At 40.8% G+C, this 144,179-nt stretch overlaps 4 protein-coding genes and 1 long non-coding RNA gene across 5 annotated transcripts in view; all 5 read left to right on the forward strand.

The window, feature by feature from the left end:
- Positions 1-6,332: 6,332 nt before the first annotated feature.
- LOC117741417 lies at positions 6,333-8,694 on the forward strand. Its single transcript, XR_004610718.1, has 2 exons — positions 6,333-6,374; positions 8,128-8,694. It is a non-coding gene; the product is annotated as an uncharacterized LOC117741417 (long non-coding RNA).
- Positions 8,695-28,574: 19,880 nt separating this feature from the next.
- LOC117746676 (NXPE family member 3-like) lies at positions 28,575-33,511 on the forward strand. Its single transcript, XM_034555965.1, has 6 exons — positions 28,575-28,589; positions 29,045-29,488; positions 30,537-30,829; positions 31,691-31,761; positions 31,923-32,126; positions 32,207-33,511. Exons 1-6 carry the CDS (start codon positions 28,575-28,577, stop codon positions 32,758-32,760), a joined length of 1,581 nt encoding a protein of 526 aa, XP_034411856.1. The 3' UTR covers positions 32,761-33,511.
- A 16,983-nt stretch (positions 33,512-50,494) lies between these two features.
- Positions 50,495-116,459, forward strand: LOC117741380 (protein NLRC3-like; the record flags this gene model as incomplete). The annotated part of the gene is made up of 9 exons (XM_034548400.1): positions 50,495-50,556; positions 51,480-51,605; positions 51,688-51,831; positions 112,118-112,267; positions 112,399-112,453; positions 113,446-113,674; positions 113,754-115,566; positions 115,650-115,823; positions 116,291-116,459. Coding segments are annotated over exons 2-9 (2,796 nt in total), but the record flags the coding sequence as incomplete, so codon positions are not given.
- Positions 51,956-71,041, forward strand: LOC117741373 (NLR family CARD domain-containing protein 3-like). Its single transcript, XM_034548388.1, has 12 exons — positions 51,956-52,075; positions 52,207-52,261; positions 53,264-53,492; positions 53,572-55,369; positions 55,453-55,626; positions 56,094-56,267; positions 58,552-58,725; positions 61,426-61,599; positions 64,464-64,637; positions 66,670-66,843; positions 68,846-69,019; positions 70,860-71,041. Exons 1-12 carry the CDS (start codon positions 52,008-52,010, stop codon positions 70,867-70,869), a joined length of 3,378 nt encoding a protein of 1,125 aa, XP_034404279.1. The 5' UTR covers positions 51,956-52,007; the 3' UTR covers positions 70,870-71,041.
- A 10,176-nt stretch (positions 116,460-126,635) lies between the features above and the next one.
- The window catches only part of LOC117746685 (ribonuclease inhibitor-like), a gene marked incomplete at its 5' end in the record, with an annotated part of 20,602 nt that continues 3,058 nt past the window's right edge, over positions 126,636-144,179 (forward strand). The window contains 6 exons of the mRNA XM_034555976.1: positions 126,636-126,787; positions 129,242-129,415; positions 132,346-132,463; positions 137,553-137,704; positions 140,298-140,471; positions 142,489-142,662. Coding sequence (XP_034411867.1) covers positions 126,636-126,787; positions 129,242-129,415; positions 132,346-132,463; positions 137,553-137,704; positions 140,298-140,471; positions 142,489-142,662 — 944 coding nt within the window. The remainder of the gene's footprint in view (positions 126,788-129,241; positions 129,416-132,345; positions 132,464-137,552; positions 137,705-140,297; positions 140,472-142,488; positions 142,663-144,179) is intronic.

Here is a 144,179-nt window from a genome sequence, read left to right on the forward strand (position 1 = left end):
GGAAACACAGCGGCCAATTACACGCGTTGTAAATCATCTCACGTGATGCTACTCGGCCAATCACACATGTGTATTCAGATAAGCCCCGCCCTCGACTCGAGTGCCATATTCACTCACACGGGAGCGACAGGAGACCCGAAAGATGGAAAAAGTAGGCGAGTCAGAGAAGTTCCAAAAAGAGAAATGTGGACATCTTAACCAGAGCTTAACCACGAATGGACTCAGTTATGTTTATTGTTCCCACAACCAGTTCAACAGCAGCATGTCTCACGTTCAGAGATATTAAAGCAGAGATATTAAAGCAGGGATATTAAATCAGAGATATTAAAGCAGAGATATTAAAGCAGCGATATTAAAGCAGCGATATTATCAGAGATATTAAAACAGAGATATTAAAGCAGAGATATTAAAACAGAGATATTAATGCAGCAATATTAAAGCAGAGATATTAAAGCAGAGATATTATAACAGAGATATTAAAACAGAGATATTAAAGCAGAGATATTAAAACAGAGATATTAATGCAGCGATATTAAAGCAGAGATATTAAAGCAGAGATATTAAAGCAGCGATATTAAAAAAGAGATATTAAATCAGAGATATGAAGCTACGAGACAAAGCTCAGATCTTTGGAGCAAACGTACCCTAAGAGCCCAATATGATCAGAATCTATCACATGAATTATAAATAAAGCCAAGAGCCCAATATGATCAGAATCTAACACATGAATTATAAATAAAGCTAAGAGCCCAATATGATTAGAATCTATCACATGAATTAATTGATCAACAATGACGTGAACAGAGAGAAATGAGCTGAAACAAGTGGTTTCATAACCAGATGAAGTCCCTGCACACACATTTCTGCTTCTAGATAACAATAATATAATATCTTGGCTCTTTTGATTGACATCGCTTGACGCCCCAATAAACTGAATTTAAAGCTGCAGGACAATTCAGTTAAATTATTATTTCTAAAATAAAGTCCTTTATTTTAAGTCACATTTTTCAAAAGCTTTCTGTTTTCAATCCAGCCTTTATTTTACTTTAAATAAGAGAAGATAATGTATTTATTATTAGAGTATGTATTATTTATAATCAATCCAGTTAAATTGGAAATCTGTTACAATAAATATTTTGTAGATGTTATATAATTTAGTTTTCTTTATTTAATTTGACAGTCAGTTGTTTACTACATACAGACGTTAATACAACTGTTGGCTACTTCAATGCTTATGGCACAAAATCATAGAGCGCATATTTGACATTGATGTTCTGGACCTTTAATGAGGAAGTTCTCTCTAACTGGACCTCGCTGAATTTTAATTGAATACCCTGATATACAATCATGAAATGTACAACTTGTCTGGCTTCATGCTGCTGATTGATGTTTATATATATATATATATATATATATATATATATATATATATATATATATATCTCCATATATGAAACAAGTCATGACTCCTCCTGCCGTAAGCTGCTTCTACACGTCTGCTACCAGCTGCAGGAAACCTTGTGAAGTGGAGTTCACCATTTAAAACCTGATCACATCTGATTGATTATGAACAGATTGTTTCTATCATCATTTCTTCTTCTTACAGGGACATGATTTTAACAACATGTCTGTTTACAAAAGAAGATGAAACCAAAATGAAAGCCACTCATGTTAATGATGTAAATAATATATTCATTGTGTATTGATATGATAAACTCTGTGTGTTGTTTTGTGTGTTTTTAGTCTGTCACGCTGTCAGATCTCAAAGGAAGGCTGTTCTTCTCTGGGATCAGCTCTGAAGTCAAACCCCTCCAGTCTGAGAAAACTGGATCTGAATGGAAACCAGCTGCAGGATTTAGGAGTGAAGCTGCTGAGTGGTTTTCTGGAGAGTCCACATTGTAGTCTGGAGACTCTGAGGTGGGTTCACTGTCTGCTGCTAGTGTAGCACCTTCATGTTTAATCAATAACTATTTGATTGATCTACGTATTGATCCATCAAGTGTTACATTTTCTGGTAATATGTTCCACTTCACCTCAGCTGCCTCGTTGTCTGCATGTCATCCTCTACAATCATGAAATGTACAACTCGTCTGGCTTCATGCTGCTGATGGATTACTGAACAGGCCTACTGGGCACAGAGCCAGGGGCCAAAGGGTCAGGGGTCAAAGGGTCGGGGGTCAACGGGTCAGGGGTCAAAGGGTCGGGGGTCAAAGGGTCAGGGGTCAAAGGGTCGGGGGTCAAAGGGTCAGGGGTCAAAGGGTCAGGGGCCAAAAGGTCAGGGGCCAAAGGGTCGGGGGTCAACGGGTCAGGGGCCCCCTGTCCTTCACCTACAGAATGTCACTGAGAGACACACAAAGACACAAATTGACACATTATGACCACAAAGAGACACAAAAAGAGTAATGATGAGTATACTATATATACACACCAGTGGCGGGCCGTGCATTGTCTCTCTGAGCCTTCTCTGCCATCTTACTACAGCTGAACAACCTAACAACATCATGTTGTGGAAACACCTCATATTCACATAACAAGTTAAATAAAATGTTACATGAAGTGCAACACCTTCAACTACAGAGTGCAGATACATAAATACACGCATGACGGGATGCTGCATGTCGTCCACATCAATGTAATTAACACAATGACAGGAACAACTTCACATTTATTCATAACAAAACAATCCAACAAAACTGCGTCACTAAAACACTGCACACTCAAGAGCACGAAACATTCAAATATTGTTCACATCAGAAGGAACGATGTTACCTATATTGTAACGTTTCGGTGCGTTTCACTCACGGCACGGAGACGGGTTGACGTCCTTCAGGAACACTTTATTGATTGTTCAACAACAACATTGACGAGGCACTCTGATGCTAACAGCACGGACAGTTTCATCAACACGGTACTCGTCTAACAAACTTAACTCACTCCCGTTCCCAGAACAGGTCAAACCCGCCTCCCCTCTGCTCCACCAATCGCAGGCACGCACCTCGACCAGCACGCACACTGCCTCCCCGTGATTGGCTAGAGAGAGGGGTTGACGACAGACCCCTCCAAATACAAAGCTCCCCTGTACAGGGTCGCTACACCATAATAAAAACAACACCATAGACAAATGGACACAACGCTACTACAAAAAGCAGTTGACTCACCAGATGCTGTTCACTTAAAGACAAAGTCCATCCTCCTCTTTGTTAACAGACAGTTCAATGACGCGGTAGTCCAGTGGATCGGTGGCTTCAGTCCCAGTAACAAGGTCCTTCTCGATGCCCATGGACGCCAGTGATGAGTCGAGCCTCCCCAGTTGCGTTTTAGGGCTGAAGATGTCCGCTCGACAGTGGCAGTCGATATCAGGCTCGTCACCTCCAGACATGCCAGTCCGTAAAGCTGACGCAATACAATGAGCAACTCTTCTCTGATGCTGTCAGCAGGAATATGGTTCATAGTTGTTGGACTGAAAGTGACGCACAAAGGCTTTTACTTGCTGGGTGAAGGCTGCTAGCTGTGGGGGTTGTTACGTATCCCACTGTCACGCTGGCCCACTGACCAATCACAGCGCATGTTAATGCTCACGTACTTCCAGGCCTTCTAGCCCAAGTTCATGGTGGTTTCCCAACATGTTACTGGGGGAGAACAATGTCTACTGGTGTCTCTGCTGATATGCATCTGGAAATAATGCTGTGAACTGAATGGAGAAGTGGCCACTATCCTGCTGGGGATCAAAGTGGTGGATGTCTTGTCCACCAACATGAAGATCTTTTGGCCCTCCTGCTTTCAGGGAACCAGGACGCTTTGAGTCCTGCTTTGAGTTTGTTAGAGCTGGAAGAACTTCTTTCACTGGAATCAGGGTTTGAAATGTGTTTACAGGGACATGATTTTAACAACATGTCTGTTTACAAAAGAAGATGAAACCAAAATGAAAGCCACTCATGTTAATGATGTAAATAATGATTCATTGTGTATTGATATGATAAACTCTGTGTGTTGTTTTGTGTGTTTTCAGTCTGTCATGGTGTAAGATCTCAAAGGAAGGCTGTTCTTCTCTGGGATCAGCTCTGAAGTCAAACCCCTCCAGTCTGAGAGAACTGGATCTGAGTGGAAACCAGCTGCAGGATTCAGGAGTGAAGCTGCTGAGTGGTTTTCTGGAGAGTCCACATTGTAGTCTGGAGACTCTGAGGTGGGTTCACTGTCTGCTGCTAGTGTAGCACCTTCATATTTAATCAATAACTATTTGATTGATCTACGTATTGATCCATCAAGTGTTACATTTTCTGATAATATGTTCCACTTCACATCAGCTGCCTCGTTGTCTGCATGTCATCCTCTACAATCATGAAATGTACAACTTGTCTGGCTTCATGCTGCTGATGGATTACTGAACAGGCCTACTGGGCACAGAGCCAGGGGCCAAAGGGTCAGGGGTCAAAGGGTCGGGGGTCAAAGGGTCAGGGGTCAACGGGTCAGGGGCCAAAGGGTCAGGGGTCAACGGGTCAGGGGCCCCCTGTCCTTCACCTACAGAATGTCACTGAGAGACACACAAAGACACAAATAGACACATTATGACCACAAAGAGACACAAAAAGAGTAATGATGAGTATACTATATATACACACCAGTGGCGGGCCGTGCATTGTCTCTCTGAGCCTTCTCTGCCATCTTACTACAGCTGAACAACCTAACAACATCATGTTGTGGAAACACCTCATATTCACATAACAAGTTAAATAAAATGTTACATGAAGTGCAACACCTTCAACTACAGAGTGCAGATACATAAATACACGCATGACGGGATGCTGCATGTCGTCCACATCAATGTAATTAACACAATGACAGGAACAACTTCACATTTATTCATAACAAAACAATCCAACAAAACTGCGTCACTAAAACACTGCACACTCAAGAGCACGAAACATTCAAATATTGTTCACATCAGAAGGAACGATGTTAACTATATTGTAACGTTTCGGTGCGTTTCACTCACGGCACGGAGACGGGTTGACGTCCTTCAGGAACACTTTATTGATTGTTCAACAACAACATTGACGAGGCACTCTGATGCTAACAGCACGGACAGTTTCATCAACACGGTACTCGTCTAACAAACTTAACTCACTCCCGTTCCCAGAACAGGTCAAACCCGCCTCCCCTCTGCTCCACCAATCGCAGGCACGCACCTCGACCAGCACGCACACTGCCTCCCCGTGATTGGCTAGAGAGAGGGGTTGACGACAGACCCCTCCAAATACAAAGCTCCCCTGTACAGGGTCGCTACACCATAATAAAAACAACACCATAGACAAATGGACACAACGCTACTACAAAAAGCAGTTGACTCACCAGATGCTGTTCACTTAAAGACAAAGTCCATCCTCCTCTTTGTTAACAGACAGTTCAATGACGCGGTAGTCCAGTGGATCGGTGGCTTCAGTCCCAGTAACAAGGTCCTTCTCGATGCCCATGGACGCCAGTGATGAGTCGAGCCTCCCCAGTTGCGTTTTAGGGCTGAAGATGTCCGCTCGACAGTGGCAGTCGATATCAGGCTCGTCACCTCCAGACATGCCAGTCCGTAAAGCTGACGCAATACAATGAGCAACTCTTCTCTGATGCTGTCAGCAGGAATATGGTTCATAGTTGTTGGACTGAAAGTGACGCACAAAGGCTTTTACTTGCTGGGTGAAGGCTGCTAGCTGTGGGGTTTGTTACGTATCCCACTGTCACGCTGGCCCACTGACCAATCACAGCGCACGTTAATGCTCACGTACTTCCAGGCCTTCTAGCCCAAGTTCATGGTGGTTTCCCAACATGTTACTGGGGGAGAACAATGTCTACTGGTGTCTCTGCTGATATGCATCTGGAAATAATGCTGTGAACTGAATGGAGAAGTGGCCACTATCCTGCTGGGGATCAAAGTGGTGGATGTCTTGTCCACCAACATGAAGATCTTTTGGCCCTCCTGCTTTCAGGGAACCAGGACGCTTTGAGTCCTGATTTGAGTTTGTTAGAGCTGGAAGAACTTCTTTCACTGGAATCAGGGTTTGAAATGTGTTTACAGGGACATGATTTTAACAACATGTCTGTTTACAAAAGAAGATGAAACCAAAATGAAAGCCACTCATGTTAATGATGTAAATAATGATTCATTGTGTATTGATATGATAAACTCTGTGTGTTGTTTTGTGTGTTTTCAGTCTGTCATACTGTAAGATCTCAAAGGAAGGCTGTTCTTCTCTGGGATCAGCTCTGAAGTCAAACCCCTCCAGTCTGAGAGAACTGGATCTGAGAGGAAACCAACTGCAGGATTCAGGAGTGAAGCTGCTGTCTGATCTTTTGGAGAGTCCACATTGTAGACTGGAGACTCTAAGGTCAGTAGAGGGTTTGAGTCCATGTGTTGTTGTTGTTGTTCACGTCTACAGGAAGTGAAGCTGGATCACAGCTGACGGCATCACGAGATGTTTAGAGATTGTGGTCCTCATTCATCAAACTATCAAACTATTGATCATCTCTGTTAAAGATCTGAGATCAGTCTGACTGAAGCCTGCACACCACTGGCTCTCACTTCATAGAACCAGCTTTACATTTAGTAACCAAGAACATTAGCTGGTGTTTTACTGCTCAGTCTTTTCCTCCATGGAGCCAATCATCAGTCACGGCTGAAACATCCACTAGTGCTGCTTTGTTCACGTTGAGGAAGTTCCAGATATCCTGGAAACCAAACTTCATCATGTCTGGTTCATGACATCATCTGGAGAATGTATTCTCTGGATCTAGCAAGACACACGTGGGCTGGTTTACTGCAGCTGTAAGAACCCAAAATACAGATTCAGCTGTGATTGAATTACAATGAACGGATAAAAATGAAGCAGATTTATGAAAAGTCTAAATTCATGTTTTGTTAATTGTCCACAAGAAGACAAGAAAACAACTTTTAAAATATTAGTTTTCTGAATGGATATATATATATATATATATATATATATATATATATATATATATATATATATATATATCCATATATGTGTATAGCCCCAAATCACAAACTCTCCTCATAGGGATTTACAATCCGTACACATATGACATCCTCTGACCTTTGACCCTCACATCAGTTCATGAACAACTCTCCAACATTGGGAGAAAAGGGTAAGAAAGGGTTAGTGAGAGCAACTGAGGAGGATCTATCAGGATGGACATAAGTACAATAGATGTCATGTGACCAGAAGTACAATAGATGTCATGTGACCAGAAGTACAATAGATGTCATGTGACCAGAAGTACAACAGATGTCATGTGACCAGAAGTACAATAGATGTCATGTAACCAGAAGTACAACAGATGTCACGTGACCTGAAGTTCAACATAACAGAGTTACAACACATTCAATGCATATCACATAAATAATTCATATAATGAGTAGTAGTCATGATGAAGAGGTCAAAAATCCCCAAATAGCAGCAACAGTGGATATGGTAGAGTAATGGTAGCAGTAATGGTTTTGGCTATACTAATTGCATGCACCTACACATACCAATGATAATAGCAGGAGGGGTCGGGCAGGACCCCAGCAGGAGGCAGGACCAGGGTCCAGAGGCAACACGACCCAGAGAACCTGTGAGGAGAGAAAGCACAAAGACTCTGGGGAAGGAGCAAGGGACCCAGTTTCATCTGGTCTCTGGACTAATATGAGGCCTCGTAGGGAACCTCCAGCTGTGGGTTCTTTTCAACGTCAGGACGTCAGTGACGAAGTAGGAGCATCTCAACACCGATTGGCTTTAAAGACGCAGCGTCACGTCAAGTTCTCACTCGTGTCGAAATATGTCCATTCACATGTTGTCCTTTTATTCCTTCTTTGCATTGACTCTGTATGAAGTCGCGTGGCTTTGCGTGTGTTGTGAACGCAGCAGAACAGGGTTGAATCCATCTTTACAGCGAGCACCTCTCTGGTTCTGCAGTCGTGATGCGTTCAGGACCCTCAGCAAAGACTCAGCCTGGATGACCCAAAGGGTCAGAGGAAGCTGCATAGACTGGAGGCCCTGCTGCTCTTTCTCTTGATGTGCTGATGAAGGGACTCTCTGGAGACACTGATCCATCTCTTCTGTTGTCTTCTTCTTCTCTCATCAGATGGACGTGATCAGCTGAGTGCTGATGATCCAGAGAGCATCTGGAGACTGGGACTGCTCCACCACCTCCACCTGGATTTGATTTAGTCGACCACACAGCAGAAGACTTTTAAAAGATTAGAAGATTTGTTTTGCTTGGATGTCCAAGACACAACAACATGTGTACTAATTGTTGGACATTCGTTTGTGTGCCGCTCCGCAGGCCGACAAACACCAGTCAGTGTCCATTTTATTTTGAAGGTCAATTCCAGAAGTCCCCGTTTCAACGTCGGTGAATTGAAGCCTACTAACCTGCACGGCTCTGTGCACGAGCCTGGAGTGTGTGTCAACTTTATGATCAGACACAGACATGTTTGTTTTCTGCAGAAATATTCATTTTATGAAGCTCATTATAATATTATATTTTAGTAATTCTGAGAAAAATTAAGTCAAATCATTCTAAATCCTAATGGAAATATTATACTGTTTTTATTTGTAATAATTATAATTGATATATCATATTGTGAACAGAGTAAAGCTCGAAACCACAAACGTTTCCCTGTTTATGTATAAATACAGTGTACGTACATTCCTTTCCTTGTGTCTTTATTCACACATAACAATTTGTGACAGCTAATTTCAATTAGAATGAATTCAGTTTATTTTGTATAGCCCAGAATGACCTTTGACCTCACATCGGATCAGCAAATGTCCCCAGAAAAAAAGAAAAAAACCTTTCACTGGTAAAAAAGGGGAAGAGACCTTGAGGAGAGCAACAGTGTGTCGACCCAACACACATCAGAGTCAACGTGTATTTCTCATTTTGACCCGAGGATGGCAGCAGCAGGGTTTGGGGAGATATACACAGGGTCCCCTCCACCAATCACAGGCATGCACCTCGACCAGCATGCACACTGCCTCACTGTGATTGCTAGAGAGAGGGGTTGACGACCGACCCCATCAAAGACAACTTTCAACTATTTCCCATCCCCTGTAACCACAAAGCCTCTGAACCGGCCCGGGGGCCTTCTCTGTCTTGGGGGGTCGTGTCCACTGGACCAGTGGGGAAGGAGGGGTCCGACTGAAACCCCCTGGAGCGCTGGCCGGGGAGTGAGCAGGGAGGGAACGCTGCGGAGGAATTCCCCGTGCCCCTGATGCCAGTGGCAAAGAGACCCTCTGTAAGGGGCGAGCCGGTCTCTATGGAGCACCAATATGGACCCAAACCAGCTCTCCTGCTCAAAGTGCTTCCCTTTTTCTCTCACGTCGTAGTTGCGTTTCAGCTGCTGTTTCTGAGCAAAACCACGGGCTGCTTCGAGGCGGTCCTGCAGGCTCCTGGCGTACTCAGGGCCTGGGGGGCGTCCAAAGGCCAAGTCTGCAGGGGTGCGGAGCTCTCTCCCCAGCATGAGCAGAGCGGCGTACAGGATGAGGTCTCTTGAACTGCAGAGCGACACGCCATGAGCACCAAAGGCAATCCCCAAGGGCAGTGTCACTTTTTTTCAATGTGTGCACATTTTTCTTGCGGCCCCTGATATCCATTGTTTCCGACAGTTCATAGATTGGTTCAATCAGTGTGATTTTGCTCTGTAGTTTTGATTCATTCAGTATATGATGACACAAGAGATAGAATTTCAGGGTCAGTGATATTTTATGCTCATTTGGACACTATCACTGAGATAAAGAGGAACTAGTTCAGTGTCAATTATACCATTCAATGGAAAAAATATATAATAATCTATATTAATGCAAAGAATATAGAGATGTTGATAGTTATTTCTTGTATTTCGAATTTGCTCGTTCACACTCGCTCACTGGAGACAGTTTATAACTCCCCTTTCATTTGCCTCAAGTAAACCTGAATGTAAGCAGGTAACACTCGTTAACTACAGACAGACACATTCTGTAACTACCTGGACTTACAGGTAAACCTGAATGTAAGCAGGTAACACTCGTTAACTACAGACAGACACATTCTGTAACTACCTAGACTTACAGGTAAACCTGAATGTAAGCAGGTAACACTCGTTAACTACAGACAGACACATTCTGTAACTACCTGGACTTACAGGTAAACCTGAATGTAAGCAGGTAACACTCGTTAACAACTACAGACAGACACATTCTATAACTACCTGGACTTACAGGTAAACCTGAATGTAAGCAGGTAACACTCGTTAACTACAGACAGACACATTCTGTAACTACCTGGACTTACAGGTAAACCTGAATGTAAGCAGGTAACACTCGTTAACAACTACAGACAGACACATTCTGTAACTACCTGGACTTAGAGGTCACTCCGTGCATCATTGACTTTGAGCTAAACTCCTGTCTGTCATTGACTAGACGTTATTTGGCAGAGTGAGAGTCAGCGCAGCAGCCTCCTCAAGGTCCTAGTGCCCGGCCATATATATATATTGTTAAGTATGATGATGGGCTATTGGATTGTAATTTGAAGGGGGAGAAAACATACAAACCAGAACGCACGCACATTTGTAGCATGTTAGAGATATAAATAAAGTGTCCATGTGAGAAACAATAGTTTAATATAATCACAAAAAAGAAAAAACTTTTAACGCCATTAATGCCAAATTATGGCTAAAGCCCCACTAGAATAGGCCTAACGAGGCCCCTGACAAGTTCACAGGGCAGTTTGAACAAAACAAACACGGTTACAAACAAACCGTGACCTCTCTGCCCAGATAATAGCCTCTTACTGGAGATCGCTTCGTAGTGGTTACTGGGATTTCTATGAATTTCTCCCGCTTAGGATCGGGGATCGTGACCACGCTCTGTCAGCCCAGTGGGCAGCGGTCAGGATGAGTCAGTACCTCCGAGTCTGAGGCCATGGTTCTCTGAAGGAGATAGGTGGATAGAGTCCTCCCAGTTGGAAGTGAGTCACTGCCCCAAGCGAGGGAGGTCCAGTACCTCAAGGTCTTGTTTACAAGTGAGGGAGTGGAATTAATGTCAACTTTACCAAAACCAGAACCACTAAAAGGGGTTCTCTCTTGAGTGACGTCTCATGTGTGCCTTTAAATGACTACTCTGTGTAAAAGATGTTTTACAGACTGAACAGCTGAAAGGTTTCTCTCCTGTGTGAGTTAACATGTGTACCTTTAAGGCTCCGCTGTGATTAAAAGATGTTTTACAGACTGAACAGCTGAAAGTGACCCTTTAATGCACCCCTCTGTGTAAAATAGGTTTTACACTCTGAGCAGCTGAAAGGTTTCTCTCCTGTGTGAATTACCATGTGTCTTTTTACATTTTGCTTCTGTACAAAAGTTTTCTTACATTCTGAGCAGCTATACGGTTTCTCTCGAGTGGATTCTCATGTGTACCTGCAAAGAAGAATGATGTGTAAAAGTATTCTTACAGTCTGAGCAACTGAAAGGTTTCTCTCCTCTGTGAGTCATCATGTGAAACTTCACACTTGACTTGTGCTTCAAGCTTTTATCACAAACTGAGCAGCTGAAAGGTTTCTCTCCTGTGTGAGTTAACATGTGTAGCTTTAAAGCTTCCTTCCGTATAAAAGATGTTTCACACTCTGAGCAGCTGAAAGGTTTCCCTCCTGTGTGAGTCATAATGTGTCTCTTCAGATCTGACTTGTGCTTAAAGCTTTTATCACAAACTGAGCAGCTTAATGGTTTTTCACCAGAACTACATTTTGAATCGGATTGAGGTTCTCTGGTCTCCTTCCAATCATCACAGTCATCAGTGTCTGGTTCAGAAGAGTCTCCAGTCTTCTCATCAGGATCTGGCTCTAACTTCCTGTCTGGTTCTTGTCCTCCACAATCCTCTCCATCGGCTTCTGTTTCCATCTGTTCAGTTTGTCTTTGATGAAGCTGTGAGGACTGAGCTTCCTCTTCACTCTTCACATGAGTGAATGAGAACTTGATACCAGCCTCCTCCAGGCCTTGAAGCTGATCTCCCTCCTGACTGGTCCAGAGTTCCTCCTGGTCCTCTTTAATGTGTGGGGGCTCTGGGTCCTCCTGGTCCTGCTGTTCCTCTTTAATGTGTGGGGGCTCTGGGTCCTCCTGGTCCAGGCTGGAGCTCCAGACCTGCTGCTCAGGAGGAACCACTTCTTGAACCACCAACAGCTGCTGGACGTCTGTGGAGAATAATAAAATACATTCATAAGTCTTGTAAATGTCATATTAAACTCTTTACGCATCATCTCTCTCTCTCTTCCAGTAAGCGTATTGCCTCACTTCCGGTTGCCAGCGTGTCTGCTTTCTGATAGCGTATTTTTCTCAGCTCCAGCTAAACCAAGCTAATTGTGTGATACTCAGATCTCTCCTTCTTTTAGCGACTTATCGCGCAAATCCAACAGTCTTATTTTCACATTGTTTACTTCTGCTAAGGTTAGCCATCGTACCAGCTCAGCAGCTAGCGATGGCTTCCTCCTCCCGCTCCCTCTTGCTCAGAGTGTCTCATGTATAGCTATTCCTCTGCCTCCCTTAACGATAACAGTACATGTAATGAGTGTAGTTCATTTGCTGGTTGGAGGCAGTTCTCAGTGGGTTAGATGCACGGCTCCGCACCATCGAGAGTCAGAGCGGGCGACATTGAATCTGGTTTAAAACTGCTGGCTAAAGATGAGCGTAGTTACAGTAAGATTATAATACACGCCGGCGGTAATGACTCCCGACTGCGGCGGTCGGAGGTTATTAAAGTTAATGTGGAATCGGTGTGTGCTTATGCCAAGACAATGTCGGACACCGTAGTTTACTCTGGTACCTCTCCCCAATCTGATCAATGATGACATGTATAGCCGCATGTCGTCATTCAACCGCTCATCATTCATCATTCAATTCAATGATGATATTCATAATTTCACAATAACAGAAATGTTATTAAAGCAGATCCTTAAAAAAAAGGTTATATTCCAATTCATCTGGGTTGTTCTTCATGACGACATCTGCCACGTCCATGGTTATTTATAACTATGAACAACAATCCAGTGTCAATTTTCTATACACTTTTAAGGATCTGCTTTAAATAAAGTTCAAATATTAGAAGATTATGAATATCATTATTTTTTGCTGACTTTGATTTTCTCACAAAAACTGTACAGTGAAATCTCATGAAAATAGACATGACATAGCCAAGGACCTTGTGAACAACAATCCAGTGGAAATGGGATATAACCTTTTAAAGATATGCTTTAATAACAGTTATAATATTGGGAAATTAAGAATCTTTTCATTTGAGCTGACTTTCAATTAAAAACAGTACAGTAGTGTAACTTCATATGTTATTATAATATTATTTCATATTATGTCCAAATGAATGTTGTTTTTGACTCGTTAAATCAAATTGGACAAACCATTGCTTAAATAAAAGGTCCATCTCCGTGCTTTGGGGCCGTACATACGTCTGCACCGTAACACCATGATTCATAACTATATCTTAAGCATCAACAGTTATGGGGGTTAGGGAATGGAACCAATACGTTAAAGTTATAAATTATTCCGTTTGCTTTGAGAACTAAAAGTGAAATTGTTTTTATTAAATGTATGTACCACAGTGAGAATATTGTACTGCATGAAGTACTCCCTCGTAGGGAATACTCCTGAACACGATGTGGTCCAGTAGTGAGATCTGTTCCTCCATCGCTGAGAGAGACTCCAAGCACTCGACTTGAGGACTCTCCGCCTGGAGGCAGGAGGACAGAACATAACATGTTAAAAGAAAGGACTTTAAATGTACCATTGTACCATGTATATAAATATATAAATATATAAAATGTTAAAAGAAACAAGGACTTTAAATGTACCATAACTTTCTAGATATTCCAGCATTTACATTTTAAATAGCCAAATTATATTACTCCAACATCAACAATCAGGAGGTTTAACCAGATTCAGTTTATGAACTTATTACATGTTCTATTCTGTAGTATTCCTTCTTTTCTTTGGCAGCAAGAGGGGTGCAAACGCCTCCATTAAGGACATCACCATCAAACAACTGTTTAAGACCATAAACCACATAAATCATCATAACAATAATTAATTGGAAACATTGCACCAACATGGTAATGCGAGTGAGAACCAGGCTTGGATTATTATTTTGGCATTCATTCATGAGTTTTTTGTGCACTATTGCATATTCAACATGTACATTTAAACAGATGTACATCATTTCATGATTTGGCCTGAACATGTTACTGAACAATTAGACAATCAAAGCATTGCGTCTAGGAGTGTGTGCATTGTGCTGAGTCAGTTAACGTTCCCTCTGTTGTTGTGATGCATCAAATCCATTGTGTAACAAGGCACCAAGAATTAGATAAAGAGCTGCAAATACTATTTCAACAAGCAATGCTTCAGAAGAGCACCATTAATTTGATGAAGAAATGCACAAGAAATGTTGTCATCATAGTCCTTCACTCTTTACTTTTATCTTGCAAAATAATAATAAAGAAGAAGAAAAAAACTCGTATTTCCCATTGCCATCAATTCACGAGTGAATGTATTACAGTAGGCATGAAATATATAAACATTGTGATTTTCAGAATGTTTTATTCCAAAAGGCGTATCATACTAGTACATGCAGATTAACTGTACGAATGCCTTTGAAATGTAGAATGCGAGTAAATGTACAGTTACTTTCACCTATTGATGATGGGTCAAAAGAGCAATTAACCCTTTGAAAGCTCTCACCAAACAGCAATAGTGAAATCAGCACGTGTTGGTCGTTGTGAGTGTCTTCATCGTCCCTCCGAGGACACGGAGCAGGTGTTCCGGACTGATGAAGAGTAAACTAGTACAACAGTGTACTTTGTAAAGATTACCCGAGTCGAGCCAGCCTCCACTTCCAAAAACAGTCAAGGCAGCCCGCATATCTTTCTATGTACGCGTATGAAGGCATTACGGTAAGAGCGTGTAAGAACTGACTTCTTACCGTAATGCCGAGTACTTTCCCTCAACACTACCGGAGGGGTCCTGGGAGCCCAACCAGTCTACATGTGTTTTGTGGACTTGGACAAGGCTTTCGACCGGGTCTCTGGGGGGTTTTGTGGTGTAGGCCTAAAGTATTTCTACAATCAAACCACCAAATAGTCGGAGCATATTTTTAAGGAGGCTGAATCTTGACAAACCGACCACAGATTTGATGCCTAAACAACTAACTTCTCGCCTAAAAAAATCATAGTGTTTAGAAAATGTCAACTTTGGGACTTTACCTAGCTCACGAGCCCCCGGTTGAGCGCCGCCGTGTCGGAGTTTTCCCCGGAGAACCAGAGGGTCGCCTCCCTGCGGGTTGCGGGGAGTAAGGATCTGACTGTTGTTTGTGCTCATGCACCGAACAGCAGTTCAGAGTATCCGGCCTTCTTGGAGTCGGAAAGGGCGCCGCCTGCAGACTCCATAGTTCTTCAGTGTGCTCCAACTATCTTGGTGTCACACTCCTCAGCCTCCCGGGGAAAGCTTATGGGTACTGGAAAGGAGGCTCCGGGAGTACGGGGTGCCGGACGCGTTGCAATCCGGTCTCTGTACGACTGCAGAGCTGTGTTTGTATTCTCTGCATTCAATCTGAAATGTTCCCCGTGATCATTTTACTCTGTTTATTAAAAAAATGACTAATGTTAAGAAAAGTCTCTAAGTCTCTTTTACTCAGGTTTCAATGTTCATGACACAAGAAGCAACATCCAGGGTCTCCTTGACGATGGAGCAGATGAGAAGGATGGAGGACCACAGGACCAGATGAGAAGCATGAGAAGGATGGAGGACCACAGGACCAGATGAGAAGGATGAGAAGGATGGAGGACCACAGGACCAGATGACAAGGATGAGAAGGATGGAGGACCACAGGACCAGATGAGAAGCATGAGAAGGATGGAGGACCACAGGACCAGATGAGAAGCATGAGAAGGATGGAGGACCACAGGACCAGATGAGAAGGATGAGAAGGATGGAGGACCACAGGACCAGATGAGAAGCATGAGAAGGATGGAGGACCACAGGACCAGATGAGAAGGATGAGAAGGATGGAGGACCACAGGACCAGATGAGAAGGATGAGAAGGATGAGAAGGATGGAGGACCACAGGACCACAGGACCAGATGAGAAGCATGAGAAGGATGGAGGACCACAGGACCAGATGAGAAGGATGGAGGGGCAAGGGAACAAGATGTGATGTTAATATATCAGGGGGAAACAATGTGGGAGTGTAATGAATTAATATCATTATTATAATTGTTATAACACTGCTGTAGCTTATTTCAAAATGATCATATAGAACTTACCAACACTTGAGGGGCAAAATAAAGAAATACGTAGAAAAATAACTACAAGGTACATTTTTATTTTGACTTTGCAACGAACAGAGGGCCGGCTCAAAGAGTATTTATTGTCAGGTACAAACTGTTGGCCTAAATAGATCAAAATTAAATTATGACATGAAAGTTTGGGTGAACGTCCAAATGTAAAAAGGGTCTGCACTGCCGCCACTAGATGGCCTCATTGTCACAGTTTGTTTTCTCTCATGGTCTTCTGTGCAGTGAGCCACCATCACCACTGATATGAACGATAAGGCATATGTTGGTAAATGCATTGTGAGATCTGTGTAATGCCTATAAACTACAGATCCATTCCACACATGGGAAACACTGTTTCTCTGCACGTGTGTCGGTGTGCAGTACAGCTCAGTGGGTCTGAGTGGCAGTGAAGAGTGACGAGTGCAGCGTGCACATGAGATGAAGTCGTGCACACGTGGTCTCGTCTCTTTTACATTGGTGAGAAGGATGGAGGACCAGAGGACCAGACATGATCAGCTGATCGCTCTCTCTCTGAGCGTGAGCATGGAGGTTATGATCTGAGAGCGTTAGTTAGTGAGCTAATGGGGTTTTCTATCAGTATTTCCTGGTGAAAGTGGTAGATAGAGAGCAGTGTGTTAGTGTCACGGTGGTGTGGTGTTACTAGGTGCACGAGGGTGTTTGTTGGGTTCCTGTGTGCGTGTTGGTGCAGCCGGCCGGCGCGTGCCACCGTTCATCAGGGACGAGGTTCTGATCAGAGGGCTGGCGAGACACGGGAAGGTGGTGTCGCAGGTGAAGAAGGTCTCCTCGGGGTGCACGTCTCCCCTGCTGAAGCACGTGGTGTCTCACAGAAGGCAGCTCCTCATGGTCCTAAACAACAGGAGTGAGGAGCTCAACCTCGTGCTTAAGATCAGAGTGGAGGACTTTGATTATGTTTTTTTTTTGTGACCTCTGGAAACGGTAGATGTTTCCGTTCTGCCCGAACAAGAGGTCAGCTGAGCGGAACGCTTCTAGCGAAGCAGCTGCTGAGGGGCAGGAACCGGAGGCGCAGAACCAGAAGCAACCTGAGGAGGTCCGAGGGGATCGTCAGGATGGACAGGAAGGACAGGGGAAGACTGGTGGGGTCCAGAAGGGAGATGAAGGGGATCAGGAGGGGTTGGGTGGGGCCCAGCAGGGTGATGAGGGGGAGCAGACAGGGCCAGGTGGGGTCCAGCAGGTAGGTCAGGTTAATAAGGTAAGTCAGGGTGACGTGGGTGTAGCTCAAGGGTGGGCAAACTACGGCCCGTGGGCCGGATCGGGCCCGTTGGGCGTTTTGATCCGGCCCGCCGAGTATTATGAATGATAAATTATAGTAAAGACCGCTGTAACGCTTTGTACCCTCGGGGCTGCGCGTGCGCGCTCCTGCAGCAGAACACGGCAGGTTAAAGAGCGCCGTCACGCTTTCTGCTGCAGGAGAGGCGCACACAAACAGCCTGAAAGAGCTGAGCAATAAATGAGCATTAAGAAACATCGATGCTGGTCTGTTGCCGTCATCGAGCTTCAGGAAACTCAAGTCGGGAACGGAGAAGCGTCACCGCGCTGCGTGCCGTGCTTTCTGCTGCGTGTCAGGCTGCGAGTCCAGCCGGCTGCTCACGTCCACCCCTCACAGGCAAGCTCACCGTAATGTACCCTTACCACGAGTGTTACCTGCTTACATTCAGGTTTACCTGTAAGTCCAGGTAGTTACAGAATGTGTCTGTCTGTAGTTAACGAGTGTTACCTGCTTACATTCAGGTTTACCTGTAAGTCCAGGTAGTTACAGAATGTGTCTGTCTGTAGTTAACGAGTGTTACCTGTTTACATTCAGGTTTACCTGTAAGTCCAGGTAGTTACAGAATGTGTCTGTCTGTAGTTAACGAGTGTTACCTGTTTACATTCAGGTTTACCTGTAAGTCCAGGTAGTTACAGAATGTGTCTGTCTGTAGTTGTTAACAAGTGTTACCTGCTTACATTCAGGTTTACCTGTAAGTCTGGGTAGTTACAGAATGTGTCTGTCTGTAGTTGTTAACGAGTGTTACCTGTTTACATTCAGGTTTACTTGTAAGTCCAGGTAGTTACAGAATGTGTCTGTCTGTAGTTGTTAACGAGTGTTACCTGCTTACATTCAGAAAGGGGAGTTATAAACTGTCTCCAGTGAGCGAGTGTGAATGAGCAAATTCGAAAGACAAGAAATAACTATCGACATCTCTATATTCTTTGCATTAATATAGATTATTATATATTGTTTCCATTGAATGGTATAATTGACACTGAACTAGTTCCTCTTTATCTCAGTGATAGTGTCCAAATGAGCATAAAATATCACTGACCCTGAAATTCTGTCTCTTGTGTCATCATATACTGAATGAATCAAAACTACAGAGCAAAATCACACTGATTGAACCAATCTATGAACTGTCGGAAACAATGGATATCAGGGGCCGCAAGAAAAATGTGCTGCGCGCTACGCATGCACACATTAACAAAGGTGACACTCCCCTTGGGGCTTAGCCCCCCCTCTTTCTTTGAATCCTACAAACGCCCCTGCTCTCCATCCATCTGATACTGGCCAATGTGGCCCCTGAGCCAAAAAGTTTGCCCACCCCATGTCTATACCAAATGTTAAACTACAGATCTATTTAGAATGTCAAAAATAGCTTATGTCTCATTAATAAATGTATGATTAATCCTTAATAAATGTTGTCAAAAGTCAGAACGGGTCAAATTTGACCCTAACAGTATGTAAGGGTTAAGCTGTGTTTAAATGTGGTTTATAAATGAACTTAACTTGCACTTACTACAATGTTGGTAATAATTTAATGAATAAGCTTCAAGTGCACTTGTGTGTGTGTGTGTGTGTGTGTGTGTGTGTGTGAATGTGTGTGTCTTGTCTGTATCTGCTCTTTGGGTTACTTACCTTTACACAACAAGTAACTACAACAAGTATGTATGTAAGTATGTGTAGAGTTGATGTAAATTGTGCTATTACACATACTAATACTATCTTTTTGATTCCAGAAAAAAACAGCAAACCATGAGAGGCTTCTTGATGGGAAATGCTTCATGTACACCACAGCAAGCCGCTGTCTTGACGGATAGCATCCTCAACATGCTCGTCACTGACATGAGGCCTCTGTCGATGGTTGAAGATGACGGCTTCACTAAAATGATCCACACCTTGAACCCTGGTTACACGCTGCCCTCCAGGGCCCACTTCACAAAGCTCATGGAGAGAAAATATGAAGAGACATTCAAGGAAGTGATGCAATAAACACCAACAACAGCAAACTTGCTCTCACGACTGATGTATGGACAAGTGCAGCAACTGAAGCCTACCTCGGTGTTACATGCCACTACAACACAGATGACTGGGACATGCAGTCAACCTGCCTCACCACCATGCCACTGCAGGACAGACATACTGCATCTAACATTGCAGAGTGGTTGGAGCAGGTAGTGGCCAGATTTGAAATTCCTCCTAGCAAAATCATTGCCATAGTCCATGACAATGGTGCTAATATTGTGGCTGCAGCAAATATCCTGGAGGAGAAGCATGGGTGGTCCTCTGTCCGTTGCACTGGCCATACTTTGCAACTTGTCATCAATGCTGCGCTGAAGCATCCAAGCATTGAAAAAGCTGTCGGGCTGCAAGATGTCTGGTAGAACATTTTAAGAAAAGCGAGCTAGCCAGCAGTAAGCTCAGAGAAAAACAACAACAAATGGCCACACCTGAGCACAGCCTTGTTCAAGACATAAGCACAAGGTGGAATAGCACATTCTATATGATAAGCCGACTGCTTGAGCAAAGGTGGCCTGTAACAGCAACACTGTCCGACAGCTCTGTCACACAGAGAGGCAAAAGGTACCTGGATCTGAAACCAGACCAGTGGAGCCTGCTGGAAGAGCTTTCAACAGTCCTCAAGCCTTTTGAATGTGTCACTGTGTTCATGAGTGGACAGAAATATGCAACACTATCTGCAATACCGCCACTTGTGAAGGGGCTGTTGAAGTCCACCCAGAGTGCTGCCTACGAGTCAGCCCCGTTGCGGGGTTTCCAACTCACTGCTGTGCAGCAGTTGCAGGAGAGATGGAAAAGGGAGACTGCTTTCTCAGATAGAGCACCAAACACTGTGATTCTTGCGATGGTCCTTGACCCAAGGTTTAGGAAACTGAAGTGTCTTTCACCTGATGAAGTCCTACATGTTCAAACTAAAGTGCAAACCATGGCACTTGAAGAGAGAAGGCAGATGGATGTGCGGCAGCATGGCAGTTGCAGTGTTACCTCCACCGATACTACAGCTAGTGTAGAGCAGGCGATGCTGAGGATGTCCACACCCAAGTGAGGAACAAAGTCCTCACATACTTTGGAGAAAAGAGCCTTGCCAAGGAAGAAACCACATTACTGTGGTGGAAGCTAACAATGACAGATATCCCATGTTGGCCAGGCTAGCCAAGTCTTACCTATCCCTGCCACCTCAACACCATCTGAGCGGCTGTTTTCTGCAGCAGGTTTTCTGCAGCCTCGAAAGAAAAGAGCGAGTCTGAGCCTGGAGCATGTGGAAATGCTCACATTATTGCATTGCAATGCAAAGTGTCTGAACAAAGGGTGTGAGAGTTTGTGAGTGTGTGCGTCTGAGTGTATAGAGAACAAGTTCTGAGTTCAAACAAATCCTGTTAAGTTTTCTGATTTTTATTTTTCTTTATTTTTCATAAATAATTTATTGTTCTGACAGCTCAGGTCCCTTTAGTGCACTTTATTTAAAAAAAGCCTATATTTTTATTATATAATATATTATTATTATTATTATTATATATTTGGCAGATGTAAAGCATATATTTGTATGTTCTTTTTAAAACAAATATAACTGCTCAAGGATGTTCAAGGAACAAATTACCTGTTATCTGTTGAATAAAGGGTTGGAAATTAATGCTTTTTAGTTTTTTTATCCAATTCATCCATTAATCGAACAGATAATCGACAGATTAATCGTTATTAAAATAATCGTTAGTTGCAGCCCTAGTCCAAATGCTCAATGTCAATGCCATATGCAAGAACAAGGTGGAGGGTGTGGCCAAAGCAGTGAGTGGGTTTCTGTACTCTCTGACAGAAGACAATCGAGTCCAACAATGAGATAAATGCAGTACTAAGGCAATCATTGTCAATATCCACATGAATATTAAAATCTCCTACAATAATAACCTTATCAGTTTTAAGGACTAAACTTGATAGAAATTCAGATATAAATTCTGAATATGGACCTGGTGGCCGGTACAGTATAACAAATAGAATTGGCTGTAATGTTTTCCAGGTTGGATGTGAAAGACTAAGAACAAGGCTTTCAAATGAGTTGTAGTTTAATTTAGGTTTAGGATTCATTAATAGGCTTGAGTCAAAGATGGCTGCTACTCCACCTCCTCGGCCGGAGTATTAATATGACTTGGAGGAGTTGATTCATTTAGGCTGACATATTCTTCATGGCTCAGCCAGGTTTCCGTAAGACATAATAAATCTGATATTAAATCATTTACTAAAACACAGTCTCTATAGAATTAAGGTTAAGGGTGGGTAACTGCTCGAATGGAAGTGCAGAGAAGGGTGGAAGACTACAACTCTGCTTCTGCTTCCTGATCTGAACTCTGGGTCATGGATTAAGTCCGTTAATCAACTTGTGGGATGAATGCCGTCTTTTCTCATCAGATCAGGTTTCCCCCAGAAAGTCTTCCAGTTATCTATGTAGCCCACATGGTTTGCTGGCCACCACCTGGACAACCAGAGGTTGAATGATGACATGTGGCTATAACTGTCATCATTGAAATGTTGACAACAAACATGACATTTTGTAGAGAATCCTTATTTTCGGTGTAATTGTAATACTTAACGATAGATTAGTCTCAGGTTTAATCCAAAATACATATCTTGTGTGGTTGATAATAATAAAGGTTTATGTATACAACACATATCAAAACATGCAGCAATGTGTTTCACAGGCAGACTGTGGGGTTTTTACCATAAAGATAAAGCTCCGCTAGTTCAATTATCAGACCCACACTCCAATGACCACAGATGACAGACTCGAGCTCTTGGTTTTACTTGCTGCAAGGAGAATGTTGAGCTGTGCCTCTGCACGTCTCTGGCTCACCATTCTCCAGACAGTCCTTTTTATTGAATCAAGTGGTTATCCCACACAGAATGAGGACACAGTTTGTCTCGTCCTTTATCAGTCTGAGATGACCCTGAGCCATGTGTGGTGCGCGGGTGTGTGAAGTATGTGGGGAGACACAAAACAAACCTAGTTTTGTGCCTGCACATTAAACCTGTTGACCTCTTGTCCTCATGGTGAACGGTATAGAATAAGTAAAACAACAACGTATTACTCTTCTTCTGTTAGCTACAGTAATTACATTCATAGGGCGTACATTCTCTAATGCAAATTGAAAACACATGCTCTAAACTCTAACACAGACGTAAAAAGAAGAAAAGATGGCATACAATGCAGATACACACACATTTCGTGTTACGAGTCGGAGAAGAAGCAGGGTGGAATTAAAGGGAGATTATTATCCATTGGAATTTTTAAGAACCTCCAGTGGTGCTGACTGGTATTTACCTCTCAGAGCTTTTAAATCACAGGCGGAAAACTAACTTGTTCATGTCAGCGTGCGGGGCAAGACTATAGATCTCTACATTTTTGTAAAAACCATCAGTCTCGACGGTCCAAAGCTCTCCCTCAGCACTTCATTAGTTGTTTTGTTGTTGTTGTTTTTCAACACAACCTGCATGCAGCAGCAGCAGCTCAGGCCTCAGCTGAACACAAGAGCATCACTGGCACATAGAAAGGTATGACTGTTGCAGAGACTGGAGGGGCAGGTTTCTTTTTTTACATCCATTCAACATCTTACTGACGGTTTTGTAAGCAACGCATTATTGGGAGCGGCACTTAGAAAACGAATGTATGTCACGGAAAATCTTTGAATCTTTTTAGTGACAATAGGTAAGCCAACGGGTAACTACATCCAGCATTGATCAAATAGTTTATACTAGTTTGTTGAGAAGCATGTAGTCGTCGGAAGGCAGCATGAGTGTATATATATATATATTAGTTTGTAAATAATGCACTTACCATTGGGGATCTGACTGACACAGCTGTAGAAGGTTCCAGAAGAGGCATTGTAGCTGCTACTGCTGGGCTCACGGTCTACGACATGGCTACTCACGAGCTACATCATGGCTACTCACGAGCTACATCATGGCTACTCACAAGCTACATCATGGCTACTCACGAGCGACATCATGGCTACTCACGAGCTACATCATGGCTACTCACGAGCTACATCATGGCTACTCACAAGCTACATCATGGCTACTCACGAGCTACATCATGGCTACTCACGAGCTACATCATGGCTACTCACAAGCTACATCATGGCTACTCACAAGCTACATCATGGCTACTCACGAGCTACATCATGGCTACTCACGAGCTACATCATGGCTACTCACGAGCTACATCATGGCTACTCACGAGCTACATCATGGCTACTCACGAGCTACATCATGGCTACTCACAAGCTACTTCTTAGCTATAGGCCTACTCACAAGCTACTGAATAGCTGCAGGATTTGACTTCTTTAGGGCTCAAACGGTAGAATGGTTAACACATCGGAAAAGTGACGCTTTGGGAAATTTAGTCTTTAAAAAAAAGCTGATTAATTGTTATTTAACAAATATTTTCCATTTACTTAAAACAGTTATTGCATACAAAAAATATGTATCACAATATATATTAATTTAACTTTCTATTTAATTTGATTTGTTTTAATAAAAGCAGTTTCAATCTTGCATACTTCACAATAATTAAATGTTTAGCTATTTAGATGTGAGTAAAAAGGCTAAAAAAAGCTTGAGGACACTATAATCACTTCATGTTGTTTTTTTTATTTGTTTTAATTTAGGCTTCTTAAAGCTTCAACAGAGAAGCCCCGGCACATGGGAGTGTTTAAGAAGAGAAGGCATGACGATGTGACCTTTATTCATGTTGCAATTCCATTCCAGATCACTGCCCTATAAGTACTGCTCTACAGAGAAAAACCTGTACTGTTAACCATTGAGGGATTGTGACGGATCACACTGTAATGAACGAAATCTGCAACTGAATCTCTGCTGAGGTAAGACACATAAAACACTTTAAAAAAAGTAGATTTTAAGTTTAATGTTATGAATCAGTATCAGTGAGCACTGTAATATACTGTACATGTGGGACATTTCTTTTACTTCTACTACTTCCGTTTTATGCTACTTAATCGGTAATTCTGAAGGAAATGTGTACTTTGTACATTACATTTACTCAGTTATTCAATCTGTCAATTTAAGATTTACATACAGTTAAAATGTGTGACCAGTTTCTAGAATCATGGACTCAAATCTGGATGTCTGTAAAACTTACCTGAAGCAAAATTACTCATTATGTACAAAGTCCATTTTAGAATAATATATTATTATTTGATGTCTTCCCCAAGTCCATACTGCAGTTTCTGAAAGCTGAACTAAAGTGATCGTTATCTGCTGTTCTTTGTTCTCTTGTGTTTGCACATTGCTGTAGTAATACTTTTTATAATATTTAAATATTATATATATATATTTGAAAATTCAAATTAAATATTTAGTAACTAACCATGTCACTAACCAAACCTCATTTACTACTTGTTTGGGAGGGTTTAGGGTTAAGCCTATGGAACCATACTCATTAGTGCAGTTTGGCACACAGACAGACAGATAGACAGACAGACAGACAGATAGACAGACAGACAGACAGAAATGCAACGTTTCCATCAGTCTCTGTAAACAACGCATTATTGGGAGCGGCCCTTGGCACACGAACAGTGTTATGTCACAAAATCATTCAGTCTTTTTAGATTGTTGTTAGATTAAATAGTTTCTACTAGTTTGCTGAGAAGCATGTCATCGTCAGGAAGGCAGCATGAGTATATATATATATATATATATATATATATATATATATATATATATATATATATATATATATACATATACACGTACATACATACAAAAAGTATTTAAGTCAGCCACCAATTGTGCAAGTTCTCCCACTTAAAAAGATGAGAGATGCCTGTAATTTTCATCATAGGTACACTTCAACTATGAGAAACAGAATGGGGGGAAATAATCCAGGAATTCACATTGTAGGATTTTTTATGAATTAATTGGTAAATTCCTCGGTAAAATAAGTATTTGGTCAACTACAAACAATCAAGATTTCTGGCTCTCACAGACCTGTAACTTCTTCTTTAAGAGGCCCCTCTGTCCTCCACTTGTTACCTGTATTAATGGCACCTGTTTGAACTTGTTATCAGTATAAAGGACACCTCTCCACAACCTCAAACAGTCACACTACAAACTCCTCTATGGCCAAGACCAAAGAGCTGTCAAAGGACACCAGAAACAAAATTGTAGACCTGCCCCAGGCTGGGAAGACTGAATCTGCAATAGGTAAGCAGCTTGGTGTGAAGAAATCAACTGTGGGAGCAATTATTAGAAAATGAAAGACATACAAGACCACTGATAGTCTCCCTCGATCTGGGGCTCCACGCAAGATCTCACCCCGTGGGGTCAAAATGATCACAAGAACAGTGAACAAAAATCCCAGAACCACACGGGGGGACCTAGTGATTGACCTGCAGAGAGCTCGGACCAAAGTAACAAAGGCTAACATCAGTAACACACTACGCCGCCAGGGACTCAAATCCTGCAGTGCCAGACGTGTCCCCCTGCTTAAGCCAGTACATGTCCAGGCCCATCTGAAGTTTGCTAGGGAGCATTTGGATGATCCAGAAGAGGATTGGGAGAATGTCATATGGTCAGATGAAACCAAAATAGAACTTTTTGGTAAAAACTCAACTCGTCGTGTTTGGAGGAGAAAGAATGCCGAGTTGCATCCAAAGAACACCGGTTACCTACTGTGAAGCATGGGGGTGGAAACATCATGCTTTGGGGCTGTTTTTCTGCAAGGGGACCAGGACGACTGATCTGTGTAAAGGACAGAATGAATGGGGCCATGTATCGTGAGATTTTGACTGAAAACCTCCTTCCATTGAAGATGAAACGTGGCTGGGTCTTTCAGCATGACAATGATCCCAAACACACCGCCCGTGCAACGAAGGAGTGGCTTCGTAAGAAGCATTTCATGGTCCTGGAGTGGCCTAGCCAGTCTCCAGATCTCAACCCCATAGAAAATCTGTGGAGGGAGTTGAAAGTCTGTGTTGCCCAGCGACAGCCCCAAAACATCACTGCTCTAGAGGAGATCTGCATGGAGGAATGGGCCAAAATACCAGCAATGGTGTGTGAAAAGCTTGTGAAGACTTACAGAAAACGTTTGACCTCTGTCATTGCCAACAAAGGGTATATAACAAAGTATTGAGATGAACTTTTGTTATTGACCAAATACTTATTTTCCACCATAATTTGCTAATAAATTCTTTAAAAATCAGACAATGTGGTTTTCTGGATTTTTTTGTCTCTCATAGTTGAGGTGTACCTATGATGAAAATTACAGGCCTCTCATCTTTTTGAGTGGGAGAACTTGCACAATTGGTGGCTGACTAAGTACTTTTTTGCTCACTGTACATATACAAACATACACATATATATATATATATATATATATATATATATATATATATATATATATATATATATATATATCGTCATGCTGCCTTCCTGACGATGACATGCTTCTCAGCAAACTAGTAGAAACTATTTAATCTAACAACAATCTAAAAAGATTGAATGATTTTCTGTGACATAACACTGTTCGTGTGCCAAGGGCCGCTCCCAATAATGCATTGTTGACAGAGACTGATGGAGATCAGAGGACACCAAGCGCATGAACTCTGCACTTATACATACATACAAAAAAGAAAGAAAAGAAAAGAAAGAAAAGTTTAATAGTGCAGGTAGGTAACGGAGTAAATTAGGTTCGGGAAAGAGGTAAATATTTGTTTGGCTTTGGCTCTTACAAGCCATATAAATGTGTCTTAAAAGAGCACACACAGTCATAATAGATGCAAGGCAAGGGGCAGAGTAACATTCTGTTCTTACCTTGGCAACTCCTGATCCAAAAAGGTATTTTCTTTATACACATGTCACTGTAGTAGCCGACCGTGGGGTTGCCTATAGGCTTTTGCAGGGGTAAGCCACCAACCGCCGTCCATCTAACTGTGTGGCGTTACCTATGACCTTTTGCAGGGACTACACAGTTGAGTCAGCTAGGAAATCCGTGTTGCTTAAACTACTCCAACTGTAGTGATTAGTTGGGCACAGTTGAACTTGATATTTCAAGTACACCCAACAATTTAGTTGAACTGAAATACAATCTAAAAAGGGAAAAAGAAGATCTGAAAAAAAACCTTAAAAAAAGTGATTTAAAAATGGAAATAAATCATATTTAAATCTGAAATTCTAAAATCTGTAACTGAAACCTTTAATATCTCAAATATCAAAAATATATATGAAAGGGAACGTTAGAAATACAGATTAAATATGCTAATTGGCACACAATAGAGCAACAACAGTTATATTGTGCATATATTACCAAGTATGTTTTCCGTTTTCATATAGTTTGAGTGTTAAATCGCTGCAGTGACCATAGATGTGCTGTGTGGCGCACAGAGCTCAATGGAGTCATAAAAAGAACTGAAAATAAAATGTGTTCAAAGTTAAAAACAGATATTTGTTTTAAAGGTTACTTGCAAAGGACTGCAGTCTCAAAATGTAGCAAAGTGTACATGATAGCAAGCATCACGTTAAACAGACAGAGGGGATGCTGTCTTTGGTTGTGGTCCTGGTTGACGGACGATCGAAGGAATTTCCTGGTTTGACTGGATTTAGTTTGGTCCTAAAGACTGAAAGCCGAACGTGTGTCACTAGTAGTATAGAGAGGGAGGATTTCACAACTGAGTTCAAGTTTAAACAAGTAATGATCTTCAGCATAACAAGGTGTTATGGTGGTACCCATTTATTTTATATGTATATATATGTTTGTATCTAGTACCAGAGTAAGAGCTACGCTGAAGCTGAAGGTGAAGACTAATCACTGATCATGAAGGTCCTTTCATGTGGAAGAACTAAGTCTGTCGCCATCGTCCTCTTTCTGGCTGCCTCAATCTTAATGTTAGTGGTACGTAACATGGACGTTTTGGAGGTAAGAACTTGGTTTAAATGTTCTATATTATTCAGCTTTTTGCATATTGTTTTGAAATGTGTGTCAGTGTTGTTCGTCATTGCAAATAAATGGAATTTGAGTTCAATTTCTTCTCTCGGTCCAGCACCTGGACTTGCTGACAGCAGCAGATCCTGTAGTTAAAGGAGAAAGCTGGCAGTATTCTATTCTTTAGATCAACCCTCCATGTGTTAAAACTTCCACAAAACCTTGAAAGCGCACACAAAAGAAATCTTTCAATTTAACATTCACTTTCTTGCCTTGTGTAAAACATAAAACCAGAGTATCTTGAAGCTTTTCGCATTAGTCTATGTTAACAGTTGTTATCAAACCCCCAAAGAATATTCAAATCATGGCCCTTCTACTTTATTTGGTTCCTTTATTTTCAGTGCATACTGTTGTATCTTTGTCACCATCTCTCTCTCGACCCTCTGCAGTTTCAGCCTAAAGTCAACTCCCCCATCTTCACCCAGAGAGTCTCCTCTGACCCTGACGTGAACCGTAGCTTCTGCACCTTCCAGCCGCTGTCCCCTCAGGACGCTCTGGAGGAACGCCTCATACTAGACTCCACTGCTTGGCCTGAAACGCCACTTTTGCCAGGTCCTATTTCCTTGGAGCAGACCAGTGATCCAGCTCACAGCAACTTCACCATTCTACCAGGGAGGAGAGGAGGACAGTGGCGTGTCGGGGATCAGCTGGAGGTCATGATACAAACCTCTGACTTCAAGGGTCGTCCCAAGAAGTCTGGGGGGGACTTCCTACTCGCCCGGCTGCACAACCGCATGCTTGAAGCTGGTGTTGCTGGGCAAGTGGTGGATCATCTGAATGGGAGCTACTCTGCTGTCTTCTCTTTACTCTGGGAAGGAGACGCACAGGTTGAGGTGATGCTAAAAACTATCATGTTTAAGGTTCTGTGTGTGGGATTTAGCGGCATCCAGTGGTGAGGTTGCACATGAATGAATACCCCTCTGCTCAACTTTCCAACCGTTTCTTAGTACACTGGCCTTCAGGTAACGCAAAAACATGAAAGGCTCTGGCTAGATCCAATGTCTGGTTTGTTGGTTCAGGGCTCGAGGGATGACTATCAGCCCGATCGAGAAGGATAGAAGAGGTCGGGAAGAGAGGGTTGGAGGGGTGCGATGGGAGACTGCTGGCATCCAGTGGTTAGAGGGAACGACGGAGGTGGAGACTCTTTGTTCCTGAACTATACAAAACACCATGGGTTGCACAATATGAGGAAATGAGGATGTATGAGATAATGTTGTTGAATATAACAATATGACTTGCAATAAATGAACACGTATTAGGTGGACTCAGTTCTGCCTTGCTGTTGCTTTCAAGATACTAAAATATAATAAATCCCTTTACTAAGTCCCGCCCTAGAATGCAGACTGACCAGTCATTGCATAGCATCTCCCAGCTCCGACTAAGGTCGTACAACTAATTGTCTCTCATGCAATCTTTTCTGATTTTCTCCAGTACACGCTGGTTTTTCGTGGATTTTGAGTTAGAAATGATAACACATTTGGTAATAGAGTTACTGGTTAAAGATGTACATTTCTAAAAGGTTACGTTTCAACATAAAAACCTGTGGAGTCTTTACAGGAAGAGCGTTGTTGCTTCATCTTTCCTTCTCAATGACCAGGTGATCTGGTGGTTATATTTAAACAGTAAGCTGTAGCCTATCTATTTATCTGTTTAATTTGTGCAGTTTGTGCAGTTTGGGACAGTGTAGACTTAATGGTAGATGGAGTAGCAGCAGGGGGCGCAGTCAAGTAAAGCATCAATGTTACACAACAGGCATTAAACACTCCAAAATGTGTCCATTTATTAACAACGGAACTTTTTCATAACAGATCAAAGAAATGTCAAATTTTTGGCCCCAAATTGTAGATTTCTATTGAAAACTCTGGTTCTGTATCTAATCAGGTGATGCTGGTTCACCCATTTGAGGCCATCTCAGTTCTCGACAGGCTGACCAGAGAACAGCCAGACCGGATTTACTTCAAGAGCCTCTTCCGCTCAGGCTCACTCTCTGAAGCCACCATGTGTAATGTCTGCCTACGGCCAACCCAGCCGCTGTGTAACTACACTGACCTCCGTACAGGGGATCCTTGGTTCTGTTACAAGCCAAAGAACCTGAGCTGTGATGCCAGGATCCAGCACATCAGGGGAGGATATATACAAAACCTCAAGGCCAAGGAGGAGACGCTCTTTCAAAGGTGAGGGACAAGAAAGGCATAGAAGGTTTTGACCACAGGCAGTTAACATTGACCCTGAAGAAAATGTAAAGATAATACAAATACTACTTGACTTTCATTTCCAACATTTGTTAGTGTTTTGTGTTATTAATTCATATTTTAGTGTGTTATGTGACAACTTTGAGTTGATGGCCAGTAATTCATTGAAGCTTGGTTTTGAGTTTAAGTGAAGTGTGTTTTACAACACCAAATAGATAATTGGTGTTTAGAGGTGGTGTTAGCCAATCATGGGTTGTATTCATTCAATCACACAATACAACACTGGTCCTGGCAGACACACTTGGAGAGAACTTCACTCTACTGAGTGCACCTTTGTACTTCTAAATGTGTACATTGTATTTTGGATGTGGTCTTTTGAGAAACTTAAAGATACACACATTCATATTTTTTTACAAACTATTGATATGATATGATAACCGTATGAAATGATATGGGCAAAGTGTTAGCCAACCCTGGACTATTTACACATCTATTTGGAGTTGTGTCAATGTCTACCTGCAAGAACGTAAAAAACTAAAACAATGAGCTGAGAGATGATCAGATGATAATTATCTGTGACTTAATCAGTGCAAGCGTCATATTGCAGATTACTCATGGTCATTGACCCATTGCTTGTATGAAAATATTGATACGGCAGCTTTAACTTACAAAATAGATTTTTTTATTCCGGGGTAACATTTTGTGGGACGTTGAATGAAATTTCAAGCTGCTGTTTTTTTTTGTTAAATCGTAATAGTTTTAACCTTATTTAATGATTTAAAACACCTTTACTTGTATTGAGTTGTATGTTTAAGACATTTTATGTGTGTTTTTTTTCTTCAGTCGTGTCAACATGAAAGTCTCCATTCGGGCTTCAGGACCTTCCAATGTCACTGTGTTGCCAGAAAATGGAGGTACAGCATGATTTTACTACCGGCTAATAACAATAAGTCAAAACTGAATGTCCTACAGACTTGTGCTGGGAGGATGGAGCATCCATAAGAGGTTCATACAATCAAATTGGGTTTTTTGAATAAATAAATAAACCCACCCCTATTATTTCACTTCCTGTCAGGTCAGCTGAAGGTGAAGAGCAACACTGTGCCATCTGGACCTTCTGGTTATTACTACCAGGGTTTGTGGCGAGCTCTAAGTGGCACCACAGTTCGCCAATTCAACACGTCTGCCATCACTGAGTGTCTGAAAGGCAAGGTGGTCAACATGTATGGAGACTCCACCATCAGGCAGTGGTTTGAATTCCTCAAGGCAACCGTACCAGGTAGCTGATCCACAGAGATGTCATGCAGTTTGGTTTTGTTCCCACTGCAGCCTAATATGTTCCCCCTGTAATACTTTCAGGTCTTAAGGAGTTTGATCTTCACAGCTCAAAGCAAAGTGGACCTTTAATGGTCTTAGACTATGCAAACAACATCTTGGTGACGTTCCGCTGCCACGGTCCTCCTCTCCGTTTTTCCAACATCCCAACTAGAGAGTTTCGTTATATTGCCAATGAGCTAGACGGCTTAGTTGGAGGCATCAACTCTGTCGTAGTCATTGGCATCTGGTCTCACTTAGGGACTTTCCCCATGGCGATCTACATCAGGAGGTTACAGAGCATCCGCAGGGCGGTGGTGCGGCTGCTGGACAGGGCTCCAGGCACACTGGTCGTCATGCGGACCGCAAACCCCAAAGCTTTGACGCTTTATGAAACAATTACCAACAGCGACTGGTTCTCACTGCAGCGTGACAAGGTGCTCAGAGCCGTGTTCAAAGGAATGAATGTTCATCTGATCGATGCCTGGGAGATGACCCTGGCCCACCATCTGCCACACAGCCTCCACCCACAACCTCCCATTATTAAGAATATGATAAACCATATATTGTCCTACATATGTCCTCAGAAGGCTGGCTAGTTGTGTTCTGTTTGTTGGGTGAGGGGATGTTATGTTACATTATTTCTGTGTTTCTATCAACTGCATTCTAAAAGCAGTCCATGCTCAGACTAACAATCTATCTCTAATTAGGGAGTGTTGAGCGAGTACAAAAGAACGGACCTGGCCCGTCACATGGTTTGTTTCATAGAACCATTTGAGAAGTCGGCATTGGTAGTTGTTTGGAAAAGAGCAGGAGGAGATTGGATGAACCATCTGTCAATCAAAACAGTTGGGAGAAGAGCAAAAAAAACCTTTCTAACAAGAGGAAACCTCCAGTGCCATTCTTTCCTCTTCTCTTAATGAAAACATACTGAAATGACTGATGCTATTGCAGCATCTGTGCTAACCTCTGCTGCCATGGTTGTTCAGAACGAACAGTCACCTCGCACACACATAAGCCCCTCCCATAGCTGCCAGTAGCTCAACACAGAACGCTGATTGGCTCGTGCTCTGGCTTACCTCACACAAACGTTTTACGTAGCCTTAACATTAATCTCTACCCTTGCTTTAATAGCCACATGTTTATGAAAGTCTCACTCCAGATAAATTAACGTGTTAACAGAAACAAAGATTATTATCACGATGTAACAATAAAATGTAACATGATGTCAACTTTTGATATAAAGGTTGTAGGGTATTGATGCCAAACATTGTTTTCAGAAAGGTTGGTCATTGTTCTGTCAGGAATTTAAAGAATTAGACAGATCAAGGGTTCTGCAGACACATATGTTTATTGAATATGTATGACTTCATAAGCAGGTGTTGGAATAAATAAATGCACCTTTACAAACTGTGCTCTGTATGTGAACTTTCATTGATACAATCAAACCTTAATGATGACGTCATCGACCTGTTAACATGGTTTCCTCTCATGGGTTAACGTGAAGAAATTTGAAAACCATCAACAATAATCAATCTGCAAAGTAAGAAACACTCTGAAAGAGTGACATAACCAGTAGGCCCAGTATCTTAAAGAGAGAACTGATTTGCACTTAAAAAGAAAGTCCTATGTAATACCAGCCTGGATGTGCGACTAGAAAAGCCCGTATGAAGTTACATGAGGGTTGGCTCCTCTCACACAGACAGCTTCTCAGTAGAAACTATTTAATCTAACAACAATCTAAAAAGATTGAAAGATTTTCCGTGACATAACACTGACAAAACCTTCAGAAATATTTTGAATGCCATGTGCCGCGTGCCCGTTGATCTTCACAGCCTTATCGTGGCAGAGGGTGTGACAGTGATGCTCTTTGGTTCAGCTGAGGCCTGAGCTCAGGCCCGTAGAGATCACCCCCGCATCATCGACTCTGGCCGATGATGGCGGCCGAATCTGGGCCGAATAATGTAATAAATAAATAAATAATATTACATTACGTAATAACATTAAGATATCCCTCAAAGTTGTCTCGCTCATATAAAGCTACACAATAAAAAAAAGTATTTTAAACTGGCTTTATAAGTTTTAAATAATAGTTGTAAAGGCAATCGTAACAGGCAACCACTAGGGCCTTTATGATTTAGCGAACACGCTAATAATAAAACACAACTCCATACTATCAAGTGTGCCTGATGTAGCCACGGCCATCAAATTATTTCTGACAATACCCGTGACTGACGCAAGCGCTGAAAGGTCATTTTCCAAGCTAAAACTGATCAAAACATATCTCAGAAGCTCCATGTCACAAGAGAGGCTGTCCGGTCTGGCCATCCTTAGCATAGAGAATAAACGTCAGTTTAGATGTAAAGAGCGTGGTTAAAGACTTTGCACACAGATTTGCTAAAAGACGCGCATGTGTATTCAAATGCAAACCTGTAGACAGTAGTCTACCGGTGTATCGACTATATGTAGGCATATTTGTTATGTTGTTGTAACACATGTTCTGTTTGAGCTGTTTGATAGGCCCTAGCATATGTTTTGTTTCTGTTGGAATACATTTGTTCTCTGTTTGAGCTGTTTTTTACCTTCGCAAAATACTTTTGTTAATGTTTTGATCGCTGTGTATTTATTTGTAAATATGTCTGTTTGTTATTCGCATAACTCAAAAAGTATTAAACCGAATCGCATGAAATTTGGTGGGATGATTGGCTGTTATCCGGGGACCGATTGATTTAGATTTTGGGAGCGATCGGGTCAAAGGTCAAGGTCATGAATAGGTAAAAATCGTATTTTTATCATAACGCGGTAAATTTTTATCCAATTGGCATGCAACTAATGCCAAAATGTTCGGAATTCAATGCCCAATCTTGTGATATACGACATGATACAATGACGTCATAACCCTTCTTAGCGGTTGAGGGTCGAAGGTCAGGGGGGGTCACGACCTTGCAAAATGTGCGGGGTTTGTCATAACACAGTCAATTCTTATCCGATTTGCATGAAAACAGCACCAAAATGTTCACTGTTCTGTTCCCCACTCTCTCATGCAACATACAAAGGTCAAAATCATAAATCAAGGCTGATGTTCATACATAATTCTTTTGTGATGTTTACCACAATATCTGGTATCAAGTTACATCAATTTACTGTTCCCCACACTCTCATGCCAAGTACCAAAAAGTGGCTGCGGCGAAGGTATGCGCTCTACCGAGTGCCCGTTCTAGTTCTAAATGAATAAATGTTCCTCAAAAGAAAAGCTTGGGTCCTTTTCGTTTATCTTTGGATAATGACCGCCTGACAATACATAATCTCCCATTAATTCTTCTTCTGCAACAATGCTTCTTTGTTGTAGGAATGTACTGCGGTCGTGCGGCTGACAGACAGAGCGATATAATCTTCACCACGCAAAACTTCCACAATATCAACGGCGTCACTTCCTCACGGCTGAGAGCTCGATTTAGGTTGTTGTGTGTTTGGGTTGTGATGACTCGGCTTTCTGCTTTTTTCAAAAGGTTACCTGGGGACCTTCATGCGTCATATGAATGAGAAGTGTATTGACATTTGTCTCTTTTATTATTATCAGCTGGATTTGTGTTTGTGGCCTCCTAATTTAGCACAAGTTTTATTGACTTACTCATTTATTGGATTCAGTGCTAGGCTTGTAAAGAGTACCCTACAGTCCAGTGGGGTTAGAGCCTGTTTAGAATAACCAGATAACTGCTGCTGTTCATGTATTCATGTGTTTCTACATATGTCGACTGGGAAAGATACGGAGGAGAGACAATGGGTTCCGACTCGTAACACGAAATGTGTGTGTATCTGCATTGTATGCCATCTTTTCTTCTTTTTACGTCTGCCTGTGAAACACATTGCTGCACCCACACAAGTTGATTAACGGACTTAATCCATGACCCAGAGTTCAGATCAGGAAGCAGAAGCAGAGTTGTAGTCTTCCACCCTTCTCTGCACTTCCATCTGAGCAGTTACCCACCCTTAACCTTAACTCTATAGAGACTGTGTCTGTCCACGGCCACTTAAATTAATTAAATCAAAAGTAACCAGAAGAGGAGTCATACAAAATAACCTCATACAGGTTAACATCACTACTGCAACAGTGGAACAAAACAGGATAATTAAATGTGGACTCCTAAATATTAGATCTCTGTCATCTAAAGCTGTATTAGTAAATGATTTAATATCAGACAATCACATTGATTTATTACTTACTGAAAACTGGAGTCATGAAGAATATGTCAGCCTAAATTACTTAATTAACTACAGCCACTAGAGGGCACTGTACTTCAGAGAAAGCCAGCAAGACGCAAAGAGCGAAGCAGGAAGTAAACTCCGCTGTGATATACTGCATCATTTCTCTTTATTAATGGACCAAATGTTTCTGTCACGGGTGTCGCCACAGGAACAGGACTAACACACGTGATCACAACAGGACAACCGACAAAGGGGAATGACACAAACAGGGTTTAAATACACAGGGCTGGTGCAGGTGATTGGACACAGGAGGAACCAATCAGGGACATGGCAGACAATCACAGGGACAGGAAGTGCAGGGAAACAGAGGATACGAGAGACGGGGACTTCAAAATAAAACAGGAAACAAGACACACAACTCCAGATCTAGGACAGTTTCATGTTAAGTTCAGAGCTAACTGTATCGTATTGTTTGTTGTCTTTTATTTCTGTGTTAACCAAAGAATTACCTCTACAGTTATTTATGCACTGACTGTATGCACTTGAGTTATACACAGATTATGTGTACTGAGTGACAGTTTCAAGGCCCTTTGAGTTAGTTAAGGCTTCAAGTCATTTCAGCACTACATAGGTTAGTGACCCAGATTGGGGAAACGTGTTTAAGTGAGATTCTGTGTTCAGTGTAAATGTCAATGTACTGGACAATGTTTGTTGAATCTAATACAAATGGAACATTCCAAGTAATACTTCTCTATTTCCTTAACAGTAGTCGAGAAATAAAGATCCCTGAAGATAGTGTTGTGTCTGGTGTCTTATCAAGTTTCACCTGCCTACATTATTAATATATTATAATATTATTATATATCATTTATTATCTTATTTGGCATTTGCTGCTTTTGTTTGCGAAAACGTCCAAAATGCAAAATGTTTATTTTAATAACTGTTGCAAATAATATAATTAGAATTTGAGGTGTACCTTTCTTTATTTGGTTAATGGTTTTCACTTTTTTGGAAATACATTTATCACATTATTATTATTATTATTATTGCCAAACAATGTGAGCTTCATAGGTTTAATTGAGTCAGTAAAATAAGTATTTTGTGACATGAGGAATATATTCAACCCGATTCTGAAGCGTCATTCTTCCCGAGTCTCAGCCGAGTCGGCGCCCGGGCCGCCGCGTTTCTTGCGGCGTGCCGAGCTTAAGCCGTTGTGTAATACAGGTATAGGCCTACAGTACACCAATGAGATGCAGTATAGTACTTCCATTGTATGCAGCTTTATGACTTCTATAGGAGAGATTCAGCCTTTTCTACTGCGTTGTACAAGTTATTCTACTACATTTATGTGTGATAAACAAATAAAATATGATGCAACATTTAACATGTAAGTCACAAAAATGAGCTCCACCTTGATGTTAATTTGTTTTACTTTAAACAACAGAGTATTTGTACAGCTTTGTATGAATAATACTGAAGTAAAACTTTAAGAACTTTATGAACACTGAAGCATTCTATAAATAAATTGCGTTAAAGCAGCTCCAGAAACGTCCACATTGTCTCACTTCCTGTTCGTATGAAGCCGTTACATGTTGAAGTTATTGTACACTAACTAGCTGCTACAAGTACACATTATTCTTATCGTTCTTAAATGGGTGAATCTTATCTTTAGCAACGAAAAACAAGCTTTTTAAATTGAGCTACTTGTGTCAGATCCGGGAGCAGACATCTTGGAAGTGTTGTTATGGCAACACAAAATCACACGACCCACCACGATGTTCTGTAGATGTCACGTCGGGACTTCACGAGTTAAAATCAAGGATAAAGCTGTATAAGGAACCTTCCAGAATATTTAAAGGACGTGTGACACGTGTGTCCGCGTTAATCCTTATGGGTTAAGTCCTGTCAATGGTTGTCAGAAATACAGACCATAATGTGTGATCCTGAGACATAACCCATTTGTCAGAAATGTGTTATATGTGGTCTATTTAATCTGTTTTATGTCCCCCATGAATTTTCCTTGATGCAGAAATGGGTCTAGGTTATTATGGGTTAAAATCTAATTCAATGTGACATGCTCCTCTGTGTAAAATGCTTTTATTAGATTAACCAAGCAGATATAATTCATAACCAAAGTAATAGCAGTGTCAGTATTGTATCGTCCATCTTTACACCCAGTGCATGAAGTAAAGTCACATTAAAACACAGGTGCTTTAACTTAATGCTATGTCGCCCTCTGGTGGACAGAGAAGGAACGACACTCAACACGTGTACCTCCAGCTGCAATATCCAAATCTAAAACACAAGCTAAAGGAAATGCAATAAATAAAATAGTTGCTATCTTCCACTGACCAAAACACTTCCTACTGATATGTAACAAGATATAATATATGACATGTTTCCCTAACCCTCCCCAGCTCCATCCGCCTCTTCAAATTCGGCAGCCCATCGTATCTCCAGCCACCACCACCAGTGTCTGGACTCCTCGGGGGGATTCATTTATTGCTGCCGCTCAGGGCAAATACAGCACGATCTCAAATCTCCCCGCCGAGTTCAAGTGCCAAATGGTTCAGCGTAACCCATGGTCACATCATCTGGCAGTACATAAACGTTGACTACTATTCACCCACTTGTCTCTCCTGATTGAACACTCGGTGTGACACTCGACAGTCAACTCTCCCTGACTGCCAACATCACCGCAACAACACGCTCCTGTAGGTACATGCTGTACAACATCAGGAGAATACGACCCCTTCTCACACAGAAGGCAACACAGGTTCTGGTCTGGTTCAGGTCCTGGTCCAGGCTCTGGTCATCTCACGGCTAGACTACTGCAACTCCTCCTTCAGGTCTACCTGCTAATGCCATCCGACCACTATAGCTCATCCAGAATGCAGCTGCTCGCCTGGTCTTCAACCTCCCGAAATTGTGGCCGCCTGCATCCGCTTCAAAACATTGGTACTTGCGTACCGTGCTGCGAACAGATCGGGTCCGGTCTACATCCAGGACATGGTCTAACATGGTCTAACCAACAAAGTCACGACTGTTTGCTGTGCTGGCTCCTCATTGGTGGAACGAGCTCCCCATTGACATCAGAAAGTCTCTACATCTTCCATCACAAACTAAAAACACATATTTTACGACTATACCTTGAATAGGGAAGGTAGAGCCGTAGTAGCACTTTAGTAGCACTTACTTTTTTTTTTACTAAGAAATTGTACTTGCTTGATTCTTGTTGTTCTGAGTTTGGACTCATGGTTTAATGCACTTATTGTAAGTCGCTTTGGATAAAAGCGTCAGCTAAATGACATGTAATGTAATGTAATGTAAAGTCGACTCAGATGTTTTCTTTTCCAGCATTTATTTGCTCCTGCAGAAGACAATAAAACACACACATTGTCTTCTCTCTGTACATCCGCTTCTCTCAGCAATATCGAACTATTGTGTCCGGAAGACAGGACTACATTAAATCTAAATTATAACAATTCTTATCAAAACCATGAATCATGACATACAATGGGGAAACAGCGCCCCCAAGTGGACAAAATAAATAACTGCGCGAGTTAGAGTGACTAGGCAGACCCAGCGAAAATTATAACATTAAACAAAGGAAAAACACATACATGCAAAAGACAACGAAACACACACGTTGTCTTCTCTCTGTACATCAGCTTCCTAAACAAGCAAAACTGAATTTATACAGGGAAAATAAACATCAGGGCGGCCGGAAGTGGCAAATACAAATGGCGACAAAAAGAGGCAAAATGAAACAGCCTCAACATTTTAACCATCTGAATGACACACAACAGGTGCACACCGTGATCGTATTATCGACCATTACCGTGTGTAACATAAACGGTTACATTTTTAAAGAATATAGCAATATAATGCAATATCATTTTCCCCCACAACTTACTCTCAGCAATAATGAACTGTTGTTAGGGGAAAAACGGGCTACGGAAGCTTTGGAGGCCAAGAAGGGGTGAAACCCAATTTCAGCAGGAAACAGATTTTAGAAATAATGCTAAATAAAAAAAACTCATTAAAATAAAATTGACACACACTCAACAGGATCGTTGAATAATACCCAAAAATAAAATATAATACATTGAAAATAAGAAGTGACAAAGTATATTTTGAACTCCGTTACATTTCTATATATATTTCTATATATCTTTATATATATATATGTAATGAATATATATATATATAAACATGTACATACATATATATATATATATATATATATATATATATATACATACATATAATCTAATATCTTTTATTAAACCTAAAACCTAACTAAGTATTTCATCATCTTTATTAAACCTAACTAAGTATTTCATCATCTTTATTAAACCTAAATATGTATTTCATCTTCTTTATTCAACCTAAATAAGTATGTTATCTTTATTAAGCTACAGTGTTAGATTGTTAGCTGCTAATGTTATTAAACTTAAGCTATTGATCGGGGGAACTAATCAAAAAGCATAGTATACATCTATTATTATTATATATATATATATATATATATAATAATAATACAAAGATATATAAATGTATTAAATAGTTAGCCTCTTGAGTCATTCGACCAATCGGAGGTCACTTCTTGACTGTCGACCAATCAGAGGCTTTGTTTATGACTTGTTGACCAATCAGAGGTCTTTTTTTGGGCTGACGTCAGTACCTCAAACTCCAAAATGTGGGAGAATATCTTTTAAGCAAGCTGAAGGTTGACAAACCAACAACTGACTTGACGCTTAAACTACTAACTTCTCACCTAAAAACATTCAACAATTACATTCTGTGACTCAACAACTGTTGTATTTAGAAAATGTCAACTGTCAGTTATGTGTCTTCTCCTCTGGTGCGAAATGTATGATTCTGTCACCTCAGATGCATCATGGGTAAAATGGGCGGAGCAAGCCTTTTGTCCGTTGTGGTTCAGTGGATAGGCTGCGGACCTTCAAGCGGAGGATCGGAGGGCCGATCCCAGGCTCCTACTACTCATGTCACGTGGAAACACAGTAACGATAGCGTAGCTTGTTGCTAACGAACACTAGCTCCCGCACTTCAGCTACTAGCTAGCCATGCAGGAGAGAAGAAAAGGAGGAAATATGTTTGAAGAGAAATGAGACGTCCTTTCCTGCATAGCGTTACGTGAAGCCAGGTCTGTTAAACTACTACTTATAGTAATAAAGACACAGTTACTGCATCACTCTATCCATTTAAAAAAAATGATATTATTATATTATATAGTATTATTAGTATATATATTTTATGTTTCCCACTGTCTATTTAATACACTTATTATATATTAGTATATATATTGTATATTTATACATAATATTATAATAATTATAACATATTATTATTTTATTATAATATATATATATTATAATATACAATATATTATCTGTCATCATTCAGATTATTCATGTGAACTAAGAGGAATGAACCCGTTTTATTCCTATGAAAGTAAGTCACCAAGGTGTTGTTTGCTAAATGTTGTATTTCTTGTAGTTTAAACTCATAAGTGATGGTCTCTATCTCTGGTTGGTAATTGACATTCACTGTCTTCACTAGGGTTGCAAAATTCCCGGAATATTCAAAGTTGGAAACTTTCCACGGGAATATACGGGAATTTTGGGGTAATTTAACTGTATTTACCTTGTCAAGCAGACATGCATGCAAACATTTATAATAAAACTTTTAAAAATGACTTTTTTGACAATTTGTCAGTAGAACTTAATTCTTTCATCTAACAACAAAAACATGAACGTTGAATAAAAAAGGTGTATTCCCTATGCTTTTTAAAGTGTTTTTCCCTGAATCCTTTCAGGTCTAAATGCTTTCTTCCTGGACCTCATCAACGTCCTCCTCACTGATGTAAAAAGTTAGTCTACTGTATACTAATAAAATGAACATGGCTTCAGTTTACCAAGTAATCAATATGCTAGGTAATGACAAACAGTGTTGGGAAAGTTCACTTTCTACATGAACAGTTCATAGTTCATAATTCAAAATGTTGAACTAAGTTCACAGCTCCAAAAAATGAACTAGTTCAGTTATTCTTTTCAATATGTTGCAGCTATAATTGAAATCTCTATCTGTCTGGAATACCGCTCTTGGCCTCTACGCAACTCTGCGCTCTCACACTTGCCAGGCATAGGGCTGAAATGTTCAGACGCTGATGACAAAGACGTTCAGAAACAACAGAACGTTTTATGTTGACGTTTATGTTTCTGGCAGACAATGTTCCCAACCAGCTGCATTCAGGGTCCAGCTGAGCTAGGCGTGCATAGTCTTGTTCTAGGGTTGTCACAATACCAAATTATAACTTCGATACGATACCTGCCATAAATATCACGATACCCGATACTTATGATACGATACCAGAATTAGATACGATACCACAAATACGACACGATACTGGTATATTTATCTATAATGGTAATAAATAAAACATCTGTATGGTTCCCTTTTTACCAGCTCGTTCCTGCCCAGCTTTTTCAACACTTAACAAATGGCATTAATATTAGTATTAGCCTACAGCAAGATATTAATGAAAACTACATGGTGCCATCACAGCATTGATTATACACGGCTATGTAGGCCTTTTGTCCGTACCTGACTAGATGACTACATAGTTCCTTCCATAAGTATGAGCAATTGTAGAGTTCATATTTTATCTTAATTCATGGAATAATTATTTTTCCTTAACTAAAATAAAAAAGACTTAGCTGAAGATCCACCAGCATGTAGCCATTTTGCATCAATTGTGTTTCATTTAGTACACGTGTGTGCATTGTGACCTCATGATCATATAGACTGGTCGTTAAACTAGGCTAAGGCTACAGTGTTAGGCTGTATGTGGGTGAGCTTAAGGTGTGCATCATGTTTATAATCACATTTGATTACCTGTCGTTCTTTGAACTCTTTGAACAGTTCGGGGTGTCTGTCTGAAAGGTGCTTTAATGTTTGACGTGTTGCTTCTTGGTCTGAGTGGCTTTGAAATACGTTTTGCAGACGGGTCTTTGTATGTCAGTGGGCCTTCCTTCACTGTCTGTATGTCAGTGGGCTTTCCTTCACTGTCTGTATGTCAGTGGGCCTTCCTTCACTGTCTGTATGTCAGTGGGCTTCACTGTCTGTATGTCAGTGGGCCTTCTTTCACTGTCTGTATGTCAGTGGGCTTTCCTTCACTGTCTGTATGTCAGTGGGCCTTCCTTCACTGTCTGTATGTCAGTGCGCTTTCCTTCACTGTCTGTATGTCAGTGGGCTTTCCTTCACTGTCTGTATGTCAGTGGGCCTTCCTTCACTGTCTGTATGTCAGTGGGCTTTCCTTCACTGTCTGTATGTCAGTGGGCCTTCCTTCACTGTCTGTATGTCAGTGGGCTTCACTGTCTGTATGTCAGTGGGCTTTCCTTCACTGTCTGTATGTCAGTGGGCTTTCCTTCACTGTCTGTATGTCAGTGGGCCTTCCTTCACTGTCTGTATGTCAGTGGGCTTCACTGTCTGTATGTCAGTGGGCTTTCCTTCACTGTCTGTATGTCAGTGGGCCTTCCTTCACTGTCTGTATGTCAGTGCGCTTTCCTTCACTGTCTGTATGTCAGTGGGCTTTCCTTCACTGTCTGTATGTCAGTGGGCCTTCCTTCACTGTCTGTATGTCAGTGGGCTTCACTGTCTGTATGTCAGTGGGCTTTCCTTCACTGTCTGTATGTCAGTGTGCCTTCCTTCACTGTCTGTATGTCAGTGGGCTTTCCTTCACTGTCTGTATGTCAGTGGGCTTTCCTTCACTGTCTGTATGTCAGTGGGCTTCACTGTCTGTATGTCAGTGGGCTTTCCTTCACTGTCTGTATGTCAGTGGGCTTTCCTTCACTGTCTGTATGTCAGTGGGCCTTCCTTCACTGTCTGTATGTCAGTGGGCTTCACTGTCTGTATGTCAGTGGGCTTTCCTTCACTGTCTGTATGTCAGTGGGCTTTCCTTCACTGTCTGTATGTCAGTGGGCTTTCCTTCACTGTCTGTATGTCAGTGGGCTTCACTGTCTGTATGTCAGTGGGCTTTCCTTCACTGTCTGTATGTCAGTGGGCTTCACTGTCTGTATGTCAGTGGGCTTTCCTTCACTGTCTGTATGTCAGTGGGCTTTCCTTCACTGTCTGTATGTCAGTGGGCTTCACTGTCTGTATGTCAGTGCGCTTTCCTTCACTGTCTGTATGTCAGTGGGCTTTCCTTCACTGTCTGTATGTCAGTGGGCTTCACTGTCTGTATGTCAGTGGGCTTTCCTTCACTGTCTGTATGTCAGTGGGCTTTCCTTCACTGTCTGTATGTCAGTGGGCTTCACTGTCTGTATGTCAGTGCGCTTTCCTTCACTGTCTGTATGTCAGTGGGCTTTCCTTCACTGTCTGTATGTCAGTGGGCTTCACTGTCTGTATGTCAGTGGGCTTTCCTTCACTGTCTGTATGTCAGTGGGCTTTCCTTCACTGTCTGTATGTCAGTGGGCCTTCCTTCACTGTCTGTATGTCAGTGGGCTTCACTGTCTGTATGTCAGTGGGCTTTCCTTCACTGTCTGTATGTCAGTGGGCCTTCCTTCACTGTCTGTATGTCAGTGGGCTTTCCTTCACTGTCTGTATGTCAGTGGGCCTTCCTTCACTGTCTGTATGTCAGTGCGCTTTCCTTCACTGTCTGTATGTCAGTGGGCTTTCCTTCACTGTCTGTATGTCAGTGGGCCTTCCTTCACTGTCTGTATGTCAGTGGGCTTTCCTTCACTGTCTGTATGTCAGTGTGCCTTCCTTCACTGTCTGTATGTCAGTGGGCTTTCCTTCACTGTCTGTATGTCAGTGGGCTTTCCTTCACTGTCTGTATGTCAGTGGACTTCACTGTCTGTATGTCAGTGGGCTTTCCTTCACTGTCTGTATGTCAGTGGGCTTTCCTTCACTGTCTGTATGTCAGTGGGCCTTCCTTCACTGTCTGTATGTCAGTGGGCTTCACTGTCTGTATGTCAGTGGGCTTTCCTTCACTGTCTGTATGTCAGTGGGCTTTCCTTCACTGTCTGTATGTCAGTGGGCTTTCCTTCACTGTCTGTATGTCAGTGGGCTTCACTGTCTGTATGTCAGTGGGCTTTCCTTCACTGTCTGTATGTCAGTGGGCTTCACTGTCTGTATGTCAGTGGGCTTTCCTTCACTGTCTGTATGTCAGTGGGCTTTCCTTCACTGTCTGTATGTCAGTGCGCTTTCCTTCACTGTCTGTATGTCAGTGGGCTTTCCTTCACTGTCTGTATGTCAGTGGGCTTCACTGTCTGTATGTCAGTGGGCCTTCCTTCACTGTCTGTATGTCAGTGGGCTTTCCTTCACTGTCTGTATGTCAGTGGGCTTTCCTTCACTGTCTGTATGTCAGTGGGCTTTCCTTCACTGTCTGTATGTCAGTGGGCTTTCCTTCACTGTCTGTATGCCAGTGGGCCTTCCTTCACTGTCTGTATGTCAGTGGGCTTCACTGTCTGTATGTCAGTGGGCCTTCCTTCACTGTCTGTATGTCAGTGGGCTTTCCTTCACTGTCTGTATGTCAGTGGGCTTTCCTTCACTGTCTGTATGTCAGTGGGCTTTCCTTCACTGTCTGTATGTCAGTGGGCTTTCCTTCACTGTCTGTATGTCAGTGGGCTTTCCTTCACTGTCTGTATGTCAGTGGGCTTTCCTTCACTGTCTGTATGTCAGTGGGCTTCACTGTCTGTATGTCAGTGGGCTTTCCTTCACTGTCTGTATGTCAGTGGGCTTTCCTTCACTGTCTGTATGTCAGTGGGCTTTCCTTCACTGTCTGTATGTCAGTGGGCTTTCCGCATCTTTTTTTTAAACAAAAAGTCGCAAAAAGCGCCGGCACGTGACGCCATGTTGTCTCCCCAGCGATCACTGAGTGAGAGCGCGCTGCCTGTTAGTGTGTGAGCGCTGCGCAGCCCCGCCTCCTTGCAGTCAACGCGCTGGGCTAGACCCGCCCCCTTGCAGTCAACGCGCTGGGCAGCATTAAAGGAGCAGGGATGTAGGTCCGCTCTGATCGGGAGCTATTTTAATAAAGTATCGATACTAAAAATATGCAAAACCGTATCGTTTTGAACGTACTGGTACCTTTTTAGAATCGGTACACCTTGTTCTCAACTACATTTAAGTTCCCTGTTATATGCTTAGTCACATTTTTTTTTTCAAAATTCCCGTGGAAAGTTTCCGGAAAGTTTCCACGGGAATTTACCGGAAACTGTCCTACCCTTTGCAACCCTAGTCTTCACTGATTGGCTGTGGAAGGAACACGTGCTCTGTGTTCTTAACATTCTTCAAGTTCCTGAAACGTGTTGACTCCGTGCTTCAGGTTGTGTCTGAGCTATTATGCCCTCTGTGAAACTAGTTTAAAGAAGACACTATTTCATCTCTGAAAGTTTACAAACATCATACTGTGCTGGCTCATTACTGACTATTACATGTACGAGACACTATTGTTTACTAATCTAACTGGAACGCTATTTTGATAATAAGTATTTACATTACATTACATGTCATTTAGCTGACGCTTTTATCCAAAGCGACTTACAATAAGTGCATTAAACTGTGAGTCCAAACTCAGAACAACAAGAATCAAGCAAGTACAATTTCTTCAATAAAGTTAAACTACAAAGTACTATCCGTAAGTGCCATTTAAGTGCTACTAAAGTGCTATCGGTAAGGGACATTTAAGTGCTACTACGGCATTTAAGTGCTACCTATTCAAGGTATAGTCGAAAAAGATGTGTTTTTAGTTTGCGCCGGAAGATGTAGAGACTTTCTGCTGTCCTGATGTCAATGGGAAGCTCGTTCCACCAATGAGGAGCCAGCACAGCAAACAGTCGTGATTTTGTTGAGTGTTTAGCTCGAAGTGAAGGAGCTACAAGCCGATTGGCAGAAGCCGAGCGAAGTGAACGGGCTGGGGTGTACGGTTTGACCATGTCCTGGATGTAGACTGGACCCGATCTGTTCGCAGCACGGTACACAAGTACCAATGTTTTGAAGCGGATGCGGGCGGCCACCGGTAACCAGTGAAGGTCGCGGAGGAGCGGAGTAGTGTGGGTAAATTTCGGTCGGTTGAAGACCAGTCGAGCAGCTGCATTCTGGATGAGCTGTAGAGGTCGAATGGCATTAGCAGGTAGACCTGCCAAGAGGGAGTTGCAATAGTCCAGCCGTGAGATGACCAGAGCCTGGACCAGAACCTGTGCCGCCTTCTGAGTGAGAAGGGGTCGTATTCTCCTGATGTTGTACAGCATGTACCTACAGGAGCGTGTTATTGCGGTAATGTTGGCAGTCAGGGAGAGTTGACTGTCGAGCGTCACACCGAGGTTCCTGGCAGTCAGAGTCAGAGCCAACACTGAGTTGTTGAAGGTGATAGACAGGTCGTGGGTGGGAGAGCCTTTTCCTGGAAGGAGAAGCAGTCTTGTCAGGGTTAATTTTCAGGTGGTGAGCGGACATCCACTGAGAGATGTCAGTCAGACAGGCAGAGATTCGTGCTGCTACCTGTGTTTCAGATTGGGGAAACGAGAGGATCAGTTGGGTGTCGTCAGCATGGCTGTGGTAGGTGAAGCCATGCGAGCGAATGACAGAGCCAAGAGAGTTGGTGTACAGAGAGAAGAGAAGAGGAGCAAGGACTGAACCCTGAGGGACCCCAGTAGTCAGAGGACAAGGCTCAGACACAGATCCTCTCCAGGTTACCCGGTAAGAGCGGTCGGTGAGGTAGGATGAGAAGAGTGAGAGCGTGGTGCCTGAGATACCCAGGTCCTGGAGGGAGGACATGAGGATCTGGTGATTCACTGTGTCAAAGGCAGCGGAAAGGTCTAGAAGGATAAGGACAGAGGAGAGAGAGGCTGCTCTAGCAGTGTGAAGCTGCTCAGAGACAGCAAGGAGGGCAGTCTCTGTTGAGTGGCCTGCCTTGAATCCAGACTGGTGGGGGTCTAGAAGGTTGTTACAGTGAAGAAAGGAGGAGACTTGGTTAAAGATAGCTCGCTCTAGAGTTTTGGAAAGGAAGGGAAGGAGAGAGACAGGTCTGTAGTTGTTGACTTCAGACGGGTCGAGAGTGGGTTTCTTCAGGAGAGGGTTGACTCTTGCCTCCTTCAGAGAGTTAGGGAAACAGCCGGTTGAGAGGGAGGTGTTAATAAGATGGGTGAGAAAGGGAAGAAGGTCCGGAGCAATGGACTGGAGAAGGTGAGAAGGGATGGGGTCAAGGGGGCAGGTGGTTGGGCCTCCTTTCTAATTCAGATACAGATTCTAAATATACTTTAGTAAAATGTAGGTTTTATATTTGTTATGACAAATACATTCAACTCATGTCTGACATTGATCATGTCAAACACTTTAAACAAATAACTGTACAAAATACACCCTACGTGGGCTGTTCAGGACACAAGTATAGTGTGCAACCATTGCAGCATGTTTCTTTCCAGGGGTTCCCCTTCCACATTTTAATCCTGTAAAGAGGGAGATGTTCCCCTCATTGTGGATGTTCTACCTCTCTAAAGCATGTCCACAGTACCCATTGACACTGCTAAAGCCCAGCAGAAAGAACCATCAGTACCACATTGATAGTAGAGGAATACTGAATGGTGGGCTCATCTGTACATAACTAATATTGAGCTTTAAAATCCCTCCAGTTTTGTACACATTTGTATTAATCTGTGCAATTCATGTGTTGTAATATTGAATGGATAATACCCGGTTGCTGTTTGTTTACATTAATATGACTTGTGCAACCCTGTTTCTTGACTTCCTGTGTAATGAAGCGCATTCAACATCCATGTATGTGTGACAGTCTGACATATATGATCAACATGCACAGGTCCATGTACTGGCACTAGTGTGGATATTTTACAGGCACTCGTGTTAGTAAATGTACAACCTGCCCTGATCTGTGTGACACTGTACGTCTAACTGGGAAAGGGGAGCTTGTTTCTCTTAGTTGTTGCATCACACTGTATACCAGATGTGTTGAGGTTGACCCCTGACCTCTGACCTGTTTCCTTGGTTTCCACAGAAGCAGAGATAGTCTTTGTAGGATGCTCCTCGTCTCGTGAGAATCTGCCCGGTAGAACTAGAAACCCCACGATGCCAAATTGTGTCTGTGGCAATATGTGCATTACGCTGCTGGCCATTTCTCCATTTTATGTATATCAACAGTACCAACACGTAACAGTAATACCTAAATGGAAATCAAAAAGGTATTCATTTATAATTTGTACAATATTTATTATATATAAAGTGTTAATTACATCAGAAATATTATGATATTGTTTCTAATATAAAGACATGTTTATAAGGTTTGTTGAACATTTAATTAATTGTGCTACTCAGTAAATAAACGGTATAAATACTGTACATACAGTTTACATGAACATATTGTAGTCTATGGATCAGAGGCTCGAGCTGGTGGACAATCACAACCAGCAGCTGTTTGTGAACGTGTGAGTACAGAAGGGAAGTCTGTGTGTGCTGAACAAGTGGAAACACATCCATTATCATTCACTTTTGACTATCCACACCTGTTGGACTGGTTCTGACGTCACGCAGTTTGATTTTGGACTTGGACTCTGAAGAGATGGGGGCGTGACGGCGTCCTCAGATCAAATGCACACACACAACAGGACTGACAGGAAGACATGAGCAGCTTCTTCTCTCCAGAGGTTCCTCCACACATGAAGGCGAACGTGTCTGTAAACTGACCTGAGGTCAGTTCAGCAGGTGAGAATCCGACCAGAGGAATCTGGACATTTCTGATCATCAGGATCACTTTGACCACTTTGTGTTCTTTCTCTCTTTAACTGGACGGTAGAAATGGATCCTGATGCTGATTGGCCGATCATTTATTTTGCTTGCAGGTGGAATAATAGTCTATCATTAATATTTGAGTTAAAGGACAGTGACATGATGTGCACGTCTTATAATAAAATAAGAGCTAAAACCTTGAACCAACTTGAGTTTGACAACTTAATGAAATATGCGTCCGAACCGGTTTGACAGCGTTCCAGTGTTTGTGTCATGTGACGTGAGTGTCGTAGTCATGACAGCAGGTGTTTGTGTCTGTGTGAAGGTGTGGACTCTGCTATGAATCAGTGGGAGGACAAAGAGGAGGGACTCCCTCCCTCTAAAACCACTCTGTGTGGGGAACATGACAGCCAGACCAAAGCTCAGAGGTGAGACCAGGACCACTAACAGACCAGGACCTCTAACAGACCAGGACCACTAACAGGCCAAGACCACTAACAGACCAGGACCACTAACAGGCCAGGACCACTAACAGACCAGGACCACTAACAGACCAGGACTACTAACAGACCAGGACCTCTAACAGACCAGGACCTCTAACAGACCAGGACCACTAACAGACCAGGACCACTAACAGACCAGGACCACTAACAGACCAGGACCACTAACAGACCAGGACTACTAACAGACCAGGACCTCTAACAGACCAGGACCACTAACAGGCCAGGACTACTAACATACCAGGACCTCTAACAGACCAGGACCACTAACATACCAGGACTACTAACATACCAGGACCTCTAACAGACCAGGACTACTAACATACCAGGACCACTAACAGACCAGGACTACTAACATACCAGGACCTCTAACAGACCAGGACCACTAACATACCAGGACCACTAACAGACCAGGACCTCTAACAGACCAGGACCACTAACAGGCCAAGACCACTAACAGACCAGGACCACTAACAGACCAGGATCTCTAACAGACCAGGACCACTAACATACCAGGACCACTAACAGACCAGGACCACTAACATACCAGGACCACTAACAGACCAGGACCACTAACAGACCAGGACCGCTAACAGACCAGGGCCTCTAACAGTCCAGGACCGCTAACAGACCAGGACCACTAACAGACCAGGACCACTAACAGACCAGGACCGCTTACAGACCAGGGCCTCTAACAGACCAGGACCACTAACAAACCAGGACCTCTAACAGACCAGGACCACTAACAGACCAGGACCACTAACAGACCTTGTCTTTTTACAACCAAAAGAAACTAAATTTGTCCGAATTTTACTGAACATTTGTATTTATCAGCACTGTGTTTCTGTCAGGGTCCATCAGCAGAGAGCTGACTCTCCTGGAACTAGACCTGGACCTGGACCCAGCTGTGTGTCCATGAAGAGTGACCAGTCTATGGGAACCCCATTAACATTCAAAGATGGACTTCAGTCTTTTGGGTAAGCTTTTACAACCAAAAGAAACTAAATCTGTCATAATTTTACTGAACATTTGTATTTATCAGCACTGTGTTTCTGTCAGGGTCCATCAGCAAAGAGCTGACTCTCCTGGACCTGGACCTGGACCTGGAACTAGACCTGGACCTGGACCAAGCTGTGTGTCCATGAAGAGTGACCAGTCTATGGGAACCCCATTAACATTCAAAGATGGACTTCAGTCTTTTGGGTAAGCTTTTACAACCAAAAGAAACTAAATCTGTCAGAATTTTACTGAACATTTGTATTTATCAGCACTGTGTTTCTGTCAGGGTCCATCAGCAGAGAGCTGACTCTCCTGGACCTGGACCTGGACCTGGACCTGGAACTAGACCTGGACCTGGACCTGGACCCAGCTGTGTGTCCATGAAGAGTGACCAGTCTATGGGAACCCCTTTAACATTCAAAGATGGACTTCAGTCTGTTAAACTAAGGTGAGCTTTCATTAGGCTACTGTGTTTCTATCAGGATCCATCAGCAGAGATCAGACTCTCCTTTACCTTTGATTTCAGGATTCCTTAAGACAGAACATAATATACAACTTGTACTTTTGTTTTCTCCAAAGAGTTCAGCAACAGAGATCCCAAGTGATCCCAAGAGACCTGGACCCCATATTTAAGGTGTGTGAGTCAGAGACTGTATACAATATAGAGATGGTCAAAGAGTTGGATCGCTGATGGAGCTTAGACGGGCAGGTGAAGCAACACCTGTCAATCAAAGAGGCCACGCCCTCCATGTCTATCTTTTAGGCCTAATATAATTTAAATGGCTGAGTTATATATCTGTGGGGATTAACTCACCTTTGGAGCTTTTGTGTGTGCACTGACTAGCTAATCACCACCACAGTGCACAGCGCTCATACAGGAGGACCAATGACAACGCCGTCCTGACTGCGTTGTCATGGAAGCGTAACACCCATCTTCAAGTACCCCCGAGGTTAAAACTATGCTCTGTAAGCACTATGCTGTCGAGGATAGCTCTGTTAACACTTATAGCACAGTTAGCTGCTAGCTGCAAGCTCAGACGTCTCAGCGGCTAGCAGCTAACGGTGCTAACAGTGTGCAGGAAGGTACCCACTGCTGAACTTCTTCTTGTTTGGGGGCCAATCACACGACACATTAAATCAAGGAAAGCTTGCAAGCACAAAAAGGAGGGTTCTCAGGTATCGTTTGATTGGAGAAGTTTCGATACTACTTGGTTCTGGGTTATTTCGGGATTCTCGGCCCTAACTTGATGAAACATGGATTAAAGCTAAGTTCCTACCCGAGTCTTATGTATTAAACCTCCTCTGACCTCTGATGTCAACATTTAGACATCAGAGGTCAAGATGAAAAATTGAGCTTGTTTTTCATTGTCAGTTGGTATTATTGTCTTAGATTTACAATAATATTTCCCAGAATGCATTGTTAATCTACATTAACACACTGTTCACAGATTAGGTAGTAAAACACTTGAGAAAACAATAATAACACGATACTAAAATAATATAAACTTTTACAGTTTTGATGTAACATGAAAGCTAGAAGCTGAAATTCAGGAGATATTTCAAAGCTTTGAACCGACCTCAATACACCATTTTAAATATAAATACATGTAAATACACTTGTATTGTTTGGTTCCAGCTGCTTGAGAAGAACATTGTCAGCTTTATGAAGAGCGAGCTGAAGAAGATGCAAAAGGTCCTCAGTCCAGATTACCCAGAAGGCTCTGCGGGTCAGAAGGAAGATGAGGAGGTGTTGGACGGTGAGGATGAAGAGCAGATGAGGAGCAGCGGGGAAGCATTTCTGAAGATCACACTAAACCTCTTGAGAAGAATGAAGCAGGAGGAGCTGGCTGACTGTCTGCAGAGCAGTAAGAGGATTTAAAAGACTTTACAATTAAACAGAAGACCACCTCTCACTAATTTCATCTATGATTTCTGTCATTCCAGAAACTAGTGCTGCAGTGTGCCAACATGAACTCAAGTCTAACCTGAAGAAGAAGTTCCAGTGTGTGTTTGAGGGGATCCCTAAAGCAGGGAACCCAACCCTCCTGAACCAGATCTACACAGAGCTCTACATCACAGAGGGAGGGACTGCAGAGGTCAATGAGGAGCACGAGGTCAGACAGATTGAAACAGCATCCAGGAAACCACACAGACCAGAAACACCCATCAGACAAGAAGACCTCTTCAAAGCCTCGTCTGGAAGAGAGGAACCAATCAGAACAGTGATGACAAAGGGAGTGGCTGGGGTTGGGAAAACAGTCCTAACACAGAAGTTCACTCTGGACTGGGCTGAAGACAAAGCCAACCAGGACATCCAGTTCATGTTTCCATTCACGTTCAGAGAGCTGAATGTGCTGAAAGAGAAGAAGTTCAGCTTGGTGGAACTAGTTCATCACTTCTTCACTGCAATCTGCAGGTTTGAAGAGTTCCCGGTTGTGTTCATCTTTGACGGTCTGGATGAGTGTCGACTTCCTCTGGACTTCCACAACAATGAGGTCCTGACTGATGTCACAGAATCCACCTCAGTGGATGTGCTGCTGACAAACCTCTTCAGGGGGAAACTGCTTCCCTCTGCTCGCCTCTGGATAACCACACGACCTGCAGCAGCCAATCAGATCCCTCCTGACTGTGTTGGCTTGGTGACAGAGGTCAGAGGGTTCACTGACCCACAGAAGGAGGACTACTTCAGGAAGAGGTTCAGAGATGAGGAGCAGGCCAGCAGGATCATCTCCCACATCAAGACCTCCCGTAGCCTCCACATCATGTGCCACATCCCAGTCTTCTGTTGGATCACTGCTACAGTTCTGGAGGACATGTTGAAGACCACAGAGGGAGGAGAGCTACCCAAGACCCTGACTGAGATGTACATCCACTTCCTGGTGGTTCAGTCCAAAGTGAAGAAGGTCAAGTTCGATGGAGGAGCTGAAACGGATCAACACTGGAGTCCAGAGAGCAGGAAGATGACCGAGTCTCTGGGAAAACTGGCTTTTGATCAGCTGCAGAAAGGGAACCTGATCTTCTATGAATCCGAGCTGACAGAGTGTGGCATCGATATCCGAGCAGCCTCAGTGTACTCAGGAGTGTTCACACAGATCTTCAGAGAGGAGAGAGGACTGTACCAGGCCCAGGTGTTCTGCTTCGTCCATCTGAGTGTTCAGGAGTTTCTGGCTGCTCTTCATGTCCATCTGACCTTCAGCAACTCTGGTGTCAACCTGATGGCAGAAAAACAACCAAGACCTAAAGGCCTTGGTTGGCCTAAAGTATTGAGAGCAGAACCTAAACTAAAACATCTCTACCAGAGTGCTGTGGACAAGGCCTTACAGAGTCCAAATGGACACCTGGACTTGTTCCTCCGCTTCCTCCTGGGTCTTTCCCTGGAGACCAATCAGACTCTCCTACGAGGTCTGCTGACACAGACAGGAAGTAGCTCACTGACCAATCAGGAAACAGTCCAGTACATCAAGAAGAAGATCAGTGAGAATGTTTCTCCAGAGAAAAGCATCAATCTGTTCCACTGTCTGAATGAACTGAATGATGGTTCTCTGGTGGAGGAGATCCAACAGTCCCTGAGATCAGGACGTCTCTCCACAGATAAACAGTCTCCTGCTCAGTGGTCAGCTCTGGTCTTCATCTTACTGTCATCAGAAAAAGATCTGGAGGTGTTTGACCTGAAGAAATACTCTGATTCAGAGGAGGCTCTTCTGAGGCTGCTGCCGGTGGTCAAAGCCTCCAACAAAGCTGTGTACGGATACCTTATCATTACAAAATGGGTTTGATGTTTCACTTTGAACATTTTGTTTGTATTAATCCCTGTTCCTCCCTTAGGCTGAGTGGCTGTAAACTCTCAAAGAGAAGCTGTGGAGCTCTGTCCTCAGTCCTCAGCTCCCAGTCCTCTAGTCTGAAAGACCTGGACCTGAGTCACAACAAGCTGCAGGATTCAGGAGTGAAGCTTCTCTCTGCTGGACTGGAGAGTCCACACTGTGCACTTGAACATCTCAGGTCAGGATCAGCTGATTTACCACACAGATGATGTAGTGGTCTAAGTGTCTGATAGACTGAGTTCATGGTGGTGTTCCCAACATGTTACTGGAGGAGAACAATGTCTACTGGTGTCTCTGCTGATATGCATCTGGAAATAATGCTGTGAACTGAATGGAGAAGTGGCCACTATCCTGCTGGGGATCAAAGTGGTGGATGTCTTGTCCACCAACATGAAGATCTTTTGGCCCTCCTGCTTTCAGGGAACCAGGACGCTTTGAGTCCTGATTTGAGTTTGTTAGAGCTGGAAGAACTTCTTTCACTGGAATCAGGGTTTGAAATGTGTTTACAGGGACATGATTTTAACAACATGTCTGTTTACAAAAGAAGATGAAACCAAAATGAAAGCCACTCATGTTAATGATGTAAATAATGATTCATTGTGTATTGATATGATAAACTCTGTGTGTTGTTTTGTGTGTTTTCAGTCTGTCATGGTGTAAGATCTCAAAGGAAGGCTGTTCTTCTCTGGGATCAGCTCTGAAGTCAAACCCCTCCAGTCTGAGAAAACTGGATCTGAGTGGAAACCAGCTGCAGGATTCAGACTTGAAGCTGCTGAGTGGTTTTCTGGAGAGTCCACATTGTAGTCTGGAGACTCTGAGGTGGGTTCACTGTCTGCTGCTAGTGTAGCACCTTCATGTTTAATCAATAACTATTTGATTGGTCTACGTATTGATCCATCAAGTGTTACATTTTCTGGTAATATGTTCCACTTCACATCAGCTGCCTCGTTGTCTGCATGTCATCCTCTAGACCAGGGGTCACTAACAGGTGGACCGCGGTCCAGACCCAGACCCCTTTTTCTCTGGACCGAAAACCGATAGATAATTGAGATTTATTACATTTTCACAAGTCACTTCTATTTCACCGGCTCAGCTCTTCTAGTCTTTACGGCTCTCCTTCAGCGGTCCAGGAAACACAGCGGCCAATTACACGCGTTGTAAATCATCTCACGTGATGCTACTCGGCCAATCACACATGTGTATTCAGATAAGCCCCGCCCTCGACTCGAGTGCCATATTCACTCACACGGGAGCGACAGGAGACCCGAAAGATGGAAAAAGTACGCGAGTCAGAGAAGTTCCAAAAAGAGAAATGTGGACATCTTAACCAGAGCTTAACCACGAATGGACTCAGTTATGTTTATTGTTCCCACAACAAGTTCAACAGCAGCATGTCTCACGTTCAGAGATATTAAAGCAGAGATATTAAAGCAGAGATATTAAAGTAGAGATATTAAAGCAGAGACACTAAAGCAGAGATATTAAAGCAGATATATTAAAGAAGAGATATTAAAGCAGAGATATTAAAGCAGAGATATTAAAACAAAGATATTAAAGCAGCGATATTAAAACAGAGATATTAAAACAGAGATATTAAAACAGAGATATTAAAGCAGAGATACTAAAGCAGCGATATTTTAACAGAGATATTAAGGCAGAGATCTTAAAACAAAGATATTAAAACAGAGATATTAAAGCAGCGATATTAAAACAGAGATATTAAAGCAGAGATATTAAAGCATAGATATTAAAGCAGAGATATTAAAACAGAGATATTAAAGCAGCGATATTAAAACAGAGATATTAAAGCAGCGATATTAAAACAGAGATATTAAAGCAGAGATATTAAAACAGAGATATTAAAGCAGAGATATTAAAACAGAGATATTAAAGCAGCGATATTAAAACAGAGATATTAAAGCAGAGATATTAAAACAGAGATATTAAAGCAGCGATATTAAAACAGAGATATTAAATCAGAGATATGAAGCTACGAGACAAAGCTCAGATCTTTGGAGCAAACGTACCCTAAGAGCCCAATATGATCAGAATCTATCACATGAATTATAAATAAAGCTAAGAGCCCAATATGATCAGAATCTAACACATGAATTATAAATAAAGCCAAGAGCCCAATATGATCAGAATCTATCAAATGAATTAATTGATCAACAATGACGTGAACAGAGAGAAATGAGCTGAAACAAGTGGTTTCATAACCAGATGAAGTCCCTGCACACACATTTCTCCTTCTAGATAACAATAATATAATATCTTGGCTCTTTTGATTGACATCGCTTGACGCCCCAATAAACTGAATTTAAATCTGCAGGACAATTCAGTTAAATTATTATTTCTAAAATAAAGTCCTTTATTTTAAGTCACATTTTTCAAAAGCTTTCTGTTTTAAATCCAGCCTTTATTTTACTTTAAATAAGAGAAGATAATGTATTTATTATTAGAGTATGTATTATTTATAATCAATCCAGTTAAATTGGAAATCTGTTACAATAAATATTTTGTAGATGTTATATAATTTAGTTTTCTTTATTTAATTTGACAGTCAGTTGTTTACTACATACAGACGTTAATACAACTGTTGGCTACTTCAATGCTTATGGCACAAAATCATAGAGCGCATATTTGACATTGATGTTCTGGACATTAAATGAGGAAGTTCTCTCTAACTGGACCTCGCTGAATTATAATTGAATACCCTGATATACAATCATGAAATGTACAACTTGTCTGGCTTCATGCTGCTGATTGATGTTTATATATATATATATATATATATATATATCTCCATATATGAAACAAGTCATGACTCCTCCTGCCGTAAGCTGCTTCTACACGTCTGCTACCAGCTGCAGGAAACCTTGTGAAGTGGAGTTCACCATTTAAAACCTGATCACATCTGATTGATTATGAACAGATTGTTTCTATCATCATTTCTTCTTCTTACAGGGACATGATTTTAACAACATGTCTGTTTACAAAAGAAGATGAAACCAAAATGAAAGCCACTCATGTTAATGATGTAAATAATGATTCATTGTGTATTGATATGATAAACTCTGTGTGTTGTTTTGTGTGTTTTCAGTCTGTCATGGTGTGAGATCTCAGATGAAGGCTGTTCTTCTCTGGGATCAGCTCTGAAGTCAAACCCCTCCAGTCTGAGAGAACTGGATCTGAGTGTAAACCAGCTGCAGGATTCAGGAGTGAAGCTGCTGAGTGGTTTTCTGGAGAGTCCACATTGTAGTCTGGAGACTCTGAGGTGGGTTCACTGTCTGCTGCTAGTGTAGCACCTTCATATTTAATCAATAACTATTTGATTGATCTACGTATTGATCCATCAAGTGTTACATTTTCTGGTAATATGTTCCACTTCACCTCAGCTGCCTCGTTGTCTGCATGTCATCCTCTAGACCAGGGGTCACTAACAGGTGGACCGCGGTCCAGACCCAGACCCCTTTTTCTCTGGACCGAAAACCGATAGATAATTGAAATTTATTACATTTTCACAAGTCACTTCTATTTCACCGGCTCAGCTCTTCTAGTCTTTACGGCTCTCCTTCAGCGGTCCAGGAAACACAGCGGCCAATTACACGCGTTGTAAATCATCTCACGTGATGCTACTCGGCCAATCACACATGTGTATTCAGATAAGCCCCGCCCTCGACTCGAGTGCCATATTCACTCACACGGGAGCGACAGGAGACCCGAAAGATGGAAAAAGTACGCGAGTCAGAGAAGTTCCAAAAAGAGAAATGTGGACATCTTAACCAGAGCTTAACCACGAATGGACTCAGTTATGTTTATTGTTCCCACAACAAGTTCAACAGCAGCATGTCTCACGTTCAGAGATATTAAAGCAGAGATATTAAAGCAGGGATAATAAAGCAGAGATATTAAAACAGAGATATTAAAGCTGAGTTATTAAAACAGAGATATTAAAGCAGAGATATTAAAGCAGAGTTATTAAAGCAGGGATAATAAAGCAGAGATATTAAAACAGAGATATTAAAGCAGGGATAATAAAGCAGAGATATTAAAACAGAGATATTAAAGCTGAGATATTAAAGCAGAGATATTAAAACAGAGATATTAAAGCAGAGTTATTAAAACAGAGATATTAAAGCAGAGATATTAAAACAGAGATATTAAAGCTGTGATATTAAAGCAGAGATATTAAAACAGAGATATTAAAGCAGAGATATTAAAACAGAGATATTAAAGCTGAGATATTAAAACAGAGATATTAAAGCAGAGATATTAAAACAGAGATATTAAAGCTGTGATATTAAAGCAGAGATATTAAAACAGAGATATTAAAGCAGAGATATTAAAACAGATATTAAAGCAGAGATATTAAAACAGAGATATTAAAGCAGCGATATTAAAACAGAGATATTAAAGCAGAGATATTAAAGCAGAGATATTAAAACAGAGAAATTAAATCAGAGATATTAAAGCAGAGATATTAAAACGGAGATATTAAAACAGAGATATTAAAGCAGAGATATTAAAGCAGATATATTAAAGAAGAGATATTAAAGCAGCGATATTAAAACAGAGATATTAAAGCAGAGATATTAAAGCATAGATATTAAAGCAGAGATATTAAAACAGAGATATTAAAGCAGCGATATTAAAACAGAGATATTAAAGCAGCGATATTAAAACAGAGATATTAAAGCAGAGATATTAAAACAGAGATATTAAAGCAGCGATATTAAAACAGAGATATTAAAGCAGAGATATTAAAACAGAGATATTAAAGCAGCGATATTAAAACAGAGATATTAAATCAGAGATATGAAGCTACGAGACAAAGCTCAGATCTTTGGAGCAAACGTACCCTAAGAGCCCAATATGATCAGAATCTATCACATGAATTATAAATAAAGCTAAGAGCCCAATATGATCAGAATCTAACACATGAATTATAAATAAAGCCAAGAGCCCAATATGATCAGAATCTATCACATGAATTAATTGATCAACAATGATGTGAACAGAGAGAAATGAGCTGAAACAAGTGGTTTCATAACCAGATGAAGTCCCTGCACACACATTTCTCCTTCTAGATAACAATAATATAATATCTTGGCTCTTTTGATTGACATCGCTTGACGCCCCAATAAACTGAATTTAAAGCTGCAGGACCATTCAGTTAAATTATTATTTCTAAAATAAAGTCCTTTATTTTAAGTCACATTTTTCAAAAGCTTTCTGTTTTAAATCCAGCCTTTATTTTACTTTAAATAAGAGAAGATAATGTATTTATTATTAGAGTATGTATTATTTATAATCAATCCAGTTAAATTGGAAATCTGTTACAATAAATATTTTGTAGATGTTATATAATTTAGTTTTCTTTATTTAATTTGACAGTCAGTTGTTTACTACATACAGACGTTAATACAACTGTTGGCTACTTCAATGCTTATGGCACAAAATCATAGAGCGCATATTTGACATTGATGTTCTGGACATTAAATGAGGAAGTTCTCTCTAACTGGACCTCGCTGAATTATAATTGAATACCCTGATATACAATCATGAAATGTACAACTTGTCTGGCTTCATGCTGCTGATTGATGTTTATATATATATATATATATATATATATATATATATATATATATATATATATATATATATATATATATATCTCCATATATGAAACAAGTCATGACTCCTCCTGCCGTAAGCTGCTTCTACACGTCTGCTACCAGCTGCAGGAAACATTGTGAAGTGGAGTTCACCATTTAAAACCTGATCACATCTGATTGATTATGAACAGATTGTTTCTATCATCATTTCTTCTTCTTACAGGGACATGATTTTAACAACATGTCTGTTTACAAAAGAAGATGAAACCAAAATGAAAGCCACTCATGTTAATGATGTAAATAATGATTCATTGTGTATTGATATGATAAACTCTGTGTGTTGTTTTGTGTGTTTTCAGTCTGTCATGGTGTAAGATCTCAAAGGAAGGCTGTTCTTCTCTGGGATCAGCTCTGAAGTCAAACCCCTCCAGTCTGAGAAAACTGGATCTGAGTGTAAACCAGCTGCAGGATTCAGGAGTGAAGCTGCTGAGTGGTTTTCTGGAGAGTCCACATTGTAGTCTGGAGACTCTGAGGTGGGTTCACTGTCTGCTGCTAGTGTAGCACCTTCATGTTTAATCAATAACTATTTGATTGATCTACGTATTGATCCATCAAGTGTTACATTTTCTGGTAATATGTTCCACTTCACATCAGCTGCCTCGTTGTCTGCATGTCATCCTCTAGACCAGGGGTCACTAACAGGTGGACCGCGGTCCAGACCCAGACCCCTTTTTCTCTGGACCGAAAACCGATAGATAATTGAGATTTATTACATTTTCACAAGTCACTTCTATTTCACCGGCTCAGCTCTTCTAGTCTTTACGGCTCTCCTTCAGCGGTCCAGGAAACACAGCGGCCAATTACACGCGTTGTAAATCATCTCACGTGATGCTACTCGGCCAATCACACATGTGTATTCAGATAAGCCCCGCCCTCGACTCGAGTGCCATATTCACTCACACGGGAGCGACAGGAGACCCGAAAGATGGAAAAAGTACGCGAGTCAGAGAAGTTCCAAAAAGAGAAATGTGGACATCTTAACCAGAGCTTAACCACGAATGGACTCTGTTATGTTTATTGTTCCCACAACCAGTTCAACAGCAGCATGTCTCACGTTCAGAGATATTAAAGCAGAGATATTAAAGCAGAGATATTAAAGCAGAGATATTAAAGCAGAGATACTAAAGCAGAGATATTAAAACAGAGATATTAAAAAAGAGATAATAAAGCAGCGATATTATAACAGCGATATTAAAGCAGAGATATTAAAACAGAGATATTAAAGCAGTGATATTAAAACAGAGATATTAAAGCAGCGATATTATAACAGCGATATTAAAGCAGAGATATTAAAATAGAGATATTAAAGCAGAGATATTAAAACAGAGATATTATAGCAGAGATATTAAAACAGAGATATTAAAGCAGCGATATTATAACAGCGATATTAAAGCAGAGATATTAAAATAGAGATATTAAAGCAGAGATATTAAAACAGAGATATTAAAGCAGAGATATTAAAACAGAGATATTAAAGCAGAGATATTAAAGCAGCGATATTAAAACAGAGATATTAAAGCAGAGATACTAAAGCAGCGATATTAAAACAGAGATATTAAAGCAGGGATATTAAAACAGAGATTTTAAAGCAGCGATATTAAAGCAGCGATATTAAAGCAGAGATATTAAAGCAGAGATATTAAAACAGAGATATTAAATCAGCGATATTATAACAGAGATATTAAAGCAGCGATATTAAAACAGAGATATTAAAGCAGAGATACTAAAGCAGCGATATTAAAACAGAGATATTAAAACAGAGATATTAAAGCAGCGATATTATAACAGCGATATTAAAGCAAAGATATTAAAACAGAGATATTAAAGCAGAGATATTAAAGCAGAGATATTAAAGCAGGGATATTAAAACAGAGATTTTAAAGCAGCGATATTAAAGCAGCGATATTAAAGCAGAGATATTAAAACAGAGATATTAAAGCAGAGATATTAAAGCAGAGATATTAAAAGAGAGATATTAAAGCAGCGATATTAAAAAAGAGATATTAAAACAGAGATATTAAAGCAGCGATATTATAACAGAGATATTAAAGCAGCGATATTAAAACAGAGATATTAAAGCAGAGATATTAAAGCAGAGATATGAAGCTACGAGACAAAGCTCAGATCTTTGGAGCAAACGTACCCTAAGAGCCCAAAATGATCAGAATCTAACACATGAATTATAAATAAAGCTAAGAGCCCAATATGATCAGAATCTAACACATGAATTATAAATAAAGCCAAGAGCCCAATATGATCAGAATCTAACACATGAATTATAAATAAAGCTAAGAGCCCAATATGATCAGAATCTAACACATGAATTATAAATAAAGCCAAGATCCCAAAATGATCAGAATCTATTACATTAATTAATTGATCAACAATGATGTGAACAGAGAGAAATGAGCTGAAACAAGTGGTTTCATAACTAGATGAAGTCCCTGCACACACATTTCTCCTTCTAGATAACAATAATATAATATCTTGGCTCTTTTGATTGACATCGCTTGACGCCCCAATAAACTGAATTTAAAGCTGCAGGACAATTCAGTTAAATTATTATTTCTAAAATAAAGTCCTTTATTTTAAGTCACATTTTTCAAAAGCTTTCTGTTTTAAATCCAGCCTTTATTTTACTTTAAATAAGAGAAGATAATGTATTTATTATTAGAGTATGTATTATTTATAATCAATCCAGTTAAATTGGAAATCTGTTACAATAAATATTTTGTAGATGTTATATAATTTTGTTTTCTTTATTTAATTTGACAGTCAGTTGTTTACTACATACAGATGTTAATACAACTGTTGGCTACTTCAATGCTTATGGCACAAAATCATAGAGCGCATATTTGACATTGATGTTCTGGACCTTTAATGAGGAAGTTCTCTCTAACTGGACCTCGCTGAATTTTAATTGAATACGTTGATATACAATCATGAAATGTACAACTTGTCTGGCTTCATGCTGCTGATGGTTATATATATATATATATATATATATATATATATATATATATATATATATATATATATATATATATGAAACAAGTCATGACTCCTCCTGCCGTAAGCTGCTTCTACACGTCTGCTACCAGCTGCAGGAAACCTTGTGAAGTGGAGTTCACCATTTAAAACCTGATCACATCTGATTGATTATGAACAGATTGTTTCTATCATCATTTCTTCTTCTTACAGGGACATGATTTTAACAACATGTCTGTTTACAAAAGAAGATGAAACCAAAATGAAAGCCACTCATGTTAATGATGTAAATAATGATTCATTGTGTATTGATATGATAAACTCTGTGTGTTGTTTTGTGTGTTTTCAGTCTGTCATGGTGTCAGATCTCAAAGGAAGGCTGTTCTTCTCTGGGATCAGCTCTGAAGTCAAACCCCTCCAGTCTGAGAGAACTGGATCTGAGTGGAAACCAGCTGCAGGATTCAGGAGTGAAGCTGCTGAGTGGTTTTCTGGAGAGTCCACATTGTAGTCTGGAGACTCTGAGGTGGGTTCACTGTCTGCTGCTAGTGTAGCACCTTCATATTTAATCAATAACTATTTGATTGATCTACGTATTGATCCATCAAGTGTTACATTTTCTGGTAATATGTTCCACTTCACATCAGCTGCCTCGTTGTCTGCATGTCATCCTCTACAATCATGAAATGTACAACTTGTCTGGCTTCATGCTGCTGATGGATTACTGAACAGGCCTACTGGGCACAGAGCCAGGGGCCAAAGGGTCAGGGGTCAAAGGGTCGGGGGTCAACGGGTCAGGGGTCAAAGGGTCAGGGGCCAAAAGGTCAGGGGCCAAAGGGTCGGGGGTCAACGGGTCAGGGGCCCCCTGTCCTTCACCTACAGAATGTCACTGAGAGACACACAAAGACACAAATTGACACATTATGACCACAAAGAGACACAAAAAGAGTAATGATGAGTATACTATATATACACACCAGTGGCGGGCCGTGCATTGTCTCTCTGAGCCTTCTCTGCCATCTTACTACAGCTGAACAACCTAACAACATCATGTTGTGGAAACACCTCATATTCACATAACAAGTTAAATAAAATGTTACATGAAGTGCAACACCTTCAACTACAGAGTGCAGATACATAAATACACGCATGACGGGATGCTGCATGTCGTCCACATCAATGTAATTAACACAATGACAGGAACAACTTCACATTTATTCATAACAAAACAATCCAACAAAACTGCGTCACTAAAACACTGCACACTCAAGAGCACGAAACATTCAAATATTATTCACATCAGAAGGAACGATGTTACCTATATTGTAACGTTTCGGTGCGTTTCACTCACGGCACGGAGACGGGTTGACGTCCTTCAGGAACACTTTATTGATTGTTCAACAACAACATTGACGAGGCACTCTGATGCTAACAGCACGGACAGTTTCATCAACACGGTACTCGTCTAACAAACTTAACTCACTCCCGTTCCCAGAACAGGTCAAACCCGCCTCCCCTCTGCTCCACCAATCGCAGGCACGCACCTCGACCAGCACGCACACTGCCTCCCCGTGATTGGCTAGAGAGAGGGGTTGACGACAGACCCCTCCAAATACAAAGCTCCCCTGTACAGGGTCGCTACACCATAATAAAAACAACACCATAGACAAATGGACACAACGCTACTACAAAAAGCAGTTGACTCACCAGATGCTGTTCACTTAAAGACAAAGTCCATCCTCCTCTTTGTTAACAGACAGTTCAATGACGCGGTAGTCCAGTGGATCGGTGGCTTCAGTCCCAGTAACAAGGTCCTTCTCGATGCCCATGGACGCCAGTGATGAGTCGAGCCTCCCCAGTTGCGTTTTAGGGCTGAAGATGTCCGCTCGACAGTGGCAGTCGATATCAGGCTCGTCACCTCCAGACATGCCAGTCCGTAAAGCTGACGCAATACAATGAGCAACTCTTCTCTGATGCTGTCAGCAGGAATATGGTTCATAGTTGTTGGACTGAAAGGGACGCACAAAGGCTTTTACTTGCTGGGTGAAGGCTGCTAGCTGTGGGGGTTGTTACGTATCCCACTGTCACGCTGGCCCACTGACCAATCACAGCGCACGTTAATGCTCACGTACTTCCAGGCCTTCTAGCCCAAGTTCATGGTGGTTTCCCAACATGTTACTGGGGGAGAACAATGTCTACTGGTGTCTCTGCTGATATGCATCTGGAAATAATGCTGTGAACTGAATGGAGAAGTGGCCACTATCCTGCTGGGGATCAAAGTGGTGGATGTCTTGTCCACCAACATGAAGATCTTTTGGCCCTCCTGCTTTCAGGGAACCAGGACGCTTTGAGTCCTGATTTGAGTTTGTTAGAGCTGGAAGAACTTCTTTCACTGGAATCAGGGTTTGAAATGTGTTTACAGGGACATGATTTTAACAACATGTCTGTTTACAAAAGAAGATGAAACCAAAATGAAAGCCACTCATGTTAATGATGTAAATAATGATTCATTGTGTATTGATATGATAAACTCTGTGTGTTGTTTTGTGTGTTTTCAGTCTGTCATGCTGTGAGATCTCAGATGAAGGCTGTTCTTCTCTGGGATCAGCTCTGAAGTCAAACCCCTCCAGTCTGAGAAAACTGGATCTGAGTGAAAACCAGCTGCAGGATTCAGGAGTGAAGCTGCTGAGTGGTTTTCTGGAGAGTCCACATTGTAGTCTGGAGACTCTGAGGTGGGTTCACTGTCTGCTGCTAGTGTAGCACCTTCATATTTAATCAATAACTATTTGATTGATCTACGTATTGATCCATCAAGTGTTACATTTTCTGATAATATGTTCCACTTCACATCAGCTGCCTCGTTGTCTGCATGTCATCCTCTACAATCATGAAATGTACAACTTGTCTGGCTTCATGCTGCTGATGGATTACTGAACAGGCCTATTGGGCACAGAGCAAGGGGCCAAAGGCTCGGGGGCCAAAGGGTCAGGGGTCAACGGGTCAGGGGCCAAAGGGTCAGGGGTCAACGGGTCAGGGGCCCCCTGTCCTTCACCTACAGAATGTCACTGAGAGACACACAAAGACACAAATAGACACATTATGACCACAAAGAGACACAAAAAGAGTAATGATGAGTATACTATATATACACACCAGTGGCGGGCCGTGCATTGTCTCTCTGAGCCTTCTCTGCCATCTTACTACAGCTGAACAACCTAACAACATCATGTTGTGGAAACACCTCATATTCACATAACAAGTTAAATAAAATGTTACATGAAGTGCAACACCTTCAACTACAGAGTGCAGATACATAAATACACGCATGACGGGATGCTGCATGTCGTCCACATCAATGTAATTAACACAATGACAGGAACAACTTCACATTTATTCATAACAAAACAATCCAACAAAACTGCGTCACTAAAACACTGCACACTCAAGAGCACGAAACATTCAAATATTATTCACATCAGAAGGAACGATGTTACCTATATTGTAACGTTTCGGTGCGTTTCACTCACGGCACGGAGACGGGTTGACGTCCTTCAGGAACACTTTATTGATTGTTCAACAACAACATTGACGAGGCACTCTGATGCTAACAGCACGGACAGTTTCATCAACACGGTACTCGTCTAACAAACTTAACTCACTCCCGTTCCCAGAACAGGTCAAACCCGCCTCCCCTCTGCTCCACCAATCGCAGGCACGCACCTCGACCAGCACGCACACTGCCTCCCCGTGATTGGCTAGAGAGAGGGGTTGACGACAGACCCCTCCAAATACAAAGCTCCCCTGTACAGGGTCGCTACACCATAATAAAAACAACACCATAGACAAATGGACACAACGCTACTACAAAAAGCAGTTGACTCACCAGATGCTGTTCACTTAAAGACAAAGTCCATCCTCCTCTTTGTTAACAGACAGTTCAATGACGCGGTAGTCCAGTGGATCGGTGTCTTCAGTCCCAGTAACAAGGTCCTTCTCGATGCCCATGGACGCCAGTGATGAGTCGAGCCTCCCCAGTTGCGTTTTAGGGCTGAAGATGTCCGCTCGACAGTGGCAGTCGATATCAGGCTCGTCACCTCCAGACATGCCAGTCCGTAAAGCTGACGCAATACAATGAGCAACTCTTCTCTGATGCTGTCAGCAGGAATATGGTTCATAGTTGTTGGACTGAAAGTGACGCACAAAGGCTTTTACTTGCTGGGTGAAGGCTGCTAGCTGTGGGGTTTGTTACGTATCCCACTGTCACGCTGGCCCACTGACCAATCACAGCGCACGTTAATGCTCACGTACTTCCAGGCCTTCTAGCCCAAGTTCATGGTGGTTTCCCAACATGTTACTGGGGGAGAACAATGTCTACTGGTGTCTCTGCTGATATGCATCTGGAAATAATGCTGTGAACTGAATGGAGAAGTGGCCACTATCCTGCTGGGGATCAAAGTGGTGGATGTCTTGTCCACCAACATGAAGATCTTTTGGCCCTCCTGCTTTCAGGGAACCAGGACGCTTTGAGTCCTGATTTGAGTTTGTTAGAGCTGGAAGAACTTCTTTCACTGGAATCAGGGTTTGAAATGTGTTTACAGGGACATGATTTTAACAACATGTCTGTTTACAAAAGAAGATGAAACCAAAATGAAAGCCTCTCATGTTAATGATGTAAATAATGATTCATTGTGTATTGATATGATAAACTCTGTGTGTTGTTTTGTGTGTTTTCAGTCTGTCATACTGTAAGATCTCAAAGGAAGGCTGTTCTTCTCTGGGATCAGCTCTGAAGTCAAACCCCTCCAGTCTGAGAGAACTGGATCTGAGAGGAAACCAACTGCAGGATTCAGGAGTGAAGCTGCTGTCTGATCTTTTGGAGAGTCCACATTGTAGACTGGAGACTCTAAGGTCAGTAGAGGGTTTGAGTCCATGTGTTGTTGTTGTTCACGTCTACAGGAAGTGAAGCTGGATCACAGCTGACGGCATCACGAGATGTTTAGAGATTGTGGTCCTCATTCATCAAACTATCAAACTATTGATCATCTCTGTTAAAGATCTGAGATCAGTCTGACTGAAGCCTGCACACCACTGGCTCTCACTTCATAGAACCAGCTTTACATTTAGTAACCAAGAACATTAGCTGGTGTTTTACTGCTCAGTCTTTTCCTCCATGGAGCCAATCATCAGTCACGGCTGAAACATCCACTAGTGCTGCTTTGTTCACGTTGAGGAAGTTCCAGATATCCTGGAAACCAAACTTCATCATGTCTGGTTCATGACATCATCTGGAGAATGTATTCTCTGGATCTAGCAAGACACACATGGGCTGGTTTACTGCAGCTGTAAGAACCCAAAATACAGATTCAGCTGTGATTGAATTACAATGAACGGATAAAAATGAAGCAGATTTATGAAAAGTCTAAATTCATGTTTTGTTAATTGTCCACAAGAAGACAAGAAAACAACTTTTAAAATATTAGTTTTCTGAATGGATATATATATATATATATATATATATATATATATATATATATATATATATATATATATATATATATATATCCATATATGTGTATAGCCCCAAATCACAAACTCTCCTCATAGGGATTTACAATCCGTACACATATGACATCCTCTGACCTTTGACCCTCACATCAGTTCATGAACAACTCTCCAACATTGGGAGAAAAGGGTAAGAAAGGGTTAGTGAGAGCAACTGAGGAGGATCTATCAGGATGGACAGAAGTACAATAGATGTCATGTGACCAGAAGTACAATAGATGTCATGTGACCAGAAGTACAATAGATGTCATGTGACCAGAAGTACAACAGATGTCATGTGACCAGAAGTACAATAGATGTCATGTGACCAGAAGTACAATAGATGTCATGTGACCACAAGTACCATAGATGTCATGTGACCAGAAGTACAACAGATGTCATGTAACCAGAAGTACAACAGATGTCACGTGACCTGAAGTTCAACATAACAGAGTTACAACACATTCAATGCATATCACATAAATAATTCATATAATGAGTATTAGTCATGATGAAGAGGTCAAAAATCCCCAAATAGCAGCAACAGTGGATATGGTAGAGTAATGGTAGCAGTAATGGTTTTGGCTATACTAATTGCATGCACCTACACATACCAATGATAATAGCAGGAGGGGTCGGGCAGGACCCCAGCAGGAGGCAGGACCAGGGTCCAGAGGCAACACGACCCAGAGAACCTGTGAGGAGAGAAAGCACAAAGACTCTGGGGAAGGAGCAAGGGACCCAGTTTCATCTGGTCTCTGGACTAATATGAGGCCTCGTAGGGAACCTCCAGCTGTGGGTTCTTTTCAACGTCAGGACGTCAGTGACGAAGTAGGAGCATCTCAACACCGATTGGCTTTAAAGACGCAGCGTCACGTCAAGTTCTCACTCGTGTCGAAATATGTCCATTCACATGTTGTCCTTTTATTCCTTCTTTGCATTGACTCTGTATGAAGTCGCGTGGCTTTGCGTGTGTTGTGAACGCAGCAGAACAGGGTTGAATCCATCTTTACAGCGAGCACCTCTCTGGTTCTGCAGTCGTGATGCGTTCAGGACCCTCAGCAAAGACTCAGCCTGGATGACCCAAAGGGTCAGAGGAAGCTGCATAGACTGGAGGCCCTGCTGCTCTTTCTCTTGATGTGCTGATGAAGGGACTCTCTGGAGACACTGATCCATCTCTTCTGTTGTCTTCTTCTTCTCTCATCAGATGGACGTGATCAGCTGAGTGCTGATGATCCAGAGAGCATCTGGAGACTGGGACTGCTCCACCACCTCCACCTGGATTTGATTTAGTCGACCACACAGCAGAAGACTTTTAAAAGATTAGAAGATTTGTTTTGCTTGGATGTCCAAGACACAACAACATGTGTACTAATTGTTGGACATTCGTTTGTGTGCTGCTCCGCAGGCCGACAAACACCAGTCAGTGTCCATTTTATTTTGAAGGTCAATTCCAGAAGTCCCCGTTTCAACGTCGGTGAATTGAAGCCTACTAACCTGCACGGCTCTGTGCACGAGCCTGGAGTGTGTGTCAACTTTATGATCAGACACAGACATGTTTGTTTTCTGCAGAAATATTCATTTTATGAAGCTCATTATAATATTATATTTTAGTAATTCTGAGAAAAATTAAGTCAAATCATTCTAAATCCTAATGGAAATATTATACTGTTTTTATTTGTAATAATTATAATTGATATATCATATTGTGAACAGAGTAAAGCTCGAAACCACAAACGTTTCCCTGTTTATGTATAAATACAGTGTACGTACATTCCTTTCCTTGTGTCTTTATTCACACATAACAATTTGTGACAGCTAATTTCAATTAGAATGAATTCAGTTTATTTTGTATAGCCCAGAATGACCTTTGACCTCACATCGGATCAGCAAATGTCCCCAGAAAAAAAGAAAAAAACCTTTCACTGGTAAAAAAGGGGAAGAGACCTTGAGGAGAGCAACAGTGTGTCGACCCAACACACATCAGAGTCAACGTGTATTTCTCATTTTGACCCGAGGATGGCAGCAGCAGGGTTTGGGGAGATATACACAGGGTCCCCTCCACCAATCACAGGCATGCACCTCGACCAGCATGCACACTGCCTCACTGTGATTGCTAGAGAGAGGGGTTGACGACCGACCCCATCAAAGACAACTTTCAACTATTTCCCATCCCCTGTAACCACAAAGCCTCTGAACCGGCCCGGGGGCCTTCTCTGTCTTGGGGGGTCGTGTCCACTGGACCAGTGGGGAAGGAGGGGTCCGACTGAAACCCCCTGGAGCGCTGGCCGGGGAGTGAGCAGGGAGGGAACGCTGCGGAGGAATTCCCCGTGCCCCTGATGCCAGTGGCAAAGAGACCCTCTGTAAGGGGCGAGCCGGTCTCTATGGAGCACCAATATGGACCCAAACCAGCTCTCCTGCTCAAAGTGCTTCCCTTTTTCTCTCACGTCGTAGTTGCGTTTCAGCTGCTGTTTCTGAGCAAAACCACGGGCTGCTTCGAGGCGGTCCTGCAGGCTCCTGGCGTACTCAGGGCCTGGGGGGCGTCCAAAGGCCAAGTCTGCAGGGGTGCGGAGCTCTCTCCCCAGCATGAGCAGAGCGGCGTACAGGATGAGGTCTCTTGAACTGCAGAGCGACACGCCATGAGCACCAAAGGCAATCCCCAAGGGCAGTGTCACTTTTTTTCAATGTGTGCACATTTTTCTTGCGGCCCCTGATATCCATTGTTTCCGACAGTTCATAGATTGGTTCAATCAGTGTGATTTTGCTCTGTAGTTTTGATTCATTCAGTATATGATGACACAAGAGATAGAATTTCAGGGTCAGTGATATTTTATGCTCATTTGGACACTATCACTGAGATAAAGAGGAACTAGTTCAGTGTCAATTATACCATTCAATGGAAAAAATATATAATAATCTATATTAATGCAAAGAATATAGAGATGTTGATAGTTATTTCTTGTATTTCGAATTTGCTCGTTCACACTCGCTCACTGGAGACAGTTTATAACTCCCCTTTCATTTGCCTCAAGTAAACCTGAATGTAAGCAGGTAACACTCGTTAACTACAGACAGACACATTCTGTAACTACCTGGACTTACAGGTAAACCTGAATGTAAGCAGGTAACACTTGTTAACAACTACAGACAGACACATTCTGTAACTACCTGGACTTACAGGTAAACCTGAATGTAAGCAGGTAACACTCGTTAACAACTACAGACAGACACATTCTATAACTACCTGGACTTACAGGTAAACCTGAATGTAAGCAGGTAACACTCGTTAACTACAGACAGACACATTCTGTAACTACCTGGACTTACAGGTAAACCTGAATGTAAGCAGGTAACACTCGTTAACAACTACAGACAGACACATTCTGTAACTACCTGGACTTAGAGGTCACTCCGTGCATCATTGACTTTGAGCTAAACTCCTGTCTGTCATTGACTAGACGTTATTTGGCAGAGTGAGAGTCAGCGCAGCAGCCTCCTCAAGGTCCTAGTGCCCGGCTATATATATATATTGTTAAGTATGATGATGGGCTATTGGATTGTAATTTGAAGGGGGAGAAAACATACAAACCAGAACGCACGCACATTTGTAGCATGTTAGAGATATAAATAAAGTGTCCATGTGAGAAACAATAGTTTAATATAATCACAAAAAAGAAAAAACTTTTAACGCCATTAATGCCAAATTATGGCTAAAGCCCCACTAGAATAGGCCTAACGACGCCCCTGACAAGTTCACAGGGCAGTTTGAACAAAACAAACACGGTTACAAACAAACCGTGACCTCTCTGCCCAGATAATAGCCTCTTACTGGAGATCGCTTCGTAGTGGTTACTGGGATTTCTATGAATTTCTCCCGCTTAGGATCGGGGATCGTGACCACGCTCTGTCAGCCCAGTGGGCAGCGGTCAGGATGAGTCAGTACCTCCGAGTCTGAGGCCATGGTTCTCTGAAGGAGATAGGTGGATAGAGTCCTCCCAGTTGGAAGTGAGTCACTGCCCCAAGCGAGGGAGGTCCAGTACCTCAAGGTCTTGTTTACAAGTGAGGGAGTGGAATTAATGTCAACTTTACCAAAACCAGAACCACTAAAAGGGGTTCTCTCTTGAGTGACGTCTCATGTGTGCCTTTAAATGACTACTCTGTGTAAAAGATGTTTTACAGACTGAACAGCTGAAAGGTTTCTCTCCTGTGTGAGTTAACATGTGTACCTTTAAGGCTCCGCTGTGATTAAAAGATGTTTTACAGACTGAACAGCTGAAAGTGACCCTTTAATGCGCCCCTCTGTGTAAAATAGGTTTTACACTCTGAGCAGCTGAAAGGTTTCTCTCCTGTGTGAATTACCATGTGTCTTTTTACATTTTGCTTCTGTACAAAAGTTTTCTTACATTCTGAGCAGCTATACGGTTTCTCTCGAGTGGATTCTCATGTGTACCTGCAAAGAAGAATGATGTGTAAAAGTATTCTTACAGTCTGAGCAACTGAAAGGTTTCTCTCCTCTGTGAGTCATCATGTGAAACTTCACACTTGACTTGTGCTTCAAGCTTTTATCACAAACTGAGCAGCTGAAAGGTTTCTCTCCTGTGTGAGTTAACATGTGTAGCTTTAAAGCTTCCTTCCGTATAAAAGATGTTTCACACTCTGAGCAGCTGAAAGGTTTCCCTCCTGTGTGAGTCATAATGTGTCTCTTCAGATCTGACTTGTGCTTAAAGCTTTTATCACAAACTGAGCAGCTTAATGGTTTTTCACCAGAACTACATTTTGAATCGGATTGAGGTTCTCTGGTCTCCTTCCAATCATCTCAGTCATCAGTGTCTGGTTCAGAAGAGTCTCCAGTCTTCTCATCAGGATCTGGCTCTAACTTCCTGTCTGGTTCTTGTCCTCCACAATCCTCTCCATCGGCTTCTGTTTCCATCTGTTCAGTTTGTCTTTGATGAAGCTGTGAGGACTGAGCTTCCTCTTCACTCTTCACATGAGTGAATGAGAACTTGATACCAGCCTCCTCCAGGTCTTGAAGCTGATCTCCCTCCTGACTGGTCCAGAGTTCCTCCTGGTCCTCTTTAATGTGTGGGGGCTCTGGGTCCTCCTGGTCCTGCTGTTCCTCTTTAATGTGTGGGGGCTCTGGGTCCTCCTGGTCCAGGCTGGAGCTCCAGACCTGCTGCTCAGGAGGAACCACTTCTTGAACCACCAACAGCTGCTGGACGTCTGTGGAGAATAATAAAATACATTCATAAGTCTTGTAAATGTCATATTAAACTCTTTACGCATCATCTCTCTCTCTCTTCCAGTAAGCGTATTGCCTCACTTCCGGTTGCCAGCGTGTCTGCTTTCTGATAGCGTATTTTTCTCAGCTCCAGCTAAACCAAGCTAATTGTGTGATACTCAGATCTCTCCTTCTTTTAGCGACTTATCGCGCAAATCCAACAGTCTTATTTTCACAATGTTTACTTCTGCTAAGGTTAGCCATCGTACCAGCTCAGCAGCTAGCGATGGCTTCCTCCTCCCGCTCCCTCTTGCTCAGAGTGTCTCATGTATAGCTATTCCTCTGCCTCCCTTAACGATAACAGTACATGTAATGAGTGTAGTTCATTTGCTGGTTGGAGGCAGTTCTCAGTGGGTTAGATGCACGGCTCCGCACCATCGAGAGTCAGAGCGGGCGACATTGAATCTGGTTTAAAACTGCTGGCTAAAGATGAGCGTAGTTACAGTAAGATTATAATACACGCCGGCGGTAATGACTCCCGACTGCGGCGGTCGGAGGTTATTAAAGTTAATGTGGAATCGGTGTGTGCTTATGCCAAGACAATGTCGGACACCGTAGTTTACTCTGGTACCTCTCCCCAATCTGATCAATGATGACATGTATAGCCGCATGTCGTCATTCAACCGCTCATCATTCATCATTCAATTCAATGATGATATTCATAATTTCACAATAACAGAAATGTTATTAAAGCAGATCCTTAAAAAAAAGGTTATATTCCAATTCATCTGGGTTGTTCTTCATGACGACATCTGCCACGTCCATGGTTATTTATAACTATGAACAACAATCCAGTGTCAATTTTCTATACACTTTTAAGGATCTGCTTTAAATAAAGTTCAAATATTAGAAGATTATGAATATCATTATTTTTTGCTGACTTTGATTTTCTCACAAAAACTGTACAGTGAAATCTCATGAAAATAGACATGACATAGCCAAGGACCTTGTGAACAACAATCCAGTGGAAATGGGATATAACCTTTTAAAGATATGCTTTAATAACAGTTATAATATTGGGAAATTAAGAATCTTTTCATTTGAGCTGACTTTCAATTAAAAACAGTACAGTAGTGTAACTTCATATGTTATTATAATATTATTTCATATTATGTCCAAATGAATGTTGTTTTTGACTCGTTAAATCAAATTGGACAAACCATTGCTTAAATAAAAGGTCCATCTCCGTGCTTTGGGGCCGTACATACGTCTGCACCGTAACACCATGATTCATAACTATATCTTAAGCATCAACAGTTATGGGGGTTAGGGAATGGAACCAATACGTTAAAGTTATAAATTATTCCGTTTGCTTTGAGAACTAAAAGTGAAATTGTTTTTATTAAATGTATGTACCACAGTGAGAATATTGTACTGCATGAAGTACTCCCTCGTAGGGAATACTCCTGAACACGATGTGGTCCAGTAGTGAGATCTGTTCCTCCATCGCTGAGAGAGACTCCAAGCACTCGACTTGAGGACTCTCCGCCTGGAGGCAGGAGGACAGAACATAACATGTTAAAAGAAAGGACTTTAAATGTACCATTGTACCATGTATATAAATATATAAATATATAAAATGTTAAAAGAAACAAGGACTTTAAATGTACCATAACTTTCTAGATATTCCAGCATTTACATTTTAAATAGCCAAATTATATTACTCCAACATCAACAATCAGGAGGTTTAACCAGATTCAGTTTATGAACTTATTACATGTTCTATTCTGTAGTATTCCTTCTTTTCTTTGGCAGCAAGAGGGGTGCAAACGCCTCCATTAAGGACATCACCATCAAACAACTGTTTAAGACCATAAACCACATAAATCATCATAACAATAATTAATTGGAAACATTGCACCAACATGGTAATGCGAGTGAGAACCAGGCTTGGATTATTATTTTGGCATTCATTCATGAGTTTTTTGTGCACTATTGCATATTCAACATGTACATTTAAACAGATGTACATCATTTCATGATTTGGCCTGAACATGTTACTGAACAATTAGACAATCAAAGCATTGCGTCTAGGAGTGTGTGCATTGTGCTGAGTCAGTTAACGTTCCCTCTGTTGTTGTGATGCATCAAATCCATTGTGTAACAAGGCACCAAGAATTAGATAAAGAGCTGCAAATACTATTTCAACAAGCAATGCTTCAGAAGAGCACCATTAATTTGATGAAGAAATGCACAAGAAATGTTGTCATCATAGTCCTTCACTCTTTACTTTTATCTTGCAAAATAATAATAAAGAAGAAGAAAAAAACTCGTATTTCCCATTGCCATCAATTCACGAGTGAATGTATTACAGTAGGCATGAAATATATAAACATTGTGATTTTCAGAATGTTTTATTCCAAAAGGCGTATCATACTAGTACATGCAGATTAACTGTACGAATGCCTTTGAAATGTAGAATGCGAGTAAATGTACAGTTACTTTCACCTATTGATGATGGGTCAAAAGAGCAATTAACCCTTTGAAAGCTCTCACCAAACAGCAATAGTGAAATCAGCACGTGTTGGTCGTTGTGAGTGTCTTCATCGTCCCTCCGAGGACACGGAGCAGGTGTTCCGGACTGATGAAGAGTAAACTAGTACAACAGTGTACTTTGTAAAGATTACCCGAGTCGAGCCAGCCTCCACTTCCAAAAACAGTCAAGGCAGCCCGCATATCTTTCTATGTACGCGTATGAAGGCATTACGGTAAGAGCGTGTAAGAACTGACTTCTTACCGTAATGCCGAGTACTTTCCCTCAACACTACCGGAGGGGTCCTGGGAGCCCAACCAGTCTACATGTGTTTTGTGGACTTGGACAAGGCTTTCGACCGGGTCTCTGGGGGGTTTTGTGGTGTAGGCCTAAAGTATTTCTACAATCAAACCACCAAATAGTCGGAGCATATTTTTAAGGAGGCTGAATCTTGACAAATCGACCACAGATTTGATGCCTAAACAACTAACTTCTCGCCTAAAAAAATCATAGTGTTTAGAAAATGTCAACTTTGGGACTTTACCTAGCTCACGAGCCCCCGGTTGAGCGCCGCCGTGTCGGAGTTTTCCCCGGAGAACCAGAGGGTCGCCTCCCTGCGGGTTGCGGGGAGTAAGGATCTGACTGTTGTTTGTGCTCATGCACCGAACAGCAGTTCAGAGTATCCGGCCTTCTTGGAGTCGGAAAGGGCGCCGCCTGCAGACTCCATAGTTCTTCAGTGTGCTCCAACTATCTTGGTGTCACACTCCTCAGCCTCCCGGGGAAAGCTTATGGGTACTGGAAAGGAGGCTCCGGGAGTACGGGGTGCCGGACGCGTTGCAATCCGGTCTCTGTACGACTGCAGAGCTGTGTTTGTATTCTCTGCATTCAATCTGAAATGTTCCCCGTGATCATTTTACTCTGTTTATTAAAAAAATGACTAATGTTAAGAAAAGTCTCTAAGTCTCTTTTACTCAGGTTTCAATGTTCATGACACAAGAAGCAACATCCAGGGTCTCCTTGACGATGGAGCAGATGAGAAGGATGGAGGACCACAGGACCAGATGAGAAGCATGAGAAGGATGGAGGACCACAGGACCAGATGAGAAGGATGAGAAGGATGGAGGACCACAGGACCAGATGACAAGGATGAGAAGGATGGAGGACCACAGGACCAGATGAGAAGCATGAGAAGGATGGAGGACCACAGGACCAGATGAGAAGCATGAGAAGGATGGAGGACCACAGGACCAGATGAGAAGGATGAGAAGGATGGAGGACCACAGGACCAGATGAGAAGCATGAGAAGGATGGAGGACCACAGGACCAGATGAGAAGGATGAGAAGGATGGAGGACCACAGGACCAGATGAGAAGGATGAGAAGGATGGAGGACCACAGGACCACAGGACCAGATGAGAAGCATGAGAAGGATGGAGGACCACAGGACCAGATGAGAAGGATGGAGGGGCAAGGGAACAAGATGTGATGTTAATATATCAGGGGGAAACAATGTGGGAGTGTAATGAATTAATATCATTATTATAATTGTTATAACACTGCTGTAGCTTATTTCAAAATGATCATATAGAACTTACCAACACTTGAGGGGCAAAATAAAGAAATACGTAGAAAAATAACTACAAGGTACATTTTTATTTTGACTTTGCAACGAACAGAGGGCCGGCTCAAAGAGTATTTATTGTCAGGTACAAACTGTTGGCCTAAATAGATCAAAATTAAATTATGACATGAAAGTTTGGGTGAACGTCCAAATGTAAAAAGGGTCTGCACTGCCGCCACTAGATGGCCTCATTGTCACAGTTTGTTTTCTCTCATGGTCTTCTGTGCAGTGAGCCACCATCACCACTGATATGAACGATAAGGCATATGTTGGTAAATGCATTGTGAGATCTGTGTAATGCCTATAAACTACAGATCCATTCCACACATGGGAAACACTGTTTCTCTGCACGTGTGTCGGTGTGCAGTACAGCTCAGTGGGTCTGAGTGGCAGTGAAGAGTGACGAGTGCAGCGTGCACATGAGATGAAGTCGTGCACACGTGGTCTCGTCTCTTTTACATTGGTGAGAAGGATGGAGGACCAGAGGACCAGACATGATCAGCTGATCGCTCTCTCTCTGAGCGTGAGCATGGAGGTTATGATCTGAGAGCGTTAGTTAGTGAGCTAATGGGGTTTTCTATCAGTATTTCCTGGTGAAAGTGGTAGATAGAGAGCAGTGTGTTAGTGTCACGGTGGTGTGGTGTTACTAGGTGCACGAGGGTGTTTGTTGGGTTCCTGTGTGCGTGTTGGTGCAGCCGGCCGGCGCGTGCCACCGTTCATCAGGGACGAGGTTCTGATCAGAGGGCTGGCGAGACACGGGAAGGTGGTGTCGCAGGTGAAGAAGGTCTCCTCGGGGTGCACGTCTCCCCTGCTGAAGCACGTGGTGTCTCACAGAAGGCAGCTCCTCATGGTCCTAAACAACAGGAGTGAGGAGCTCAACCTCGTGCTTAAGATCAGAGTGGAGGACTTTGATTATGTTTTTTTTTTGTGACCTCTGGAAACGGTAGATGTTTCCGTTCTGCCCGAACAAGAGGTCAGCTGAGCGGAACGCTTCTAGCGAAGCAGCTGCTGAGGGGCAGGAACCGGAGGCGCAGAACCAGAAGCAACCTGAGGAGGTCCGAGGGGATCGTCAGGATGGACAGGAAGGACAGGGGAAGACTGGTGGGGTCCAGAAGGGAGATGAAGGGGATCAGGAGGGGTTGGGTGGGGCCCAGCAGGGTGATGAGGGGGAGCAGACAGGGCCAGGTGGGGTCCAGCAGGTAGGTCAGGTTAATAAGGTAAGTCAGGGTGACGTGGGTGTAGCTCAAGGGTGGGCAAACTACGGCCCGTGGGCCGGATCGGGCCCGTTGGGCGTTTTGATCCGGCCCGCCGAGTATTATGAATGATAAATTATAGTAAAGACCGCTGTAACGCTTTGTACCCTCGGGGCTGCGCGTGCGCGCTCCTGCAGCAGAACACGGCAGGTTAAAGAGCGCCGTCACGCTTTCTGCTGCAGGAGAGGCGCACACAAACAGCCTGAAAGAGCTGAGCAATAAATGAGCATTAAGAAACATCGATGCTGGTCTGTTGCCGTCATCGAGCTTCAGGAAACTCAAGTCGGGAACGGAGAAGCGTCACCGCGCTGCGTGCCGTGCTTTCTGCTGCGTGTCAGGCTGCGAGTCCAGCCGGCTGCTCACGTCCACCCCTCACAGGCAAGCTCACCGTAATGTACCCTTACCACGAGTGTTACCTGCTTACATTCAGGTTTACCTGTAAGTCCAGGTAGTTACAGAATGTGTCTGTCTGTAGTTAACGAGTGTTACCTGTTTACATTCAGGTTTACCTGTAAGTCCAGGTAGTTACAGAATGTGTCTGTCTGTAGTTAACGAGTGTTACCTGTTTACATTCAGGTTTACCTGTAAGTCCAGGTAGTTACAGAATGTGTCTGTCTGTAGTTGTTAACAAGTGTTACCTGCTTACATTCAGGTTTACCTGTAAGTCTGGGTAGTTACAGAATGTGTCTGTCTGTAGTTGTTAACGAGTGTTACCTGTTTACATTCAGGTTTACTTGTAAGTCCAGGTAGTTACAGAATGTGTCTGTCTGTAGTTGTTAACGAGTGTTACCTGCTTACATTCAGAAAGGGGAGTTATAAACTGTCTCCAGTGAGCGAGTGTGAATGAGCAAATTCGAAAGACAAGAAATAACTATCGACATCTCTATATTCTTTGCATTAATATAGATTATTATATATTGTTTCCATTGAATGGTATAATTGACACTGAACTAGTTCCTCTTTATCTCAGTGATAGTGTCCAAATGAGCATAAAATATCACTGACCCTGAAATTCTGTCTCTTGTGTCATCATATACTGAATGAATCAAAACTACAGAGCAAAATCACACTGATTGAACCAATCTATGAACTGTCGGAAACAATGGATATCAGGGGCCGCAAGAAAAATGTGCTGCGCGCTACGCATGCACACATTAACAAAGGTGACACTCCCCTTGGGGCTTAGCCCCCCCTCTTTCTTTGAATCCTACAAACGCCCCTGCTCTCCATCCATCTGATACTGGCCAATGTGGCCCCTGAGCCAAAAAGTTTGCCCACCCCATGTCTATACCAAATGTTAAACTACAGATCTATTTAGAATGTCAAAAATAGCTTATGTCTCATTAATAAATGTATGATTAATCCTTAATAAATGTTGTCAAAAGTCAGAACGGGTCAAATTTGACCCTAACAGTATGTAAGGGTTAAGCTGTGTTTAAATGTGGTTTATAAATGAACTTAACTTGCACTTACTACAATGTTGGTAATAATTTAATGAATAAGCTTCAAGTGCACTTGTGTGTGTGTGTGTGTGTGTGTGTGTGTGTGTGAATGTGTGTGTCTTGTCTGTATCTGCTCTTTGGGTTACTTACCTTTACACAACAAGTAACTACAACAAGTATGTATGTAAGTATGTGTAGAGTTGATGTAAATTGTGCTATTACACATACTAATACTATCTTTTTGATTCCAGAAAAAAACAGCAAACCATGAGAGGCTTCTTGATGGGAAATGCATCATGTACACCACAGCAAGCCGCTGTCTTGACGGATAGCATCCTCAACATGCTCGTCACTGACATGAGGCCTCTGTCGATGGTTGAAGATGACGGCTTCACTAAAATGATCCACACCTTGAACCCTGGTTACACGCTGCCCTCCAGGGCCCACTTCACAAAGCTCATGGAGAGAAAATATGAAGAGACATTCAAGGAAGTGATGCAATAAACACCAACAACAGCAAACTTGCTCTCACGACTGATGTATGGACAAGTGCAGCAACTGAAGCCTACCTCGGTGTTACATGCCACTACAACACAGATGACTGGGACATGCAGTCAACCTGCCTCACCACCATGCCACTGCAGGACAGACATACTGCATCTAACATTGCAGAGTGGTTGGAGCAGGTAGTGGCCAGATTTGAAATTCCTCCTAGCAAAATCATTGCCATAGTCCATGACAATGGTGCTAATATTGTGGCTGCAGCAAATATCCTGGAGGAGAAGCATGGGTGGTCCTCTGTCCGTTGCACTGGCCATACTTTGCAACTTGTCATCAATGCTGCGTTGAAGCATCCAAGCATTGAAAAAGCTGTCGGGCTGCAAGATGTCTGGTAGAACATTTTAAGAAAAGCGAGCTAGCCAGCAGTAAGCTCAGAGAAAAACAACAACAAATGGCCACACCTGAGCACAGCCTTGTTCAAGACATAAGCACAAGGTGGAATAGCACATTCTATATGATAAGCCGACTGCTTGAGCAAAGGTGGCCTGTAACAGCAACACTGTCCGACAGCTCTGTCACACAGAGAGGCAAAAGGTACCTGGATCTGAAACCAGACCAGTGGAGCCTGCTGGAAGAGCTTTCAACAGTCCTCAAGCCTTTTGAATGTGTCACTGTGTTCATGAGTGGACAGAAATATGCAACACTATCTGCAATACCGCCACTTGTGAAGGGGCTGTTGAAGTCCACCCAGAGTGCTGCCTACGAGTCAGCCCCGTTGCGGGGTTTCCAACTCACTGCTGTGCAGCAGTTGCAGGAGAGATGGAAAAGGGAGACTGCTTTCTCAGATAGAGCACCAAACACTGTGATTCTTGCGATGGTCCTTGACCCAAGGTTTAGGAAACTGAAGTGTCTTTCACCTGATGAAGTCCTACATGTTCAAACTAAAGTGCAAACCATGGCACTTGAAGAGAGAAGGCAGATGGATGTGCGGCAGCATGGCAGTTGCAGTGTTACCTCCACCGATACTACAGCTAGTGTAGAGCAGGCGATGCTGAGGATGTCCACACCCAAGTGAGGAACAAAGTCCTCACATACTTTGGAGAAAAGAGCCTTGCCAAGGAAGAAACCACATTACTGTGGTGGAAGCTAACAATGACAGATATCCCATGTTGGCCAGGCTAGCCAAGTCTTACCTATCCCTGCCACCTCAACACCATCTGAGCGGCTGTTTTCTGCAGCAGGTTTTCTGCAGCCTCGAAAGAAAAGAGCGAGTCTGAGCCTGGAGCATGTGGAAATGCTCACATTATTGCATTGCAATGCAAAGTGTCTGAACAAAGGGTGTGAGAGTTTGTGAGTGTGTGCGTCTGAGTGTATAGAGAACAAGTTCTGAGTTCAAACAAATCCTGTTAAGTTTTCTGATTTGTATTTTTCTTTATTTTTCATAAATAATTTATTGTTCTGACAGCTCAGGTCCCTTTAGTGCACTTTATTTAAAAAAAGCCTATATTTTTATTATATAATATATTATTATTATTATTATTGTATATTTGGCAGATGTAAAGCATATATTTGTATGTTCTTTTTAAAAAAAATATAACTGCTCAAGGATGTTCAAGGAACAAATTACCTGTTATCTGTTGAATAAAGGGTTGGAAATTAATGCTTTTTAGTTTTTTTATCCAATTCATCCATTAATCGAACAGATAATCGACAGATTAATCGTTATTAAAATAATCGTTAGTTGCAGCCCTAGTCCAAATGCTCAATGTCAATGCCATATGCAAGAACAAGGTGGAGGGTGTGGCCAAAGCAGTGAGTGGGTTTCTGTACTCTCTGACAGAAGCCAATCGAGTCCAACAATGAGATAAATGCAGTACTAAGGCAATCATTGTCAATATCCACATGAATATTAAAATCTCCTACAATAATAACCTTATCAGTTTTAAGGACTAAACTTGATAGAAATTCAGATATAAATTCTGAATATGGACCTGGTGGCCGGTACAGTATAACAAATAGAATTGGCTGTAATGTTTTCCAGGTTGGATGTGAAAGACTAAGAACAAGGCTTTCAAATGAGTTGTAGTTTAATTTAGGTTTAGGATTCATTAATAGGCTTGAGTCAAAGATGGCTGCTACTCCACCTCCTCGGCCGGAGTATTAATATGACTTGGAGGAGTTGATTCATTTAGGCTGACATATTCTTCATGGCTCAGCCAGGTTTCCGTAAGACATAATAAATCTGATATTAAATCATTTACTAAAACACAGTCTCTATAGAATTAAGGTTAAGGGTGGGTAACTGCTCGAATGGAAGTGCAGAGAAGGGTGGAAGACTACAACTCTGCTTCTGCTTCCTGATCTGAACTCTGGGTCATGGATTAAGTCCGTTAATCAACTTGTGGGATGAATGCCGTCTTTTCTCATCAGATCAGGTTTCCCCCAGAAAGTCTTCCAGTTATCTATGTAGCCCACATGGTTTGCTGGCCACCACCTGGACAACCAGAGGTTGAATGATGACATGTGGCTATACCTGTCATCATTGAAATGTTGACAACAAACATGACATTTTGTAGAGAATCCTTATTTTCGGTGTAATTGTAATACTTAACGATAGATTAGTCTCAGGTTTAATCCAAAATACATATCTTGTGTGGTTGATAATAATAAAGGTTTATGTATACAACACATATCAAAACATGCAGCAATGTGTTTCACAGGCAGACTGTGGGGTTTTTACCATAAAGATAAAGCCCCGCTAGTTCAATTATCAGACCCACACTCCAATGACCACAGATGACAGACTCGAGCTCTTGGTTTTACTTGCTGCAAGGAGAATGTTGAGCTGTGCCTCTGCACGTCTCTGGCTCACCATTCTCCAGACAGTCCTTTTTATTGAAGCAAGTGGTTATCCCACACAGAATGAGGACACAGTTTGTCTCGTCCTTTATCAGTCTGAGATGACCCTGAGCCATGTGTGGTGCGCGGGTGTGTGAAGTATGTGGGGAGACACAAAACAAACCTAGTTTTGTGCCTGCACATTAAACCTGTTGACCTCTTGTCCTCATGGTGAACGGTATAGAATAAGTAAAACAACAACGTATTACTCTTCTTCTGTTAGCTACAGTAATTACATTCATAGGGCGTACATTCTCTAATGCAAATTGAAAACACATGCTCTAAACTCTAACACAGACGTAAAAAGAAGAAAAGATGGCATACAATGCAGATACACACACATTTCGTGTTACGAGTCGGAGAAGAAGCAGGGTGGAATTAAAGGGAGATTATTATCCATTGGAATTTTTAAGAACCTCCAGTGGTGCTGACTGGTATTTACCTCTCAGAGCTTTTAAATCACAGGCGGAAAACTAACTTGTTCATGTCAGCGTGCGGGGCAAGACTATAGATCTCTACATTTTTGTAAAAACCATCAGTCTCGACGGTCCAAAGCTCTCCCTCAGCACTTCATTAGTTGTTTTGTTGTTGTTGTTTTTCAACACAACCTGCATGCAGCAGCAGCAGCTCAGGCCTCAGCTGAACACAAGAGCATCACTGGCACATAGAAAGGTATGACTGTTGCAGAGACTGGAGGGGCAGGTTTCTTTTTTTACATCCATTCAACATCTTACTGACGGTTTTGTAAGCAACGCATTATTGGGAGCGGCACTTAGAAAACGAATGTATGTCACGGAAAATCTTTGAATCTTTTTAGTGACAATAGGTAAGCCAACGGGTAACTACATCCAGCATTGATCAAATAGTTTATACTAGTTTGTTGAGAAGCATGTAGTCGTCGGAAGGCAGCATGAGTGTATATATATATATATTAGTTTGTAAATAATGCACTTACCATTGGGGATCTGACTGACACAGCTGTAGAAGGTTCCAGAAGAGGCATTGTAGCTGCTACTGCTGGGCTCACGGTCTACGACATGGCTACTCACGAGCTACATCATGGCTACTCACGAGCTACATCATGGCTACTCACAAGCTACATCATGGCTACTCACAAGCTACATCATGGCTACTCACGAGCTACTTCTTAGCTATAGGCCTACTCACAAGCTACATCATGGCTACTCACAAGCTACTTCTTAGCTATAGGCCTACTCACAAGCTACTGAATAGCTGCAGGATTTGACTTCTTTAGGGCTCAAACGGTAGAATGGTTAACACATCGGAAAAGTGACGCTTTGGGAAATTTAGTCTTTAAAAAAAAGCTGATTAATTGTTATTTAACAAATATTTTCCATTTACTTAAAACAGTTATTGCATACAAAAAATATGTATCACAATATATATTAATTTAACTTCCTATTTAATTTGATTTGTTTTAATAAAAGCAGTTTCAATCTTGCATACTTCACAATAATTAAATGTTTAGCTATTTAGATGTGAGTAAAAAGGCTAAAAAAAGCTTGAGGACACTATAATCACTTCATGTTGTTTTTTTAATTTGTTTTAATTTAGGCTTCTTAAAGCTTCAACAGAGAAGCCCCGGCACATGGGAGTGTTTAAGAAGAGAAGGCATGACGATGTGACCTTTATTCATGTTGCAATTCCATTCCAGATCACTGCCCTATAATTAAAAGTCAAGGACAGAAAAACCTGTACTGTTAACCATTGAGGGATTGTGACGGATCACACTGTAATGAACGAAATCTGCAACTGAATCTCTGCTGAGGTAAGACACATAAAACACTTTAAAAAAAGTAGATTTTAAGTTTAATGTTATGAATCAGTATCAGTGAGCACTGTAATATACTGTACATGTGGGACATTTCTTTTACTTCTACTACTTCTGTTTTATGCTACTTAATTGGTAATTCTGAAGGAAATGTGTACTTTGTACATTACATTTACTCAGTTATTCAATCTGTCAATTTAAGATTTACATACAGTTAAAATGTGTGACCAGTTTCTAGAATCATGGACTCAAATCTGGATGTCTGTAAAACTTACCTGAAGCAAAATTACTCATTATGTACAAAGTCCATTTTAGAATAATATATTATTATTTGATGTCTTCCCCAAGTCCATACTGCAGTTTCTGAAAGCTGAACTAAAGTGATCGTTATCTGCTGTTCTTTGTTCTCTTGTGTTTGCACATTGCTGTAGTAATACTTTTTATAATATTTAAATATTATATATATATATTTGAAAATTCAAATTAAATATTTAGTAACTAACCATGTCACTAACCAAACCTCATTTACTACTTGTTTGGGAGGGTTTAGGGTTAAGCCTATGGAACCATACTCATTAGTGCAGTTTGGCACACAGACAGACAGACAGAAATGCAACGTTTGTGGCCACTTTGATCACATATATATATATATATATATATATATATATATATATATATATATACATATACACGTACATACATACAGTATATATATATACAGTGGGGCAAAAAAGTATTTAAGTCAGCCACCAATTGTGCAAGTTCTCCCACTTAAAAAGATGAGAGATGCCTGTAATTTTCATCATAGGTACACTTCAACTATGAGAAACAGAATGGGGGGAAATAATCCAGGAATTCACATTGTAGGATTTTTTTATGAATTAATTGGTAAATTCCTCGGTAAAATAAGTATTTGGTCAACTACAAACAATCAAGATTTCTGGCTCTCACAGACCTGTAACTTCTTCTTTAAGAGGCCCCTCTGTCCTCCACTTGTTACCTGTATTAATGGCACCTGTTTGAACTTGTTATCAGTATAAAGGACACCTCTCCACAACCTCAAACAGTCACACTACAAACTCCTCTATGGCCAAGACCAAAGAGCTGTCAAAGGACACCAGAAACAACATTGTAGACCTGCCCCAGGCTGGGAAGACTGAATCTGCAATAGGTAAGCAGCTTGGTGTGAAGAAATCAACTGTGGGAGCAATTATTAGAAAATGAAAGACATACAAGACCACTGATAGTCTCCCTCGATTCTCATTCTGTTCTTACCTTGGCAACACCTGATCCAAAAAGGAATTTTCTTTATACACATGTCACTGTAGTAGCCGACCGTGGGGTTGCCTATAGGCTTTTGCAGGGGTAAGCCACCAACCGCCGTCCATCTAACTGTGTGGCGTTACCTATGACCTTTTGCAGGGACTACACAGTTGAGTCAGCTAGGAAATCCGTGTTGCTTAAACTACTCCAACTGTAGTGATTAGTTGGGCACAGTTGAACTTGATATTTCAAGTACACCCAACAATTTAGTTGAACTGAAATACAATCTAAAAAGGGAAAAAGAAGATCTGAAAAAAAACCTTAAAAAAAAGTGATTTAAAAATGGAAATAAATCATATTTAAATCTGAAATTCTAAAATCTGTAACTGAAACCTTTAATATCTCAAATATCAAAAATATATATGAAAGGGAACGTTAGAAATACAGATTAAATATGCTAATTGGCACACAATAGAGCAACAACAGTTATATTGTGCATATATTACCAAGTATGTTTTCCGTTTTCATATAGTTTGAGTGTTAAATCGCTGCAGTGACCATAGATGTGCTGTGTGGCGCACAGAGCTCAATGGAGTCATAAAAAGAACTGAAAATAAAATGTGTTCAAAGTTAAAAACAGATATTTGTTTTAAAGGTTACTTGCAAAGGACTGCAGTCTCAAAATGTAGCAAAGTGTACATGATAGCAAGCATCACGTTAAACAGACAGAGGGGATGCTGTCTTTGGTTGTGGTCCTGGTTGACGGACGATCGAAGGAATTTCCTGGTTTGACTGGATTTAGTTTGGTCCTAAAGACTGAAAGCCGAACGTGTGTCACTAGTAGTATAGAGAGGGAGGATTTCACAACTGAGTTCAAGTTTAAACAAGTAATGATCTTCAGCATAACAAGGTGTTATGGTGGTACCCATTTATTTTATATGTATATATATGTTTGTATCTAGTACCAGAGTAAGAGCTACGCTGAAGCTGAAGGTGAAGACTAATCACTGATCATGAAGGTCCTTTCATGTAGAAGAAGTGAGTCTGTCGCCATCGTCCTCTTTCTGGCTGCCTCAATTTTAATGTTAGTGGTACGTAACATGGACGTTCTGGAGGTAAGAACTTGGTTTAAATGTTCTATATTATTCAGCTTTTTGCATATTGTTTTGAAATGTGTGTCAGTGTTGTTCGTCATTGCAAATAAATGGAATTTGAGTTCAATTTCTTCTCTCGGTCCAGCACCTGGACTTGCTGACAGCAGCAGATCCTGTAGTTAAAGGAGAAAGCTGGCAGTATTCTATTCTTTAGATCAACCCTCCATGTGTTAAAACTTCCACAAAACCTTGAAAGCGCACACAAAAGAAATCTTTCAATTTAACATTCACTTTCTTGCCTTGTGTAAAACATAAAACCAGAGTATCTTGAAGCTTTTCGCATTAGTCTATGTTAACAGTTGTTATCAAACCCCCAAAGAATATTCAAATCATGGCCCTTCTACTTTATTTGGTTCCTTTATTTTCAGTGCATACTGTTGTATCTTTGTCACCATCTCTCTCTCGACCCTCTGCAGTTTCAGCCTAAAGTCAACTCCCCCATCTTCACCCAGAGAGTCTCCTCTGACCCTGACGTGAACCGTAGCTTCTGCACCTTCCAGCCGCTGTCCCCTCAGGACGCTCTGGAGGAACGCCTCATACTAGACTCCACTGCTTGGCCTGAAACGCCACTTTTGCCAGGTCCTATTTCCTTGGAGCAGACCAGTGATCCAGCTCACAGCAACTTCACCATTCTACCAGGGAGGAGAGGAGGACAGTGGCGTGTCGGGGATCAGCTGGAGGTCATGATACAAACCTCTGACTTCAAGGGTCGTCCCAAGAAGTCTGGGGGGGACTTCCTACTCGCCCGGCTGCACAACCGCATGCTTGAAGCTGGTGTTGCTGGGCAAGTGGTGGATCATCTGAATGGGAGCTACTCTGCTGTCTTCTCTTTACTCTGGGAAGGAGACGCACAGGTTGAGGTGATGCTAAAAACTATCATGTTTAAGGTTCTGTGTGTGGGATTTAGCGGCATCCAGTGGTGAGGTTGCACATGAATGAATACCCCTCTGCTCAACTTTCCAACCGTTTCTTAGTACACTGGCCTTCAGGTAACGCAAAAACATGAAAGGCTCTGGCTAGATCCAATGTCTGGTTTGTTGGTTCAGGGCTCGAGGGATGACTATCAGCCCGATCGAGAAGGATAGAAGAGGTCGGGAAGAGAGGGTTGGAGGGGTGCGATGGGAGACTGCTGGCATCCAGTGGTTAGAGGGAACGACGGAGGTGGAGACTCTTTGTTCCCGAACTATACAAAACACCATGGGTTGCACAATATGAGGAAATGAGGATGTATGAGATAATGTTGTTGAATATAACAATATGACTTGCAATAAATGAACACGTATTAGGTGGACTCAGTTCTGCCTTGCTGTTGCTTTCAAGATACTAAAATATAATAAATCCCTTTACTAAGTCCCGCCCTAGAATGCAGACTGACCAGTCATTGCATAGCATCTCCCAGCTCCGACTAAGGTCGTACAACTAATTGTCTCTCATGCAATCTTTTCTAATTTTCTCCAGTACACGCTGGTTTTTCGTGGATTTTGAGTTAGAAATGATAACACATTTGGTAATAGAGTTACTGGTTAAAGATGTACATTTCTAAAAGGTTACGTTTCAACATAAAAACCTGTGGAGCCTTTACAGGAAGAGCGTTGTTGCTTCATCTTTCCTTCTCAATGACCAGGTGATCTGGTGGTTATATTTAAACAGTAAGCTGTAGCCTATCTATTTATCTGTTTAATTTGTGCAGTTTGTGCAGTTTGGGACAGTGTAGACTTAATGGTAGATGGAGTAGCAGCAGGGGGCGCAGTCAAGTAAAGCATCAATGTTACACAACAGGCATTAAACACTCCAAAATGTGTCCATTTATTAACAACGGAACTTTTTCATAACAGATCAAAGAAATGTCAAATTTTTGGCCCCAAATTGTAGATTTCTATTGAAAACTCTGGTTCTGTATCTAATCAGGTGATGCTGGTTCACCCATTTGAGGCCATCTCAGTTCTCGACAGGCTGACCAGAGAACAGCCAGACCGGATTTACTTCAAGAGCCTCTTCCGCTCAGGCTCACTCTCTGAAGCCACCATGTGTAATGTCTGCCTACGGCCAACCCAGCCGCTGTGTAACTACACTGACCTCCGTACAGGGGATCCTTGGTTCTGTTACAAGCCAAAGAACCTGAGCTGTGATGCCAGGATCCAGCACATCAGGGGAGGATATATACAAAACCTCAAGGCCAAGGAGGAGACGCTCTTTCAAAGGTGAGGGACAAGAAAGGCATAGAAGGTTTTGACCACAGGCAGTTAACATTGACCCTGAAGAAAATGTAAAGATAATACAAATACTACTTGACTTTCATTTCCAACATTTGTTAGTGTTTTGTGTTATTAATTCATATTTTAGTGTGTTATGTGACAACTTTGAGTTGATGGCCAGTAATTCATTGAAGCTTGGTTTTGAGTTTAAGTGAAGTGTGTTTTACAACACCAAATAGATAATTGGTGTTTAGAGGTGGTGTTAGCCAATCATGGGTTGTATTCATTCAATCACACAATACAACACTGGTCCTGGCAGACACACTTGGAGAGAACTTCACTCTACTGAGTGCACCTTTGTACTTCTAAATGTGTACATTGTATTTTGGATGTGGTCTTTTGAGAAACTTAAAGATACACACATTCATATTTTTTTACAAACTATTGATATGATATGATAACCGTATGAAATGATATGGGTAAAGTGTTAGCCAACCCTGGACTATTTACACATCTATTTGGAGTTGTGTCAATGTCTACCTGCAAGAACGTAAAAAACTAAAACAATGAGCTGAGAGATGATCAGATGATAATTATCTGTGACTTAATCAGTGCAAGCGTCATATTGCAGATTACTCATGGTCATTGACCCATTGCTTGTATGAAAATATTGATACGGCAGCTTTAACTTACAAAATAGATTTTTTTATTCCGGGGTAACATTTTGTGGGACGTTGAATGAAATTTCAAGCTGCTGTTTTTTTTTGTTAAATCGTAATAGTTTTAACCTTATTTAATGATTTAAAACACCTTTACTTGTATTGAGTTGTATGTTTAAGACATTTTATGTGTGTTTTTTTTCTTCAGTCGTGTCAACATGAAAGTCTCCATTCGGGCTTCAGGACCTTCCAATGTCACTGTGTTGCCAGAAAATGGAGGTACAGCATGATTTTACTACCGGCTAATAACAATAAGTCAAAACTGAATGTCCTACAGACTTGTGCTGGGAGGATGGAGCATCCATAAGAGGTTCATACAATCAAATTGGGTTTTTTGAATAAATAAATAAACCCACCCCTATTATTTCACTTCCTGTCAGGTCAGCTGAAGGTGAAGAGCAACACTGTGCCATCTGGACCTTCTGGTTATTACTACCAGGGTTTGTGGCGAGCTCTAAGTGGCACCACAGTTCGCCAATTCAACACGTCTGCCATCACTGAGTGTCTGAAAGGCAAGGTGGTCCACATGTATGGAGACTCCACCATCAGGCAGTGGTTTGAATTCCTCAAGGCAACCGTACCAGGTAGCTGATCCACAGAGATGTCATGCAGTTTGGTTTTGTTCCCACTGCAGCCTAATATGTTCCCCCTGTAATACTTTCAGGTCTTAAGGAGTTTGATCTTCACAGCTCAAAGCAAAGTGGACCTTTAATGGTCTTAGACTATGCAAACAACATCTTGGTGACGTTCCGCTGCCACGGTCCTCCTCTCCGTTTTTCCAACATCCCAACTAGAGAGTTTCGTTATATTGCCAATGAGCTAGACGGCTTAGTTGGAGGCATCAACTCTGTCGTAGTCATTGGCATCTGGTCTCACTTAGGGACTTTCCCCATGGCGATCTACATCAGGAGGTTACAGAGCATCCGCAGGGCGGTGGTGCGGCTGCTGGACAGGGCTCCAGGCACACTGGTCGTCATGCGGACCGCAAACCCCAAAGCTTTGACGCTTTATGAAACAATTACCAACAGCGACTGGTTCTCACTGCAGCGTGACAAGGTGCTCAGAGCCGTGTTCAAAGGAATGAATGTTCATCTGATCGATGCCTGGGAGATGACCCTGGCCCACCATCTGCCACACAGCCTCCACCCACAACCTCCCATTATTAAGAATATGATAAACCATATATTGTCCTACATATGTCCTCAGAAGGCTGGCTAGTTGTGTTCTGTTTGTTGGGTGAGGGGATGTTATGTTACATTATTTCTGTGTTTCTATCAACTGCATTCTAAAAGCAGTCCATGCTCAGACTAACAATCTATCTCTAATTAGGGAGTGTTGAGCGAGTACAAAAGAACGGACCTGGCCCGTCACATGGTTTGTTTCATAGAACCATTTGAGAAGTCGGCATTGGTAGTTGTTTGGAAAAGAGCAGGAGGAGATTGGATGAACCATCTGTCAATCAAAACAGTTGGGAGAAGAGCAAAAAAAACCTTTCTAACAAGAGGAAACCTCCAGTGCCATTCTTTCCTCTTCTCTTAATGAAAACATACTGAAATGACTGATGCTATTGCAGCATCTGTGCTAACCTCTGCTGCCATGGTTGTTCAGAACGAACAGTCACCTCGCACACACATAAGCCCCTCCCATAGCTGCCAGTAGCTCAACACAGAACGCTGATTGGCTCGTGCTCTGGCTTACCTCACACAAACGTTTTACGTAGCCTTAACATTAATCTCTACCCTTGCTTTAATAGCCACATGTTTATGAAAGTCTCACTCCAGATAAATTAACGTGTTAACAGAAACAAAGATTATTATCACGATGTAACAATAAAATGTAACATGATGTCAACTTTTGATATAAAGGTTGTAGGGTATTGATGCCAAACATTGTTTTCAGAAAGGTTGGTCATTGTTCTGTCAGGAATTTAAAGAATTAGACAGATCAAGGGTTCTGCAGACACATATGTTTATTGAATATGTATGACTTCATAAGCAGGTGTTGGAATAAATAAATGCACCTTTACAAACTGTGCTCTGTATGTGAACTTTCATTGATACAATCAAACCTTAATGATGACGTCATCGACCTGTTAACATGGTTTCCTCTCATGGGTTAACGTGAAGAAATTTGAAAACCATCAACAATAATCAATCTGCAAAGTAAGAAACACTCTGGAAGAGTGACATAACCAGTAGGCCCAGTATCTTAAAGAGAGAACTGATTTGCACTTAAAAAGAAAGTCCTATGTAATACCAGCCTGGATGTGCGACTAGAAAAGCCCGTATGAAGTTACATGAGGGTTGGCTCCTCTCACACAGACTTGATCATCATTCTGGTGGCCGTCAGGGAGTACGGCGCAGGAGCTTTCCAGGTTCTCCAGTGGAGGCCTGACGCCCAACCGACGTGTTCACCTTCAGGCTGGCAGAGCCACATGGAGTGGACCGCCAGCCGCCACCGTCTGAAGAGGTAAGAGCCCTTTGAGCATTGTCTCCAAAGATGCATGGAGAGCAGCCGTCGTTGAATCGGCACCACGGATCATGCTCATCACATCATCTGTGGACAAAGTTGGAAACTGTTTCAGCAAGTTCAGAATTCAGCCTTTTGAAATGCAACGTTTGTGGCCACTGTGACCACATGTGGTATATATATATATATATATATATATATATATATATATATATATATATATATATATATACATACAGTGTATATATATATATGATGACATGCTTCTCAGTAGAAACTATTTAATCTAACAACAATCTAAAAAGATTGAAAGATTTTCCGTGACATAACACTGACAAAACCTTCAGAAATATTTTGAATGCCATGTGCCGCGTGCCCGTTGATCTTCACAGCCTTATCGTGGCAGAGGGTGTGACAGTGATGCTCTTTGGTTCAGCTGAGGCCTGAGCTCAGGCCCGTAGAGATCACCCCCGCATCATCGACTCTGGCCGATGATGGCGGCCGAATCTGGGCCGAATAATGTAATAAATAAATAAATAATATTACATTACGTAATAACATTAAGATATCCCTCAAAGTTGTCTCGCTCATATAAAGCTACACAATAAAAAAAAGTATTTTAAACTGGCTTTATAAGTTTTAAATAATAGTTGTAAAGGCAATCGTAACAGGCAACCACTAGGGCCTTTATGATTTAGCGAACACGCTAATAATAAAACACAACTCCATACTATCAAGTGTGCCTGATGTAGCCACGGCCATCAAATTATTTCTGACAATACCCGTGACTGACGCAAGCGCTGAAAGGTCATTTTCCAAGCTAAAACTGATCAAAACATATCTCAGAAGCTCCATGTCACAAGAGAGGCTGTCCGGTCTGGCCATCCTTAGCATAGAGAATAAACGTCAGTTTAGATGTAAAGAGCGTGGTTAAAGACTTTGCACACAGATTTGCTAAAAGACGCGCACGTGTATTCAAATGCAAACCTGTAGACAGTAGCCTACCGGTGTATCGACTATATGTAGGCATATTTGTTATGTTGTTGTAACATGTTCTGTTTGAGCTGTTTGATAGGCCCTAGCATATGTTTTGTTTCTGTTGGAATACATTTGTTCTCTGTTTGAGCTGTTTTTTACCTTCGCAAAATACTTTTGTTAATGTTTTGATCGCTGTGTATTTATTTGTAAATATGTCTGTTTGTTATTCGCATAACTCAAAAAGTATTAAACCGAATCGCATGAAATTTGGTGGGATGATTGGCTGTTATCCGGGGACCGATTGATTTAGAGTTTGGGAGCGATCGGGTCAAAGGTCAAGGTCATGAATAGGTAAAAATCGTATTTTTATCATAACGCGGTAAATTTTTATCCAATTGGCATGCAACTAATGCCAAAATGTTCGGAATTCAATGCCCAATCTTGTGATATACGACATGATACAATGACGTCATAACCCTTCTTAGCGGTTGAGGGTCGAAGGTCAGGGGGGGTCACGACCTTGCAAAATGTGCGGGGTTTGTCATAACACAGTCAATTCTTATCCGATTTGCATGAAAACAGCACCAAAATGTTCACTGTTCTGTTCCCCACTCTCTCATGCAACATACAAAGGTCAAAATCATAAATCAAGGCTGATGTTCATACATAATTCTTTTGTGATGTTTACCACAATATCTGGTATCAAGTTACATCAATTTACTGTTCCCCACACTCTCATGCCAAGTACCAAAAAGTGGCTGCGGCGAAGGTATGCGCTCTACCGAGTGCCCGTTCTAGTTCTAAATGAATAAATGTTCCTCAAAAGAAAAGCTTGGGTCCTTTTCGTTTATCTTTGGATAATGACCGCCTGACAATACATAATCTCCCATTAATTCTTCTTCTGCAACAATGCTTCTTTGTTGTAGGAATGTACTGCGGTCGTGCGGCTGACAGACAGAGCGATATAATCTTCACCACGCAAAACTTCCACAATATCAACGGCGTCACTTCCTCACGGCTGAGAGCTCGATTTAGGTTGTTGTGTGTTTGGGTTGTGATGACTCGGCTTTCTGCTTTTTTCAAAAGGTTACCTGGGGACCTTCATGCGTCATATGAATGAGAAGTGTATTGACATTTGTCTCTTTTATTATTATCAGCTGGATTTGTGTTTGTGGCCTCCTAATTTAGCACAAGTTTTATTGACTTACTCATTTATTGGATTCAGTGCTAGGCTTGTAAAGAGTACCCTACAGTCCAGTGGGGTTAGAGCCTGTTTAGAATAACCAGATAACTGCTGCTGTTCATGTATTCATGTGTTTCTACATATGTCGACTGGGAAAGATACGGAGGAGAGACAATGGGTTCCGACTCGTAACACGAAATGTGTGTGTATCTGCATTGTATGCCATCTTTTCTTCTTTTTACGTCTGCCTGTGAAACACATTGCTGCACGTTTTGATGGTTGTCCAGGTGGTGGCCAGCAAACCATGTGGGCTACATAGATAACTGGAAGACTTTCTGGGGGAAACCTGATCTGATGAGAAAAGACGGCATTCATCCCACAAGTTGATTAACGGACTTAATCCATGACCCAGAGTTCAGATCAGGAAGCAGAAGCAGAGTTGTAGTCTTCCACCCTTCTCTGCACTTCCATCCGAGCAGTTACCCACCCTTAACCTTAACTCTATAGAGACTGTGTCTGTCCACGGCCACTTAAATTAATTAAATCAAAAGTAACCAGAAGAGGAGTCATACAAAATAACCTCATACAGGTTAACATCACTACTGCAACAGTGGAACAAAACAGGATAATTAAATGTGGACTCCTAAATATTAGATCTCTGTCATCTAAAGCTGTATTAGTAAATGATTTAATATCAGACAATCACATTGATTTATTACTTACTGAAAACTGGAGTCATGAAGAATATGTCAGCCTAAATTACTTAATTAACTACAGCCACTAGAGGGCACTGTACTTCAGAGAAAGCCAGCAAGACGCAAAGAGCGAAGCAGGAAGTAAACTCCGCTGTGATATACTGCATCATTTCTCTTTATTAATGGACCAAATGTTTCTGTCACGGGTGTCGCCACAGGAACAGGACTAACACACGTGATCACAACAGGACAACCGACAAAGGGGAATGACACAAACAGGGTTTAAATACACAGGGCTGGTGCAGGTGATTGGACACAGGAGGAACCAATCAGGGACATGGCAGACAATCACAGGGACAGGAAGTGCAGGGAAACAGAGGATACGAGAGACGGGGACTTCAAAATAAAACAGGAAACAAGACACACAACTCCAGATCTAGGACAGTTTCATGTTAAGTTCAGAGCTAACTGTATCGTATTGTTTGTTGTCTTTTATTTCTGTGTTAACCAAAGAATTACCTCTACAGTTATTTATGCACTGACTGTATGCACTTGAGTTATACACAGATTATGTGTACTGAGTGACAGTTTCAAGGCCCTTTGAGTTAGTTAAGGCTTCAAGTCATTTCAGCACTACATAGGTTAGTGACCCAGATTGGGGAAACGTGTTTAAGTGAGATTCTGTGTTCAGTGTAAATGTCAATGTACTGGACAATGTTTGTTGAATCTAATACAAATGGAACATTCCAAGTAATACTTCTCTATTTCCTTAACAGTAGTCGAGAAATAAAGATCCCTGAAGATAGTGTTGTGTCTGGTGTCTTATCAAGTTTCACCTGCCTACATTATTAATATATTATAATATTATTATATATCATTTATTATCTTATTTGGCATTTGCTGCTTTTGTTTGCGAAAACGTCCAAAATGCAAAATGTTTATTTTAATAACTGTTGCAAATAATATAATTAGAATTTGAGGTGTACCTTTCTTTATTTGGTTAATGGTTTTCACTTTTTTGGAAATACATTTATCACATTATTATTATTATTGCCAAACAATGTGAGCTTCATGGGTTTAATTGAGTCAGTAAAATAAGTATTTTGTGACATGAGGAATATATTCAACCCGATTCTGAAGCGTCATTCTTCCCGAGTCTCAGCCGAGTCGGCGCCCGGGCCGCCGCGTTTCTTGCGGCGTGCCGAGCTTAAGCCGTTGTGTAATACAGGTATAGGCCTACAGTACACCAATGAGATGCAGTATAGTACTTCCATTGTATGCAGCTTTATGACTTCTATAGGAGAGATTCAGCCTTTTCTACTGCGTTGTACAAGTTATTCTACTACATTTATGTGTGATAAACAAATAAAATATGATGCAACATTTAACATGTAAGTCACAAAAATGAGCTCCACCTTGATGTTAATTTGTTTTACTTTAAACAACAGAGTATTTGTACAGCTTTGTATGAATAATACTGAAGTAAAACTTTAAGAACTTTATGAACACTGAAGCATTCTATAAATAAATTGCGTTAAAGCAGCTCCAGAAACGTCCACATTGTCTCACTTCCTGTTCGTATGAAGCCGTTACATGTTGAAGTTATTGTACACTAACTAGCTGCTACAAGTACACATTATTCTTATCGTTCTTAAATGGGTGAATCTTATCTTTAGCAACGAAAAACAAGCTTTTTAAATTGAGCTACTTGTGTCAGATCCGGGAGCAGACATCTTGGAAGTGTTGTTATGGCAACACAAAATCACACGACCCACCACGATGTTCTGTAGATGTCACGTCGGGACTTCACGAGTTAAAATCAAGGATAAAGCTGTATAAGGAACCTTCCAGAATATTTAAAGGACGTGTGACACGTGTGTCCGCGTTAATCCTTATGGGTTAAGTCCTGTCAATGGTTGTCAGAAATACAGACCATAATGTGTGATCCTGAGACATAACCCATTTGTCAGAAATGTGTTATATGTGGTCTATTTAATCTGTTTTATGTCCCCCATGAATTTTCCTTGATGCAGAAATGGGTCTAGGTTATTATGGGTTAAAATCTAATTCAATGTGACATGCTCCTCTGTGTAAAATGCTTTTATTAGATTAACCAAGCAGATATAATTCATAACCAAAGTAATAGCAGTGTCAGTATTGTATCGTCCATCTTTACACCCAGTGCATGAAGTAAAGTCACATTAAAACACAGGTGCTTTAACTTAATGCTATGTCGCCCTCTGGTGGACAGAGAAGGAACGACACTCAACACGTGTACCTCCAGCTGCAATATCCAAATCTAAAACACAAGCTAAAGGAAATGCAATAAATAAAATAGTTGCTATCTTCCACTGACCAAAACACTTCCTACTGATATGTAACAAGATATAATATATGACATGTTTCCCTAACCCTCCCCAGCTCCATCCGCCTCTTCAAATTCGGCAGCCCATCGTATCTCCAGCCACCACCACCAGTGTCTGGACTCCTCGGGGGGATTCATTTATTGCTGCCGCTCAGGGCAAATACAGCACGATCTCAAATCTCCCCGCCGAGTTCAAGTGCCAAATGGTTCAGCGTAACCCATGGTCACATCATCTGGCAGTACATAAACGTTGACTACTATTCACCCACTTGTCTCTCCTGATTGAACACTCGGTGTGACACTCGACAGTCAACTCTCCCTGACTGCCAACATCACCGCAACAACACGCTCCTGTAGGTACATGCTGTACAACATCAGGAGAATACGACCCCTTCTCACACAGAAGGCAACACAGGTTCTGGTCTGGTTCAGGTCCTGGTCCAGGCTCTGGTCATCTCACGGCTAGACTACTGCAACTCCTCCTTCAGGTCTACCTGCTAATGCCATCCGACCACTATAGCTCATCCAGAATGCAGCTGCTCGCCTGGTCTTCAACCTCCCGAAATTGTGGCCGCCTGCATCCGCTTCAAAACATTGGTACTTGCGTACCGTGCTGCGAACAGATCGGGTCCGGTCTACATCCAGGACATGGTCTAACATGGTCTAACCAACAAAGTCACGACTGTTTGCTGTGCTGGCTCCTCATTGGTGGAACGAGCTCCCCATTGACATCAGGACAGCAGAAAGTCTCTACATCTTCCATCACAAACTAAAAACACATATTTTACGACTATACCTTGAATAGGGAAGGTAGAGCCGTAGTAGCACTTTAGTAGCACTTACTTTTTTTTTTACTAAGAAATTGTACTTGCTTGATTCTTGTTGTTCTGAGTTTGGACTCATGGTTTAATGCACTTATTGTAAGTCGCTTTGGATAAAAGCGTCAGCTAAATGACATGTAATGTAATGTAATGTAAAGTCGACTCAGATGTTTTCTTTTCCAGCATTTATTTGCTCCTGCAGAAGACAATAAAACACACACATTGTCTTCTCTCTGTACATCCGCTTCTCTCAGCAATATCGAACTATTGTGTCCGGAAGACAGGACTACATTAAATCTAAATTATAACAATTCTTATCAAAACCATGAATCATGACATACAATGGGGAAACAGCGCCCCCAAGTGGACAAAATAAATAACTGCGCGAGTTAGAGTGACTAGGCAGACCCAGCGAAAATTATAACATTAAACAAAGGAAAAACACATACATGCAGAAGACAACGAAACACACACGTTGTCTTCTCTCTGTACATCAGCTTCCTAAACAAGCAAAACAGAATTTATACAGGGAAAATAAACATCAGGGCGGCCGGAAGTGGCAAATACAAATGGCGACAAAAAGAGGCAAAATGAAACAGCCTCAACATTTTAACCATCTGAATGACACACAACAGGTGCACACCGTGATCGTATTATCGACCATTACCGTGTGTAACATAAACGGTTACATTTTTAAAGAATATAGCAATATAATGCAATATCATTTTCCCCCACAACTTACTCTCAGCAATAATGAACTGTTGTTAGGGGAAAAACGGGCTACGGAAGCTTTGGAGGCCAAGAAGGGGTGAAACCCAATTTCAGCAGGAAACAGATTTTAGAAATAATGCTAAATAAAAAAAACTCATTAAAATAAAATTGACACACACTCAACAGGATCGTTGAATAATACCCAAAAATAAAATATAATACATTGAAAATAAGAAGTGACAAAGTATATTTTGAACTCCGTTACATTTCTATATATATTTCTATATATCTTTATATATATATATGTAATGAATATATATATATATAAACATGCAGGTTAATTGATCTCTAAATGTCCCATAGGTGTGAATGTGAGAGTGAATGGTTGTATGTCCCTACATGTGCCCTCGATGGACTGGCGGCCTGTCCAGGGTGTCCCCTGCCTTCGCCCTATGTCAGCTGGGATAGGCTCCAGCGCCCCCGCGACCCTAATGAGGATAAGCGGTATTGAAAATGGATGGATAAACATGTACATACATACATATATATATATATATATATATACATACATATAATCTAATATCTTTTATTAAACCTAAAACCTAACTAAGTATTTCATCATCTTTATTAAACCTAACTAAGTATTTCATCATCTTTATTAAACCTAAATATGTATTTCATCTTCTTTATTCAACCTAAATAAGTATGTTATCTTTATTAAGCTACAGTGTTAGATTGTTAGCTGCTAATGTTATTAAACTTAAGCTATTGATCGGGGGAACTAATCAAAAAGCATAGTATACATCTATTATTATTATATATATATATATATATATATATATATATATATATAATAATAATACAAAGATATATAAATGTATTAAATAGTTAGCCTCTTGAGTCATTCGACCAATCGGAGGTCACTTCTTGACTGTCAACCAATCAGAGGCTTTGTTTATGACTTGTTGACCAATCAGAGGTCTTTTTTTGGGCTGACGTCAGTACCTCAAACTCCAAAATGTGGGAGAATATCTTTTAAGCAAGCTGAAGGTTGACAAACCAACAACTGACTTGACGCTTAAACTACTAACTTCTCACCTAAAAACATTCAACAATTACATTCTGTGACTCAACAACTGTTGTATTTAGAAAATGTCAACTGTCAGTTATGTGTCTTCTCCTCTGGTGCGAAATGTATGATTCTGTCACCTCAGATGCATCATGGGTAAAATGGGCGGAGCAAGCCTTTTGTCCGTTGTGGTTCAGTGGATAGGCTGCGGACCTTCAAGCGGAGGATCGGAGGGCCGATCCCAGGCTCCTACTACTCATGTCACGTGGAAACACAGTAACGATAGCGTAGCTTGTTGCTAACGAACACTAGCTCCCGCACTTCAGCTACTAGCTAGCCATGCAGGAGAGAAGAAAAGGAGGAAATATGTTTGAAGAGAAATGAGACGTCCTTTCCTGCATAGCGTTACGTGAAGCCAGGTCTGTTAAACTACTACTTATAGTAATAAAGACACAGTTACTGCATCACTCTATCCATTTAAAAAAAATGATATTATTATATTATATAGTATTATTAGTATATATATTTTATGTTTCCCACTGTCTATTTAATACACTTATTATATATTAGTATATATATTGTATATTTATACATAATATTATAATAATTATAACATATTATTATTTTATTATAATATATATATATTATAATATATAATATATTATCTGTCATCATTCAGATTATTCATGTGAACTAAGAGGAATGAACCCGTTTTATTCCTATGAAAGTAAGTCACCAAGGTGTTGTTTGCTAAATGTTGTATTTCTTGTAGTTTAAACTCATAAGTGATGGTCTCTATCTCTGGTTGGTAATTGACATTCACTGTCTTCACTAGGGTTGCAAAATTCCCGGAATATTCAAAGTTGGAAACTTTCCACGGGAATAAACGGGAATATACGGGAATTTTGGGGTAATTTAACTGTATTTACCTTGTCAAGCAGACATGCATGCAAACATTTATAATAAAACTTTAAAAAATGACTTTTTTGACAATTTGTCAGTAGAACTTAATTCTTTCATCTAACAACAAAAACATGAACGTTGAATAAAAAAGGTGTATTCCCTATGCTTTTTAAAGTGTTTTTCCCTGAATCCTTTCAGGTCTAAATGCTTTCTTCCTGGACCTCATCAACGTCCTCCTCACTGATGTAAAAAGTTAGTCTACTGTATACTAATAAAATGAACATGGCTTCAGTTTACCAAGTAATCAATATGCTAGGTAATGACAAACAGTGTTGGGAAAGTTCACTTTCTACATGAACAGTTCATAGTTCATAATTCAAAATGTTGAACTAAGTTCACAGCTCCAAAAAATGAACTAGTTCAGTTATTCTTTTCAATATGTTGCAGCTATAATTGAAATCTCTATCTGTCTGGAATACCGCTCTTGGCCTCTACGCAACTCTGCGCTCTCACACTTGCCAGGCATAGGGCTGAAATGTTCAGACGCTGATGACAAAGACGTTCAGAAACAACAGAACGTTTTATGTTGACGTTTATGTTTCTGGCAGACAATGTTCCCAACCAGCTGCATTCAGGGTCCAGCTGAGCTAGGCGTGCATAGTCTTGTTCTAGGGTTGTCACGATACCAAATTATAACTTCGATACGATACCTGCCATAAATATCACGATACCCGATACTTATGATACAATACCAGAATTAGATACGATACCACAAATACGACACGATACTGGTATATTTATCTATAATGGTAATAAATAAAACATCTGTATGGTTCCCTTTTTACCAGCTCGTTCCTGCCCAGCTTTTTCAACACTTAACAAATGGCATTAATATTAGTATTAGCCTACAGCAAGATATTAATGAAAACTACATGGTGCCATCACAGCATTGATTATACACGGCTATGTAGGCCTTTTGTCCGTACCTGACTAGATGACTACATAGTTCCTTCCATAAGTATGAGCAATTGTAGAGTTCATATTTTATCTTAATTCATGGAATAATTATTTTTCCTTAACTAAAATAAAAAAGACTTAGCTGAAGATCCACCAGCATGTAGCCATTTTGCATCAATTGTGTTTCATTTAGTACACGTGTGTGCATTGTGACCTCATGATCATATAGACTGGTCGTTAAACTAGGCTAAGGCTACAGTGTTAGGCTGTATGTGGGTGAGCTTAAGGTGTGCATCATGTTTATAATCACATTTGATTACCTGTCGTTCTTTGAACTCTTTGAACAGTTCGGGGTGTCTGTCTGAAAGGTGCTTTAATGTTTGACGTGTTGCTCCTTGGTCTGAGTGGCTTTGAAATACGTTTTGCAGACGGGTCTTTGTATGTCAGTGGGCCTTCCTTCACTGTCTGTATGTCAGTGGGCTTTCCTTCACTGTCTGTATGTCAGTGGGCCTTCCTTCACTGTCTGTATGTCAGTGGGCTTTCCTTCACTGTCTGTATGTCAGTGGGCCTTCCTTCACTGTCTGTATGTCAGTGGGCTTCACTGTCTGTATGTCAGTGGGCCTTCCTTCACTGTCTGTATGTCAGTGCGCTTTCCTTCACTGTCTGTATGTCAGTGGGCTTTCCTTCACTGTCTGTATGTCAGTGGGCCTTCCTTCACTGTCTGTATGTCAGTGGGCTTCACTGTCTGTATGTCAGTGGGCTTTCCTTCACTGTCTGTATGTCAGTGGGCTTCACTGTCTGTATGTTAGTGGGCTTTCCTTCACTGTCTGTATGTCAGTGGGCTTTCCTTCACTGTCTGTATGCCAGTGGGCCTTCCTTCACTGTCTGTATGTCAGTGGGCTTTCCTTCACTGTCTGTATGTCAGTGGGCTTCACTGTCTGTATGTCAGTGGGCTTTCCGCATCTTTTTTTTAAACAAAAAGTCGCAAAAAGCGCCGGCACGTGACGCCATGTTGTCTCCCCAGCGATCACTGAGTGAGAGCGCGCTGCCTGTTAGTGTGTGAGCGCTGCGCAGCCCCGCCTCCTTGCAGTCAACGCGCTGGGCTAGCCCCGCCCCCTTGCAGTCAACGCGCTGGGCAGCATTAAAGGAGCAGTGATGTAGGTCCGCTCTGATCGGGAGCTATTTTAATAAAGTATCGATACTAAAAATATGCAAAACCGTATCGTTTTGAACGTACTGGTACCGCGGTACCTTTTTAGAATCGGTACACCTTGTTCTCAACTACATTTAAGTTCCCTGTTATATGCTTAGTCACATTTTTTTTTTTCAAAATTCCCGGAAATTTACCGGAAACTGTCCTACCCTTTGCAACCCTAGTCTTCACTGATTGGCTGTGGAAGGAACACGTGCTCTGTGTTCTTAACATTCTTCAAGTTCCTGAAACGTGTTGACTCCGTGCTTCAGGTTGTGTCTGAGCTATTATGCCCTCTGTGAAACTAGTTTAAAGAAGACACTATTTCATCTCTGAAAGTTTACAAACATCATACTGTGCTGGCTCATTACTGACTATTACATGTACGAGACACTATTGTTTACTAATCTAACTGGAACGCTATTTTGATAATAAGTATTTACATTACATTACATGTCATTTAGCTGACGCTTTTATCCAAAGCGACTTACAATAAGTGCATTAAACTGTGAGTCCAAACTCAGAACAACAAGAATCAAGCAAGTACAATTTCTTCAATAAAGTTAAACTACAAAGTACTATCCGTAAGTGCCATTTAAGTGCTACTAAAGTGCTATCGGTAAGGGACATTTAAGTGCTACTACGGCATTTAAGTGCTACCTATTCAAGGTATAGTCGAAAAAGATGTGTTTTTAGTTTGCGCCGGAAGATGTAGAGACTTTCTGCTGTCCTGATGTCAATGGGAAGCTCGTTCCACCAATGAGGAGCCAGCACAGCAAACAGTCGTGATTTTGTTGAGTGTTTAGCTCGAAGTGAAGGAGCTACAAGCCGATTGGCAGAAGCCGAGCGAAGTGAACGGGCTGGGGTGTACGGTTTGACCATGTCCTGGATGTAGACTGGACCCGATCTGTTCGCAGCACGGTACACAAGTACCAATGTTTTGAAGCGGATGCGGGCGGCCACCGGTAACCAGTGAAGGTCGCGGAGGAGCGGAGTAGTGTGGGTAAATTTCGGTCGGTTGAAGACCAGTCGAGCAGCTGCATTCTGGATGAGCTGTAGAGGTCGAATGGCATTAGCAGGTAGACCTGCCAGGAGGGAGTTGCAATAGTCCAGCCGTGAGATGACCAGAGCCTGGACCAGAACCTGTGCCGCCTTCTGAGTGAGAAGGGGTCGTATTCTCCTGATGTTGTACAGCATGTACCTACAGGAGCGTGTTATTGCGGTAATGTTGGCAGTCAGGGAGAGTTGACTGTCGAGCGTCACACCGAGGTTCCTGGCAGTCAGAGTCGGAGCCAACACTGAGTTGTTGAAGGTGATAGTCAGGTCGTGGGTGGGAGAGCCTTTTCCTGGAAGGAGAAGCAGTCTTGTCCGGGTTAATTTTCAGGTGGTGAGCGGACATCCACTGAGAGATGTCAGTCAGACAGGCAGAGATTCGTGCTGCTACCTGTGTTTCAGATTGGGGAAACGAGAGGATCAGTTGGGTGTCGTCAGCATGGCTGTGGTAGGTGAAGCCATGCGAGCGAATGACAGAGCCAAGAGAGTTGGTGTACAGAGAGAAGAGAAGAGGAGCAAGGACTGAACCCTGAGGGACCCCAGTAGTCAGAGGACAAGGCTCAGACACAGATCCTCTCCAGGTTACCCGGTAAGAGCGGTCGGTGAGGTAGGATGAGAAGAGTGAGAGCGCGGTGCCTGAGATACCCAGGTCCTGGAGGGAGGACATGAGGATCTGGTGATTCACTGTGTCAAAGGCAGCGGAAAGGTCTAGAAGGATAAGGACAGAGGAGAGAGAGGCTGCTCTAGCAGTGTGAAGCTGCTCAGAGACAGCAAGGAGGGCAGTCTCTGTTGAGTGGCCTGCCTTGAATCCAGACTGGTGGGGGTCTAGAAGGTTGTTACAGTGAAGAAAGGAGGAGACTTGGTTAAAGATAGCTCGCTCTAGAGTTTTGGAAAGGAAGGGGAGGAGAGAGACAGGTCTGTAGTTATTGATTTCAGATGGGTCGAGAGTGGGTTTCTTCAGGAGAGGGTTGACTCTTGCCTCCTTCAGAGAGTTAGGGAAACAGCCGGTTGAGAGGGAGGTGTTAATAAGATGGGTGAGAAAGGGAAGAAGGTCCGGAGCAATGGACTGGAGAAGGTGAGAAGGGATGGGGTCAAGGGGGCAGGTGGTTGGGCCTCCTTTCTAATTCAGATACAGATTCTAAATATACTTTAGTAAAATGTAGGTTTTATATTTGTTATGACAAATACATTCAACTCATGTCTGACATTGATCATGTCAAACACTTTAAACAAATAACTGTACAAAATACACCCTACGTGGGCTGTTCAGGACACAAGTACAGTGTGCAACCATTGCAGCATGTTTCTTTCCAGGGGTTCCCCTTCCACATTTGAATCCTGTAAAGAGGGAGATGTTCCCCTCATTGTGGATGTTCTACCTCTCTAAAGCATGTCCACAGTACCCATTGACACTGCTAAAGCCCAGCAGAAAGAACCATCAGTACCACATTGATAGTAGAGGAATACTGAATGGTGGGCTCATCTGTACATAACTAATATTGAGCTTTAAAATCCCTCCAGTTTTGTACACATTTGTATTAATCTGTGCAATTCATGTGTTGTAATATTGAATGGATAATACCCGGTTGCTGTTTGTTTACATTAATATGACTTGTGCAACCCTGTTTCTTGACTTCCTGTGTAATGAAGCGCATTCAACATCCATGTATGTGTGACAGTCTGACATATATGATCAACATGCACAGGTCCATGTACTGGCACTAGTGTGGATATTTTACAGGCACTCGTGTTAGTAAATGTACAACCTGCCCTGATCTGTGTGACACTGTACGTCTAACTGGGAAAGGGGAGCTTGTTTCTCTTAGTTGTTGCATCACACTGTATACCAGATGTGTTGAGGTTGACCCCTGACCTCTGACCTGTTTCCTTGGTTTCCACAGAAGCAGAGATAGTCTTTGTAGGATGCTCCTCGTCTCGTGAGAATCTGCCCGGTACAACTAGAAACCCCACGATGCCAAATTTTGTCTGTGGCAATATGTGCATTACGCTGCTGGCCATTTCTCCATTTTATGTATATCAACAGTACCAACACGTAACAGTAATACCTAAATGGAAATCAAAAAGGTATTCATTTATAATTTGTACAATATTTATTATATATAAAGTGTTAATTACATCAGAAATATTATGATATTGTTTCTAATATAAAGACATGTTTATAAGGTTTGTTGAACATTTAATTAATTGTGCTACTCAGTAAATAAACGGTATAAATACTGTACATACAGTTTACATGAACATATTGTAGTCTATGGATCAGAGGCTCGAGCTGGTGGACAATCACAACCAGCAGCTGTTTGTGAACGTGTGAGTACAGAAGGGAAGTCTGTGTGTGCTGAACAAGTGGAAACACATCCATTATCATTCACTTTTGACTATCCACACCTGTTGGACTGGTTCTGACGTCACGCAGTTTGATTTTGGACTTGGACTCTGAAGAGATGGGGGCGTGACGGCGTCCTCAGATCAAATGCACACACACAACAGGACTGACAGGAAGACATGAGCAGCTTCTTCTCTCCAGAGGTTCCTCCACACATGAAGGCGAACGTGTCTGTAAACTGACCTGAGGTCAGTTCAGCAGGTGAGAATCCGACCAGAGGAATCTGGACATTTCTGATCATCAGGATCACTTTGACCACTTTGTGTTCTTTCTCTCTTTAACTGGACGGTAGAAATGGATCCTGATGCTGATTGGCTGATCATTTATTTTGCTTGCAGGTGGAATAATAGTCTATCATTAATATTTGAGTTAAAGGACAGTGACATGATGTGCACGTCTTATAATAAAATAAGAGCTAAAACCTTGAACCAACTTGAGTTTGACAACTTAATGAAATATGCGTCCGAACCGGTTTGACAGCGTTCCAGTGTTTGTGTCATGTGACGTGAGTGTCGTAGTCATGACAGCAGGTGTTTGTGTCTGTGTGAAGGTGTGGACTCTGCTATGAATCAGTGGGAGGACAGAGAGGAGGGACTCCCTCCCTCTAAAACCACTCTGTGTGGGGAACATGACAGCCAGACCAAAGCTCAGAGGTGAGACCAGGACCACTAACAGACCAGGACCTCTAACAGACCAGGACCACTAACAGGCCAAGACCACTAACAGACCAGGACCACTAACAGGCCAAGACCACTAACAGACCAGGACCACTAACAGGCCAAGACCACTAACAGACCAGGACCACTAACAGACCAGGACCTCTAACAGACCAGGACCACTAACAGGCCAAGACCACTAACAGACCAGGACCACTAACAGACCAGGACCTCTAACAGACCAGGACCACTAACAGACCAGGACCACTAACAGACCAGGACCACTAACAGACCAGGACCTCGAACAGACCAGGACCACTAACAGACCAGGACCACTAACAGACTAGGACCACTAACAGGCCAGGACCACTAACAGAACAGGACCACTAACAGACCAGGACCACTAACAGACCAGGACCACTAACAGACCAGGACCTCTAATAGACCAGGACCACTAACAGACCAGGACCTCTAACAGACCAGGACCACTAACAGGCCAAGACCACTAACAGACCAGGACCACTAACAGACCAGGACCTCTAACAGACCAGGACCACTAACAGACCAGAACCACTAACAGACCAGGACCTCTAACAGACCAGGACCACTAACAGACCAGGACCTCTAACAGACCAGGACCACTAACAGGCCAGGACCACTAACAGACCAGGACCTCTAACAGACCAGGACTACTAACAGACCAGGACCACTAACAGGCCAGGACCACTAACAGACCAGTACCACTAACAGACCAGGACCTCTAACAGACCAGGACTACTAACAGACCAGGACCTCTAACAGACCAGGACTACTAACAGACCAGGACCTCTAACAGACCAGGACCTCTAACAGACCAGGACCACTAACAGACCAGTACCACTAACAGACCAGGACCTCTAACAGACCAGGACCACTAACAGGCCAGGACCACTAACAGACCAGTACCACTAACAGACCAGGACCTCTAACAGACCAGGACTACTAACAGACCAGGACCTCTAACAGACCAGGACCTCTAACAGACCAGGACTACTAACAGACCAGGACCTCTAACAGACCAGGACCTCTAACAGACCAGGACCACTAACAGACCAGTACCACTAACAGACCAGGACCTCTAACAGACCAGGACTACTAACAGACCAGTACCACTAACAGACCAGGACCTCTAACAGACCAGGACTACTAACAGACCAGGACCTCTAACAGACCAGGACCTCTAACAGACCAGGACCACTAACAGACCAGGACCACTAACAGACCAGGACCTCTAACAGACCAGGACCACTAACAGACCAGGACCTCTAACAGACCAGGACCACTAACAGGCCAGGACCACTAACAGACCAGGACCTCTAACAGACCAGGACCACTAACAGACCAGGGCCGCTAACAGACCAGGGCCTCTAACAGTCCAGGACCGCTAACAGACCAGGTCCACTAACAGACCAGGACCACTAATAGACCAAGACCACTAACAGACCAGGACCACTAATAGACCAAGACCACTAACAGACCAGGACCGGTAACAGACCAGGACTTCTAACAGACCAGGACCACTAACAGACCAGGACTCTTCTCCATGTCACATCACTCCTCCGTCATTATTCACCCTCTAAGCTCTGTGTGTTGTGTTGAACAGACCTGACTCACCTGGACCTGGACCTGGACCTGGACCTGGATCCAGTTGTGTATCCATTAACAGTGAAGAGTCTATGGACTTTCCTCCTACTTTTAAAAGACAACCCCCTCCAGAGACTCAGTGAGTTAAGATAGTATATAATCACACATCACGTCTGCAAGTGTTCATTCTAGCTGATGAACACTTTTATATACATAATATACATTTATAGAAGCATGCATGTGTATTAATAAAGACAATCGTGAACATAAAATCACTCCACTGGATCTCTAACAGACCAGGACTCTTCTCCATGTCACATCACTCCTCCGTCATTATTCACCCTCTAAGCTCTGTGTGTGTTGTGTTGAACAGACCTGACTCTCCTGTACCTGGACCTGGACCTGGACCTGGACCCAGCTGTGTGTCCATGAAGAGTGACCAGTCTATGATAACCCCTTTAGCATTCAAAGATGGACTTCAGTCTTTTGGGTAAGTTTTTACAACCAAAAGAAACTAAATCTGTCAGAATTTTACTGAACATTTGTATTCATCAGCACTGTGTTTCTGTCAGGGTCCATCAGCAGAGAGCTGACTCTCCTGGACCTGGACCTGGACCTGGAACTAGACCTGGACCTGGACCCAGCTGTGTGTCCATGAAGAGTGACCAGTCTATGATAACCCCTTTAACATTCAAAGATGGACTTCAGTCTTTTGGGTAAGCTTTTACAACCAAAAGAAACTAAATCTGTCAGAATTTTACTGAACATTTGTATTCATCAGCACTGTGCTTCTGTCAGGGTCCATCAGCAGAGAGCTGACTCTCCTGGACCTGGACCTGGAACTAGACCTGGACCTGGACCTGGACCCAGCTGTGTGTCCATGAAGAGTGACCAGTCTATGAGAAGCCCTTTAACATTCAAAGATGGACTTCAGTCTGTTAAACTAAGGTGAGCTTTCATTAGGCTACTGTGTTTCTATCAGGATCCATCAGCAGAGATCAGACTCTCCTTTACCTTTGATTTCAGGATTCCTTAAGACAGAACATAATATACAACTTGTACTTTTGTTTTCTCCAAAGAGTTCAGCAACAGAGATCCCAAGTGATCCCAAGAGACCTGGACCCCATATTTAAGGTGTGTGAGTCAGAGACTGTATACAATATAGAGATGGTCAAAGAGTTGGATCGCTGATGGAGCTTAGACGGGCAGGTGAAGCAACACCTGTCAATCAAAGAGGCCACGCCCTCCATGTCTATCTTTTAGGCCTAATATAATTTAAATGGCTGAGTTATATATCTGTGGGGATTAACTCACCTTTGGAGCTTTTGTGTGTGCACTGACTAGCTAATCACCACCACAGTGCACAGCGCTCATACAGGAGGACCAATGACAACGCCGTCCTGACTGCGTTGTCATGGAAGCGTAACACCCATCTTCAAGTACCCCCGAGGTTAAAACTATGCTCTGTAAGCACTATGCTGTCGAGGATAGCTCTGTTAACACTTATAGCACAGTTAGCTGCTAGCTGCAAGCTCAGACGTCTCAGCGGCTAGCAGCTAACGGTGCTAACAGTGTGCAGGAAGGTACCCACACGGCTGTTTGGGGGCCAATCACACGACACATTAAATCAAGGAAAGCTTGCAAGCACAAAAAGGAGGGTTCTCAGGTATCGTTTGATTGGAGAAGTTTCGATACTACTTGGTTCTGGGTTATTTCGGGATTCTCGGCCCTAACTTGATGAAACATGGATTAAAGCTAAGTTCCTACCCGAGTCTTATGTATTAAACCTCCTCTGACCTCTGATGTCAACATTTAGACATCAGAGGTCAAGATGAAAAATTGAGCTTGTTTTTCATTGTCAGTTGGTATTATTGTCTTAGATTTACAATAATATTTCCCAGAATGCATTGTTAATCTACATTAACACACTGTTCACAGATTAGGTAGTAAAACACTTGAGAAAACAATAATAACACGATACTAAAATAATATAAACTTTTACAGTTTTGATGTAACATGAAAGCTAGAAGCTGAAATTCAGGAGATATTTCAAAGCTTTGAACCGACCTCAATACACCATTTTAAATATAAATACATGTAAATACACTTGTATTGTTTGGTTCCAGCTGCTTGAGAAGAACATTGTCAGCTTTATGAAGAGCGAGCTGAAGAAGATGCAAAAGGTCCTCAGTCCAGATTACCCAGAAGGCTCTGCGGGTCAGAAGGAAGATGAGGAGGTGTTGGACGGTGAGGATGAAGAGCAGATGAGGAGCAGCGGGGAAGCATTTCTGAAGATCACACTAAACCTCTTGAGAAGAATGAAGCAGGAGGAGCTGGCTGACTGTCTGCAGAGCAGTAAGAGGATTTAAAAGACTTTACAATTAAACAGAAGACCACCACTCACTAATTTCATCTATGATTTCTGTCATTCCAGAAACTAGTGCTGCAGTGTGCCAACATGAACTCAAGTCTAACCTGAAGAAGAAGTTCCAGTGTGTGTTTGAGGGGATCCCTAAAGCAGGGAACCCAACCCTCCTGAACCAGATCTACACAGAGCTCTACATCACAGAGGGAGGGACTGCAGAGGTCAATGAGGAGCACGAGGTCAGACAGATTGAAACAGCATCCAGGAAACCACACAGACCAGAAACACCCATCAGACAAGAAGACCTCTTCAAAGCCTCGTCTGGAAGAGAGGAACCAATCAGAACAGTGATGACAAAGGGAGTGGCTGGGGTTGGGAAAACAGTCCTAACACAGAAGTTCACTCTGGACTGGGCTGAAGACAAAGCCAACCAGGACATCCAGTTCATGTTTCCATTCACGTTCAGAGAGCTGAATGTGCTGAAAGAGAAGCAGTTCAGCTTGGTGGAACTAGTTCATCACTTCTTCACTGAAACCAGAGAAGCAGCAATCTGCAGGTTTGAAGAGTTCCCGGTTGTGTTCATCTTTGACGGTCTGGATGAGTGTCGACTTCCTCTGGACTTCCACAACAATGAGGTCCTGACTGATGTCACAGAATCCACCTCAGTGGATGTGCTGCTGACAAACCTCTTCAGGGGGAAACTGCTTCCCTCTGCTCGCCTCTGGATAACCACACGACCTGCAGCAGCCAATCAGATCCCTCCTGACTGTGTTGGCTTGGTGACAGAGGTCAGAGGGTTCACTGACCCACAGAAGGAGGACTACTTCAGGAAGAGGTTCAGAGATGAGGAGCAGGCCAGCAGGATCATCTCCCACATCAAGACCTCCCGTAGCCTCCACATCATGTGCCACATCCCAGTCTTCTGTTGGATCACTGCTACAGTTCTGGAGGACGTGTTGAAGACCACAGAGGGAGGAGAGCTACCCAAGACCCTGACTGAGATGTACATCCACTTCCTGGTGGTTCAGTCCAAAGTGAAGAAGGTCAAGTTCGATGGAGGAGCTGAAACGGATCAACACTGGAGTCCAGAGAGCAGGAAGATGACCGAGTCTCTGGGAAAACTGGCTTTTGATCAGCTGCAGAAAGGGAACCTGATCTTCTATGAATCCGAGCTGACAGAGTGTGGCATCGATATCCGAGCAGCCTCAGTGTACTCAGGAGTGTTCACACAGATCTTCAGAGAGGAGAGAGGACTGTACCAGGCCCAGGTGTTCTGCTTCGTCCATCTGAGTGTTCAGGAGTTTCTGGCTGCTCTTCATGTCCATCTGACCTTCAGCAACTCTGGTGTCAACCTGATGGCAGAAAAACAACCAAGACCTAAAGGCCTTGGTTGGCCTAAAGTATTGAGAGCAGAACCTAAACTAAAACATCTCTACCAGAGTGCTGTGGACAAGGCCTTACAGAGTCCAAATGGACACCTGGACTTGTTCCTCCGCTTCCTCCTGGGTCTTTCCCTGGAGACCAATCAGACTCTCCTACGAGGTCTGCTGACACAGACAGGAAGTAGCTCACTGACCAATCAGGAAACAGTCCAGTACATCAAGAAGAAGATCAGTGAGAATGTTTCTCCAGAGAAAAGCATCAATCTGTTCCACTGTCTGAATGAACTGAATGATGGTTCTCTGGTGGAGGAGATCCAACAGTCCCTGAGATCAGGACGTCTCTCCATAGATAAACAGTCTCCTGCTCAGTGGTCAGCTCTGGTCTTCATCTTACTGTCATCAGAAAAAGATCTGGAGGTGTTTGACCTGAAGAAATACTCTGATTCAGAGGAGGCTCTTCTGAGGCTGCTGCCGGTGGTCAAAGCCTCCAACAAAGCTGTGTACGGATACCTTATCATTACAAAATGGGTTTGATGTTTCACTTTGAACATTTTGTTTGTATTAATCCCTGTTCCTCCCTTAGGCTGAGTGGCTGTAAACTCTCAAAGAGAAGCTGTGGAGCTCTGTCCTCAGTCCTCAGCTCCCAGTCCTCTAGTCTGAAAGACCTGGACCTGAGTCACAACAAGCTGCAGGATTCAGGAGTGAAGCTTCTCTCTGCTGGACTGGAGAGTCCACACTGTGCACTTGAACATCTCAGGTCAGGATCAGCTGATTTACCACACAGATGATGTAGTGGTCTAAGTGTCTGATAGACTGAGTTCATGGTGGTTTCCCAACATGTTACTGAGGGAGAACAATGTCTACTGGTGTCTCTGCTGATATGCATCTGGAAATAATGCTGTGAACTGAATGGAGAAGTGGCCACTATCCTGCTGGGGATCAAAGTGGTGGATGTCTTGTCCACCAACATGAAGATCTTTTGGCCCTCCTGCTTTCAGGGAACCAGGACGCTTTGAGTCCTGATTTGAGTTTGTTAGAGCTGGAAGAACTTCTTTCACTGGAATCAGGGTTTGAAATGTGTTTACAGGGACATGATTTTAACAACATGTCTGTTTACAAAAGAAGATGAAACCAAAATGAAAGCCACTCATGTTAATGATGTAAATAATATATTCATTGTGTATTGATATGATAAACTCTGTGTGTTGTTTTGTGTGTTTTCAGTCTGTCAGACTGTCAGATCTCAAAGGAAGGCTGTTCTTCTCTGGGATCAGCTCTGAAGTCAAACCCCTCCAGTCTGAGAAAACTGGATCTGAGTGGAAACCAGCTGCAGGATTTAGGAGTGAAGCTGCTGAGTGGTTTTCTGGAGAGTCCACATTGTAGTCTGGAGACTCTGAGGTGGGTTCACTGTCTGCTGCTAGTGTAGCACCTTCATGTTTAATCAATAACTATTTGATTGATCTACGTATTGATCCATCAAGTGTTACATTTTCTGGTAATATGTTCCACTTCACATCAGCTGCCTCGTTGTCTGCATGTCATCCTCTAGACCAGGGGTCACTAACAGGTGGACCGCGGTCCAGACCCAGACCCCTTTTTCTCTGGACCGAAAACCGATAGATAATTGAGATTTATTACATTTTCACAAGTCACTTCTATTTCACCGGCTCAGCTCTTCTAGTCTTTACGGCTCTCCTTCAGCGGTCCAGGAAACACAGCGGCCAATTACACGCGTTGTAAATCATCTCACGTGATGCTACTCGGCCAATCACACATGTGTATTCAGATAAGCCCCGCCCTCGACTCGAGTGCCATATTCACTCACACGGGAGCGACAGGAGACCCGAAAGATGGAAAAAGTACGCGAGTCAGAGAAGTTCCAAAAAGAGAAATGTGGACATCTTAACCAGAGCTTAACCACGAATGGACTCTGTTATGTTTATTGTTCCCACAACCAGTTCAACAGCAGCATGTCTCACGTTCAGAGATATTAAAGCAGAGATATTAAAGCAGAGATATTAAAGCAGCGATATTAAAGCAGAGATATTAAAGCAGAGATATTAAAACAGAGATATTAAAACAGAGATATTAAAACAGAGATATTAAAGCAGCGATATTAAAGCAGAGATATTAAAGCAGAGATATTAAAACAGAGATATTAAAGCAGCGATATTAAAACAGAGATATTAAAACAGAGATATTAAAGCAGAGATATTAAAACAGAGATAATAAAGCGGAGATATTAAAGCAGAGATATTAAAACAGAGATATTAATGCAGCGATATTAAAGCAGCGATATTAAAGCAGCAATATTATAGCAGAGATATTAAAACAGAGATATTAAAGCAGAGATATTAAAAGAGGGATATTAATGCAGCGATATTAAAGCAGAGATATTAAAGCAGAGATATTAAAGCAGAGATATTAAAACAGAGATATTAAAACAGCGATATTAAAGCAGAAATATTAAAACAGAGATATTAAAGCAGCGATATTAAAACAGAGATATTAAAGCAGAGATATTAAAGCAGAGTTATTAAAGCAGCGATATTATAGCAGCGATATTAAAGCAGAGATATTAAAACAGAGATATTAAAGCAGCGATATTAAAACAGAGATATTAAAGCAGAGATATTAAAGCGGCGATATTAAAGCAGAGATATTAAAGCAGCGATATTAAAGCAGCGATATTAAAGCAGAGATAATAAAACAGACATATTAAAGCAGAGATATTAAAACAGAGATATTATAACAGCGATATTGAAACAGATATATTAAAGCAGAGATATTAAAGCAGCGATATTATAACAGCGATATTAAAGCAGAGATATTAAAACAGAGATATTAAAGCAGCGATATTAAAGCAGAGATATTAAAGCAGCGATATCAAAGCAGCGATATTAAAGCAGAGATATTAAAGCAGAGATACTAAAGCAGAGATATTAAAGCAGAGATATTAAAGCAGCAATATTAAAGCAGCGATATTGTAACAGCGATATTAAAGCAGAGATATTAAAACAGAGATATTAAAGCAGAGATATTAAAGCAGAGATATTAAAGCAGCGATATTAAAGCAGAGATATTAAAGCAGCGATATCAAAGCAGCGATATTAAAGCAGAGATATTAAAACAGAGATATTAAAGCAGCGATATTAAAACAGAGATATTAAATCAGAGATATGAAGCTACGAGACAAAGCTCAGATCTTTGGAGCAAACGTACCCTAAGAGCCCAAAATGATCAGAATCTAACACATGAATTATAAATAAAGCTAAGAGCCCAATATGATCAGAATCTAACACATGAATTATAAATAAAGCTAAGAGCCCAATATGATCAGAATCTAACACATGAATTATAAATAAAGCTAAGAGCCCAATATGATCAGAATCTAACACATGAATTATAAATAAAGCCAAGAGCCCAATATGATCAGAATCTAACACATGAATTATAAATAAAGCCAAGAGCCCAATATGATCAGAATCTAACACATGAATTATAAATAAAGCTAAGAGCCCAATATGATCAGAATCTATCACATGAATTAATTGATCAACAATGACGTGAACAGAGAGAAATGAGCTGAAACAAGTGGTTTCATAACCAGATGAAGTCCCTGCACACACATTTCTCCTTCTAGATAACAATAATATAATATCTTGGCTCTTTTGATTGACAACGCTTGACGCCCCAATAAACTGAATTTAAAGCTGCAGGACAATTCAGTTAAATTATTATTTCTAAAATAAAGTCCTTTATTTTAAGTCACATTTTTCAAAAGCTTTCTGTTTTAAATCCAGCCTTTATTTTACTTTAAATAAGAGAAGATAATGTATTTACTATTAGAGTAAGTATTATTTATAATCAAACCAGTTAAATTGGAAATCTGTTATAATAAATATTTTGTAGATGTTATATAATTTAGTTTTCTTTATTTAATTTGACAGTCAGTTGTTTACTACATACAGACGTTAATACAACTGTTGGCTACTTCAATGCTTATGGCACAAAATCATAGAGCGCATATTTGACATTGATGTTCTGGACCTTTAATGAGGAAGTTCTCTCTAACTGGACCTCGCTGAATTTTAATTGAATACCCTGATGTACAATCATGAAATGTACAACTTGTCTGGCTTCATGCTGCTGATGGTTATATATATATATATATATATATATATATATATATATATATATATATATATATATATATGAAACAAGTCATGACTCCTCCTGCCGTAAGCTGCTTCTACACGTCTGCTACCAGCTGCAGGAAACCTTGTGAAGTGGAGTTCACCATTTAAAACCTGATCACATCTGATTGATTATGAACAGATTGTTTCTATCATCATTTCTTCTTCTTACAGGGACATGATTTTAACAACATGTCTGTTTACAAAAGAAGATGAAACCAAAATGAAAGCCACTCATGTTAATGATGTAAATAATGATTCATTGTGTATTGATATGATAAACTCTGTGTGTTGTTTTGTGTGTTTTCAGTCTGTCATGGTGTAAGATCTCAAAGAAAGGCTGTTCTTCTCTGGGATCAGCTCTGAAGTCAAACCCCTCCAGTCTGAGAGAACTGGATCTGAGTGGAAACCAGCTGCAGGATTCAGGAGTGAAGCTGCTGAGTGGTTTTCTGGAGAGTCCACATTGTAGTCTGGAGACTCTGAGGTGGGTTCACTGTCTGCTGCTAGTGTAGCACCTTCATGTTTAATCAATAACTATTTGATTGATCTACGTATTGATCCATCAAGTGTTACATGTTCTGGTAATATGTTCCACTTCACATCAGCTGCCTCGTTGTCTGCATGTCATCCTCTAGACCAGGGGTCACTAACAGGTGGACCGCGGTCCAGACCCAGACCCCTTTTTCTCTGGACCGAAAACCGATAGATAATTGAGATTTATTACATTTTCACAAGTCACTTCTATTTCACCGGCTCAGCTCTTCTAGTCTTTACGGCTCTCCTTCAGCGGTCCAGGAAACACAGCGGCCAATTACACGCGTTGTAAATCATCTCACGTGATGCTACTCGGCCAATCACACATGTGTATTCAGATAAGCCCCGCCCTCGACTCGAGTGCCATATTCACTCACACGGGAGCGACAGGAGACCCGAAAGATGGAAAAAGTACGCGAGTCAGAGAAGTTCCAAAAAGAGAAATGTGGACATCTTAACCAGAGCTTAACCACGAATGGACTCTGTTATGTTTATTGTTCCCACAACCAGTTCAACAGCAGCATGTCTCACGTTCAGAGATATTAAAGCAGAGATATTAAAGCAGGGATAATAAAGCAGAGATATTAAAACAGAGATATTAAAGCTGAGTTATTAAAACAGAGATATTAAAGCAGAGATATTAAAACAGAGATATTAAAGCTGTGATATTAAAGCAGAGATATTAAAACAGAGATATTAAAGCAGAGATACTAAAGCAGATATATTAAAACAGAGATATTAAAAAAGAGATAATAAAGCAGCGATATTATAACAGCGATATTAAAGCAGAGATATTAAAACAGAGATATTAAAGCAGAGATATTAAAACAGAGATATTAAAGCAGCGATATTATAACAGCGATATTAAAGCAGAGATATTAAAATAGAGATATTAAAGCAGAGATATTAAAACAGAGATATTATAGCAGAGATATTAAAACAGAGATATTAAAACAGAGATATTAAAGCAGAGATATTAAAACAGAGATATTAAAGCAGAGATATTAAAACAGAGATATTAAAGCAGAGATATTAAAGCAGAGATATTAAAACAGAGATATTAAAGCAGAGATATTAAAACAGAGATATTAAAGCAGAGATATTAAAGCAGAGATATTAAAGCAGCGATATTAAAACAGAGATATTAAAGCAGAGATACTAAAGCAGCGATATTAAAACAGAGATATTAAAACAGAGATATTAAAGCAGCGATATTATAACAGCGATATTAAAGCAAAGATATTAAAACAGAGATATTAAAGCAGAGATATTAAAACAGAGATATTAAAGCAGAGATATTAAAGCAGAGATATTAAAGCAGAGATATTAAAGCAGGGATATTAAAACAGAGATTTTAAAGCAGCGATATTAAAGCAGAGATATTAAAACAGAGATATTAAAGCAGCGATATTAAAAAAGAGATATTAAAACAGAGATATTAAAGCAGCGATATTATAACAGAGATATTAAAGCAGCGATATTAAAACAGAGATATTAAAGCAGAGATATTAAAGCAGAGATATGAAGCTACGAGACAAAGCTCAGATCTTTGGAGCAAACGTACCCTAAGAGCCCAAAATGATCAGAATCTAACACATGAATTATAAATAAAGCCAAGAGCCCAATATGATCAGAATCTAACACATGAATTATAAATAAAGCTAAGAGCCCAATATGATCAGAATCTAACACATGAATTATAAATAAAGCTAAGAGCCTGTTGAGTTGTAGTGGATTTTATATACACTTGCACATGTAGATAAGAGAGGTTATGTTTTAAATTAATACATAAAGAAAGATATGATCATTAATTTGAGGAATATTCTGAGGAATGTATTATGAAGCATAAGAGAGGATCACTGTTTTATTATTCTGTTTGTTAATGACAAATGTAATGATTCATTGTATGATGCATGGGAATGAATGGATGTTTTATTGTTTAGACAGTAGTTAAAGGGATGCCGATTGAAACCTGAGATGTTGCTTTTATTCTGTAGGCAGGATAATAGGGTTTTATTCTGAAGGGGAACTTCCTGTCCTTGACCGGAAGTGTGATCTTTGACCCCGCTAGTTTATCGATTTGAGGCATTCTTTGAAGTGGCCAATGGAACTAACCCTCAGGTGTGAACCTTATGTCTTATTCGCTGGTCAGCGTAGCATGCTGTGTCTCTGAAAGGTATTTGCATGAATACCTCCACTAACCAATGGGAGCTTAGCTCAGCGAATGGACTGTGAATAAAACTAATTGTGAGACGTGAATTTGGTCTCTTACGTGGTGACGCAAGACAGAAACTGTTGGCTAAGTCAGGAGACTGTGGAAGCGAAGCCATGTGAGCGCGTCCGGGCCTGGACCATGTATGTATACAGATGACTCTAGTTTGTTATGATTAAATAATGATTATTATATATCTCTGGCTTCGGAGCTTCTTCTTCCAAGCACAAGGTAGCTCGAGACTCTCTGAACTCTTACAAGCCCAATATGATCAGAATCTATCACATGAATTAATTGATCAACAATGACGTGAACAGAGAGAAATGAGCTGAAACAAGTGGTTTCATAACCAGATGAAGTCCCTGCACACACATTTCTCCTTCTAGATAACAATAATATAATATCTTGGCTCTTTTGATTGACATCGCTTGACGCCCCAATAAACTGAATTTAAAGCTGCAGGACAATTCAGTTAAATTATTATTTCTAAAATAAAGTCCTTTATTTTAAGTCACATTTTTCAAAAGCTTTCTGTTTTAAATCCAGCCTTTATTTTACTTTAAATAAGAGAAGATAATGTATTTATTATTAGAGTATGTATTATTTATAATCAAACCAGTTAAATTGGAAATCTGTTATAATAAATATTTTGTAGATGTTATATAATTTAGTTTTCTTTATTTAATTTGACAGTCAGTTGTTTACTACATACAGACGTTAATACAACTGTTGGCTACTTCAATGCTTATGGCACAAAATCATAGAGCGCATATTTGACATTGATGTTCTGGACCTTTAATGAGGAAGTTCTCTCTAACTGGACCTCGCTGAATTTTAATTGAATACGTTGATATACAATCATGAAATCTACAACTTGTCTGGCTTCATTCTGCTGATGGATATATATATATATATATATATATATATATATATATAGATCTATATATCTATATCTATATCTATATATATATATATATATATATATATATCTATATATATATATATCTATATATATAGATATATATATATATACATATATATATATATATATATATATGTATATATATATATATCTATATATATATATCTATCTATCTATCTATCTATCTATCTATATATATATATATATATATATATATATATTGAGATATATATATATATATATATATATATATATATATATATATATATATCTCATATATGAAACAAGTCATGACTCCTCCTGCCGTAAGCTGCTTCTACACGTCTGCTACCAGCTGCAGGAAACCTTGTGAAGTGGAGTTCACCATTTAAAACCTGATCACATCTGATTGATTATGAACAGATTGTTTCTATCATCATTTCTTCTTCTTACAGGGACATGATTTTAACAACATGTCTGTTTACAAAAGAAGATGAAACCAAAATGAAAGCCACTCATGTTAATGATGTAAATAATGATTCATTGTGTATTGATATGATAAACTCTGTGTGTTGTTTTGTGTGTTTTCAGTCTGTCATGGTGTAAGATCTCAAAGGAAGGCTGTTCTTCTCTGGGATCAGCTCTGAAGTCAAACCCCTCCAGTCTGAGAGAACTGGATCTGAGTGGAAACCAGCTGCAGGATTCAGACTTGAAGCTGCTGAGTGGTTTTCTGGAGAGTCCACATTGTAGTCTGGAGACTCTGAGGTGGGTTCACTGTCTGCTGCTAGTGTAGCACCTTCATGTTTAATCAATAACTATTTGATTGATCTACGTATTGATCCATCAAGTGTTACATTTTCTGGTAATATGTTCCACTTCACCTCAGCTGCCTCGTTGTCTGCATGTCATCCTCTAGACCAGGGGTCACTAACAGGTGGACCGCGGTCCAGACCCAGACCCCTTTTTCTCTGGACCGAAAACCGATAGATAATTGAGATTTATTACATTTTCACAAGTCACTTCTATTTCACCGGCTCAGCTCTTCTAGTCTTTACGGCTCTCCTTCAGCGGTCCAGGAAACACAGCGGCCAATTACACGCGTTGTAAATCATCTCACGTGATGCTACTCGGCCAATCACACATGTGTATTCAGATAAGCCCCGCCCTCGACTCGAGTGCCATATTCACTCACACGGGAGCGACAGGAGACCCGAAAGATGGAAAAAGTACGCGAGTCAGAGAAGTTCCAAAAAGAGAAATGTGGACATCTTAACCAGAGCTTAACCACGAATGGACTCTGTTATGTTTATTGTTCCCACAACCAGTTCAACAGCAGCATGTCTCACGTTCAGAGATATTAAAGCAGAGATATTAAAGCAGAGATATTAAAGCAGCGATATTAAAACAGAGTTATTAGAGATATTAAAACAGAGATATTAAAGCAGAGATATTAAAGAAGATATATTAAAGCAGAGATATTAAAGCAGAGATATTAAAACAGAGATATTAAAACAGAGATATTAAAACAGAGATATTAAAGCAGCGATATTAAAGCAGAGATATTAAAACAGAGATATTAAAGCAGCGATATTAAAACAGAGATATTAAAGCAGAGATATTAAAACAGAGATAATAAAGCGGAGATATTAAAGCAGAGATATTAAAACAGAGATATTAATGCAGCGATATTAAAGCAGCGATATTAAAGCAGCAATATTATAGCAGAGATATTAAAACAGAGATATTAAAGCAGAGTTATTAAAGCAGCGATATTATAACAGCGATATTAAAGCAGAGATATTAAAACAGAGATATTAAAGCAGCGATATTAAAACAGAGATATTAAAGCAGAGATATTAAAGCGGCGATATTAAAGCAGAGATATTAAAGCAGCGATATTAAAGCAGCGATATTAAAGCAGAGATAATAAAACAGAGATATTAAAGCAGAGATATTAAAACAGAGATATTATAACAGCGATATTGAAACAGAGATATTAAAGCAGAGATATTAAAGCAGAGATATTAAAGCAGCGATATCAAAGCAGCGATATTAAAGCAGAGATATTAAAGCAGAGATACTAAAGCAGAGATATTAAAGCAGAGATATTAAAGCAGCAATATTAAAGCAGCGATATTGTAACAGCGATATTAAAGCAGAGATATTAAAGCAGCGATATTATAACAGCGATATTAAAGCAGAGATATTAAAACAGAGATATTAAAGCAGTGATATTAAAGCAGAGATATTAAAGCAGAGATATTAAAGCAGCGATATTAAAGCAGAGATATTAAAGCAGCGATATCAAAGCAGCGATATTAAAGCAGAGATATTAAAACAGAGATATTAAAGCAGAGATATTAAAGCAGAGATATTAAAGCAGAGATTTTAAATCAGAGATATGAAGCTGCGAGACAAAGCTCAGATCTTTGGAGCAAACGTACCCTAAGAGCCCAAAATGATCAGAATCTAACACATGAATTATAAATAAAGCCAAGAGCCCAATATGATCAGAATCTATCACATGAATTATAAATAAAGCTAAGAGCCCAATATGATCAGAATCTAACACATGAATTATAAATAAAGCTAAGAGCCCAATATGATCAGAATCTAACACATGAATTATAAATAAAGCCAAGAGCCCAATATGATCAGAATCTAACACATGAATTATAAATAAAGCTAAGAGCCCAATATGATCAGAATCTATCACATGAATTAATTGATCAACAATGACGTGAACAGAGAGAAATGAGCTGAAACAAGTGGTTTCATAACCAGATGAAGTCCCTGCACACACATTTCTCCTTCTAGATAACAATAATATAATATCTTGGCTCTTTTGATTGACAACGCTTGACGCCCCAATAAACTGAATTTAAAGCTGCAGGACAATTCAGTTAAATTATTATTTCTAAAATAAAGTCCTTTATTTTAAGTCACATTTTTCAAAAGCTTTCTGTTTTAAATCCAGCCTTTATTTTACTTTAAATAAGAGAAGATAATGTATTTATTATTAGAGTATGTATTATTTATAATCAATCCAGTTAAATTGGAAATCTGTTACAATAAATATTTTGTAGATGTTATATAATTTAGTTTTCTTTATTTAATTTGACAGTCAGTTGTTTACTACATACAGACGTTAATACAACTGTTGGCTACTTCAATGCTTATGGCACAAAATCATAGAGCGCATATTTGACATTGATGTTCTGGACCTTTAATGAGGAAGTTCTCTCTAACTGGACCTCGCTGAATTTTAATTGAATACCCTGATATACAATCATGAAATGTACAACTTGTCTGGCTTCATGCTGCTGATTGATGTTTATATATATATATATATATATATATATATATATATATATATATATATATATATATATATATATATATATATCCATATATGAAACAAGTCATGACTCCTCCTGCCCGTAAGCTGCTTCTACACGTCTGCTACCAGCTGCAGGAAACCTTGTGAAGTGGAGTTCACCATTTAAAACCTGATCACATCTGATTGATTATGAACAGATTGTTTCTATCATCATTTCTTCTTCTTACAGGGACATGATTTTAACAACATGTCTGTTTACAAAAGAAGATGAAACAAAATGAAAGCCACTCATGTTAATGATGTAAATAATGATTAATTGTGTATTGATATGATAAACTCTGTGTGTTGTTTTGTGTGTTTTTAGTCTGTCATGGTGTCAGATCTCAAAGGAAGGCTGTTCTTCTCTGGGATCAGCTCTGAAGTCAAACCCCTCCACTCTGAGAAAACTGGATCTGAGTGTAAACCAGCTGCAGGATTCAGGAGTGAAGCTGCTGAGTGGTTTTCTGGAGAGTCCACATTGTAGTCTGGAGACTCTGAGGTGGGTTCACTGTCTGCTGCTAGTGTAGCACCTTCATGTTTAATCAATAACTATTTGATTGATCTACGTATTGATCCATCAAGTGTTACATTTTCTGGTAATATGTTCCACTTCACATCAGCTGCCTCGTTGTCTGCATGTCATCCTCTAGACCAGGGGTCACTAACAGGTGGACCGCGGTCCAGACCCAGACCCCTTTTTCTCTGGACCGAAAACCGATAGATAATTGAGATTTATTACATTTTCACAAGTCACTTCTATTTCACCGGCTCAGCTCTTCTAGTCTTTACGGCTCTCCTTCAGCGGTCCAGGAAACACAGCGGCCAATTACACGCGTTGTAAATCATCTCACGTGATGCTACTCGGCCAATCACACATGTGTATTCAGATAAGCCCCGCCCTCGACTCGAGTGCCATATTCACTCACACGGGAGCGACAGGAGACCCGAAAGATGGAAAAGTACGCAAGTCAGAGAAGTTCCAAAAAGAGAAATGTGGACATCTTAACCAGAGCTTAACCACGAATGGACTCAGTTATGTTTATTGTTCCCACAACCAGTTCAACAGCAGCATGTCTCACGTTCAGAGATATTAAAGCAGAGATATTAAAGCAGAGATATTAAAGCAGAGATATTAAAGCAGAGATATTAAAGCAGCGATATTAAAGCAGCGATATTATAGCAGAGATATTAAAACAGAGATATTAAAGCAGAGATATTAAAACAGAGATATTAATGCAGCAATATTAAAGCAGAGATATTAAAGCAGAGATATTATAACAGAGATATTAAAACAGAGATATTAAAGCAGAGATATTAAAACAGAGATATTAATGCAGCGATATTAAAGCAGAGATATTAAAGCAGAGATATTAAAGCAGCGATATTAAAAAAGAGATATTAAATCAGAGATATGAAGCTACGAGACAAAGCTCAGATCTTTGGAGCAAACGTACCCTAAGAGCCCAATATGATCAGAATCTAACACATGAATTATAAATAAAGCTAAGAGCCCAATATGATCAGAATCTAACACATGAATTATAAATAAAGCCAAGAGCCCAATATGATCAGAATCTAACACATGAATTATAAATAAAGCTAAGAGCCCAATATGATCAGAATCTAACACATGAATTATAAATAAAGCCAAGAGCCCAATATGATCAGAATCTAACACATGAATTATAAATAAAGCCAAGAGCCCAATATGATCAGAATCTAACACATGAATTAATTGATCAACAATGACGTGAACAGAGAGAAATGAGCTGAAACAAGTGGTTTCATAACCAGATGAAGTCCCTGCACACACATTTCTCCTTCTAGATAACAATAATATAATATCTTGGCTCTTTTGATTGACATCGCTTGACGCCCCAATAAACTGAATTTAAAGCTGCAGGACCATTCAGTTAAATTATTATTTCTAAAATAAAGTCCTTTATTTTAAGTCACATTTTTCAAAAGCTTTCTGTTTTAAATCCAGCCTTTATTTTACTTTAAATAAGAGAAGATAATGTATTTATTATTAGAGTATGTATTATTTATAATCAAACCAGTTAAATTGGAAATCTGTTATAATAAATATTTTGTAGATGTTATATAATTTAGTTTTCTTTATTTAATTTGACAGTCAGTTGTTTACTACATACAGACGTTAATACAACTGTTGGCTACTTCAATGCTTATGGCACAAAATCATAGAGCGCATATTTGACATTGATGTTCTGGACCTTTAATGAGGAAGTTCTCTCTAACTGGACCTCGCTGAATTTTAATTGAATACCCTGATGTACAATCATGAAATGTACAACTTGTCTGGCTTCATGCTGCTGATGGTTATATATATATATATATATATATATATATATATATATATATATATATATAGATCTATATATCTATATCTATATCTATATATATATATATATATATATATATATCTATATATATATATATCTATATATATAGATATATATATATATACATATATATATATATATATGTATATATATATATATCTATATATATATCTATCTATCTATCTATCTATCTATCTATCTATCTATCTATCTATCTATATATATATATATATATATATATATATATTGAGATATATATATATATATATATATATATATATATATATATATCTCATATATGAAACAAGTCATGACTCCTCCTGCCGTAAGCTGCTTCTACACGTCTGCTACCAGCTGCAGGAAACCTTGTGAAGTGGAGTTCACCATTTAAAACCTGATCACATCTGATTGATTATGAACAGATTGTTTCTATCATCATTTCTTCTTCTTACAGGGACATGATTTTAACAACATGTCTGTTTACAAAAGAAGATGAAACCAAAATGAAAGCCACTCATGTTAATGATGTAAATAATGATTCATTGTGTATTGATATGATAAACTCTGTGTGTTGTTTTGTGTGTTTTCAGTCTGTCAGACTGTAAGATCTCAAAGGAAGGCTGTTCTTCTCTGGGATCAGCTCTGAAGTCAAACCCCTCCAGTCTGAGAGAACTGGATCTGAGTGGAAACCAGCTGCAGGATTCAGACTTGAAGCTGCTGAGTGGTTTTCTGGAGAGTCCACATTGTAGTCTGGAGACTCTGAGGTGGGTTCACTGTCTGCTGCTAGTGTAGCACCTTCATGTTTAATCAATAACTATTTGATTGATCTACGTATTGATCCATCAAGTGTTACATTTTCTGGTAATATGTTCCACTTCACATCAGCTGCCTCGTTGTCTGCATGTCATCCTCTAGACCAGGGGTCACTAACAGGTGGACCGCGGTCCAGACCCAGACCCCTTTTTCTCTGGACCGAAAACCGATAGATAATTGAGATTTATTACATTTTCACAAGTCACTTCTATTTCACCGGCTCAGCTCTTCTAGTCTTTACGGCTCTCCTTCAGCGGTCCAGGAAACACAGCGGCCAATTACACGCGTTGTAAATCATCTCACGTGATGCTACTCGGCCAATCACACATGTGTATTCAGATAAGCCCCGCCCTCGACTCGAGTGCCATATTCACTCACACGGGAGCGACAGGAGACCCGAAAGATGGAAAAAGTACGCGAGTCAGAGAAGTTCCAAAAAGAGAAATGTGGACATCTTAACCAGAGCTTAACCACGAATGGACTCAGTTATGTTTATTGTTCCCACAACCAGTTCAACAGCAGCATGTCTCACGTTCAGAGATATTAAAGCAGAGATATTAAAGCAGAGATATTAAAGCAGCGATATTAAAACAGAGTTATTAGAGATATTAAAACAGAGATATTAAAGCAGAGATATTAAAGAAGATATATTAAAGCAGAGATATTAAAGCAGAGATATTAAAACAGAGATATTAAAACAGAGATATTAAAACAGAGATATTAAAGCAGAGATATTAAAACAGAGATATTAAAACAGAGATATTAAAGCAGCGATATTAAAACAGAGATATTAAAACAGAGATATTAAAACAGAGATAATAAAGCGGAGATATTAAAGCAGAGATATTAAAACAGAGATATTAATGCAGCGATATTAAAGCAGCGATATTAAAGCAGCAATATTATAGCAGAGATATTAAAACAGAGATATTAAAGCAGAGTTATTAAAGCAGCGATATTATAACAGCGATATTAAAGCAGAGATATTAAAACAGAGATATTAAAGCAGCGATATTAAAACAGAGATATTAAAGCAGAGATATTAAAGCGGCGATATTAAAGCAGAGATATTAAAGCAGCGATATTAAAGCAGCGATATTAAAGCAGAGATAATAAAACAGAGATATTAAAGCAGAGATATTAAAACAGAGATATTATAACAGCGATATTGAAACAGAGATATTAAAGCAGAGATATTAAAGCAGAGATATTAAAGCAGCGATATCAAAGCAGCGATATTAAAGCAGAGATATTAAAGCAGAGATACTAAAGCAGAGATATTAAAGCAGAGATATTAAAGCAGCAATATTAAAGCAGCGATATTGTAACAGCGATATTAAAGCAGAGATATTAAAGCAGCGATATTATAACAGCGATATTAAAGCAGAGATATTAAAACAGAGATATTAAAGCAGTGATATTAAAGCAGAGATATTAAAGCAGAGATATTAAAGCAGCGATATTAAAGCAGAGATATTAAAGCAGCGATATCAAAGCAGCGATATTAAAGCAGAGATATTAAAACAGAGATATTAAAGCAGAGATATTAAAGCAGAGATATTAAAGCAGAGATTTTAAATCAGAGATATGAAGCTGCGAGACAAAGCTCAGATCTTTGGAGCAAACGTACCCTAAGAGCCCAAAATGATCAGAATCTAACACATGAATTATAAATAAAGCCAAGAGCCCAATATGATCAGAATCTAACACATGAATTATAAATAAAGCCAAGAGCCCAATATGATCAGAATCTATCACATGAATTATAAATAAAGCCAAGAGCCCAATATGATCAGAATCTAACACATGAATTATAAATAAAGCCAAGAGCCCAATATGATCAGAATCTAACACATGAATTATAAATAAAGCCAAGAGCCCAATATGATCAGAATCTATCACATGAATTAATTGATCAACAATGACGTGAACAGAGAGAAATGAGCTGAAACAAGTGGTTTCATAACCAGATGAAGTCCCTGCACACACATTTCTCCTTCTAGATAACAATAATATAATATCTTGGCTCTTTTGATTGACAACGCTTGACGCCCCAATAAACTGAATTTAAAGCTGCAGGACAATTCAGTTAAATTATTATTTCTAAAATAAAGTCCTTTATTTTAAGTCACATTTTTCAAAAGCTTTCTGTTTTAAATCCAGCCTTTATTTTACTTTAAATAAGAGAAGATAATGTATTTATTATTAGAGTATGTATTATTTATAATCAATCCAGTTAAATTGGAAATCTGTTACAATAAATATTTTGTAGATGTTATATAATTTAGTTTTCTTTATTTAATTTGACAGTCAGTTGTTTACTACATACAGACGTTAATACAACTGTTGGCTACTTCAATGCTTATTGCACAAAATCATAGAGCGCATATTTGACATTGATGTTCTGGACCTTTAATGAGGAAGTTCTCTCTAACTGGACCTCGCTGAATTTTAATTGAATACCCTGATATACAATCATGAAATGTACAACTTGTCTGGCTTCATGCTGCTGATTGATGTTTATATATATATATATATATATATATATATATATATATATATATATATATATATATATATATATCCATATATGAAACAAGTCATGACTCCTCCTGCCGTAAGCTGCTTCTACACGTCTGCTACCAGCTGCAGGAAACCTTGTGAAGTGGAGTTCACCATTTAAAACCTGATCACATCTGATTGATTATGAACAGATTGTTTCTATCATCATTTCTTCTTCTTACAGGGACATGATTTTAACAACATGTCTGTTTACAAAAGAAGATGAAACAAAATGAAAGCCACTCATGTTAATGATGTAAATAATGATTAATTGTGTATTGATATGATAAACTCTGTGTGTTGTTTTGTGTGTTTTCAGTCTGTCACGCTGTCAGATCTCAAAGGAAGGCTGTTCTTCTCTGGGATCAGCTCTGAAGTCAAACCCCTCCACTCTGAGAAAACTGGATCTGAGTGTAAACCAGCTGCAGGATTCAGGAGTGAAGCTGCTGAGTGGTTTTCTGGAGAGTCCACATTGTAGTCTGGAGACTCTGAGGTGGGTTCACTGTCTGCTGCTAGTGTAGCACCTTCATGTTTAATCAATAACTATTTGATTGATCTACGTATTGATCCATCAAGTGTTACATTTTCTGGTAATATGTTCCACTTCACATCAGCTGCCTCGTTGTCTGCATGTCATCCTCTAGACCAGGGGTCACTAACAGGTGGACCGCGGTCCAGACCCAGACCCCTTTTTCTCTGGACCGAAAACCGATAGATAATTGAGATTTATTACATTTTCACAAGTCACTTCTATTTCACCGGCTCAGCTCTTCTAGTCTTTACGGCTCTCCTTCAGCGGTCCAGGAAACACAGCGGCCAATTACACGCGTTGTAAATCATCTCACGTGATGCTACTCGGCCAATCACACATGTGTATTCAGATAAGCCCCGCCCTCGACTGGAGTGCCATATTCACTCACACGGGAGCGACAGGAGACCCGAAAGATGGAAAAAGTACGCGAGTCAGAGAAGTTCCAAAAAGAGAAATGTGGACATCTTAACCAGAGCTTAACCACGAATGGACTCTGTTATGTTTATTGTTCCCACAACCAGTTCAACAGCAGCATGTCTCACGTTCAGAGATATTAAAGCAGAGATATTAAAGCAGAGATATTAAAGCAGAGATATTAAAGCAGCGATATTAAAGCAGCGATATTATAGCAGAGATATTAAAACAGAGATATTAAAGCAGAGATATTAAAACAGAGATATTAATGCAGCAATATTAAAGCAGAGATATTAAAGCAGAGATATTATAACAGAGATATTAAAACAGAGATATTAAAGCAGGGATATTAAAACAGAGATATTAATGCAGCGATATTAAAGCAGAGATATTAAAGCAGCGATATTAAAACAGAGATATTAAATCAGAGATATGAAGCTACGAGACAAAGCTCAGATCTTTGGAGCAAACGTACCCTAAGAGCCCAATATGATCAGAATCTAACACATGAATTATAAATAAAGCTAAGAGCCCAATATGATCAGAATCTAACACATGAATTATAAATAAAGCCAAGAGCCCAATATGATCAGAATCTAACACATGAATTATAAATAAAGCTAAGAGCCCAATATGATCAGAATCTAACACATGAATTATAAATAAAGCCAAGAGCCCAATATGATCAGAATCTAACACATGAATTATAAATAAAGCCAAGAGCCCAATATGATCCGAATCTAACACATGAATTATAAATAAAGCTAAGAGCCCAATATGATCAGAATCTATCACATGAATTAATTGATCAACAATGACGTGAACAGAGAGAAATGAGCTGAAACAAGTGGTTTCATAACCAGATGAAGTCCCTGCACACACATTTCTCCTTCTAGATAACAATAATATAATATCTTGGCTCTTTTGATTGACATCGCTTGACGCCCCAATAAACTGAATTTAAAGCTGCAGGACAATTCAGTTAAATTATTATTTCTAAAATAAAGTCCTTTATTTTAAGTCACATTTTTCAAAAGCTTTCTGTTTTAAATCCAGCCTTTATTTTACTTTAAATAAGAGAAGATAATGTATTTATTATTAGAGTATGTATTATTTATAATCAATCCAGTTAAATTGGAAATCTGTTACAATAAATATTTTGTAGATGTTATATAATTTAGTTTTCTTTATTTAATTTGACAGTCAGTTGTTTACTACATACAGACGTTAATACAACTGTTGGCTACTTCAATGCTTATGGCACAAAATCATAGAGCGCATATTTGACATTGATGTTCTGGACCTTTAATGAGGAAGTTCTCTCTAACTGGACCTCGCTGAATTTTAATTGAATACCCTGATATACAATCATGAAATGTACAACTTGTCTGGCTTCATGCTGCTGATTGATGTTTATATATATATATATATATATATATATATATATATATATATATATATATATATATATATATATATATATGAAACAAGTCATGACTCCTCCTGCCGTAAGCTGCTTCTACACGTCTGCTACCAGCTGCAGGAAACCTTGTGAAGTGGAGTTCACCATTTAAAACCTGATCACATCTGATTGATTATGAACAGATTGTTTCTATCATCATTTCTTCTTCTTACAGGGACATGATTTTAACAACATGTCTGTTTACAAAAGAAGATGAAACCAAAATGAAAGCCACTCATGTTAATGATGTAAATAATGATTCATTGTGTATTGATATGATAAACTCTGTGTGTTGTTTTGTGTGTTTTCAGTCTGTCAGACTGTCAGATCTCAAAGGAAGGCTGTTCTTCTCTGGGATCAGCTCTGAAGTCAAACCCCTCCAGTCTGAGAAAACTGGATCTGAGTGTAAACCAGCTGCAGGATTCAGACTTGAAGCTGCTGAGTGGTTTTCTGGAGAGTCCACATTGTAGTCTGGAGACTCTGAGGTGGGTTCACTGTCTGCTGCTAGTGTAGCACCTTCATGTTTAATCAATAACTATTTGATTGATCTACGTATTGATCCATCAAGTGTTACATTTTCTGGTAATATGTTCCACTTCACCTCAGCTGCCTCGTTGTCTGCATGTCATCCTCTAGACCAGGGGTCACTAACAGGTGGACCGCGGTCCAGACCCAGACCCCTTTTTCTCTGGACCGAAAACCGATAGATAATTGAGATTTATTACATTTTCACAAGTCACTTCTATTTCACCGGCTCAGCTCTTCTAGTCTTTACGGCTCTCCTTCAGCGGTCCAGGAAACACAGCGGCCAATTACACGCGTTGTAAATCATCTCACGTGATGCTACTCGGCCAATCACACATGTGTATTCAGATAAGCCCCGCCCTCGACTCGAGTGCCATATTCACTCACACGGGAGCGACAGGAGACCCGAAAGATGGAAAAAGTACGCGAGTCAGAGAAGTTCCAAAAAGAGAAATGTGGACATCTTAACCAGAGCTTAACCACGAATGGACTCAGTTATGTTTATTGTTCCCACAACCAGTTCAACAGCAGCATGTCTCACGTTCAGAGATATTAAAGCAGAGATATTAAAGCAGCGATATTAAAGTGGAGATATTAAAGCAGCGATATTAAAACAGAGTTATTAGAGATATTAAAACAGAGATATTAAAATAGAGATATTAAAGCAGAGATATTAAAGCAGAGATATTAAAGCAGAGATATTAAAACAGAGATATTAAAGCAGAGATATTAAAGCAGCGATATTAAAACAGAGATATTAAAGCAGAGATACTAAAGCAGCGATATTAAAACAGAGATATTAAAGCAGGGATATTAAAACAGAGATTTTAAAGCAGCGATATTAAAGCAGCGATATTAAAGCAGAGATATTAAAGCAGAGATATTAAAACAGAGATATTAAATCAGCGATATTATAACAGAGATATTAAAGCAGAGATATTAAAACAGAGATATTAAAGCAGAGATACTAAAGCAGCGATATTAAAACAGAGATATTAAAACAGAGATATTAAAGCAGCGATATTATAACAGCGATATTAAAGCAAAGATATTAAAACAGAGATATTAAAGCAGAGATATTAAAGCAGAGATATTAAAGCAGAGATATTAAAGCAGGGATATTAAAACAGAGATTTTAAAGCAGCGATATTAAAGCAGCGATATTAAAGCAGAGATATTAAAACAGAGATATTAAAGCAGAGATATTAAAGCAGAGATATTAAAAGAGAGATATTAAAGCAGCGATATTAAAAAAGAGATATTAAAACAGAGATATTAAAGCAGCGATATTATAACAGAGATATTAAAGCAGCGATATTAAAACAGAGATATTAAAGCAGAGATATTAAAGCAGAGATATGAAGCTACGAGACAAAGCTCAGATCTTTGGAGCAAACGTACCCTAAGAGCCCAAAATGATCAGAATCTAACACATGAATTATAAATAAAGCTAAGAGCCCAATATGATCAGAATCTAACACATGAATTATAAATAAAGCCAAGAGCCCAATATGATCAGAATCTAACACATGAATTATAAATAAAGCTAAGAGCCCAATATGATCAGAATCTAACACATGAATTATAAATAAAGCCAAGAGCCCAAAATGATCAGAATCTATTACATTAATTAATTGATCAACAATGATGTGAACAGAGAGAAATGAGCTGAAACAAGTGGTTTCATAACCAGATGAAGTCCCTGCACACACATTTCTCCTTCTAGATAACAATAATATAATATCTTGGCTCTTTTGATTGACAACGCTTGACGCCCCAATAAACTGAATTTAAAGCTGCAGGACAATTCAGTTAAATTATTATTTCTAAAATAAAGTCCTTTATTTTAAGTCACATTTTTCAAAAGCTTTCTGTTTTAAATCCAGCCTTTATTTTACTTTAAATAAGAGAAGATAATGTATTTATTATTAGAGTATGTATTATTTATAATCAATCCAGTTAAATTGGAAATCTGTTACAATAAATATTTTGTAGATGTTATATAATTTTGTTTTCTTTATTTAATTTGACAGTCAGTTGTTTACTACATACAGATGTTAATACAACTGTTGGCTACTTCAATGCTTATGGCACAAAATCATAGAGCGCATATTTGACATTGATGTTCTGGACCTTTAATGAGGAAGTTCTCTCTAACTGGACCTCGCTGAATTTTAATTGAATACGTTGATATACAATCATGAAATGTACAACTTGTCTGGCTTCATGCTGCTGATGGTTATATATATATATATATATATATATATATATATATATATATGAAACAAGTCATGACTCCTCCTGCCGTAAGCTGCTTCTACACGTCTGCTACCAGCTGCAGGAAACCTTGTGAAGTGGAGTTCACCATTTAAAACCTGATCACATCTGATTGATTATGAACAGATTGTTTCTATCATCATTTCTTCTTCTTACAGGGACATGATTTTAACAACATGTCTGTTTACAAAAGAAGATGAAACCAAAATGAAAGCCACTCATGTTAATGATGTAAATAATGATTCATTGTGTATTGATATGATAAACTCTGTGTGTTGTTTTGTGTGTTTTCAGTCTGTCATGGTGTAAGATCTCAAAGGAAGGCTGTTCTTCTCTGGGATCAGCTCTGAAGTCAAACCCCTCCACTCTGAGAAAACTGGATCTGAGTGGAAACCAGCTGCAGGATTCAGGAGTGAAGCTGCTGAGTGGTTTTCTGGAGAGTCCACATTGTAGTCTGGAGACTCTGAGGTGGGTTCACTGTCTGCTGCTAGTGTAGCACCTTCATATTTAATCAATAACTATTTGATTGATCTACGTATTGATCCATCAAGTGTTACATTTTCTGGTAATATGTTCCACTTCACCTCAGCTGCCTCGTTGTCTGCATGTCATCCTCTAGACCAGGGGTCACTAACAGGTGGACCGCGGTCCAGACCCAGACCCCTTTTTCTCTGGACCGAAAACCGATAGATAATTGAGATTTATTACATTTTCACAAGTCACTTCTATTTCACCGGCTCAGCTCTTCTAGTCTTTACGGCTCTCCTTCAGCGGTCCAGGAAACACAGCGGCCAATTACACGCGTTGTAAATCATCTCACGTGATGCTACTCGGCCAATCACACATGTGTATTCAGATAAGCCCCGCCCTCGACTCGAGTGCCATATTCACTCACACGGGAGCGACAGGAGACCCGAAAGATGGAAAAAGTACGCGAGTCAGAGAAGTTCCAAAAAGAGAAATGTGGACATCTTAACCAGAGCTTAACCACGAATGGACTCAGTTATGTTTATTGTTCCCACAACCAGTTCAACAGCAGCATGTCTCACGTTCAGAGATATTAAAGCAGAGATATTAAAGCAGCGATATTAAAGTGGAGATATTAAAGCAGCGATATTAAAACAGAGTTATTAGAGATATTAAAACAGAGATATTAAAATAGAGATATTAAAGCAGAGATATTAAAGCAGAGATATTAAAGCAGAGATATTAAAACAGAGATATTAAAGCAGAGATATTAAAGCAGCGATATTAAAACAGAGATATTAAAGCAGAGATACTAAAGCAGCGATATTAAAACAGAGATATTAAAGCAGGGATATTAAAACAGAGATTTTAAAGCAGCGATATTAAAGCAGCGATATTAAAGCAGAGATATTAAAGCAGAGATATTAAAACAGAGATATTAAATCAGCGATATTATAACAGAGATATTAAAGCAGCGATATTAAAACAGAGATATTAAAGCAGCGATATTAAAACAGAGATATTAAAACAGAGATATTAAAGCAGCGATATTATAACAGCGATATTAAAGCAAAGATATTAAAACAGAGATATTAAAGCAGAGATATTAAAGCAGAGATATTAAAGCAGAGATATTAAAGCAGGGATATTAAAACAGAGATTTTAAAGCAGCGATATTAAAGCAGCGATATTAAAGCAGAGATATTAAAACAGAGATATTAAAGCAGAGATATTAAAGCAGAGATATTAAAAGAGAGATATTAAAGCAGCGATATTAAAAAAGAGATATTAAAACAGAGATATTAAAGCAGCGATATTATAACAGAGATATTAAAGCAGCGATATTAAAACAGAGATATTAAAGCAGAGATATTAAAGCAGAGATATGAAGCTGCGAGACAAAGCTCAGATCTTTGGAGCAAACGTACCCTAAGAGCCCAAAATGATCAGAATCTAACACATGAATTATAAATAAAGCTAAGAGCCCAATATGATCAGAATCTAACACATGAATTATAAATAAAGCCAAGAGCCCAATATGATCAGAATCTAACACATGAATTATAAATAAAGCTAAGAGCCCAATATGATCAGAATCTAACACATGAATTATAAATAAAGCCAAGAGCCCAAAATGATCAGAATCTATTACATTAATTAATTGATCAACAATGATGTGAACAGAGAGAAATGAGCTGAAACAAGTGGTTTCATAACCAGATGAAGTCCCTGCACACACATTTCTCCTTCTAGATAACAATAATATAATATCTTGGCTCTTTTGATTGACATCGCTTGACGCCCCAATAAACTGAATTTAAAGCTGCAGGACAATTCAGTTAAATTATTATTTCTAAAATAAAGTCCTTTATTTTAAGTCACATTTTTCAAAAGCTTTCTGTTTTAAATCCAGCCTTTATTTTACTTTAAATAAGAGAAGATAATGTATTTATTATTAGAGTATGTATTATTTATAATCAATCCAGTTAAATTGGAAATCTGTTACAATAAATATTTTGTAGATGTTATATAATTTTGTTTTCTTTATTTAATTTGACAGTCAGTTGTTTACTACATACAGATGTTAATACAACTGTTGGCTACTTCAATGCTTATGGCACAAAATCATAGAGCGCATATTTGACATTGATGTTCTGGACCTTTAATGAGGAAGTTCTCTCTAACTGGACCTCGCTGAATTTTAATTGAATACGTTGATATACAATCATGAAATGTACAACTTGTCTGGCTTCATGCTGCTGATGGTTATATATATATATATATATATATATATATATATATATGAAACAAGTCATGACTCCTCCTGCCGTAAGCTGCTTCTACACGTCTGCTACCAGCTGCAGGAAACCTTGTGAAGTGGAGTTCACCATTTAAAACCTGATCACATCTGATTGATTATGAACAGATTGTTTCTATCATCATTTCTTCTTCTTACAGGGACATGATTTTAACAACATGTCTGTTTACAAAAGAAGATGAAACCAAAATGAAAGCCACTCATGTTAATGATGTAAATAATGATTCATTGTGTATTGATATGATAAACTCTGTGTGTTGTTTTGTGTGTTTTCAGTCTGTCATGGTGTAAGATCTCAAAGGAAGGCTGTTCTTCTCTGGGATCAGCTCTGAAGTCAAACCCCTCCAGTCTGAGAAAACTGGATCTGAGTGTAAACCAGCTGCAGGATTCAGGAGTGAAGCTGCTGAGTGGTTTTCTGGAGAGTCCACATTGTAGTCTGGAGACTCTGAGGTGGGTTCACTGTCTGCTGCTAGTGTAGCACCTTCATGTTTAATCAATAACTATTTGATTGATCTACGTATTGATCCATCAAGTGTTACATTTTCTGGTAATATGTTCCACTTCACCTCAGCTGCCTCGTTGTCTGCATGTCATCCTCTACAATCATGAAATGTACAACTTGTCTGGCTTCATGCTGCTGATGGATTACTGAACAGGCCTACTGGGCACAGAGCCAGGGGCCAAAGGGTCAGGGGTCAAAGGGTCAGGGGTCAAAGGGTCAGGGGCCAAAAGGTCAGGGGCCAAAGGGTCGGGGGTCAACGGGTCAGGGGCCCCCTGTCCTTCACCTACAGAATGTCACTGAGAGACACACAAAGACACAAATTGACACATTATGACCACAAAGAGACACAAAAAGAGTAATGATGAGTATACTATATATACACACCAGTGGCGGGCCGTGCATTGTCTCTCTGAGCCTTCTCTGCCATCTTACTACAGCTGAACAACCTAACAACATCATGTTGTGGAAACACCTCATATTCACATAACAAGTTAAATAAAATGTTACATGAAGTGCAACACCTTCAACTACAGAGTGCAGATACATAAATACACGCATGACGGGATGCTGCATGTCGTCCACATCAATGTAATTAACACAATGACAGGAACAACTTCACATTTATTCATAACAAAACAATCCAACAAAACTGCGTCACTAAAACACTGCACACTCAAGAGCACGAAACATTCAAATATTATTCACATCAGAAGGAACGATGTTAACTATATTGTAACGTTTCGGTGCGTTTCACTCACGGCACGGAGACGGGTTGACGTCCTTCAGGAACACTTTATTGATTGTTCAACAACAACATTGACGAGGCACTCTGATGCTAACAGCACGGACAGTTTCATCAACACGGTACTCGTCTAACAAACTTAACTCACTCCCGTTCCCAGAACAGGTCAAACCCGCCTCCCCTCTGCTCCACCAATCGCAGGCACGCACCTCGACCAGCACGCACACTGCCTCCCCGTGATTGGCTAGAGAGAGGGGTTGACGACAGACCCCTCCAAATACAAAGCTCCCCTGTACAGGGTCGCTACACCATAATAAAAACAACACCATAGACAAATGGACACAACGCTACTACAAAAAGCAGTTGACTCACCAGATGCTGTTCACTTAAAGACAAAGTCCATCCTCCTCTTTGTTAACAGACAGTTCAATGACGCGGTAGTCCAGTGGATCGGTGGCTTCAGTCCCAGTAACAAGGTCCTTCTCGATGCCCATGGACGCCAGTGATGAGTCGAGCCTCCCCAGTTGCGTTTTAGGGCTGAAGATGTCCGCTCGACAGTGGCAGTCGATATCAGGCTCGTCACCTCCAGACATGCCAGTCCGTAAAGCTGACGCAATACAATGAGCAACTCTTCTCTGATGCTGTCAGCAGGAATATGGTTCATAGTTGTTGGACTGAAAGGGACGCACAAAGGCTTTTACTTGCTGGGTGAAGGCTGCTAGCTGTGGGGGTTGTTACGTATCCCACTGTCACGCTGGCCCACTGACCAATCACAGCGCATGTTAATGCTCACGTACTTCCAGGCCTTCTAGCCCAAGTTCATGGTGGTTTCCCAACATGTTACTGGGGGAGAACAATGTCTACTGGTGTCTCTGCTGATATGCATCTGGAAATAATGCTGTGAACTGAATGGAGAAGTGGCCACTATCCTGCTGGGGATCAAAGTGGTGGATGTCTTGTCCACCAACATGAAGATCTTTTGGCCCTCCTGCTTTCAGGGAACCAGGACGCTTTGAGTCCTGATTTGAGTTTGTTAGAGCTGGAAGAACTTCTTTCACTGGAATCAGGGTTTGAAATGTGTTTACAGGGACATGATTTTAACAACATGTCTGTTTACAAAAGAAGATGAAACCAAAATGAAAGCCACTCATGTTAATGATGTAAATAATGATTCATTGTGTATTGATATGATAAACTCTGTGTGTTGTTTTGTGTGTTTTCAGTCTGTCATGCTGTGAGATCTCAGATGAAGGCTGTTCTTCTCTGGGATCAGCTCTGAAGTCAAACCCCTCCAGTCTGAGAAAACTGGATCTGAGTGAAAACCAGCTGCAGGATTCAGGAGTGAAGCTGCTGAGTGGTTTTCTGGAGAGTCCACATTGTAGTCTGGAGACTCTGAGGTGGGTTCACTGTCTGCTGCTAGTGTAGCACCTTCATATTTAATCAATAACTATTTGATTGATCTACGTATTGATCCATCAAGTGTTACATTTTCTGATAATATGTTCCACTTCACATCAGCTGCCTCGTTGTCTGCATGTCATCCTCTACAATCATGAAATGTACAACTTGTCTGGCTTCATGCTGCTGATGGATTACTGAACAGGCCTATTGGGCACAGAGCAAGGGGCCAAAGGCTCGGGGGCCAAAGGGTCAGGGGTCAACGGGTCAGGGGCCAAAGGGTCAGGGGTCAACGGGTCAGGGGCCCCCTGTCCTTCACCTACAGAATGTCACTGAGAGACACACAAAGACACAAATAGACACATTATGACCACAAAGAGACACAAAAAGAGTAATGATGAGTATACTATATATACACACCAGTGGCGGGCCGTGCATTGTCTCTCTGAGCCTTCTCTGCCATCTTACTACAGCTGAACAACCTAACAACATCATGTTGTGGAAACACCTCATATTCACATAACAAGTTAAATAAAATGTTACATGAAGTGCAACACCTTCAACTACAGAGTGCAGATACATAAATACACGCATGACGGGATGCTGCATGTCGTCCACATCAATGTAATTAACACAATGACAGGAACAACTTCACATTTATTCATAACAAAACAATCCAACAAAACTGCGTCACTAAAACACTGCACACTCAAGAGCACGAAACATTCAAATATTATTCACATCAGAAGGAACGATGTTACCTATATTGTAACGTTTCGGTGCGTTTCACTCACGGCACGGAGACGGGTTGACGTCCTTCAGGAACACTTTATTGATTGTTCAACAACAACATTGACGAGGCACTCTGATGCTAACAGCACGGACAGTTTCATCAACACGGTACTCGTCTAACAAACTTAACTCACTCCCGTTCCCAGAACAGGTCAAACCCGCCTCCCCTCTGCTCCACCAATCGCAGGCACGCACCTCGACCAGCACGCACACTGCCTCCCCGTGATTGGCTAGAGAGAGGGGTTGACGACAGACCCCTCCAAATACAAAGCTCCCCTGTACAGGGTCGCTACACCATAATAAAAACAACACCATAGACAAATGGACACAACGCTACTACAAAAAGCAGTTGACTCACCAGATGCTGTTCACTTAAAGACAAAGTCCATCCTCCTCTTTGTTAACAGACAGTTCAATGACGCGGTAGTCCAGTGGATCGGTGGCTTCAGTCCCAGTAACAAGGTCCTTCTCGATGCCCATGGACGCCAGTGATGAGTCGAGCCTCCCCAGTTGCGTTTTAGGGCTGAAGATGTCCGCTCGACAGTGGCAGTCGATATCAGGCTCGTCACCTCCAGACATGCCAGTCCGTAAAGCTGACGCAATACAATGAGCAACTCTTCTCTGATGCTGTCAGCAGGAATATGGTTCATAGTTGTTGGACTGAAAGTGACGCACAAAGGCTTTTACTTGCTGGGTGAAGGCTGCTAGCTGTGGGGTTTGTTAC

This window comes from Cyclopterus lumpus, chromosome 2, assembly GCF_009769545.1.
Source record: "Cyclopterus lumpus isolate fCycLum1 chromosome 2, fCycLum1.pri, whole genome shotgun sequence".
Lineage (NCBI taxonomy): Eukaryota > Metazoa > Chordata > Actinopteri > Perciformes > Cyclopteridae > Cyclopterus > Cyclopterus lumpus.

Coding starts and splice junctions, on each gene's coding strand:
- LOC117741373 (XM_034548388.1), top strand. CDS start 52,008: ATGAAGAGTGACCAGTCTATGGGAACCCCTTTAACATTCAAAGATGGA. Junction 55,627..56,093: donor TGTGCACTTGAACATCTCAG/GTCAGGATCAGC, acceptor GTGTGTTTTCAG/TCTGTCATGGTGTAAGATCT. Junction 56,268..58,551: donor TGTAGTCTGGAGACTCTGAG/GTGGGTTCACTG, acceptor GTGTGTTTTCAG/TCTGTCATGGTGTGAGATCT.
- LOC117746676 (XM_034555965.1), top strand. Junction 30,830..31,690: donor GAGGAGACGCTCTTTCAAAG/GTGAGGGACAAG, acceptor TTTTTTCTTCAG/TCGTGTCAACATGAAAGTCT. Junction 31,762..31,922: donor TGTGTTGCCAGAAAATGGAG/GTACAGCATGAT, acceptor ACTTCCTGTCAG/GTCAGCTGAAGGTGAAGAGC.